We start from the raw sequence: 144,179 nt of genomic DNA, 5'->3' as shown, positions 1-144,179 counted from the left end.
ACACGTGCTCATTAGGTTAATTGTTACCTGTCCAGGGTGGGCCGCCTCTTGCCCGACAGCTGGGATAGGCTCAAGCCCCCCAGCAACCCTTCACAGGTCAATGAAATTACGATATATGGTTCCTCACCCTTAAATGGTAAAAATAATGTAAACATGTATTTTAAACCATAAGAACACAAGTGCTGATCAACATACACATTATCATTATTAGACAACATTAGGACACTTCTTCGTGGTACCTAATAAAGCAGTTGCAGTGGGGGGCATTGCAGACCTTGATCTTCGCTGATTGGCCGGGTGAAAACCGCCAGCTTCTCAACCTCACTTGAGATGGTTCCTCGCCCGATAAAGGGTTAACGCTCTTTGACTTCAAGTCCACTGTGATGGACGTCACACGCTAATTCGTTTCAGCAAATTCATATGTCTTTAAATCATTACTTTTACCACATGAGCATCAAATGTTGACAGTTCTGTGCCACCTTTCAATGACAGATCCGCCATTTGGCATCCAGCAAACTTTGTTTATAATTATTACAAATCAAAATTTGTCATGAGACGAGAGAAGATTAAGAAGATTTTGAAAAAACAGTGAAAGTAAAAGCGTTCAGGGGTTAAGGGGTTAAGCTTTATTGCATGTGGAGGCCAGTGTCCTCCAACCAAACAAAGACTCAGTTACAGCGGTGCTGATGCCCTAGATCCTGAACTTTTATGAGTGTGCTGAAAGGCCTGCTGATGGGAGGGTACACAGATGGATGGTGGTCAGCGGAGGCTACTGGGCAGATGACAGCAAGCCCTCCTGTGGGAAGCAAGCAGTAATAATGAGGGAGAAGGCTTTTGAAGGGAAAGGGCATGACCTGGCTATGTAAGCTGTTGGCAATGGGTAGTAGATGCCTTTAGAAGCGCTATGGCCACTGGTAGCGTATAAAGAAGCATATGTACCTGATCCCAAAGTGAGTATATGTATATGGAATCTCTCAGCTTATCTTATTTTCATCTCATTTCTCAGTATGTTTGTGTTGAAGGTTGGCTTCTGTTCATCAGAGCTTTTCCTTTCCTGCTACGACTTGCTGTGTCATGCTGTGTGTGAAGCACCCATAATTTCTCATGTGTGCACTCGCCATAACCCTGACAGACACACATATCACTCCAAAGTTACCTCGAGCCTTGGCTTCATTACAGTCTAGTTCACCTGGACCTCCCTTTGAAGTAGAAGAAAAAAGGCTTTCACTTTATCTGCTGCTTTATGTGACACCCCAGGGACAGAAAATTAGGTCGCCGCCCCGACAAATCTCAGAAAGGTGCAGGCGGACGCTGAGTGAGTGTGCTTACTCTTACGGAGTCCAAATTCCTATCGACATTCATCTTACCTCCCTGAATGTTAAACATTATATATATATATATATATGTGTGAAAAACACCTGATGGCAAAGAAATTCTAAATTTGTGTAGCCAGGAAATTTGGCAACGCCTCTTTATATTCCTCCCCAGCTGCTTGTAATTGTTCCACTATCCAGAGTCGTTTCTCCAAACCAAGCGCCCATCCCCGCGATCACAGCCAGCGTCTTAACAGTAGCCATGTGTCCTGAAGTGCACTCCGTGGCTCTTGAGTTCACGTTCACTCAAACCGTATCTGCACGCGCTATATAAACTTGGACTCATTAGGACAGAATCACCGCAGGTCTTTAAGAAGTTGGCTCGAAGAGAAAAGCTTTTGTTAACGGCGTGTCTCGTGCCTTTTCATTTATCACCGTGAAAAACTGTGCCCCTGCAACTCCTGCTGATTCTATATACATTGGTAATGTTTAAAATGTGTGAAGCATTGATTTAAATAGGTATTAGAGAGATATTTGATATTCACAACTCGCTCTCGGTTCTTAGTTTCAGGGGGATTTTGGTGCATTACCCCAGGTTCATTTCACATAGTTTTTTAATTTTTTCTCATGACTCTGCACTTAAAATTACTTTTTTTGCTTTAAAATGTAGTTTTTCTTGCAGCCGCCTCTTAAATGCATGAATAAAATATGGTTTAAACATGAATTCTCCACTAATAAAACATGGGAACTTAAAATATGGCATTATCCAAGTGTTATCTTTGTGAAACTGCTCTTGTCTGCTCATAAGTACATGGATCTTAACAAACACAAGAGAAGTGTGTTTAATCATATCCCTGATTTTTCACCACAATTAATAGCTGAGGCAAATTATTTATTAGACTTAACAGTGTTTAGTGTGTGTGTGTGTCTTCTCTCCCCTGTCCTTGGCTGTCACTGTGTCCATATGTTACAGATTAAACTCCTGGCGGAGGCAATGGGGAAGACTGTAAGAGGTTGACACCAGAGGAACACTTACCTGACTTTAACAGCCTCTTTTACTTGCCTGCCTTAAGAAATAGTTTGTTTAATCAATTGTAATTGCCTTTAACTTTTCCTGCCAACTGTGAGAAAAAGCTCAGTAAGTTGTAAACCTATAGCTCAGCCTGTCTGACTGTGGGGCGGCTGCTGCTTTAGAGCTTTCTGCATGGGTTGCCATGGCTGAATTAAGGCCCAGTTTCCTTTAGAGGGGAAACAATGAAACGATAAAAAAAAAAACACAACACCCTCTAGCAAAACCTAAAGGAGCAAACGAATGTGATTACAAATATCCCGACACTTCCTCTCCACTTTTATACAGTAGCTCTCACATACAGTCGCTTCAGGGCTGCTATTAACTTTACACACTCTTCACTGCTGTGCTCTGTCATGTTAAGTATTTCTTTTTTTATATATATATATTGTTTTAGTAGCACTCATATCTCTTTGATTACTATATCTAAGAAAGTAAACAGTATATATGCATTTACTTTCCTCCACGGCTGTAGTTTCCACAATGTTCTTTCACTGTTTAGAGAAATGTAATGACTACAAGCAATGCAGTTTTCTTACAACATGAACATCATTTTAAAGTTATTTTTTGGTGGTTTTCTATGTCTTTTTTTTAAAAAAAAAACACTTACAGGACAGAGACATCGAACAACATAGAGTGTTATGTGGCTGAATGTTAAGTCTGGAAGGAGGTATATGCTTGTAAATGAGAGATACAATGACAGAAACGAAACTAAAAAATAATATATAATAATAATAATATTAAATAAAAAAGAAAAAAAATGCCCGAAGGAGAGATTAAAAAAACAAAAAAATATATATAGTATAGTAATATTATAATGCAGTAGTAATGGTAGGAATGGATGATTTGTGTATATGTGGTGTGCACACACATATACACAAAAAGAAACAAACAGACAAATGCCTGTGTCCTTAAAGATTAAATTGTAAGAACAGGGAATAAGGTCCATTATTGGAGGCCTCGCCCCAGAGTGGTGCAGTGGAGTTATTTTATTTTATTTTATTTTATTTTGATAGGTGCTAGTGGAGAGAGACACAGTAAGTGATGGGGTGAGCTTTGACGCCAGCCAGCCGCCAGTAAAACATAATAAAAAGTCTCCTTCTTCTTAAACTTCTTCTTCATCTGCTTTTTCTTCTCCGTTTCTTTTGGCCGCTCTGACGCTATCCAGTTGCCATTTTGACGCTACAGGGGCGTAGTTTTGGTTCATGGCACACCTAAAAACAAATAACTACAAAAGATCATCTTAAAAAACGCCTGGATCGAGACAACCATAGCACACAGCGGAGATCGCAGGCTGGAATCTAAACTGTGCCACTGCAAGCGAGGACTATAGCATCATCAGGGTGTCCCAACATGAACATCATTATGAAATAAACTATTTACAGATCATCACAACAATATATATATATATATTTTTTTTTTTTACCTTTATGAATGAAAAAAACATCTGTTCTCTAACCAATTCCTTATGAAGAAGGAAATGCCTGTTAATGCTATACAGTCTATATGTCCACCAACACACACACACACGTTCAAACACAGGTCTACATACACACACTTCCTACTGTGTAAATATTCATGTTCATTCCAGTAAATTCTACTGTTATTTATCCTTTCTCTTTTCATTAATTTCACTTCATTTTCTGGCAATTAGCACCTTCTAATGTCAATGCGATTTTATCACCTAGGAGAAAATATCCAGGGCTCAAAACTCAGGACGGTGTGGGAGCGTAGCCGCTCGGAAAATGACACAGTGTGCCACAAAAAACACCGAATATCAAATGGAAATACAGACAGTCTTGTTTTCCTTTTTCGTGGGTCTCCTTTCTTTTATTTCTCTTTTACTCCATTGCTTTTATGCTATTTAGTTTTTGAACATGTTTCTGGCAGCGGCACGCTCTCTGACTGGAACAGATGTTGTGCTTGGATTTCAGTGGCATTGTTCTGGTGTAACTGCAACAGTATGTATGAATACGATCAGCGGTTTTGGCGAAAATGAGTCTCCATCCCTTCGGTTTCTCCTCCGTGTGATTAGGACGGAAAGGGCAACGGAGGTCTCCAGCCCACCCTGTCTGTGGAAGGACCCAGCTCCAGCTCCACATCAGGCTATGTGTGGGTGGGGATGTGCCTGCCTGTGTAAATACCACCTGTCCAAATCACAGTAGGGTCAGGAGGGGATGGTCAGGTGACTGTTTGATCACAAACTTATCTGGGCTGCAGATGTTTCCCTTTACAAGAAATTCACTTCATCTGTTCCCTTTTAAAATGATAGTCATATACTAAAAATAAAATGCGGCTGAGAAGATTCAAATTAAAGCAGAGATTTTCCATTAACTGGATCTGTCCGACAGCGTTTGTTTCTTGCTGCACAGATGCGTTTTCGCGAAACGCTGCACCACGCTTTGATATTCAGTTTCGTGACGTGGTCGGATTTAGAGGAACAGTTTGACAGTCTAAGAAAAACATTGTGGTAACAAAATACCAATTAATTAATCTGTGAACTAAACCAGTGTACAGTTCCACAATGACAATTTTTTAGTTTTAAAAGGTGGATTACATGTTGGACAGTTCCTAGGCTGGAAGCAGATGCCAGGCTACCAGCCAAGAATCCGAGTCGCTGCACTCAGCCAAGAAATAATTTGTCACAGTCTGGCACATAACCCCTTGTAAAACCTAAATATGTCTTTTGTCATGCATTGGTTTATTAATGCGTTATGCAAATAAAGCTGAACTGGGGTCACCTTGGATAGTTTTGCGCGGCAGTTTACATTCTGTATGTTGCGTTCTTGTTTTTGTTAGTCGTCATTACACTCCCTACCGGCGAGAGTTGAATCAGCCAGTCAGCTCACTTAAGAAGAGGCTAATTACATCGGACATGTAGTTTTATGCAAAGAGGGGCCGCCTGTTTTTATGGACTTTATGCTAAGCTAACCGGCTGCTGGATGTCGCTTCATATTTACTGTACATGTATGTGAGCTTCATCAATCTGTCATTTAATGCCAAGTCAGCTACTAGAGAAACATTATATAAAAAGATGAGGAGCCGGCTGACAATGGCTGCGTGTTAAACAGTCTCTGCAACCTTAATGGTAAAATGATTGGATATAATCCATCATTCTCTATTTCTGTCTTTGTAATCATTGTATTCAGACTATCGGGCTATCCGTAGTAACAGCAGTTTGTATATCAAGCCCCATCCCCTACACATTGACTGCGCTCATACAGACCACAGACTATACAGTGTACTGTATGCGGTTTATAGAGCTCTGATTGTAGCCCCTTTACTGTAAACTCTAAATCCAAACTTCTGTGGGCCGTCCTGACCAGATATGAGCACAGCGAGCAAGCCAATCAGCTTTGATCATATTGAAAAATGTCAGGCTTTAGAGCAGACGAAGCCAAAATGGGTTGCTGTTTGTCAGCAGTGGGAAGGCTGGTGTGCTGAAGGGTGGAGAGAAGTTTGGTCGGAGAGTTCAGTCATATCTTTTGACTTCCTTTGCGAGATTTATTAGCCGCAGATAAGGCTGATAGCCATCTGCAGCCACGCTCGCATCACTCAGCCAGCCAGGGCTGATCCGCTGCCAAAGCACACAGAATGATACATTCCTTAATGTGTCTGGTAAGAGAGAGGAAAAAGAAAAAGGGAATCAGTGAGAGATTTGTAGGGGTCATATCATGGATCTTTTTTAGAAACCTGTTTCTGTTTCATGTTCTAAAAACAGCAGACGTCTGCAACTGAGGGTGTGCGTGTTCGCTAACGCACATGTATTGGACCTAATTATCCAACAAGCGCGCAGTGTGTGTGTGAAAGAGAGACGTGATAGCGTTTTAATGACAGGTAATAGTGCGGCTGCTAATGAGACTGAGTCCGTGAAAATGGACCCCCGAGATCACTGGCGATGACACACACACGTACACAAACACACACGCGCGCGCGCACACACACTGTGTTAAAGTAATTGGCCGATGGTCTGAATGAAATGTGGCTCGCTGTGAGCCTGCTCTCTGCTGGACAGATCAGCTACAGTGTGATGGGAAGTGCATGTAGCAGGTAGTGTCCTTCCTCTCTCAGCTCCTCTATATTTTTTTCTAAATGGAGAGGATGGAACAAGTCAAATAAAGACACAGTCAAGGGCTTTCTTTCTTTCTTTCTGTCTTTCTTCCTTTAACTTGAGTATCTTTGCGTCCAAAGCGCCCTTCGGGCTAAAGGGAACAAGGGATTTGGAATCTCGTTGACGTAAGGCCGCAGAATGAACTTTACGCCTCAGTAAACGTGATCCAAAACACACACTATGCATTTACATTTTTTCCGACATCTGCAATGCATGTTGTGATTTCAGTTCCAAAAAATTGCCGTGCAGTTAATTTCATGTGATGGTTAGTGTTACAGAATCCATCATGTTCTTAATCCCCTCTAGCCAGGATATCGCCTTTGCAGACTTGTAGGAGTGGTGTCTATAACGTAACCGTTTTTTAACAAATCGATCTTTGTTGTTGCAGCTTCGGGGTAACAATAGGTTTCTCTTGTCTCTAAGTAGAAACAGTCACGCAACTATCGCAATTTGCACTTGCACTGGCAAACCTGTGAATGCATAAGTAACTAGTTGGAAGTGAGAGCTCACTTTCTGTTGCTTCTTTTTGTGTTGTTGGACTTAAAATGCTTCCCCCGGCTCTGACCGTAACCCCTCACTGGCACTTGACCACACGATATCCCTGTCTATCTATAGCTCTGTGTGTGATGTAGAGTGAAACAATAAGGGGAACAGTGGGAAAGTGGATTATCATTGATAGAAATAAACCACCCCTTTCATCTGCCACTCTTTTAGTCTGGGCCATAACAGAGTTTCCAGCCGCACAAGTTTTTGATGCTATGTTTGTGGTGAAGTTGGAAACTGGGGCCATATAACGTGAACATTGGGTATTAGATTCACATAAAACAATACAAGTTGGAACCCCTGAGGTTTCTTTTTTTTTTTTTTCTAATGGTTATGGTTGGCGGTGGGACAGAGCACAGCTGGGAGGGTTTTAAAAGTGGGCATTTAACAATGCAGCCATAGACACTTTCTCCTCTTTCACCAGAAAGGTTTTCATTAGTCTGCTTTGGAAAAATGTGGCAAAGCGTTTTCAACAAATTTGCAAGGTTAGAATGTCGGTGCTTATTTAAAGAAAAACTGGAAACAATTCAATTTAGTTCAATTCAGTTCTAGTCTTCAGTTCTATAACAATACAAATTGTCTCAAGAGGCTTAACAAAACCCAGCCTCAAACACCCCCCAGAGCAAGCACAAAGGCGACGGTGGCGAGGAAACAGTTCCTTTTAACAGGAAGAAACCTTGAGCAGAACCCAGCTCACATAGAGTGTCCCATTTGCTTGGAGAAGGATGCATTCAGGTACGAGTGGATCACTGCAGGCTAGTGCAGGCATTCACAATTTTCTAACAAATACATATAATAGGTTAATATCTATTATTATTATTTTTATTATGTATTTTCTTGAATATAGCTTAGTCTCTTGGAGGCTTGAAATGAAAATCAAGAAACACTGCATGGCTTCATTGCAAACATTTTTGGCTTGTTTATTCTTCTAATGTGTTGTACTTTTAAAAAAATTACCACTGTGAACTGAGTGTTTTAAAAGATGCATCTGTGAGTGTTTTCGGTGAATTTAACAGAATGGCTCCTCCGCGATGAGTGACCATTAAACGTACAGCGCATTTACATTGCAGCCGTTTCTCAAGGAGTGTAAAGATAATGGCAAACTCTCTCAAACGCACACTCCAGGGGAGCAGATTTACAAGGGTTAATTGGCGTTGCAAATTGCCACGCTACATGTTGAGCGCATAATGTTGAGGATGTGGGATTCTCCGGCAGAGATAAGACCACCTCCGAGGATGACACTGCCTTGGCTTTCTGTGAGAGAATTTTCATTTCAGACGCACTTTAGATAATCTGTGTATGGAAGCAGAGATGTAATGTTTTTTTTGTTTTTTTTTGTAATTCTAGTGAAATGTAGTGACGATTCTACACTTATCTTTCCCACATATTAGACTTTATTGTCATCCAGGTTTATCACAAGTGTTCACTGAACAAAACTAAAGTGCGCTGGGTCAGCAAAGTATTAAAATTTACAGTAGTAGGCTAGCTATGTATAAAAGTGAGCATTGCATAAAATTAGTGGTGCAAGAGTGTAATATTGACAGTAATGCAAATTAATACTCTTTAAAGCAATAGTGCAAATAGTCTGTAAATTGTGTAGTGGCAGAACAGTAGCATCACATACAGCACACTATATAGTGCATTAGTAAAATATTTAAGTCTTTCTCGTCCTTCCTGTCCTTAGTATCCCTCAGCGTGGACACACCAGAGTCTTCTAGATAGTCGGGTTCAGAATCAAACTTCATTACTTTACTCATGTAGGTCAGTCTCTAGTTGTGGAAAGCGCCACCAGTGTTAACTCCTGCGTCTAGCTTCTCTTCCGCTGAATGTTGTTTCTTGTCAGGAGCAGACAGTGGCGACGATGGTGGTCACTTGCCAAGAGCTTCAACCAATAAAAGGGGAGCTACTGTTTTTTACAACCTGGTCCTTATTTCTGGCATAAAATACAATCGTTTACTCACACTATTGTTTGTCCACAACCTCAGTATCGGAAAAGTATTCAGCCATGTTACAAAAAACTAGCAGCAGCAAATTACAGGTAAACAAGCCGACTGTCGCGGGTGCGCGCGGCGCTCAGAGATGACATCATCCAGGTCAGAAGACATCATCCGGGGTCTGTAGGTCAATCTACAGACCCCGGATGATGATAACGGCTAACTCCGGACTCAACGGAGAATAGCACTAGCGTATAATAACAAAATATTGGTGAAATGAACGATTCGCGGCAGATAATGCGTTATTTAGAGGCTGCGTTTCGTTGCCCCAATCACTTACACTATATGGATATACGCTGATCTAAATATCTCCCGATTGACTACAAATTACACAAAAGCTATATGGGTGAGTAAACTATTGTTTTTTATGCCAGAAATAAGGTCCAGGTTGTAAAAAACAGTAGTTCCCCCGTAAAGGCAGAGTGAATGCTGTATTGAGTCACTATTGCCACTTGAGGAACAAAGTTGTACGATGAGACTGGCTGAACCCGGATTAGCTGATTAGCATGGTAACTTCGCCAGGTATCCCTGCAGTACAATGCATAGGCGTCCTTGACATAACATTAAAACTGTTATTTCTTTGCCTTCTCTTGATAGTTTTAGTACATTTTTGAATGACTTGACTGAAAAATCTTGTGTTGCACCTTTGATTGAGAAGAAACAATGTCCCTTTCCATTACTTGACAAGATCCAGACTGCCAAAAACCAGTGGGGTTTTATGCCCATTTAAATAACATTTATCAAACCAACAGTTTAAATACCGTATAAGCAAACAAACAAGCAATCAGTGAGGACAATAAATGAGCTTCAAATTAAATTGAGTAAGGCAGTAGCAGCAGACATAAACACGCGCACGGATATCAAACACTCCCGTGGCCGACTGTGCGCCGCAAAAATGCCACCAGCTTCAGGGAGACTCCTCTGTATCAGACACAGTGATCCCTCAAACCATTAATGTCACATTCACATCATTCATCACTGGTGTCTGTGATGCTGTGTACATTCTTCATGTAACGCAGGCTGCGATCCAGACATGTGGGGGAGAAGGGCCTCAAGGATGGGTTAGAAACAGACAGAAGATAAGGGGGTTTGCATGGCAGTAGCAATCGAGGACGTTGTTGGTTTTGGCTGATAGACGGCTTGGTCACAGATCCCTCATGTAATTCCAAACTGTCTGTTAACTCTTCTCAGAGTAGTATCATTTTAGAGCTTCATTTATTATTATTATGATATCTCATAGGAGAAATTATTTTTGAACACTGTGATAACCAGGGAAGGAGTAAACGCTCACAATTAAAGTTTTCTTTTCACACGTTCAGTAAATACGACACAGCCTTAATAGATTTCCCATATTACCCAGAGTTGTTCTGCAAAATACAAACAGAAAACAGAAAGGAAACTGCATGGGTTGACCTGAAGCCAAACAGATGTCCCATACATGAAACGGTGGTTCTGGACACAGCAGGGGGCGGGGAGTGCTTCTGTTTAGCATGAAAAACAGACCCCGCAGCTTTGTGGAGAGGAGAAGAAAGAACAGAGTGAACAGAGAACATAATGAGATGGTTAATCAAATATTCAACAGATCCTGTAGAAACGACATGACTAATAACTAAAGTCAGCAAGGAAATTTTCACAGGCCTCAAACAGGTGCTTTAAAGAACAGGAGCGTGTCCCGGCTGCTTGAGTTTTGGGTGTTGGGGAAAAGTTCACCTTCATTGTACCTGAGTGATTGAAGCAGGCGTATCTGAAGTACGTATTTGCTTGTCCTGCATGGTTCGATATAATCTCGCCTCACTAATTTTAGTCCTTTCTCCACCAATGTGTGCGCATGTGTAAGAATGTGGACTTAATATCCAGGAGACCCTGAGGAGGACAGAAGGTTGGGAGGGGCAGAGAGGAATTCAGGGCTGCAGGATAGAGCAGAGGGGCTCCACTCTGCAGACAGGTGGACAGGTAGAAACAGAGGCCTCATTGTCCACGGCTTAATCAGGCACACAGGTGTGCCGCCCTGCACTCGCTTCACCGCAGGAGCACAGCGCACCCCTTGACTTCTTGCCTCTTCTTGGCCATCACCCCCCCCCATCCAGTCTTATTTCTGTAGTTCAGAGTGCCTGCAGTCATGATTAGTGATATTAAGCTTGCTTTAATATTGATGGATTAAAAAATAATAGTAGATGTTATTGGAAAACTTGCTACAGCATGAGGTATCAATTGAGTATGAGTTGTACATTAACTCATACAGCCAAGGAAATTAATGGACTGGTGTTGAGTGCGTAATAATTTTTAATTATCCACAAATTACTTTGGAGAGAAGAATTTGGTGCTGAAATAAAACAGCCATGGAGTAAAGATCTGAGTAAACTTTAAAAGCATGCAGCGTCAGGCGAAATAAAGGAACAAAACCAAAGCAGTTGATATAAAGAGACGGGAGGGTGCAGTATATGAGCTAGATGCAGTTGCAGATATGTTTCAGCTCAAGCATCCAATTCTGCCGAGCCAGCTCCAGGTTGATAAATCTGTCAGCGGTGTGGCCAGGCTGCACAGGTCCAGGTTACTGTAAGACTTGACTCTGCCGCTCCCCAGCTGTCTTGGACCGCATCCAGAAACTCATACTATATTCTGGACTGGTTCCAAGCCTCTGGCCCGTTCTTATACAGCCGCAGCTCACACCCCTGCCACGACCAGCCGGACGTCCTCTTGGCACTGTGCCTCTCAGCTATAGTCTCACTCCGCGGACTGCTCAGCTACAGCACTGTCCACTAGCCTTCCTGCTTGCAGCGTTTGTTGATGTTAAAGGAAAGTTTGCAAGGATTTTTTTAGTAGTTACTAATCATCCACTCCCGATGCTCCACGTTTTAAAGAATTTGTGAGAGTTGCATTTCCGTTTCCGCTTGCTTCTGCAAGTCTTTACTAAGAATGACCCTATGTTGTTTGTTTTTTTAGGAAGGATGACCATAGGAAGACCTGTGTCACCCAAATAGAAACTGTAATTCTCTAATATAATTCAACTTTTGTGGTTTTCTGAGGTGTGCCAGTATCTCAAAACAGTTCACCACTGTCTGTTGCATGTCCTTGAGACCTTTTTTAAAGCCAAAACAGGATCGTGTCTTGGGGACTCTGGCTCTAACTTTTGGGATCTGCTGGTTATACTTTGGTCACACTCTTATTTAACCTGTGGTGAGGTTCTGGACCTATTACTATCCAAGTGGCCACGAGGCCTCTCTGTGGTCCAGCTCATTGTGTTCTGGTGGTTTGCCGATCTCGGTCCTCACATAAGAGATTTGAGTGCAGTGCTGTTGTTTGTCTGGCCGCAGCTACATGCATGCTTTCACTCTTGCACTCTGTGTCTTGGAACAGTTAATGCTCTGTGGCAATTTGCATTTTATTTTTTTGTCCGTGCCCAAATGTATCCAACAGTGATGCAATGGAGATGCAATGCTATCAAAGCCCATCGCTGCAGAGCTGTGTGGAAGTCGATGTTGCAGGCCAATGGCTCATTTACTGTGAAAAAAGGCCTAACGTATAGGGAATCATTGGCGAGAAGAGACAGCTCTGTAATGGGGCGTGAAGCATAAAAGGAGGCAGGCAATTCTCAACATGTTCACCTTACACTTTAACACTCTATAACGCCTCTGTCTCGGCTTCACCTCACTCATTAAAGCTTTCACTGAACATTAAACAATTTTCTCTGAAGTCTGTAGTCTTGTGGTTCAGTGTTCTCTGTCTGGTTAATGATTTTTTCTTATTTATTTCCTCTTCCATGACTTTCATCTTGAGTGCTTAAGGAGCCGGTGTTATTTGGGTTTTCACACTATAGTTTTTAAATATTGACTAGCACAGTTGTTAGTTAAAGATGTTTTTCATGCAGAGTGTACAAGATGCAAATTCACTGGTTGACTGATCGAGGTTCTTATTGTATTGTCCTCTAAGACCAGTGCGTGTGTGCAAACTTATGCAGACAATACAAAACAGTGCAAACTGTACGAACAGTGCAGACGGTGCAGACAGTGTGGACGAACAGTGCCAACAGGACAAGAACGAGAGACAGCACAATAAAAGACAATAAAACCAATACAATACAGACAGTACAAAACACTTGGGAGACAATGCACTTATAAAAAGAAATTACAGAAAAATGGAGAGCAGTGCCGACTAATAAGCAGACTCGCAGAGTATGTGCTTAGACATGTACCACCCACCAAGACCAGACCAGGCACCCCCACCTCATAGCAATGACGCTCCTTGGTGGCAGCACCCATCCCCTGCAGGATGCAGCCTGACACAGATTTCAAAAACAGTTTAGACCCCTCCGCTCAACCCATAGGATTCAAAGGCCCCCACTAACAACATTCTGTTGCCAGATACAGCAGGACACCCTCAGAAGGCCCATGTCAATTCTCTGATGAGTCACAACTGTTTTGGAGGCACAAGGGAGAAGAGTATGGTGAGTGCAAACGTGGCACATCAGCACAACAGCTCTTAGTTGTTAGAAATGTTACTATTTACATCAAACTAGAACGTGAACAGATAAATACAAATAAAGTAAAACCAAATCACAACACTGAAATACTCACATTTGGTTAATGGGATATACGCTATTAGCATCGGGTATTGGAATCGCAAGTATCGCAATCGCCCCCTAGTGGCTATATATTAGTTAGGATGCAATATTTATTTTATTTTATTTAATGAGAGCATCTGTCCTTCACAGTGTCTGCTGAGAAAAATTCTGGCCAGCTATGTACGACCGTTTGCAGCTCTTTTTAGCTTCCTAGCCTTCCAGCTAATAGTAGCTCTTCCAGTTTCCTCTTTTTAACGCATGAAGAGTAATTTTCTTTCACGCATGCACAGTATGCTCCAGCTTGCCTTCAAGTGTTTTCTTTGTGGTGTGTTCAAGTGCAACTTTTAGATCCAGACACAGGCGGCGTGAGGCGACGTCACAGTCAGGCTTCATCGCTGGTTGTGTCCGGCCCTTAAATACGATTATATTCATTGTTATATTGTTCAGTCAGTAGTTTACTTGTTAATAATATATCATACCCAAAGATAGAGCCTCCAATGACAAGCTGTGGCTCAGCTGTTGTTCTTTCTTCCAATCACTTTCTACTCTGTTGGCGTCACAAGTTTTATTTCAGCTCATGATTTTCTTTCTTTTTTTTAAGCTTTGTTTTGATATACTACTATGAGTGGCATTCTCAAGTTTCCTGTGGAACAGTGATGAGTAGCACCCCATCATTAAGAATGGCATTCTCAGCATGTTTTTTTGCTCTCTAGCTCTCCCTCGCAGAGAATTTGACAGAAAAACCGACTATAAAATCGGAAAACTTAAGAGAGGAAGCTTCCTTTTCGTCATACAGACCTAATGTTTGTGACAGTATTGACAGTGTGACAGTTTGGAGAAATCGCCCGATCCTCAGGCGCTCCACTGGGCCAGAACAGTTGTTGTCGGAAACACCTAATCCCCCAGACGACACCTGTCAAACGTAAGAAGCTATCCCAGGCTTTGTCTTAGAGATGATGAGTGTCTGCTGCAATTCACATTTAGTCATTAACTGGTCAGTAATTTCCTCATCTCCTTGTGTTGACGGGCGCGTGAGCAATATATGAGCACTCCAGGAAATAAAATACACACATCCATTGGCTTTTAAGAATCAGTTGTTGTAATGAGGACCAATTGCTTGTTGTTTTAGGGATTTTCACATTAGTCTGCGTTGCAAGTTGAATAATACAAATACACCCTTCCAGCCTGAACCACAAATGAAGCATTAATGTTCTCCAAGCTCTCTCACACGTCACACCTACAACGTATTTAGAAGCGGCCTATTCAGTCACACTTTGCTTTGACCATATAGGGTCCTGTATAGTAAATAGCAAGTTCTTTCCATTGATGTTTATCAAGGCGTCAGCCTCTATTTTACAACTAATTCGCATGCCATTAACAATCCCCACAGCAAAGTATGTGCCTGAGGAGAAGACTGATGGGGCTGGTGAGAGGCAGTAATTGAATGGTTGCCTGAAAATGGGTAGGATAGAGCCGGCGAGTGAGGGAAACAAAGAAACGGGTCAGAAAAATTCACAGATTGTCAGCACATCCAAATCAGATGCCGGGCCCTCACCCATGACCTTGGCACAGTTGGATTTGCAGTTCTGAAAACAGTAGGTTCGTTGGTGGAGGAAAGAGAGATGGTCTGTCCTAAAACCACCGTTGGCGTGTCACAGTGATTTACCTTGTGGATCCAGAAGTTGTTTGAACTCTGTCCTCCAGTTTAATTAGAACGCACGCTCCAGGAATATACACATTACACTCAAGTTTACTTTGGATATATTTAAATGAGCTACGGTACATTTAGCTCCTTTTAACAACTGTTTTTTTTCTGTAGTGTTACAGTACTTATTTTGGCACTCTGTGTTACGCGTATGAATGTGCGCGAGCTTTGTTGTTGTTCTCCATTTGTCTTCCCTGTGGTTTGGGTTTGAAGTATTTATTGATGTGGGGTTTTGTTTGTAGTGTTTTTTTTTTAGAGGCAGACCTGTCAGAGAGTAATATGTTACTGTTGATATTTCTAAAAGGCCTTTAATATTGTTTGTAGTAACCATCAGGTTTTGGAAGGGTTTTTGCGCCGACGATGGATTGGTATGATTTTTGTGAGAGCTTCTGTTAAAACGGCCGCTTTGTGGCTGTCAACTTGTTATCATACTACACTGTACCCCATTTGTGAGAGCATCAATGTCACAGTGAAGACTGAAACCTAATTTTCAATATCATAATGTTTAATAATGCAAGGTCCCATCTTTTTTTGGATTATAAAGCAGGTCTATGTTAAATAAAGTATCAAAAAGCACAATGCACTTGTTTTGTTGCTGGTTTCACTAATAAACAAGGACCGGTTGGCCCGTGCAGTGTTTTTTATATCGCCTTTTGTGCTTCAGTGCCATCAAAACTTTTTGTCAGACCTTTAAATCTCTTACAATCTGTTCTCATTTACAGATTATTTTGCTTTAGTTGTCAGACCAATGAAATAGTGATGAAATGGTGACGAAATGTATGACTATGTGTTAGCCAGCAGTCATTTCTTAGCTGCTGTTTCCCTCTACAAAGTCCTGGTTTATAACGGCTAACGTCATCTTACCATATGTTTGTTTTTTGTTTTTTTCTGCCTGTCATTACTAATACACATGGTGCTGCTATGCATCGTCCAAACCAACCGTTTGTAGATGAGATCATTTAGTACAGTTTGAGCCATGGCAGTCATCCAAGCATCAATCCATGACTGCATTACATCTCTATTTGATGTCATTTAACACATCTGATTGCATTCATTTTATATATATATATATATATAGAGAGAGAGAGTCAGGCATAACATTATGACCATCTTCCTAATATTGTGTAGGTCTCCCATATGCCTCCAAACATGGGCCTTCTGAGGGTGTCCTGTGGTGTCTGGCAACAGAATGATGGTCCTATGAGTTGAAGGGAGGGGCCCTTGTGGATCGGGCTAATGCTTGATCAGTTTGGGATCTAGTGAATTTGGAGGCCAGGTCAACACCTTGTGCTGTTTCTCATGTGTTTTTGGGTTGTTCCTAAACCATAATTATACGTGTGTCTGTGTCAGGCTGCATCCTGCTGGGGATGGCTGCTGCCATCAAGGAGTGTCATTGCTATGGGGTGGGGGTGCCTGGTCTGGTCTAGGTGGGTGGTACATGTCTAAGTAACGTTCACATGAACGCCAGGTCCAAATATTTCCCAGCAAAACACTGAATTGTCACAAGGTGGTCAATGTTATTTACTTCTCCTGTCAGTGGTCATAATGTTGTGGCTAATCGGTATACTACACAATGCCTACTATTTATGCTTACCCAAGCGAATATTGTCTAATAATGCCGGTAATTCTTTTCCAGATTGTTTTTTTTTAATACTGAGCCCAATTTTACATATTTTCAAACATGATGAGTTACTTTTGATGAGTTACTAGGAAAATGTTTAAAGAAATACAGAAATAATTTGAGGTTGAGAATCTGTAATCAGAATGTGGTACCATTTATACCGATAAAATAACGCAACCGCAAACAAGGCGTCATTTGAGAAACTTTGAAAAGGCCAATTTCTGTTTTATTTTATTTTTTTTTTTTTAACTTAAAATCAAATAAACTGTTAAATCAAGGCAATCAGGCAAACAATGGGTCATAAGATTTTTGTCAATATTGGCTGCGGGGTCCTTAAAGTTTCTTAAAAGTGCCTTCAGATGTGTTGAGCCTGCATATTCATCCAAGATTTATGTCCGTGCTCGGCGCATTAAATTCCTCAATGCCTTGGAAGCTGATAGCTCTCGTATCGCTTCTACTCTCCCACGCTTACAGAGCAGAACATATAGAACCTTATATTTCACATACTTATTGAAGCCCTTGAGGGGTATATTCACGGCTGTGTGCAGAGGTCAGTTTCAGCCTTTATTGCCAAGGTAAAGAAAACACACAGAAGAATGTTTCGGGCCTAAATGATTGTCAGCTCTTACAGCAGGGTGAAGACAAAACAGGAAGGCCCCTGATGGTTTTTTATTAGCAGGAATCACTAACAGCGCCAGAGTTTCTCTCTAATAAAACATACTGTATACCCCTGCTGAATCTTCTTCAGTAGACTGGCTGCCGCGTTGTCATCACCAATCTAATGCTCCGCGCTTTAACTCCTCACATGAATAAGGCCCCGCGCTGCCGTTCATATCACATAGCAGCAAGAGAGATTGTGATATCAGTTTTGTAGCGGCCTGAGGTATACATACGTGTTCCTCCCGTGTGCTGACGGCTATTTTGTCATTCTATTCATTTCACACTGTGGTATCACTTAATGCCGTGCGCTGGTGTTTGTGTTGGCAGACGTTTGGTGGCTGATTCCTCTGTGCAGGATGCCTGCTTGTGATTTTTTTGGCATTAGAACAGTAGCTAAATGAGGCCAGCTAGGGCAGCCACAGCACAGCCTTGCACTCATGACAATGTAATAAGAGCATTGCAAAGATGTTTAAACACGGGACATTACTGTAAGTCATAAGATGAGATCAAGTTCCCGCAATGTATCTCCTAAAACTCCCTTTTCGAGTGGTCAAGACAATTTATCTTAAATCTAGGGTATTGAAATGATAATATATGTCTGTACAGCCAAGCTTTAAGAGAGCCTTAAGAACTCTAAGCTTCGCATGGAAGCATAAAATGGCTGTTGAGTGCGACCATCAAAAACAATTCCTCTTATAAAGGCAATTCCTCTGTGCTTTATCTGTTCATGAAGTGGTACTTGCAGCCAGTTGTTTCAAAATCCAAAGAGATGAGCATAATCCCATATTTCCTGTGATGCATGCTGCGACATCTGTTGAGCACTGGCAAACCGTTTCAAGATGTACGACGTTCATTAAACAACATCAATCACAAGATATCTTTATGTTTTAATTGTTGTCAGCGATTTCAAGTGGTTCTGTTTAGCCGTAATCGGTGAACCATGCGGCTCTGACCGCTCCGCGACGGGTTAGCTGGATAAAGACCATTATCTGTGAAGAGAGATTGATTTAAATGACATTAGCCCTATTTAATCTAATTTGCAGTCATTTGTTGAAGTTAAACGGAGTATGTGGAAAGAAAATATTTGAAGTGATAACAGGTAGCCTGCTGTCTATGCTCATTTTTCATCTCAATTTCACTGGGGGTTGAGCCAAGACACACACATCAGCCTCTCTGCCTGATTGAATAAGAAGTACACCCAGATCTGAATGCGCTCTCAGGGTTCCCACACTCCTGGAAGATCAGGGAAAGTCATGTCTTTCTGCAGTAGTATTTTCCAGGCCTTGAAGGGTTGTCAAAAATTTGCAATTAGAGAAATGTTTTAGAAATACCATCCAATTTAAGTTGTATTCTCTATCTCAATGCAATTGTTTCTTTCTTTCTTTTTTTTTTAAACAGAGATAAAATAACATGTAACACACACACACACACACACACACACACACACACACACAGAACAGATCAAGGCCTTTTTGCTAATGCAAACCCACCAGAGCACCATGAGTAGGTGGTGACATGTCATGTTAGGATTGAGAAGGTCATGCTTGTTATTTTTGAGAATAGCACTCCCAGTGTTACTGAGGCCTTACTGACGTCTTTTATATAGTACAGACAAGTCCCTTTGGTTTTACAAGCCTAAGCAACAAGACTGCAGTCGTCAGCTCAATCCCTCTAGAGCTACGGGTCTCTGAGCCTGGGCTGTGAAGGCCTCACAGGTCGCTCAGATTTAGAACGACGGTTGCTTGTTTCTCTGCATGAGATTTTATAGTACGGGTATAATTGTGTGCAGATTCACTATTAACAAAGAGCTTTTGTCAAAAACCCAATCTACTTCCATTTTACTTGTGTCCACAGCCACAATAGTGGAAACAGCAATCGCATGACATGCACAAAGGCTCTGCCTCATTTACCTCAGATGTGGGAAGCTGGAGTTGGAAATGATGTCACAGTCAAGTTGACTGCTCTCCAGTACAAGTTGGAAAACCAAGATGTGGTTATTAGCCGTCGTTAGCATTACTTTTTAGCAAACATGGTAGCGACATGTCCAGAATGTCCCAAGTATGTGAGACACAAATAGACTGAAGTGCTAATTAAGCAGTATGTTACTACAGCTTTCACTATTGCTGGAAAATGGAGCCGCCATCTTGGATTTGGCGCAAAGTTATCCAGCGTTTTGTTTCACACTTGGGAAAGAATGTCAGGAGCAAAAGCGACTCATGCTAACTCACAACTGGGGTTTGTGAGCTTGTGGGTATGACATGGGAAGTCGTGTACACAAAATGTTTGGCATTCAAGTGGCTACATTAGCAGTAAGTTGTGAAAACACCTCTGCTAGGCAACTGTTGCCGTCCAGCAGCCACTGAGGCTAACAACAAGCTAATGACGGGGTCACCTAAAGTTGGGAATGCCAGGGCCATAGTGAAAGGATGACACTGCAACATTTTCCTCAAACCTACCCTATAGTACATTTTACAACAAAGATTTAATACGACTAAATTACAGTGATGCAAAAAAGGGAATCCTACATGTACAACCTATCCTCACAATAGATGCCATACAAGTTTTTCATTATTTTAGTCACACACGGTCAGCTTGACATTTTGACTTTCCACAGATGGAACAACACAGATGTTACTAGTAATGTTACTAATAATTACCATCATCTCTGTTAGAGTAAAGAGCTCCGGTAAGCTATTACAGTGTGTCGGTGAGTCATCGTGCACGATAGCAAGACCCTGAAACCCTGACGTAGCTGAATGGAATTCAGTCATCATTAGTTTTATTGTTTACACCGGTGCTTTTCCAACTGTGACATGTTCAAGCGCCTGCTTTAAAAAAAGACCAAGACGTAACGTAGTAAATCTTTCACACACCTACTTCTTTTGGGGCAGTGTTTTTCTCTCCACAGTTATGTCCATTAGAGTCATGTCTTCATGCTACTTGTCATCAGTGGAACATAACATACACTAAACGACGGATGATCTGAAAGGCAGATTGCAACGAATTTAAAAATGGGTACGGCAAACAGGTCGCTGGACAAGAGCAGTGCAGCTGAAATTGAGAATTAAGTGATTTTGAATTAAACCAAAGTGGATGTAATGAAGTGAACTGAGCAGCAAAAAATAGCCCACACTGACCGTAGAGGGATGGAGACAAAACGTGTGGACAGATCTTGAACTTTCGCTTAAGCTTCATTAAATTGAATGAATCACCTGCTTAATGAAACGGGACAGCTGGAAGCCAAGGAGGAGAAGAAAAAATAAAGCCGAAATGCTCCCTCCTCACAGTTCCAGTTCCAAGAATAATCTGACAGTCTGCCATTATTATTTAGCTTCTCTGCATCCCCGCAAGAGTGCTGCCAAGTGTCTGTCTCAGGGTGGGGGAGGAGATGCACGCTGATGACACTGTCCGAATCGCTGATGACAACAATTATGATGCCACGGAAAATTAATCCAGTCGGATTCACTATCAAGATGACTGGCTTGTTTTGCTGCAACCGATCACATGCTGGCTTTATACTCAGACACACTGATTGCATTTACCAGCCCTTAAATCATCTTAATTATGGCCTTGCATAATGCACAGTGGCAAAGCACTGCAAACAGCTTAAAACTCTATTCTCATTTGATTTAGAGACACAGCAGTGGGGTGATGAGCTGGTAAACGGTCCTTGAGTATTTTCTAGCTGAGTTTCCCAGCTCAATTCCTCTCGCTTAATTTCTTGCAGTGCGTGCCTCTCGCTGATTCATAACAAATTTGGCAGCCCGAAACAAGTGAGATAAGATCATGTAGCTTCTGCCACACCTAGTGAGTGTTTTAGATAGTGTAACCAGAGGCAGCGATGCTATCAGGTGCTGCGGTGGGAAGGGCTCTATGCTTTGGCAGAGGTTAAGAGGATGCGTGGTGTGCCGACAAGCCACATGTCCTGTCTCACTCTTTCACGCTGACACACCTGCTCATCAGCTATTTGGATTCCCTTAATTTCTTGAATGAGCGCACATGCCTTCATATTCACTGTCAGTCTTTTCCTTACGTGCACACACACACAGTGACTCACACACACACAATAATTGGGAGCTGGTTGATTACAGTGTGTAGCAGAGGTAGTAGTTGTCGGTCTTTGTCCTGCATTGAGGTAGTGGCTTCGCTGGAGTTGTGGGTGGGCTCGCGAGATTGTCATGCTTGGCAGATGGTAATTTGGGGTTGAGTCTGTGGTTAGTATTGGGGTAAGGATATAAGTTATGGCTGATGTCGGTTTGACTAGGCGGAAGACAGTAGCGGGGACTGATAGCTTTGTGCCTCTCTCTCTCTCTCTCTCTCTGACTGCAGATTAGAAAGTTCTGTGGTTTCTTCATCTCTGCCCTTCCTCTGTTCAGCCCTCCTGATTTAGTTTGTGCTCCGAGATTCTTCGGGGGAAAAGGGAAAATGAGAAGGAAGTAGAACCAATAATAGAAGAGACGGAGAGTGAGACAGGGGGATAGAGAGGAGGGAACAGGACAGGGCAGGAACCAGGGAGAGGCAGTGTTTGAAGTTAAACAAAACTGGTCCGTATCCTGAGGAAGTGACTGCTGCCAAAGACAGGGATAAAGAAGGGACTGTTCCTCACGGTCATGATCACACGTGTATTGTGTGTGTGCGCGCATGTGTGTGTGCGTGTACACATGCACTAGAGTGTTTCTGTTTGATAATGCCACCATCTTTCAAAACAAACCCCATATTTCAGCTTGCAGCCATGGCTCATTTTCACTTCTCCTGCTTCCTGTCGTAGGCTCTTCGTGCCCTCTGCTTAGCCCTCCCCTAAGCCCTCGGGGTAATAAATTAAGCTCTTTAAATGTCTGGATTCACTGCATGTCTGCTCAAAGCCCAGAGGGGTGTTTTTCTTTTCCCTGGGCCCATTTAGGGGGACTTGATTGGGTGCTAACAAGGAACACTATATGGATTCAGATAACAGATAACATCGCTGTGCCTTAGTTATAGTGGTTCAGGGTCTCCGGGGTCAGATTAGTTTGAGACATCTGAGATGGGATGTAAAGTGTAGGTGTTAAAACTAGGTTTTAGGTTAAGGTCAGGCTAAGGTTAAGCTCAAGATAAGAGAAAGATTTTAGGTTCAGTATGTAGTCTGAGGTTAGGATTTAAGGCCAGAGAATGGGTTATGTTCAAGAGTGTTCAAATGAAATGTGTGTGTGCGTGCACTGTCGAATGAGGTCATGAAGTTCAAATCTTTCCCGTGCTGTGCATCCTGACAAGACGGGTGTAAATGTATGCTTGTGGCTTAGGTGTATTTGCATGTGTTTATGTGTACAAATACTTCTGGTGGGACAGCAAGTTTATGCAGAGCGCTGGTATTAGCTCTGCTGTAATGACATACAATGATGGAATACCACAGCCACCCGGATAAAACTCATCCAGCGTAGCCGCTCGGGGCACAACACACTTGGAGAATACACATTAGTGTGAATGTGGTTGTGGGGTGTGTATGTACTCCCACCTCAGTCTACAGTCGTCTAGACTCTCTAACAGCCCTGTTCTGGAACAGCTAATCAACGCAGCTGATGAAGTGGTAGGAATAAAAGAGGGCAGCGAGGATAAAGATCGCACAGCAAATTTAAGATTAGGAGACAAGAACGGAACTCCTGGCAGAGACTGAGCTGTACAATGACCGGTGAGATGGATCTGTCTTGGAATGATTATCGACTTCCCTGTAGATATTTAAATAGGGGTCGGCGCGGTTTGGGTCTGATGCATGTGGTGAAACCAGCAACATGGCTGTCCAGCAGGACGTGACTTTCAAACAACCAGCTAGAACGTTTTTCTATCTGAATTTAAGGGCTTCGGGCCATCAGCACAATAAACATTGCCTGCAGGCCGAATGCCAGTCAACAGTGACTCTCCTCGCTCTAGTTCTGAAAAGTCTTTTGTTTACTGGAAGTTGTCAGACCAACTTCATGCAGGCACACAGAACCGCATGCCTGACGGGATGAATAATAGGGAAATGATTTCTCAAAACCACATGTAATAGCTGAACGCGGTCTTCATTAGCCAAAACTTTATATGCTATGTGTGAAAGCTTATGTCTTTCTGAGCTATCTTTGTTCAAACCTGTTTTTCCATCACTGTAGAGCCTCTACTGGCTGTTGTGACTCAGAGACTTGGAGTGGATGAGAGATTATGTCCGGGGCATTTCTAAATCATGCTCTCCAGCCACACTGTCGGTCATTCACACAGAAGCTGCTTGTGCGACCCACTTCTTGGTTGGCATGCTTGAACTTCTCGGGCACACATTTACGGGCACAAACATTTTCTTTGGCACTCTACAGCCATAATGTTTTTAGAGTGTGTATTTTTTTATTTTTTTGGAAAGGAAGTAAGTTTTTATCCTTATGTGCCCTTCGAGATACATTTGTTTTACTATCTGTCGGACAGACACAAGCTCTCCGTCTGATTCTCTGGCTCAGCTGCTCAGAAGTGTAAAGCAGTCAGACGCATCTGTTTGGACACACGGGATGTCTGCTCATGTCTTGGGGAATAGTTAACACAGAGATAGATGGACAGTGACATCGAGGGACTGACCAGTGACGAATAGACAGCATCAGTATTTTTGTTCTGGTCTGCGCCTGGCAAGAGCAGTAGTACAGTCTGGTTTTTACTCCGTGTTTATGATTTTGGCCGTGTGGGTTGAGTGTTTGTGTCTGGATAACAGTAGGACCCAGAGGATTGAGTGCGATAGAGAGGTTAACCAAAGTATATCCAGAAAGATCAAGTCTGGGTTTGTGGACCAGATTGTAGTGATGGTTTTCATTTATCTGGACTGAGCACCAGAAATCTCACGAGATTCAACCAGAGCTCTTAGGGGGCTGAGAGATGTGGGCCTGCTGCAAGGCCTGCTTGCCTCTTTATATGACGAGGGGAAGTGTCATGGACAGCTGAAAGAACTCTAGGAGTTACATAAACATAAAAACGCAGAAAACATTAGTTAATACCCTCCTGGAATGAATTAGACCTCTATCTGTTTCTGCTCTGCACGATAAGCAGAAACACCCAGATATGCAGTGGTGTTAATATTTGAAGGCAAAGGCATCAAACTGTCTGACTTAAAGGTGCAGCGAGGTGAGCATGTGAACTTTTCCAGAGAGACTATTGAAACAAATCGTACATTGGCACCAAATGGCCCGTGCATCTGATTCCGTTGCTTCACATGAGTTGCTAATGCAGCTTAAGGGTCATGGCTAGACCATGCTGATGGAAAACCTGTAGGGCATTAAAAGCCGGCGATTCTCCAGACAGTTGTGAGTCACTGGTGGTTGATTTGAAGGTTAACAGTAACCGTTTCCTCATGAGTCAAACATACTTGGCCTCACTTGGGTGAGCTTATCATTCATGTTGATAGAGTTTTTTTTTAGAAGTCTGCATAATCGCTGTTTTGTGTGATTCAGCATTTGTCATTACGATGAGAAGTAGACATTTGTTTTTGATCCGCCGGTCAACTGGGAAAGCCACCGACTATACAGCTTTCTGCTCCGGATAGGAGAACAGAACTGGAAGGGTAAAGCCGAAGTCGGGACATCTGGTGTGGTTGTTTACATGGAGAGGAAGTGACAAAACTCTCTTCTTTCATCTGCTGGTTTTACTGGTTTATTTGTTCAATCAATACTTGAATCACCTCCCCCTTCTTTGTACCACTGTTTTCCTTCTTTTTTTCCATTCCAGTTTGCGTTTTATTGGAAGCTGGGACATGAACATGCAATAGAACAGCTCATACTGTCGGACAGAGGTTTGGAACAATACCACACCGGGCGCGAACCTTTTTAATGAATCACTTCTCAGCAGACATGAGTCAAAGGCCTAAACAATCTTCCAAATTAATTACAAGAAACTGATAGAGATAACGGCTTCATTAAATGCAGGTCAATAGTGCATTATTGTGGTGACGGTGTGGAGTTCAAAGTGTGTGCGTGTACCTTGATCTTTATGACTTTGATTGACTTGCTAGATCATGCCAGAAAGTGAGTAAAGATTTTCCTCAGGTATTTGCCAAACTGTTTATCACTTCTTCTATGCCTACCCTTAATGGAAAAAATTCGACTTCTTAGAACATACCTGTATCAGCTTTCTTGACAAGCGTTACATTTGTAGATTGATATCACTCTCAAGAGTATGTATGGAGCTAGAATTGAAATGCAGTAAACTTAGTAGAAAGGCTACAATCTGGGACACAAAGCTAGCTAGTCCAAGTTTAAAAGTTGATATGTCCTGTATATGATATGATATACAGAAATCAGGCATAGCATTATGACCACCTTCCTAATACTGTGCAGGTCTCCCTTGTACCTCCAAAACAGTTGTGACTCATCAGAGAATGGACATGGGTCATCTGAGGGAATGTTGTTGTGGGATCTTTTGGGTCCTGTGAGTTGAGGGGAGGGACCTCTGTGGATCAGGCTTGTACCAGTGCATCCCACAGATTCTAGTGAATTTGGAGGCCAGGTCAGCACCTTGGCGTGGGCGTGCCTGGTCTGTTCTAGGTGGGTGGTAAATGTCTGAGTAACATCCACATGAATGCCAGGTCCAAAAGTTTCCCAGCAGAGCATTGAATTGTCACAAGATGGTCAATGTTATGTATTTCTCCTGTCATTGGTCATAATGTTGCGGCTGGTCGGTGTATCTCATTTGTCTAAACCATACAGAAATGTGAAAATTATGTAAATTTACAGCAAGTTGTGTGTTGTTTTTATACCTCTCTAACTAACAATGTATACCTTTATTTGTCTTCTGTACCTGTGACATGTAGCCGCTACCATAGATGCTGCCAAACGAAATTTCGTTGTATTGTTATACAATGACAATAAAGCTTCTATTCCATTGTATTCTATTCTAACAATTGAACATACCTTGTGTAGTTTTACAGACCGTCGTTTCCAATCCTGAAATACTGGAATGTCCAAAAGCACACAACAAAAATCTGTCATTGTCCATGTCACAAGTTCACTCGCTATAAAGCCCCGATGTACTCCGTAGCGGACGTGGATGTTGACACACATGCAGTTTTCTACTACACTGAATGTCTGTGAAGTACAATCGCACACTCATAAATTCTTGGCAGCTCATGTGCATCTGCAGAGACCTGAGCGAACATGAGGAGATGATAAAATGTAGTACAATTTTAGATTTGCCCTTTACCTACTGTGAACAAAGCCTGCGTTCTGACCTCTGATACGGGGTCCGCTTCTCAGATATGTAACATACAATTCAATTTGTCATATTTCACATTTGATAGGGGTCATATAAACTTTTTGTCTCTTAAGGTATTTTGAACTAGTCCATTTTCACATTAAGACATTGAATATGCAGATACTTGTCAGGTTTTACTGTAGGACCACTCTTTAGACATGTATATAACGCATATGAAATTGGAGTTTTAAACCAGCCAGCAGTTTGCAAGACTGGGGTGGAGATGCATGCCCACTTTTCTGGTACGAAGGTGAAACATACCTACTTGTAACCATTATGAAAGACCTGATCAACAGGTTTTTGGATATATGCGTGCATGAATATGTACAAGTATTGCAATGTCAACCGTATTATACTTGCATTAACCATGTAAATGTCTTGGTCACATGATCTTTTTCTTATTGAAAGCCAAAACCTGAATATTTCTTCTCTGGCCTGAGAGACTGTTGTCCAATCTGTGCTTAGTATGTGGGATACGAAGAGTACATCAGCTTTGTATGCAATGTTGCTAGCTGGCTATAGCTACCTAACTACATTCAGCCAGGATAAGACAGAGATCATACAGACCATGCATTCAGCGGAAATGTATGCTGTACGTTGGCCACGTTGAGTTGCTGTTTTGGGGAAAGCGTGGGTGTTACTAATGACATAAATGATGGCTCTAATCCCCTGTCCTGTCCTAATTATCATGACAACGAGCCATCTTGCAGAGATCGAGAAACCAGACACGTACGCTCCTAAATTAAGTGTATTCATGTTGTTTTAAACCTTTTCTTTCCCCTCAATGACATGTCAGAATGTCTCCTACGAAAATCCATTAAATCACATAATCCTGCTGCAGTGGGAAAAAAAAACTGACATTGGCATAATCTCTCTCTGCAACATGATGTATGAATTTCATACTGCTCTTTTCATAATGACATGCAGAATCGTAAATCTCGTGGAAAAAATGAAGCAAAGAAGAGTAATTAGACTCTTCTGAATAGAGTGGTTATCCAAAGCATGATATCAGCCCGAGTGAATATGTGTGCAGATGTTTTCTTTTTTTTTTTTCTTTCTTGCTTGTGCTGAACCGTGACCCCTGAGGGTCCCTCAGCTCTCACATTGGCTGTTTAGATTGAGTATAGCACTATTTGGCCTTCATAATGCAGCCGCACTCCAGCAGGGCTTTCCCCCTGCCGAATTCATTGAGAAATGTTTACCTTCACACTCTTCCATGCTGGGGTGGTCCCAGAGCAGAGGGTTAATGGGCATAAATTGCCAGTCCACAGCTGTGTGTATACTCTGCTGTAAACACAAAAACACAGAAGTCCAGAGGTGTGATATCAAATTCGGGTCAAAAACTGTATTTGCAAGACACACTCACGCATACACACACAAACACACACACACACACGCAAACAATAGAGCACAAATCCAAGGTTATATTTAACATAGCTGAGTGTGTTGTTACGTTCCACTATGAAGATGGTTATAATTCATACTGTAAGGAACCTTTGGTATGTGATACAATATGTGGCGCAGATGTTAAACAGCTCCTTTCAAAACGTGCAAAACCATTTCTTATGTCTTACTGTGTGTGAGTGTTTGGATAGTGTTTCTGAGAATGTGTTTGGTTCTACTTCGGAAAATAAATCTCGCAATTTTCTGTCATAATCGTGTGATTTACTCGTCATACATGATGAACTCTCATGCAGTGTGTGGTTACTGTATACACCGTTTGATCTCGGAACACTAATGCCTCATTACGTGTTACTGATATCTTAGTCCTCAGTTTAGGTTGTTTACCTTCAGATTTTTACGGAATATAATTGTGCACTTCTACAACAAGGCCAAACTGAAACTGTTATAATTGACTCTGAGGTCGACAAACTGCAGCTTACATGTTTGTGAAGGTTCTCTGTCATCCAGGTCATGGTGTATCCAAAAAGTGTTTAAAAAAAGGCAACTGGACTTGTAGAGTTTTTTTTTTTTGACCTACTTGGGGAAAAACTTGTTCACCCCAACAACAAAAACTGAGTAATGTAGTGTATGCTGTTCAGTGCAGTGAGGAATGTAGAGACTCGTCATTGCGGAAACCAAACAACCGATCCACAAACGCATGTCACATCACAGGAGAGCCAGCTCATCTCGAAACGATTCAGCGGCCCATTTTACACCCAAAGGACAAAGGACACTCCTTTGAAGATAACAACGTCCAAATCTTAGCCAGAGAAGACAGATGGTTCGAAAGATGATTAAAGGAAGCCATCTTTTTCAAATTGGGAAAACTTTCTCTAAACAGAGGAGGTGGCCTGAGATATATAATCTGCCATCTATTTGCAATGAAGAAGCTACTCGGATGAGTGGTGAAACGTCTTCTCAAAAAACTCAACAAGTCCAGTTGCCTTTTTTAAACACTTTTTGGGGTTGCAATACAGTCTTAACTTCTGTCCCCAAGAAGTTTCAACCCCATCCACACCTTGAAACTAGAGCCTCTGACCGATAATGGGTTGTTAGAGCACCATTCTTAGGGTTAGGGTTAAGAGGACAGGGACAAACATTACCCCCCTCAATGGCAGGTAAGTATCTAGCTGTTAACGGACACTCGTTGTGCCAGTTTCTGGTTAACAGAAACAAGTCAAGCAAGTTTCTCATCGGTTATGCCCACAGATGTTCCTATTTAAACCTCAACTTCCCACCAGTCCCTTAGAACTGAAGCAGCTACTCGGACGAGTGGCGAAACGTCTTCTCAAAAAAAAACTCCAGTTGCATTTTTGGATGTAGCTTACATGTAAACTTTTCTGATTGTGGTCTTGCTAAACTTGCATTTATTAAAACAATAAACCAACATAAAAGTCTATATTTATATTTATCAACATCATGTCTAGATTAGGTTAATTTAATGGATGGGTAGGGTTGGACTCATGCTTTTGTTTAGGAGATGAATACCTTGTGGCTGCTTTGTGAGGAATCGGTGGCACAGTGGACTCACTGCATGTTCGGCATTAAGCGTGTTTGTGTGTATACGCATTTGCATGTCTGGCTTTGAAGTCTTCTAAGTCTGTGTGAGACTGCCTCCTCTTTCAAAGTTTGGTCTTAGTAAGCGCTGCGCGTCGGTGCATGATCATCTCCTTGGTGGGATTCACAAGGAGGGGGGTGATGTCGCTTTGTGAGTCACGGGAATGAACATGGCGGTTTCCCAGGCTTAGTCAGCAGTCAGAAAGAGAGTCAGATATTCTCTGCGGGGTTGCTGAGCTCACCTACACCCACGGAGAAAATGTGAGTTATATTATCCTCGTAAACACGCGACTGGTAAAAATAAGCAGCCTTGCAAGTTATGAGAGACATAACACACGGTGCATTACTTACAGTCGTCTCTTTCCCAACTGCCTTTGTTCTTTGGGCCACTTTGTGTCATTCTCTTTAACTCTCTTCAGGTTGATGCCACATGTGCTCCAGCTGAGCTTTGAACCTGTGTAGGATTAAGCGTGTCTGTCTGGTTGGATTCATTTGAAAACAGGGCATGACACTGCTATCTCTCCGTCTCTCTCTCTCTCTCTCTCTCTCTCTCTCTCTCTCTCAAACGGATGAAAAAGGTGCATCCGGGGCTGTATGAAAAAAGAAATTGCCATGTCCTGAACCGTATTGCCTGGCAGCTCTGTTTAATTATTTCCAGCATGTGAGAGAGGGCCTGTAGCGGTAAACCCCTCATAGTTTTTGAAAGAATAAACAGAAAACATTGTGAAGAAATAAATAAAACTGTAATAAAACCGCTAAAGAGGAAGCTTTAATTATGTTGTTATTTTCTATTTTCAACTAAGAGTGGAAAGCTGCACGGATATCAAAGGCTATCGCATGGAAAAAAACAAAAAACTGACTTCACAAAATAACCCCAGAAATACCCTGATTCCTTTTCCAAGACCGCAGATTGACATTTTACAAACCCTATTTACCGTCCCCTCTCTCTTTTGTTTATAGGTGGCATTTCGTGTCTCACAGAGGCTGACGACATATGACGCCGTCCATGGTAAGCACAGCTCATACCTCACCCCTTTATATGTTTTTAATAACCAAGGGAAACTGTACACTCTGCGTATTAGAGTAGGTGCAACATTGCCGAGTATGTGTTTTCAATTTGTCTGTGTTGTGTTGCGAGATTCTCCGGCGTTTGACATAAAAAATTTCTCCCGTGAGTAAAATTTCGTCTGCATCCCTCCGTCCACCTCTCCCACACGTTAACGCCTCTCCCCGACCGCAGCCAATGGCGGATAATGCATGGTTGACGCTTTGCCCCTCCCTGCGAGATGTAAATCTTGTTTTTCTCTGCTGACCACCACGCTCCCAGGAAAAGACAACAGTCTTCCAAATGACACGGTTGTAGACTTCCGATTACAGCCCTGTCACTTACTCTACCAATGTGTAAACACATGATGGAGAGACAGACATAGTGAGAGAGACAGAGAGGGAGAGAGGGGGAGAGAGAGAGAGAGAGAGAGAGAGAGAGAGAGGGAGAGAAGCGTTGGGGTGCGTGGGCTGCTTTTTTATTTGCCTCTAGACATAAGACCTTTGGTTAGGCCAACAAAGTGCCTTTAGTTAAGCTGTCTCTCTGCACAAGGCCTTTGGTTTTCAAGGGGCTGAGTGATTATCAAACAATAGACATAACTCATTTCATTATAGCGAGATGTCATCAGGTTGTCTCCACATCTTACTTCTTCTGTTTTTTCAGCTACATCTGAATACCTACAAATGATACATTTCTGAATTGCGGCCATACCAATTATTTTTATAAAAATAACAGTAGATTTATTTATTTATTTTTTTTTTTGTCACCCACACCATCTTTGTGATTCAGTGGCCTGTGAGAAGACAGTCCTAGCTCCGGCTTTGTCTTGGCCTCCTGACCAAAAGTGTGATAATTTTAGACTCAAGTCTCTCACATGGTCTGGAGCAAGGACGGCATTTGGAAATAAACTTGGAATTTAGCTTAATTGCAGTTTACAGATTTAGGAGGGGCAGCGTTCTCTTCTTTATTTTCTTGCATAAATAGAGAGTGAGCGGAGGCCAAAGACATGAGGTTTCAAAGCCACAAAAAGAGGTTAAAGAACGTCAGAGGCAGTGAGGACACTTTGAGCCTGGCTCCTTGGTTCTCCCTAAGTCTTAGCCATGCTCTGCCCCTAAAGTGAGATCCTTTTCCTCACTCACCAAATCCATCAGATTTAATATTCCACCCAGGCTATCAGGTCACGGCAGTAAAACAAAAAGCTTTTAACTGCTTTGTGCACAGACAAGCGTACATAAAGCAGACAGATGCTAATTTTTGTTGTAGGAGATACAGAAAGGTTCTAGCTGGGAGTTTCCCCCACTCTTTTTTTTATTCAGCTGGATCTCTTAACAACAAATGAATCATCCTCTCAGGTCCTTAGAGTCTGGCAGCTTCTCTTAACGTACTGTTTGCGTCCAGATAATTCCCATTACCTCATTACTATTATGTGACATCCCTCCCTGTCATTTCATTTTCATCTGATTCTTTCCAGTTTACCAAAAAAAAAAAAGACTCCCTCACCTGATAAAGATATTTTTCCTGTTTGCTCATGTCTGCGGGATGAAATAGTGTTAAACATAAATAACACAGTGACCCTACGTTGAATAGTGTGACAGAGCTGCGTGCAATTTGTAACGTTGGAAATTATATCGTGGAATTCTTGCCAGGATTTGGGAAACAGGCGGAGGGAGCAGAAGTAATAGATGTGTTTCAGGTGGGGCAGCAGGGGACGAGACATCAACTTCGTAGCCAGTTTGGCAGAGTCTCCTCGTTTTCTCTGTTGCTGGGTGTAATCATTCAGACCTCCCTCAAGGTAAAGTTTGCTTGTGCGACAGATCAAGATAAATGTAGCTTTGGAAAAAAAAAAAAAAATTGTAACAGGGCACTTATAAGCACTTTTGATGCAATATTTTACAGATGAAAACACTCTCATATGCATGCTTAGTTGTGCGTCGACATGCACGCACACTGTGCATACAGGGAGGAGCAGTCCTGCAGATGAAGCCTTATTCTGAAGACAAATAATGGGAAGACTGGAGATTAATGATGTGCTCTGCTAGGAAGTAGGAAATCCAAATGGCAGAATGTCCAAGGTACTGAGAATACATCATTGCCCCATAGACTTGGAAAAACAGTCACTTCAAAGAAGGAGGTACATCAAACTCAAGAACGCAGGCCTCGACATGGGAGATACATCAGCGGAGGATGGTGGTAGGTAGACAGGTGGGTGGGTGGGTGCCTGGGTGGGTGATGAAGAGGCTTGCTGGGAAGAATAAGTAATATTCAAGGAAGGACACCGTGTTTCTTGTGATGGGATGAGCGTGTAAGCTTTTGAGTAGTCCCAAAGGATGAGTTGAAGGCAGTGTGCGATCTGGGGCTGAGTGATTCAGCGAGGAAATGGTGAGTGACTGGGGCCTATGGAAAAATGTGTTTAGTAGAAAAACAGGAAGACGGGGAGGACGGATGGAAAGAATGAGAAGTCAGTAGAAATTATTAATTTCAAGTGGAGGCAATGTCAGGTCATCTGAGGATGATGTCTTAGTGTAAAAGTTCATGGGAGGATTAGTGCTATATTTGAAGCGTCTGAGCATAAATCGGTGCCTTTGTAATAATATTGTAACAGCGCGTGTGTGACTGAATTGTTGTATCGTCCCACTTTTTTTTAGTAGTTGATTTATAATTCACTTTGCTTATCTGCTGCGGCTCTTCCCTGCTCAAACTCAATAAACAATTCTCGAGTGGAAACGGGTTTGCTTCCTGTCTTATGTCTAAAGCTGGTGTTTACACAACACCCTGATATACTCCTAACCTAACCGTAGTAAAATATTATAAATCACATATAATTATGGAGGACACCTCATATATAAAAGGGAACTGGGAGAAAGAGGCTAATATCGTGTTATTAAGGGATGAATGAGAAGAGACTATTGAGCTGCAGTGGAAAAGAGTTTGTTCCCCAACATGGCCAGAATATGGATGGACAAATATTTTCTAATCCTGTCACAGAAGACGAACCAAAATACAAGAAATAAAATGATAAGATTAAATGTGGAGTAGATAAAGTTGGAGGTGAAGTCCCTTTTATGATAGTGGTATTACACTCATCAGCCACAACATTAAAACCACTGACAGGAGAAGTAAATAACATTGACCAGTTTGTGACAATTCAGTGTTCTGCTGGGAAACACTTTGACCTGGCAGTCATGCGGATGTTACTTAGACATGTACTACCCACCCAGACCAGACCAGGTACCCCCACCCCATAGCAATGACACTCCTTGATGGCAGCAGCCATCCCCACCATGATGCATCCTGACACAGACACACGCACAAAAACAGTTTATGAACAACACAGAAAACATGAAAAACAGCACAAGGTGTTGACCTGACCTCCAAATTCACTAGATCCCAAAGTGATCAAGTATCTGGGATGCAAGCCTGATCCACAGAGCCCCCTCCCCTCAACCCATAGGACCCAAAAATTCTGTTGCCAGACACCACAGGACAACCTCAGAAGGCCCATTCTCTGATGAGTCGCAACTGTTTTGGAGGCACAAGGGAGACCTACACAATATTAGGAAGGTGGTCATAATGTTATGCCTGATTGGTGTATACTTTGAGAAAATGATCATTAGACTTACAAACTCTTGAGACAAAAGCAAGTTTTGGATTATATCCCTAATACTCATGTTATGCTCACATAATATCACAAGTAAAAAAGCTGTTTCCAGAAAAAGGCTGTAAATGGAGGTTCCTAAATTGGAGAACTGGGTTGAAGATCAAGACATTGGGGTTGGGATCAATTTTTTTTAACAGAGGAAGTATGAGTTTTGTTTTAAAGTTCTAGGTGGTGACGGTGGTGGAAGTAGACCAGTCAGTTGACAATGCCATTCCTACGGCCAACCCCCTGCAGATGTCATTAACTGGCAGGACAAAGTAAATTAAAAGTGTTGAAGATGTTGAAAGGGGTACGTTTGTCAGTGCCGTGATAATTTAGACAGCAAAGCATACAAGTAAAAAATAAAAAATAGGCAATCTCTTCAGCTTAGACTTTCGATCACCCACAGTGATGATGATCGGACCCCCTCTACCTGCAGCCATCATTAAGTCTTTGTACCACCATTTGCTTCCAGTTTACATTCTAATCCTTGCCTCTTCTTGTTTCTCTGACATCTCTGACTACACCCAAAGCCTCCCAAGCTGTCAGTCTGCCGTAGTAGTAAATGTTTAACATCCAGAGGAGGCCCTTTTTTATTAGAGTCTGTTTAAGTTGCTAACAGTTGGAGTACTGGTGTGAGCAGTGAGTTCTGATACTGTGTTTGTTCTTCCTGTTACCTACCCCCCCCCCCAACACTGTCGAGGGCATGCTGGGTGATTGACAGATGGGAGTGATTCGGGGGTCGCGGGGCGTGCAGACCCGAGGCGTAGGACCTAGTTTCATGATGGGACATGCAGGCCGGTGCTCCAGTTCAGTGTTTGCTGGTGACAGACAAGTGCTTTGTCAGTTTAGAAAGGGTGTGGATCTCAAACCCACATCACACTCTGGAGCAAAGAGGAATTAATGACCAATCAATCAGTTACACTTTCTCTTTTATGAGCTTTAGCACCGAGATGAATGCATTAAGCTGGTTTTGTCATCAGGTATGTCAGGGGATTTATTTAATACATGCAATCTTTTTGTTTTCAAGAACTTTTAAGAAATTGTTGTGAAGTTTTTAAATAAAAAAGATTTCATAGATTATAGTACAACAGCAATAACATTTGCACACGACGGAAGCACGTATACTTGCTGTCGCATCTGTAAGATTTGACAATCTGCCGATACTGGCAGGTTCCAACGGGCATCTTATCCATCCCAGCAGATCTTCCTCAAGTCCTCTTTAAGTGGAATCAGACTGAGAAGAGGTTTCAGTTCTGCTTTGTGGAGATCCTGCCAAAATGCAAGAAAAAAAAAAAAACTGAGCTGTGTATCCCAGAGATGACCCCTGCGCCTCTGCCTTCATCCTTATCCTACCCTTAGCCCCAACAGTGCTCCAAAGACTTCCACTAAATTGCTCTGAGCAGAAAGTCAATCCATGCATAGTTTTACACCAAGGGTTAACCGTTAGCCATAAACTTAAACAGGTAAATTATATGTCTCCAAAATTACAGTCTTTATGCAGCTTTGATTTTATGAACTGCAAGATGACCACAGTGAGTAATACAACAAGGAGATCTGCGTTCTAGTGAGCTGAATGTAGCTCTGAATTCAAAGCCTGGTACGTTTGAAGAGGCATATAATGACTACTTGGACGTATATTACTCACTTGGTGCCATTGTGTTTAGATTTTTGAATGAATGTCATGTACCCTATGCTATATAAAGTTCTGGGGCTGAGACGCTGCCTGTTGACTCAAAGTCACCATGATTCACTCAAGACAGAGCATTTAAAACCCTACTATAGCTTCTCTATAATGCTAGGCACAAATGTTTAGCCATTTAAAGTGTCATTGTAGTATCTAAACAAACAGAGTTTTCTCCTGTTAAGAGTCTCATATTAGTAATCTATATTTTTATGTTATACGTTATACACATTTGTATAGTACCAAATCATGGCACATCAGGGTACTTTAAATAGTATGATCAAGAGCTTATATTATTATAGAAAGAAAGCCATTAACCCACTTTTGAGCGACTACTCTGTGACATTGCAAGAAAAAGGTGAGCACTGTGAAACAACAGACAATAAAACACCATGTGCTGGTAACGGCAGATCATAAGCCTGCAGCTCAGGAGCCAGAGTTACCTGCTGAAAGTTACAGGGAGGGAGAACACATAAAGTTAATGACATGCAATGGTGGCATGTTCTGTGGATTTCATGTGGAGTGGAAGAGTGTAGATGAGCTCTGTGTATCCTGGGACAAGAACTAAGTGATGAATAAGTAAGGGATGGTTCACGGTCAGCTGAGCCTGCCCTAAAGAAAGTCGTCCCGACCTGAAGCTGTGTTCTGGTTCTGCAGGAGAGGAGTCTGACTTGGATAACTTTAGTTTTCACAAGTTAGACCGCAAAGTGTTCCTCTGGCATAATGTGGCACATGAGATCTTTTAGACGGGAAGGAGCTTGGTCATTAAAGGCCTTGCATGCAATGAAAAGGATTTTAAATTCTTTTCGGAGAGTTGTTAGGATATCCTAAACCCGGCGCTTTGATGTATTGGTTAGCATTGATGCCTCACAGCAAGATGGCTGTGGATTTGAACCCACTGGCTGGTTGGGGCCCTTCTGCACAGACTTTGCTTGTGTGGCCTAGCAAATTCCAAAGACATGCATGTTAGGTTAATTGGGCTGTAGGTGTGAAGGGTGTGAATTTTCTTTCTGCGTTAGTTAGACTGGTGACCTGTCCAGGGCGTACCCCGCCTCTCGCTCCTGCAACCCTCTAGGATAAGGATAAGCGGTTTCAGATAATGAATAACTGAATTGGGAATCACATTAATGCAGTTTACGCGACCCTTAACAGGAATAAGCGGGTATAGAAGATGAATGAATGAATGAATGAATGAATTAATACAGTTTAGTCTGGACAAATGCATTGATTAGTTTTTTTGCATCTCAGAGCGGATGTTTCAAAACTTTGAGGAGATGGAAATCCAAGAGACTGCACATTTCTGTTTTCTATAACCAGAATGTACAAAGTACTACACTGGCTGTATAGAAAGAATCTCAAGAAAAAAAGTGCAAGCAGTGTTGTTAACACCGATCGCCATTGTCCCTTAAAAAAAAAAAAAAAAAAAGATTCTGAAACAATTAAGCATATTTAGATTTTACAGTACATGTTTCTTTGTATTGTATATTATCACCACTTATAATATCACTTACCGTGACCTTCAAACCCTCTTCGTCATGCTTTCTTTTCTTTTTTTTTTTCTTTTTTTTCCCTCTGTCATCCATCTTGTCAGATGACAGCATATATCAACAGCACCATCGATCCCAAGTTAGGGCTTGTTGAGGTATCCCTCTTTAACACAGAGTTTCAACCCTCGTCATTCTATATTGCTTACAGGGACAAGTGAGATAAGACCCTTTTTGCGCATTCTTAAGGCTTAATGTAACCACAGATACAATACACAACCGCAGGTATTCACACCGGATCACTGTGCTGTGTCCCGAATAAAATCAGAGACTTTTAATAACAACACATATTTTCTTTTACACTAAAGGGCCACAGTTTGTCAAACAAAGTATTCACAGGTCATGTCTCTCTATGACCCTCTTCGCATTTCCCTCAGGCTCTGTTTTAATAGTACATGATCACAACTGCAAGACTGCTGAAGAACATGGTTTTGTAGAATTTGAAGATTCAAAAGGTGATAAACCTGATCCTGAGCTAAAAGATGACATGAGGAATATTCTGAACAAAGCAAGTGTGATGAGGATTTTCAGCTATGCCAAATAGTGTTAATGTTAATACTCTGCTAATATTACCTCACATACAAACCTGCCTCTTGCTGAATAAACAATTCTTCCCAACCATAACCGCACAGGCTGAAAACAGTCTGGCACATCAGATGTTATGCGCCTGAACCTTTCAATGCAATGCTAACATTTGCTAATTAGCAATAAACAAAAAAGTCTATTGCAAGCTGATGGAGTTTCAATATTCTCAAAGGTGCCAATTGTAGCTGTGCAGAGAATAAAAGTTTGTACTTGTTGATGACAGCACAAGAAAGGTCAGATGACCAGCAAAATCATTTTATATCCACATCATCTGTTAACGACATTAAATGGGCTTTAATGTCCGGATCATTCTCAGGACTAATGACCTCCAAATGGAGATCACGTCAGTAAATGAAAACAAATGATTGTTTCTTGAATCATTCGCAGAAATTTTCATTGTTGACCAATTTAATTATCAGCAGTTGGTTCCCAGCTGTTAAACAATGGTTAAGTTCCATCAAAGACCAGAAAGGAGGTGTTTTACACAAATAAACCAGCTATCTCTATTCTCCGTTGTGCTCTTTATATCCATAGTATTGTGCTTTGAACCCAGTACCATTATACAACCCCAGATGGTTCTCTGGCGCCTCTGCTCATCTGTAACATGTTCACGGGTCCAGCCAGCGCAAGTGCATGCCGGCGGCCCTTTGATCTCCCCCTCTGGGCCTCCTCAAGCTGGTCCAGCCTGGATGCATCTAGCGGGATGTCCTCCAGGTCTGATGGAGAATGGAACGCTACTCATCAAATTCACTGCATCTATACAAACAGTGTGTCACTTCAGGAATAAGCTATGGCGCTCGTATGGCCCCCTCAGGTTGAAAGTTGAAAGCCTGCATGAGCACTTGTGCGCCGCAGGTTCTGTCTCCCTCTGGGCCCCCGGTCCTAAGGAATGCCAGTGGCTGCCAACTCCAGACGGCCTTTAACGTTTTTATTTCCAGTTATTCTCTCCAAAGGCAGAAGAGCACTTATATCTATGCCACATGCTACACCTTCGATGCTCTGATACCAAGGCATGGTGTTACTGTGGTTTGACTATTTGCCTGAGGCCTGGATTAATGATAATAATTTGTGAGATACACTGCCTGGCCAAAAAAAACAAAGTCGCCACACTCTCTAATATTTCGTTGGACCGCCTTTAGCTTTGATCATTGTTTCCTATAAGCTTCTGCAATGTCACAAGATTTATTTCCATCCAGTGTTGCATTCATTTTTCACCAAGATCTTGTATTGATGATGGGAGAGTCTGACCACTGTGCAAGGCCTTCTCCAGCACATCCCAAAGATTCTCAATGGGGTTAAGGTCTGGACTCTGTGGTGGACAATCCATGTCTGAAAATGATGTCTCATGTTCCCTGAACCACTCTTTCACAATTTGAGCCCCATGAATCCTGGCATTGTCATCTTGGAATATGGCCATGCCATCAGGGAAGAAAAAATCCATTGATGGAATAACCTGGTCATTCAGTATATTCAAGTAGTCAGCTGACCTCATTCTTTGGGCACATAATGTTGCTGAACCTAGACCTGAGCAACTGCAGCAACCCCAGATCATAACACTGCCCCCACAGGCTTGTACAGTAGGCATTAGGCATGATGGGTGCATCTCTTCTTACCCTGATGTGCTGGTTTCCCACTGTCCTTCCAGTTTTTAATAATGCGTTGCGACAGATCTTAACCCAATTTTTGTAGTTTAAGTGGTTTATCTGGAGACAGTTTATAATGTGGCACCATGCACACTCTGAAAATATGCAGTGGTTTATCTTATGTGTACATAAAATTCTGTCTGTTTTACATTTTGACATGTTTGTGTATTTGCTCTTATCTGTGTGTTATAGAGGGGGTAAAGGACAGTAAAATATTGTGCTGGCTGTACTCTGTTATGCTCTTGTCGTGAGTCTCAGCGAGAGGAGGTTGGCTTGACTTTCTTGTTTTGGATAATTGTACACTGCCGAGGTCTGTGGTCCCCTTTTCTGTCTCCCTGTGGCCTCGGCTGCAAGAGCCATATTTAGGTTGCACGTCCTCCTCATCCTATACTGTCTCATCCCCATCCTGCCCGACACGCCCCCAGAACACAGCAGGGGGCAGATAGAAAGGCTCATCCAAAGGCGGGGCTGTAGGTACCCGAGGAAACTAGGCAGGGGCATTTGTGCCGACTTCTCAGTCGTTTTCAAATGTTTTGTTTTAGATGTGTTTTGTGGACGTAACGTTTCACGGTTTGGTTGCATAAATGTTTTTTTTAGGGAATTTATGTAACCGAAAAATCCTCTAGCTGTACTAGCTGTTATTTTACTTTTGCAGGTTTTTCTGTGGTATCGCAGTGAGGGTAAGGCTTTCTTTAGATGGTGCAACTTGAGCGTAACGTACAGCCTGCTGTTTTTATTTTTTATCTGTTTAGTAATGATAGTCAATCAAACAATTGGGATTGTTTGCTATTAAAAAAACAAGTGAGATGCCTAGTGAAATAAAATTCTAGTTGACCAGCTTGACTTGTAGATCCATGGGTCAGACGGTTCATCAGTGACCTATTACAAAATGTATAATACAAGTGACAGGACAGTCTTGGAAAGATGTCGATGGCAAGTTTTTTTTTATTCTCGCCAGGTGAAAAGCAGCTAAAGTATGTTATTCACATTAGAAACAATGTGGGCCTCTGTTTATAAGAGGCCCCTGGATGAAAGGAAATACAGAGATAACGAGATATCCGTCTTATCAATCAAAGCCACACTATATTTAAACAAAATGCTTCATGAAACTGTGTTTACATACCCCACATATTCCAGTTTTTTTGCCTTTAGTCTTTAAAAGTGACTCAACTAAGCTGTCTTCTGAACATGACATTAAAAATTAACATTCCGTTAATGTTTCCGTTTACATCTTTCAGGATTTTATTTTATTTTTTTAAACTTTTCCACCGATGGCGGACTTCTTTGACTGTGCCAAAAACAAAACAGCCTCCCTCTGCCATTTCTTTAATCGCCCTTTGGAAAAGGTTGCTGCTGTGATATTTCCGCAACTCTTTCATAATGTTTAAGAGTTTATATGTTTCTCCTTCAGACACCGAAATGTAGGCTTCTCCTTTTTGGGCTTCCATCGCTACTACAGTCTTGCAGACTTTTGGGTCAGAGCTGACTGTGAACAGGCAGAAGGGCCTTTACCTGGGGTAAAAGCTTATTCTCAATGCACTATGTATGTGTCAAAAGAAAGCTCCTAAAACCTGAATAATATCCCGCACGTCACTTTCAGGTGAAAAAGTAAATGCATTCATTGTCTCATTGAATGGCAGGCAAGGGACATCTATTTGTTCTGCTGCAGTCAATTTGAGTTTTGTGATTGCCTCCCTCACAGTTGGATCTGGCATCATGAACAAGATTGAATCTGATTTCAGTGGTGCTCATTGCTAATATTTTGTCTTCTTCACAGTTTGGAGGAAGATGGATCTCTTTACCTCTTTGATGAAGATTTATGAGATACTGAAGATGAAAGATAGTCCATAATTTTAACCACTGTTGACATTACATTTTTTTTAGGTCATTAATGAGTCCTAAGGATGGATGATGACAGTTGGTTGCTGACATCAGTCAAGTGAAGTCATGGTTGAACTGTTGATACCACGATTGAAATCTAAATTTGGAGATGGTATACGTTTAACCTTGCAGGGCCGTCAGTGCGGTGTGTGCTAAAAGTGTGTTCTCGTGTTGATCTCAAGCCGCTGCCTGCATCGACTCGCATGCTCGTCTCCTACGGCGACTGAGAGCAGGAGCAGGTGTTGCTGCAAGCCGAGCCACGTGGGAGAACTCTTGCTTTCACTCGCTCGCTCAGTCAGTCAGTCAGTCAGTTTATCTTTTTCTTTCCTCCACCTCGATTCTTTCTCACATATATGCTCCTCTACAAATGCACGTCTTCACCCTCTCCTTCGTCTTTCAGTTAAATCACCCGGTGAAGAATTTATCACCGCTGGGCTTGGATTCCAGTCATTATCTGCTGAAATCACCCATGTGACGCACATGCATGTTTTATAGCTAGGAGGCTTAATTTCTACTTTACCTACGCACTCTTTCTGAGACATTATGAGACCTATTGTTGTCTTTTTCTATCCAAGAGCTTTACACCGACTTTTGGTTATGCACAGTTTGAATTTATCCTAATCTGACAGTAGTATACCTATATCTATAGTCTGTTGACACATGAGAAGGTTAAAATCATTACGTAACCTGCGTACATTTACACCTGCTTCTTGTTTGGCGTATCTAGACAGAGCAGGTGTTTGGAAGACAAGCAGGCACTCTAGACAGCACGAGACCTTGAGGATCTTGATACTACGTGGGGATTTTAATGACTGGACAGGTGTCTATCAGGCAAAAAGGGAAAGGGTGCGACACAAACGGAGAGGTTGTTCCTTCTGTAAAGAATGCAATTCTTGCCATCAGAAACTTGAAGATCAAACAAGTTCTAAGGCACGCTGCTCATACATTTTCCAGTGTTTTCACTTCATTGCCTTCACAGGAATGTATTTCTGCGCCGTGCCATTATACTGCAACCTTACCGGTGATGACTAAAGGATTCTGGTTGTTCTGAATGTTTCCAAACCACAAGCCCATGTAATAAAAAACCTGCTATTTTCCTAATTTCCCAATCACTACCACCATCCTTTATATTCTTTGTCATGCCCCCTGTGAATGTTCTTAAACCATACTCTTGACTGGAATTGCAATACAGAATTTCCAGTCACTGCACTCATTCCAGCAAAGTTTTCCCTCACTTCAAGTAGCCCTTTGGGATACCAGTGAAAACAGTAAATCATGATGAACATAGAAATCATTCATTGTCTCGGTATAGAGGTCACGACAGAACTCTCACTACTGACCTAACTCCTTCCAGCCCGAAGGTCCCCGTACCAGGGTAATTGAAAAAAAAGACACCACTTTTTACTTTTTGAAGGTTGCCATGCAAGCCTGACTAAAATGGGTCTAGCATGTGTAGTGCTTAATTTTTGTTGTGTTGGATTAGACAGTCTCACTGGCTCATAAGGCTCATATTAATTTTCTAATTTACAGCTCTGATCAGACAGAAGTATAAATGTCACATTTTGCTGCAGTTTCTTCAATCTCAGTCTGGCCTGGTGTTAGGTTTATTGTATTTCATAATTCTGCCAAGCCTTTTATCCATGGATACTTAAAGATTTCCAGCTGTCAGTTTAAATTTGCGGATGTTTTTTGAAATGGAAATTTCACATCGTAGCCATCAGCTTAAGGGGTAAAGAAGATCTTTACCCATTAGGCTACTTCAGATGTATTTCTGTTGTGATTGTCGTTACGTCAGATGGGGTTTTCACGGTCTCTCAAGTTTCCGATGTGACTTGGCCAAGACGCACATCAGACTTCTGGTTGAACAGCAGCCAACCCAATATGTTTGCTTGACATTTTTGTCACTTCTATTACCGCGGCTGAATGGATGGCATTGTTGGTTTGTCACCTGGTCTACCACTTTGACTCAAGCTAAAATATCTTACAAGCTGTAAGATGGATTTCCATGACATTTTGTAGGCATTGTTGGGCCCCAGTGATTCCATGATCTTTCCTCTAGCACCACCATGACACTTTGGTTTGAAGTCAACCATTTCAGCAATGGATTTTTATGTTGTTGTTTTTTAAACTAATTGTATTCGTGATGCTCAGTGGATGTATCCTCCAGCAGGTCAAAGTTATAACTACAATCAGCCACTTTCTCTTGTGTAGTTCTCCCTTGTGCCAACAGTTGTGACTCATCAGAGAATGGACATGGGCCTTCTGAGGGTGTCCTGTGGTGTCTGACAACAGGATGTTGTTAGTGGGGGCCTTTGGGTCCTATGGGTTGAGGGGAGGGGTCTGTGGATCAGGCTTGTTCCAGTGCATCCCACATATACTTGATCAGTTTGTGATCTAGTGAATTTGGAGGCCAGGTCAACACCTTGTGCTGTTTTTGTGTGTGTGTCTGCTGCCATCAGAGAGTGTTATTTCTATGGGTTGGGAGTGCCTAATTTGGTCTAGGTGGGTGGTGCCTGTTATTTACTTCTCCTGTCAGTGGTTTTAATGTTGTGGCTGATTGGCGTGTCTTTATGTCTACTCGATCAAAGTTTGTTTGACACTTGTTGTCCTCAGATGATGTATCCCAATGAGTGATTTCGTGACTTTTCCTGAAGTTCCAGCAGATTTATAGTTCCATTATAGTACCATGTGTCAGCTATTCTAATGGTAGCCATGTGATCTGATGTAACCCTTGAGGGTCTTTTTCACTAATTAGCAAAGGATGTCAAACACGCTGATTTTCTGTGGTAAAAGTATTAGTAAATGATGAAAACACTGATCATGATCGGATCAGAATGTACAGAGGTGACAGCCAGTACCATATAATTAATGCTTCATGCCTATATTATCTCATCGTTTCTCACAACACAGCATAAGTTATCGTGAAATCATTAAACACATGTAAGGAAAGGGATTATGTACAGGATGTACCAGACAACGTTTCCAGTATGTCAGTAATCGTGGAATTACAAATGTCACCAAAAGCAAAGATTGATTGTTTTCGAACTGGCAACAAACATGCGGACATGCTTGTATTTCTGTTGGACAGACGCACAAAACCATGAAGGATTTCAGACACAGCCACAGACTGTACATGCAGACATTTTGGATGCCGGCCTAAATATGTGAACAGTTGTTAGCTCTTAACACATTAGGATCCATGACAGAACTGAGCCCCTCTTTTGAAATTCTGCTGAATGAGGGAGAGAGAAGTGGGAACGTTTTAAACTAGACAAACGGGAATTGGGGGAGTGAGGGATGACCATCCAGCGGAGAGAGTAGGCTGTGCCAGATTCTCAAAGACTACACAGTGACTCATAGGTCAAGGCCCCCATCCCTGTAAACAGGATTTTTTCTCATAATTCAAGCATTGAATCACATACATAAACTCCACTTTGATTCAAGTAGTACTCCCTAGGAGTAGGGGAGAGAATGAAGCAAGGGACAGTAAAACTTATCTAAGGGAGGTAGAAGAGGGAGTGTACGTGTGAACAGAGTTAAGCATGCTGAGGATGTGACTGATGATCAGTGTTGTTGTAAAGTTTGGCGATAAAACTAGGCCAGGCTAGTAACTGAAATCATCACGACGACTCTGGACTCTTATCTGGTCAGTGCAAGTCTCTCGTCTCCTTCGGGGTTGGGATGTGTTGTGAAACCTGTAATGAGTTAAGATCATGGTTACGGTGTCAGCACTGCTCTGGTTTATCTCTTGATCAGGTTACAAGACAACCGAAGGGTTGGACTGGATATGCTCTCGTCCTCCGTACAAGTGTCTGCAAGTTACACGCAGCAGACAAACATATTCTCGTGGCTCTAGAACGAGCGGTTGATGAGTTCTTGATTAAGTAATTTTTCTTTTCTCATTTCTCTTCCTTCCCTTCAGCGAGGCCATGCCCCCCTCCCAAAGGTTTGCCTTTTACCATATGCACTTGCCTCCCAATAAGCACAGTGCATTCCTCACATTCTGGAAAGACAGTGTCGAGGTCATTAAAACCGTAATGTGTGTCGATGTGTGTGTGTGTTCCAGCCGGGGAGGTTCATATAAGACAACGTCACACTCAGCAGCCAGGCATCCATGAGCCGACCTGCGCATTTCTCAGAATCAACTATTAAATACCTTCAGCAGACCATAGATTTATAGCCTCGCTTTAACAGTTCCTGAAACTAGACGACAGTTGAAGCAACACGGACAGCAAACTCCAAAAGGATTCCTTCTTTTTACTTTACAGTGAGCTCCCTGCCACACACACACACACACACACACCCACACGCGCACCCACACACACACACACACACACTTCAGTATTAGCAGGTGTGTCTATTTCATCACACAGCTGCACACCAGAGAAGAGTGAGCTAAAGCTACAGTATTTGGATGGAAAGCACATGCTGTAAGTATACTGTGTGTGTGTTTGAGGGAGAGACGGAGACAAATTTAGATAAACAGTGAAAGACTGTTGAAGGGGAGAAAGTTTTATATTTTTGTGAGCGTCAGAAAGGCGACTTTTAAAGGAGAGAGTGGTTTACTGAAATGCTGATTGGCAGAAACTCAAGAGGGCAAAAAAGTGGGTTTAGGAAACCTTTAAAAGCTGCTGGGGAAAATTAAACACGAGAGAAAAGAGCATGGTAAAAAAGAAATCAGTGGAAACAGCGCAGTGGTGAGAAAGTTAAAAAAAAAATTTAGTGGAGCGTTCTAATCTTTTCTCTCCTGAGGGCGTTTTTTGAAAGCCTCTCTCTCATCAGCCTGGGCAGGACTCATTTGTCCCTCTATCCCTCCCATCCCTCCTCCTCCTTTCTCCTTCTGCTTTAGTTCCTTCAGTAGAGTCTAACTAGCACCACGCGATGACTACAGGTTGAGAAGTGAGTGAGTGAAAGGGAGACAGAGATCAAGGAGAGGAGAGACTGACACACGCCTCGCACACTGGAGTTTGGAGTCACTGTTCAGCCCAGAAAGGTGAGCCGGGGGAGAATATCTCAACAGTTTCTTAGCCTTCCCGGCGCATGTCTGTGCTCTTGTGTGCGTGTATGTTTGTGCGACCGTATGTAAACACAGCCGTAGGGGAGAGCGTGGCCGTGATTATGGTTCAATTGGTGCATTGAGAAAGCAGCTGCATGCGTTTGTGTAGGATTTTCTGTGCGTCCGCCTTGGTGAAAGATGCTATTCATATTTCAGTGTGCAAATCATCCTCGTGTCTGTGATTAGACTTTGAAGTGTGTATGACAGGTTTGCCTTCTCAAGATCACAGTTTGGTGTGCGTATGAATCACCCCTGGGTTGCAGGGCAAAAGACACAATGTGTGGCGCACACAGGTGCACATGCACACATCTGCACGTGCCTTCCTTTTGACCCGATTCAGCTTTTTTTTTTCGGTTACCAAGAGATCTCTAACGACAACAAGGGATTGTTTAGCTGGATCAGCAGTGGACACCCACTGAAGGACAGAAAGACCGCAGCAGAGTCAAGACCTCATCTGGCCACAATATGGGCTGCCTGCACATTGCTGTCACATTTCTGGAAGTTGCTGTGTTCTTTTATAGAAAAAAAAATTGTATTTGCATCAGATATTATGACACTGACGAGAAATAGAACACAGCTGTAGTAGACTGATGTGCGACTATCTGTTGAAGTGTGCATGCACGGTATTGTACTTTTTAAATACCAAGAACTAGCTGCAGCGGTGGTCTTGCCCATACCTGCACCTACCTGCTGCAACACTGTTTATAGTTTGCTTCTACACGCTCTTCATTCACACTTCAGAAATAGTATTTTTTTCCTTCATCTTCAGAGTGATTAATCTGTGTATTCCTACTCTGCCTTCAGCCCCCTGTTGACAGCTCAGAGCTGAGAGCTTGCAGGGTGTGGCAAGAGAGGGTTAGGGCTCAGGTAGAACTGATAGAGAGGTCACCGTGGAATATTTGAGATTCCTTTGTAGCACATCTTCAGCAGTGAATCTGCCCTGCCCCCGACTTGCATGCCCCCAACAAACATGCGTTGCCTTGACTCCCACCAGGCACCTCAGTTCACTTCACCCCTCTCTCTCTGTCGACAAACCCACTTTATCCTCTCTGCTCTCCAAGTGGAACCTGCTCAGTCATGCCAGTCTCTTTGTGCCAGCCTGACTACCACACTCATTTAAAAGGGGGAGAATCATCCTTCCCGCTGCCAGGTGTGGCATTCCCCCTGTAAGTGTAATGCAGGCTTTTGCCAGGTGTGCCATCAGCATGTCTGAGGGAAGGAGACAGCAATGTTGTGGTATGTGAGTGGTTCCTGGCCTGGGGAGGCTTGGTTTTTAGCGATGAACGGCGCAAACCTGATCGTATCGCTTTCTTGTGATATGTGTGCATATTACAGACGTTCTGTCAAACACTTCCACGGTTCAAGATAATCATCTTAGATTGCCATGTTCCTCATCCAAGGGAAATGGGAAGAGTGTGTGTGCATGCGTGCATGTGTGTGGTGTGTGTGTGTGTGTGGTGAGTGAGCAGCAGCGGCAGCGGTTTAACTGTGTGTGTTCCGACTGCATAGCCCAGAATCTGTCTGTTCTTCACTTGCGCTATCCCACATAAAGCTGCTGCTCTAAACCATACATCCACCACTTATCCATATAGGAAGACATTCAGTCTCAAGAACCTCAATTATAACAACTTGTCAGACTTGTCCATCGGTCACGAATCAGAATCATGGTCCTGCTACCAAAGCGCTAACCAGGTATGGGATGGGATGGGGGGGATTTATGAGATCAGAGGAGGCAGTGAGATCAAGGCGTACAAGGATGTGGAATCAACTGAAAACTACCGACTTTGCGTGGGATGTACGGCGTGAAATCAGTGTGCGGTGAGAAAAAAAATAAAAAAATTGGCTGAGTGAAACAAAAATGCAAAGGTGTCACTGATAGCTGAGGGAATACAACCTCAGGCATTTAGGAAAATGAGTGGGGCAGATGGAAAGTGAAGGGTGTGTCAGAGGAGGAAGACAGCAAAGTGAGGGAGTCTGCGTCAGATGTATGACAGCATTGATACATAAAACAGAGACCTGGTAAATGCTACAGCAATAAAACCATATCAATGCTGCAGACTTTTCTTTCTTTCTTTTTTTTTTAAATCTCACTCTGCTTCTTCTCCCCTTCCTGCTCTTCCACCTCTACCCCTTCCATCCTCAGCGGGTCTGGTTTGGCCATGGTATGGTTTTCATTAGTCAGTTACAACCCCTGAAGCTGGCCACATTTCTCAAACACTCTACTTTCCTTTTTTTTTTTTTTCTACTTCTTACTAAGGTCCACTTTCAGTCTGTTTGGTACTGCCTTTCCTTTTTTCCTTCTTCTCAGATTTCACTAAAGATCAAAGCTCAGCCAGTGACCCACTGCAGTACGTTATGAACTCAATGTTCAATTATATGTTGTATCAGTCACTGTGACAGCGTTTTGTCAAGCTGCCAATTTAAGTCTGAAGTGTTTTTAATTTGACGGGCAAGTCAATTTCAGAAAATATTCTTGGCACATACCGACCTCTTGCATCTGTATGTGAATGTGTATGAACAGAGCAAGATACACAGCACAGCCACGCGTTGGAAGGGCCAGCACACGCAAGCCCTCACTTGCTCCATTGCGTTTACCAATGCAGGCAACGTCCGTGAATAAAATGATCAAAGATAAAACAAAACCTCTGCAAAAATGAAAAATATGTAAGACATCTAAAAAGACAGTTTTGTTATGGGTTCCAATAGAATAATAAGAATCAAATTCTGTTTGTTTAGTGAGTCGTTTTGTTATATCTGAAACATTCAAGGTGCCATGTTCCAGGAAGACACGGACACTGATGTAAATATATCCATACACCGATCAGGCATAACATTATGATCACCCTCCTAATATTGTGTAGGTCTCCCTTGTGACTGCAGAACAGTTCTGACTTATCAGAGAATGGACATGGGCCTTCTGAGGGTGTCCTGTGGTGTCTGGCAACACAATGTTGTTAGTAGGGGCCTTTGAGGGGAGGGGCCTCTGTGGATCATCCCACAGATTCTTGATGGGTTTGTGAGTTGTTCCTAAACCGTTTGTGTGTGTGTGTGTCTGTGTCAGGCTGCATCCTGCTGGGGATGGCCGCTGCCATCAAGGAGTTTCATTGCTATGGGGTGGGGGTGCCTGGTCTGGTCTAGGTGGACGGTAACATCCACATGAATGCCGGGTCCAAAAGTTTCCCAGCAGAATGTTGCATTGTCACAAGATGGTCAATGTTATTTACTTCTCCTGTCAATGGTTTTAATGTTGTGACACTATATATCACTGTGAAATGTTAGCATAGAAATCGTTTGAAATATTACACTTGAACTGCAGATTAGTTCATAAGAACTGACCATTTGTATAACCATATAACAGCACCCGGCTACAATGCCAGCCACAAACTGCTGAAGGCACTTTACCTCTCACTTTGTGTTTTCTGTGCCGGCTGAGATGTTAGAAGATACTGCCACTGGATGTTTGTTTCAGTTTCCTTCACTGGCAGACATCAGAAACACCATCTAGCTCTGGTTGACCAAATAAAGAGACAATCTAGTAAACTTCAGGAAATAGGAAACAAATGGGATCAGAATCCCATAGCTGGAGCACTGCTGAATTATCAGTAAATACCACCAAATCTCACATAGGCCATGGCTGAGCATTTCCTCCCAGAAGAGCAATGCTTCACCTGGGGCTGTTTACTTTGGTCCATCCAGCATGCATTTATATTAACCATTTAATACGCTCATAGTTTTATTCGCCGCCAATGCCACCATCGACTTTTATTCGTCCGCACTGAGTCTTCAGTCGGCTGCAGTTTAGAAATGTGGATGAAATATGTCAGATTTTCTTGCTTCTTTTTATCTTCTCCCCTGAGCTCTCTCTCGTGTTTTCGTAAATCTTCCCACAGAACCTTTGTTTATGTCTTCCTGCTTAAGTTTCGAGTATACGTCACTGATTATACTGTAGAAATGACGCCGGGTTTCATTCTGCCCTTTCATGTTCTGGCCATGTCAAATGGTATGATTTAAAACTGCTGAGTAACAGTTTAGAAATGAGTTAAAAAAAAAAAAAAAAAAGGAAGATTGTCTACTTTCTAATGTCAGGGTCGGTTTTATGTGTTCACCCAACGTTCATGTCAGTTCAAAGCATAAATTCACATAATGCACAATGATATAATTTCAGGGCCATTGATTTCGTTTTTAAGCAAATACAGAAACATAATTTGTAAGAAGAAATTGTATTTGCAGGTATGCAGCATTTAAGCTTTTAAGCCACCAAACTATAAACTGTAGCCTATATCCCATTTCAAATAACTGTCTTTGAGTCCTGAGGAGAGAACCTGGGGGCGTTGGGATAATAACCTGCTGAAATCACCTGCAGTGATTCTTATCTCTGTTTAAAGGCTTTAACTTATCTTAATGAGCCAAAATACTGCTCAAAGCAATCCCCTCCCTTTTAGTGTGAAGATACTAGGGGTTGTGCTGACTAGTCGACTTCACTGCTGCGCCATGACCCTTTAAGCAGGAAGTCAACTGGTTGTTGATCACGTGACAGTAACAAAACATACGCATCTGAGAAGACAGGTGAGGAGCCCAGTGGGTCAGGGGCTTCTGTTCGACTGTTCAAGCTTCTATTACCTTGCAGAAAAGCCTCCAGAGCTTCCTTTGTGTGAGACGTTACAATACTGTATGTATTCAGGTCAAGAATGTAGATTTTATTGTTGCAAAACATTACTTTCTACTGTGTTTTTACGTCCGACGTCGTCAACTAGTCGACGTCGACTCGACTTGCACCACATACTTTAAAAAATCGACTTTAAAAAATCAGAAGTCACCCAACCCCTAGAAGATACAGACTTGGACTGCAGATCGCATCCCCCACCTCAGCTGATATGCAATCCCTCCGAGTTCGAAAGGCCTCCCAACAGGGAGGGTAGGCAGGGATGCCAAGAGAGGATAAGGCCAGAGTTAACACACACCGGGAAGTAAAGGACACACACAGAGCAGACACACAGCTGTACACATCCAGGCGCAAGAGTGAAATGTTGGACCCTTATTCAGAGCCCACCGGAAGACGAGACTCACTCTCACTCTCGGCCTTGCTCAGGTCTTTATGAAACATGTTATGTGGCAGAACACCTCGTTATTGATTAGCGTTTGACCTACTTCCGTTATGCTTTAATAAGTAAGGTACTCTCCCTTTCTTGTCTTTATTTCCACCTCACCATTTGTATTCCAACTAGACAGTAAATGGGCAAGTGTTTCTATTTGTATCAGATGGGAGGAAACGTCTTCTCATTAGAGTGGTCGCAAAGGGAGTGTGCTTACTAAGCAGAGCTACAGCATGAAGGATGAGAGGAAAATAACAAATTTTATCTTGGGGCCAACACTCATGAGTCTTCTGATACTTCTTTGAGAGCTGTGAAGAAAAAAAGCTGGATAACAATGCACAGAGCTATTTTGATCTCATCTTATGTTTATTCACGTTGCGCCTTTCTTGGACTGAGATTGTGCAGAGATAAAAAAGCCTTTGAGAGTCAACAGCACCAATGCAGTGCAACAACAAGAGAAGTGCGTACCTTAATGCACTAATGAGAATGAACTAAGTAGAATAAGACTTTAATAGATCCACAATATACTGGGGAGCCTTTAAAGTTAGCACCAAGACTTAATTCCAAATCTTACTGACAGTAGGTAAAGAGATGATCTATTGAAGAGCCTTGGGGCAGCATTTAGTGCAGTCTGTTTTGTTAAGACAAGAGCGTATGACAATAATCTAAATGAAAGAATGGATTATAATCTTCAATACAGCCTTTAATACCTGCATTCTTAAATTTCTGCTTCGGAAATATTCCTCAAATGGAAAAAAAGCTAAAAAAAAAACACACAATCTGTTTCTTAAAATAAATGAGGAGGAAAGAGGCTCTAAAACAGCATGCAGTGGGAACCTATTATTGTCTTTTCGGTGACTAATATGACTTAAGTATCCTTGCGTGTGTGCTTGTGTGTGTGTGTGTGTGTGTGTGAGTGTGTGTGGATTTGCAGCCACACGTGTGTGATTGTGTTTGTCACAACAGTAAAAGTCCTCAACTCATTGTGGTCACAGCTGTGTGGTCTCACAGACGAGAGGAACACAAACGTCACACGCACGCACACACACAGATGATTCAGAACACCTCGAGGTGATTCCCCATGGCAGGGTACCGAGTGTGTCACAAAACCACACAGCTGTACATTCCCAGACTCTGAGAGTGGGTTTAGATTAGCAAAGTGGAACACTTGCATCTGTAGGCGGTGGCTGTGTGTTTGTCTGATTGCATCTGTGTGTTTATCTGCGTCTGCACGTAGCTATGGTCCATGAGGCTCGTGCCAGCTCAAGGTGTGTGGGAAGGAAAAGTCAGCGTGGTCTGCATTTTTATGACATTATGTCAATATTTTCTGGTAAGCGCTTGGAGATCAGCACTTAGCGGCCGTGTAAACGACTCTGTGTACCACATGTCTAGTTTAGCTGTGACACAGTTTGGTGACTTTACTCTGAATGGGTGGACTCTTTATTTGGCTTAGTGTTACCTTGGTTACAAAGGTGCCTATATGGTACTGCAGGACCTATGCACATAGCCAATGCCGGTGCATTGTCATTTCTACTAGTCGGCACCGTGTCTTTTTTCCAGTCGGGGTCATTTTTGTTTCTACTTCCTGCTTCACTTTCAACAATGGTGACTGAAACTTCTGCTGAAATTTCACCCTACACGAGTCATACAAACGTCTGTATCTCCAAACCTCTTCAGTTAACCTTACCGATTCTTTATCAATCCAATGCAGTCAATTCAAAAATTGCGGAGATGGAGAAGCAGCCGGAAATACTAAAGCGGAAACACGCTACTTACAAGTGGACCAATCACAGCTCTTGCGCTCCCCATCACCACAGCACATAGTTACATTTCTGTGGACGTCAGCTATGGTGCTAGTCTCTGCGTAGGTGTCTGCGTTATTGCCGTAGCCTCTGCGTCAACTTAACACAGAAGCCTAAACCGCCTATAAGACATACTCAAAGTTGGGATTATAATTGTTTTCTTTTAAAGCTGCGAAATATACAGTCTCTCTGCCCACGCAGGCTTTCCGTGTCCTCAGTCCATGTGCTGAAGGCTTCATGCTAAAACCTTCACAGATGAAGAAAGGCTCCGTTAGCTAAAAGAGGGAAATAAAATGCAGATAATAATGCCTAAAGTGCCGAGGGAGTCAAATAAAACAAATGAAGGTTGGCAGTAAACTTGGGGAAAGGGCGGCGCTGTCCCATTCCCATTGTGGGTGTTTTGCCTCATTTTGCTTACATTGTGCAATACACAGACAAATAGCACTGATGTTATGTTAGCGAACAACCCAGTTCCTTTCTGTGGCTCTTTCTTGCAAACAAAACGAAACCAAGTTATACCTGGTGAGAGACGTTCTTCTTTATCATTGTGCCCATTTGTCGCTGTGGCGTTCCACACAGAATTTACTTGTGGTGGCGGTGGCGTGGTGCGAGGCCAGCGTACATGCAGCTACTGGTGGAGTTTAGAAGGGAAGTGTGTAACCCAGGTTGCTTTCTGTAGCCACAATTTACAGACGTTCCTTAAACACCCTACATGGAGTAGAGTAGACTCCTAGACTAGCTTGGCAAGCGGCATGGGCCAAATGTGGCCGCATTTGGATGCAGTTTAGCATTAAAAAAGCGCTGACAAAGAAGAATAACCAATCCAAATAAAAAATGTCACTCAAAGCAGCGTCAACAATCGGCTCCTAAAAACAACAATGAGCTCTTGTCACTTTTGAATGGTTCTCAGAAGAGAATGGAAACACAAGCTCCAGCTCCCCTCAAAGATTCGTAATTCGTATAATTAGATGTCTTCTGTTGGCAGGGGCACAGCTCCCCGTGGAGAACATCGAATCCAATTCCACTTTCAAATAAACCCCTTGCTAACTTGTGTACAGTATGAAGCATCAAGCAAGATCGAACGGCCGAGCTTTTGTAATTAAGTAGAGCACAGGCATGTGGCCCAGGGAAAGGGGGTCATCTGCCATCTGTTTTGTGCGTATACTTTATCACCAAGCAGGTGGTGTCCAGTAGCCCGTAAACGCTTGTTAAAGCTTTAATAACGTGGATTCACAAATGAATGATTGAATGAATTAGCTCTAAAGCTCTAGACCAGTTTGAAAACCTCTGAAACTCTTCTAAAGTTCAGTTTAAACACAAATTAAGCACATTTAGGAGGAATCTCCCTCTCTGCTTGGTAAACTCAGCCTCAGCGGTAAAGTGTCACCCAAGCCAAATCAGGGTCAGCGGTCTCTCTTTTGTTCATGGAAACCATACTGCTTGATCCGTGGGATTTGACGGGAGAGCAAAACAGACGGAAAGTGTATTTTTTTGTGAATGTCAAACACGGACAGCAGTCGCTTTGTACAAAGCTATACATTTAGATATGATACCGCAGTTGTTGTGGTTGTGGCTGGCGTTTTTTTTAATAAAAGCCACTATCCCTCAAAGCATTTCGCATTGGCAAAGGTTTCTGGCAACAGAGAGACACAAAGTGCAACTTCAAAACAACATATTGATAATGACATGGAAGGAAAACATGACATGGAAACATGCTGGTCACATATATTATTAGGTTTTCTTTTGCCCCTACTTACCACAGATGCCTTTCATGCATACAGGAGATTAATGTTTGATATATCACTTCTGGGTGGAGTATCATTTAAGCACATCTTGGGAAAAGGTGTTGATGCACGTGCATGTTAGGCATCAAGTCTCAGGTTGAGGTGTCAGGAAACATGATGTGGAGGTCGAGCACAGAGCAGTTGGGTCAAATGTGCTGAATTCAAGTCTGAACCATTGAAGTGACAGTTTAAATGGGGGAAAAGAACAACAGATAGGGTAGGGCTGGGGGATTGAGTAAGCAGTGATGTGCCGAGGGAGGAAAGAGGAGCAATGCCACCATCTGTTAGCCACATGCACACCCCACAGCAGTAACATAAATCTCAACCATGCTCAGCAATGCAAGGCTACATTCCGCAAGGCTAAACGTGCACTGGCTATCTGCAGCAACAGAACTGTGCAACGTATGCGTCATATGAACCCAGGTTGCATATTCCATACACTGTGTTCTGAGATGAAAGGGAGTGCAAATATCAAGATTTGGTGGATTAATCTGGGAGAAGAATCTGGGAATCTTTTCTCCAATGGGGAATTGTGACCTAATCAACATCTTGCCAGTATGTAGAAAATTAAGGAAGATCTGGTGGAAGAGTTACACAATCTTTTTAAAACTTGCTACCGTCACAGTAGAACCCACGAATTGCAGCTCACAACCACTGGCGAGAAATCTGTAGGAAAAATAGTGCGGCCAGGCGATGGTTGATTTAAAAGTTGTTTATAAAGGACAAGTTCTTCTGTTCTTCTGGTGTGGTCCCTTGGCCTTCCACTACACTAGGAACAGTAGATGTGCAAATACACAGGACTCACGCACACAAACACACACAGTTACAGGTCACCGGGGTTAATGGCAAGCTCAAGCAGGGGAATGTGTGGATGAGTTGGATCTGACGTCGCTGTTTAGATGAGCAGGGCAAAGCTGATTCTTCCCACTAGCCTAGTTTTTGTTGTTGTTGTTGTTGTTGTTGTTTTTTTTTGACAGTTGTTTTGCTTCAATTGTGTCACCTTTATCAAGGCGAGGCTGCAATGTCAGAATGAGATTTGAAAGGTGAAAAAAAGTACGATGCCGTTGGTTTAGGAACAGGTAAAAATATATGGGGGCGAAATTTGTATTGGTAACTGGATGTATTTTGGTGGTGCATGTGTTTTCTCTTCTCTTCTCTTCTCTTCTCTTCTCTTCTCTTCTCTTCTCTTCTCTTCTCTTCTCTTCTCTCTGATGTGACTACTTGTGAGAGTGACCTTTGAACTTCGTCTGCTCTCTCTGATGGTGCAACAAAGAAATTCCCCTCCATAAAACTAACCAAATGGTGTTGTAAAACTACAAGTTTTCCACATTATTTTGCACTGTGTCAAACACTAAGAAATGTCCTTGTCGTGTCTAATGACATATCATTGCAGCCATTACACAAATTACCGTGTTGTGGAAACAATGCATCTGCAGGGCAGAAGGTTATTGACTTTTATCAAGTGGGATATTATTCCGTGAAATCTCCTCCATGTGCGACCATTGTCTCTGTTCAGCCTTGTGTAGAGCGTTAAAATGTCTATAGGATGTGGAGCAAACTTGGTCATAAAAGATCATCTTTTCCATCTTTCAGATACAGCCACATTTTTTTGGCTTTTTCAGTCTGATTTCATGGAACTTTAGATCGATTGAAATCATTGCTGGTGAAGAAATGATATACAGTAATAACATAGTGGCCAGAGATGAGTCACCACTAATTTCACGTTCCCTCTCAAACCCGCTGTTCAATTGTACCGTTCAAGCGCTGCGGGTGAACGCAGCCCAGCCAATGAGAGAGCCCAGTCCTGACATCACCGCCATGCAGTGTGGCAGATGGATGAAGCAGAGCGTTCCAGAAAAAACACCAAAAACACAGCAGCGAAGGCAGGGGCTGAACTCTTGTTTAATTCTTTGCCCAGCAATGATCAGCAGAATTGGTTAGAGGTGGGCATCCAGCCAAGAGGTCCTGCTTGCGAGGCAGGAATGCTGTGACACTCTGCTGTTGCTTAAGAATAAGGAAACCATAAAATAATCACAGCCCTGGAAAGTGCCATTGCTGCACGTCCCTCATCAGTCCTTCATCAGCGTGCTTCTTTAGGCTATGAGAACCAGGGCCAAAGTGGCAGCTTGCCTTATCCTGTGCATGTGCGGTAAATGAACGGGCGTCCTTCAGAATATAAATGAAGACCATAGAGAGCCTTGTGACTGTAGATCAGTGCTATTGTTTCAGCAGTTTTTGGAAGACCAAATCTCCATATATTCCATGTACATACACAAAATGACCAGCTGATGAAAGCATCGGCATGCAAGGCTGCTAATCATCCAGCGGGCTGTGCTCCAACAACATAGCCAGCCAGCTGCCCAGTTGTCAATTAAGACATGGTTTGAGCTTCTTGCAAAACTTAAACCCGTTTTACTGTTTTCAGAACTTACAGCGTATCAGAAATGCTACAGCTAATCTCTCCGAGGTTAATAGTAATTAAACCATACAGAAAGTTTAATAATAATATAATGTGCTGATTATGTAGCTAGTCACATGCTCAGTCAGCTGCTGCAGCACAGCGACAGCTGTGACTTCCTGAATCTCAACTACTGACTCTGTTGCCAAGCCAGACTAATCGCAGCTGGAGCAACGTCCTTCCAAATAGATATGATGCAGCTTACATTGAATTGTTTAAAAACCTAGGCACATTTTATGACCTCGAAAATAGATGAACGATTAAATTGCTCGAAGCTCTATGGAGCATCTTTAAACATGTACTGTACAGCTTCTTGAATCTGTTCCAGGTGTTTAAGTATTCATTGTGTGCCTTGAAGCTACAGAGCTCTCCTGAGGTATTCCTTTAAATTATTCAACATCACATGGTGACATAAAATGAGAAGTAGAAGTGCATGAGGTGAGAGTGTGGATCTTTTTTTCCCTCAATACATTACATGAAACTGACCATGGAAGCAGCCAATGGATGAACACAAAGCACACAAATAAGATGTTCGTTAGGCGTTTTAGGAGCTGGTCAGAAATAAGGTTCATGAAAGAAACACAATAGTGTCATACTGTCGCTGACTATCCTGTGTGTCTGCCTCACAAAGCACAAAACTTGTTCGTCTTCCCTTGCTCTATCTTTTTTTTTCCCACTCTCCTACGTCTTCCTTTCATCCTCAGCCAGACGTTTTTGGACATGTAAGATGTAAAAAAAATGCAGGAAGGAGAAGAAGAAAGAAAGGACAGTTCTAAAGGAATATGGCTCATATTAATCTGAAAATATTGCTTTACCTCATCTGAACTAAATTACTGGTCTGAACTCACTGTCCTCGGAGAGTAGGCAGAGCGCCACCGGCAGCCCAGATGGGCAAGGAGTGGTCGGCAGATCTGTCACCGTGACCACAGTGAGCACATGAACCCCTGGTCTGTTGAGCACTGTAGCTGTCCTTTTATACAGCAGATCAAAGGTGTGTCTTTGTTATTGTTGGGCCTGGATTTTATACTCAGGGGCAGTGTCTCTGGAGGAGAATCCAGAAGTTTTGAGACTCCTTCCCTCTGTTTCTCTGTCCTCTTTCCTGCTATCTTTGTGGCTTTGTGTATTGTTAAGAGACCAAATATACCATCTAAACGAGGACGTGAAAGTTATAAGAGACGAACCTGTATCTGTAAAATATTGAGTGTATTTTTTTTAGTGTATGACATCATTTGAACAATTTTATGGGCAATTTAAGGACACAGTCAAACTAATGCCTGGTTGTTGTGTGAGATCCCAGAGCCCACTGCTGGAGGCCATGAAATCTGTAGTTAGACGAGTGAAGTTGGCTTATAGTGTGGCTAAAGCTTGCCAAGGCTTGTGGTTTTCACTGGTAAGAAGCAGAGGCAGCCTCACTGCTACTCTGAGGAATTTAAAGGTATGATCCCGCATGCTACGAGGCCATCTGCTCTCTCGCGCCCGTAACCGAGAAGAGCTGACACATAAAAATTTCACTGCTCTGCGCAGTAAGATAGAAGAGGACACTCAAAGAGGGGGATGCTGAAGTGATAGATGTGTGACTGCTATGTCGCAACAATAGCCAGTGGCACGGAGTCAAGTAGTACTACTCCGTGAGGGACAAGAGCCACTTTGTTTTTAACAGAATAAAGGGTGGAAAGGTGCTCAAATGATGCACTCTCAACAGATGAAAGGCATCACTCCTGCCTTCAGCGATGCAGAGAGGCTTTCTGTTATTGTGTGGAGGAGGAGGATCAGGCTGTTTTTGTTCTGAAATCAACTCCAGTTTTCACTTAAATTATTATTATTTTTTTTTACAAGACAGAAACAGGCCGTGATTTATCTCCGGCGATGATCTTTCATGAAAGAAATCATAAATTACCTTGCACATGCCCCTGACAACAGTCTCTAACAGAAACCAGCAGGAATGTAACGGTGGGCGTGAGTGACAACAGGCAAATAGGCTCAAGTGCTTTAATGCTTTGGTTAGAAAAGCACAAAGACAACTACTTAAATGCCACATACAGTGCACAACACTTCTAATTGCGTATCAGTAAAAAGGTTTACCAAATAAACAATGGAGAATGATGTAGTGAAACAATAATTGATAAAAAGATAATTTGATAAAGTAAATCAGACATAAAAGTGGGTTATATAAATGAACATAACTCATTAGTTGTTAATATCCTTTAGAAGATGAACTTATTATCAAGAAGGAAGGACAAGGCCTGATTACCCCTGATCCCAAAGTGAGTTTCTTTATATCGAGAGTCAGCATATACTGCCGATCTATTGTTCATATTTTTACATCATAAAACCTGTTGCATAGTGCAACAGAGCCAAAAGGAAACTCGACAGCTGAATACCTGTTCATTATGACAACAGAGCCTGCACAGCTCCCCTTTGATGGTTTCCCACGTCCATAAAATATTAAATAATGTCCATGTGTTTTGTGTAGTGTATATGGAGATAGGACGGTCAGGGTACTTCTATTGAATCAGGAAGTCTAGGATAGTGGTAGCTTTGGTCGGTTGGATGCTGCTGCTGAATACCCTTTAAATGCAACACACCTGAGCGGCGCGTCGTGCCCCCACACCAGTGAAGTATATTAACCAATGCTCGTAACGTAGAGACAGAAGACAGGCCACCAGCTGGGCTGTATTGATCTTGGAGTCTGAATTTAATTTGAGTTGACCAGGACAGCTGGTGGGTGTGTGAGAGCATGTACATGTACAGTGTATAACATCAATTAAACGGACGACCTGGGCACCCCTTGGACACTGGATCACTTGTGGCTTCAGATAAAGTCATAAGCTTTGTTTTTGTGAAAGTCCTCCTACCTTTTCTGCCCGGTGGAACTCACAAGTCAGTTGACCAGAGAGCGACACATACCGGCAGCTATAATCACATGTCATTGTGGTTTGACATGTCAACTTCTTTGGATATATCACATATCACATTTCCCAATATGGCAGCAATTTTATTATACAAGCTTCCCAGAATGGAAAATTCCATCTACTGTACAGTGACTACTTCTTCTGCCTGCCTTTTCCTGTGTTACAGTGTCAGCTGACCCTCTGTGTCACGACGGCTCTTCAATAACCTATACATACCAAATATGCCACAAAGGGATGAAAGATGTTGACACACTCCTCCTTCACTGGAGACATATATTCCAATCGGTGTGTCCCAATCCATGTCTGTACATTCACCTGCTGCATGCAGCCGACCTCTGACCTCAGGAAACACATCCCCACGGGAGAGGGAAATATGCCTGTGAGAGGCCCACTCGTGGGCGGCCGAGTGGTTTTATGCACAGACTGGCATTATCTGCATCTCCTGCTCCACTCAAAGGACAGCGCCACTAAATATACCCTGTGAGGCCTTCCCAGGCTCCTCTGGGCTGGGGAGATGCAGCCGCTGCTTGGGCCGAAGGCCAATGACATGGCTGCCGACCTCCACGGAAAGTATTTTTAAGGTCAATTACAGGGTACAGTGCCTTTAGATGGCCGACTGGTGCTGAGGAGGCCTCATATTAAAGGTTTATGTGGAGAAGGACCAGAGAACTCTGCCTTAGCTCACCCTAGCTCCCATTGTTACCACACACCCACTGACACAGTGCACCCGGATGGGTTCTTGGGGTGATATGTGCACCGTGTGTGAGCGAAAGAAAAAACTGAAATTTCTTTTCCCCTTCAAAGCCCTTCTATCAGAAGTGTTCTTATAATTTTTTAATAATAATCTTGAAGATGAGATTCTAGTGCTTGGAACTGCAACTGGAATGTGTTCTGATCAAATTGGTAATTTCTTGCACTTAAGAGTATTGTTGAATTTGTTTCGGTAAGTCAGTGTAGGGAGTTTATTTTGAATGTCTTGTGAATCCTGTTGGCATGTTTATGGTCAGCATTGTTCCAAATGATACAGGGGAATTGTCAGGCAGCTGCGGTTCAGGAATTTCGAAATCACTTCCACAGAAACGTGAAGTCCGAACTTTTTGTCAGGGTACAGTGCCTTTAGATGGCCGACTGGTGCTGAGGAGGCCTCATATTAAAGGTTTATGTGGAGAAGGACCAGAGAACTCTGCCTTAGCTCACCCTAGCTCCCATTGTTACCACACACACACTGACACAGTGCACCCGGATGAGTTCCTGGGGTGATATGTGCACCGTGTGTGAGCGAAAGAAAAAACTGAAATTTCTTTTCCCCTTCAAAGCCCTTCTATCAGAAGTGTTCTTATAACTGTTTAATAATAATCTTGAAGATGAGATTCTAGTGCTCGGAACTGCAACTGGAATGTGTTCTGATCAAATTGGTAATTTCCTGCACTTAAGAGTATTTTTGAATTTGTTTCGGTAAGTCAGTGTAGGGAGTTTATTTTGAATTTCTTGTGAATCCTGTTTGCCTGTTTATGGTCAGCATTGTGCTAATTGATACAGGGGAGTTGTCGGGCAGCTACAGTTCAGCAATTTCAAAATCACTTCCACAGAAACGTGAGGTCAGAACTTTTTGTCATTAAAAGTCTCCTCTTATCTTTACACTACATAAAGTGTGCAGGGCTTATAATTAAAGGGTTTCGTTCACATTTTGCCGAGTATGGGAATGCATTTTCCACCGATAAAATACTTAATGAGTACACTAACCTGTAGCTCCTTCCATGTGCATGCATGTATTGTTTTAAGACAGCCTTGAACCAGGACTGTTATACTGGCATATTGATTGTGGTGGCACTTACTAAAGCACTTTTCGTCCGGTGGGCTACATAATAGTGCACAGAACCACAGTCTCAACAGGGAAAATGTAGCACAATCAACCACACTGACACAGACAGATAACAAACACTGAATAACAAACACACTTTGTTCCTCATTAGAGGGCTTATCTTAATCTCCCACTCCCACATATGCCCCCACTCACACAAGCCCCATTCTCTCTGCACAGGGCCACACACGCAGACCCACACAGCTGACCAACACTCAATATAAATGAACATCCAGCGAGATGATTTTGGTTCTTTTCATGATTCATTCCAGCACGTCTCCGCTCGGCCATAAATACAGGCCTGTCAAAATGTGTTCTACCCCACAGAGAGGGGAGTGGTGCAAGGTACAGTAGACACTATTCACTTCTCTGTGTGTTCGGAGGGGGCAAAGGGAAGGTTGGTGTTGGTGGCTTTGGTCTCCCTGAAGAGTAAGGTATTGATGGGACAAAAGTGAGGGGAAGGATTGAAAGGGCCATTTGTGCAGACGAGGGCCTGGCATCTTAGTGTTTGCTGTGCTGTGGCTCTGCTACAGTTCAATGGGAGCTCTATCCGCCCTTCTCTATTTCAATCTAGATGCTTTAAAATGACAAAATAAAGACACGGTGACTCAAAGACATAATGCTGAAATGCATTTCAGCATTTACTTGAACGACTCCATCAGTTTGTTGCAGATTTAAATGACATTTTGAATCAGTTACCCTTCAGTTACAGTTTAGCACCACTAGCAGTACCTCCAGCGGAGTAATTGCCGTGTTTTCATTTCCTGATTAAAACACAAGTTTTGAAAGTGAAAAAAAACAAAACAAACGCACTCTCTCACACAGAAAAAAAATAAAAATAATATGTTAAAGAATCCAAAGTTAAACAGAGTTAAACCAGGAAGCTATAATTATTGTGCAACGATGCAAAAACATTATTCATTATACACCTTAGAAATTTTCAGCAATGCGTTCATTCATTTCAACCAATGTTTGTCGCTCTTTGTGTAAACCTTAAAGCGGGCTTGTGCTTTTATCTCAGCCCAGCTTTTTAGTGGTAATCTCTTAAACACACAAGGAAGCAGTGTTGATACTGTCACAGTGTGCTATTGTTTGACTTTGTATTACCGCAGCAGGACGTGGCTTTATAAATTAAAAAAAGGATCCCCGTACAGTTCAATGAATCAGATGTACAGGTTTTTATTTTGAGGACAAAAATATACGGTTATGCATACGTCATATTTGCTAATGCACTGAATGAGCAGAATGTAAGAGTTTTAAAAATCTCAGAAAGCGCAACCACAATAAATAACTAATATATGACGTGATGCTATTCTACTTTTTGAAAGAAATGTTGAAAAGTAGTCTTCCATCAACGCTGCCTTTGCTCCTTTGAAAACAATTTCGCTTATGTCGGGCCTTCTCCCCTTTCTTCAGCTCCTCTTCTTTCCCCTACAACACCCCAATCCTACCCCACCTCCTCTCAGCCCAACCCTCAGACGATGTCTCCCTGGGAACATCATCACTCCTGGTCCACATGGCGGGGCGAGTACACATCGCCAAGCTGCTAAGTCTACACTGGCTGGGGTGCCCCGTGTTTGCCCTTGGGGGAGAGCATGTGTTCATGGCCGCTGGGCTCTCTGGGTCAGAAATGGCACACCAGGGTGTGATGGGCTCTACCCGTCGCTGGTCGTGGCAATTGTAGGTGTGAAATTCCCAGTGCTTAGGCTGACCACTCACACCAGCAACTTCAGAGCCCCACAGTTGCACAGACAGAGGGAATGGATGTGTTAGACCTTTTGGTTAGCGGCCGCCACCTGCGTCTGAGTTAAAAACCAACAGTCTCATTTTTCCGTACAGTGCCTTTAGATGGCCGACTGGTGCTGAGGAGGCCTCATATTAAAGGTTTATGTGGAGAAGGACCAGAGAACTCTGCCTTAGCTCACCCTAGCTCCCATTGTTACCACACACCCACTGACACAGTGCACCGGGATGGGTTCCTGGGGTAATATGTGCATCGTGTGTGAGCGAAAGAAAAAACTGAAATTTCTTTTCCCCTTCAAAGCCCTTCTATCAGAAGTGTTCTTATAACTGTTTAATAATAATCTTGAAGATGAGATGCTAGTGCTCGGAACTGCAACTGGAATGTGTTCTGATCATTTATGTATCTGTTACAGTAAGTCAGTGTAGGGAGTTTATTTAGAATTTCTTGTAGATCCCGTTATTGCAGGTTATATTTATGGTCAGCATCATTCCAAAAGATACAGAGGAGTTATCGGGCAGCTGCAGTTCGGTGAGTTAAAAACCAACAGTCTCATTTTTCCGGGGCCCCTTTTGGTTTTGAGCACATGAACACGCGATACGCCCGCAGAAGCAGTCCTTGTGTTTGTAATATACTGTCTCCTCCTGCTGTGAAGTCTTAATGTAATTGTTTTTATTGGACGTGTCATGTGTGTAACAGTCAGTGAGTCATGGAATATAGTCACCCCACGTAGTCGGTTCCTACCCTGAGCGCTCTGATTGACAGTTAAAGAAGCGTCGGTGTCGGTGGCGATCGGGAGGCCTTTCATTTGGGGCTCTGGGTGTGTCGCCAACATGACCTAGAATAACCCCCGGCGCTGTAAAATGCTAACTGCATCTGGGGCAACATCAGGTTGCAGATATCATTTTACAAGTTGGGAGCAAAGCGGCGATCTTACTGCGCTTTACTGAGTAGCAACACGTCCTGTCAGACTTTATGTTTGATCTCTTCTTTAGCAGCTTAGACACTTCATTGTCAATTCTCGTCTAAAAAAAAAACAAAAAACAACGATACCATCAATGATAATGGAACCTCGGGCAGGATACAAGACGTGACTCTTCCGTCATCTCGCCACAGTTGCAGCAGCATTCATCGTTTTTCACTTTCGCCAAGAAACCGGTGCTACAGTATAGATTTAGGGAAGGTGAAGAGAAGCACATTCATCCCGAGCTATATATAGTATTAGGGAAATATATTTAGTAACTGTAATGCCTGCATGAACATGCGTTTTAAAAGGTCACAGTTTAATTAGTTTTTTGACCCGGGTATTTCTGGTCCCTGAGGGGAGGTTAGAACATTCTGAGGTCATTAAAACACTTTATAAGTTTAACAGTGGTGGTTTATATGATTTTTTTAAAGCGGCATAGAGAGAGAGGACCATTTAGACACCTCAGACGGTTGCCAGTGTGAAGATATGTGTTTAGGGGTCAGGCATAAAATTAATACCTTGTATTAACTTAGACTACTTGTTTAGACTAGTAACATACAAGCAGCCGGTGTTCTGAAGCGTGCAGGCCCCAGGACCAGGTTTAAACAATCTCCATATTCATCTTGGAAACATTGACAGGTCAAGCTTAGACTCCCTCACACTGATCCATCTCATAAAGGTTTTCTGTGTTAAGAACACAGAAAGTTCCCTCTCTTGCCGTCTGCATTGACTCTGCTTTCAATTTAGGCTATTAGGAGAGAAATTTAAATTTCCGAACATCTAATACACTTCTGCCTCCCATCCAGGGGTGATTCTCGGATGCACTGCATACACTTTGGCTCCCTTTACCTTGTTTGTTTCATTTGCATGTATAGGCGATGTTACACCCAAGTATTCTTTCATAGTTAACATGTTTTGTTTTAAGTTTTGTTCTGAACTATAATTCAATACTCCGCTTGGCTTATCCCAGCATCCCGGTGTTTTGCCAGATTTTTGCGGTGCCCGGCACTTGGGTTTTTGGCTTTTGAAATCCAATCACAGGCTGCCTGTTTCTTGAGTTCTTTTCTTTAACTTTTCTGTAACCTGATGTTCCTGTGAGATTATGGTGTTGTTCTTCTTCCAACTTGTGTGAAGTTTTTTTAGGCGTTTTTATAGACGATAAAGGTGTTTTAAGACACTAGTTCGTAGTCGTTCACCCATATATCCCTTTAACCTGATATTTAGTGTTGCTCTTTTAGTAGGCGTGTCATCGTCGGTGCTTTCAAATGCATATTTCACACTGTCGTGACGCAGGCTGTGTTCACTTGCATTTTTTTGGAATTAATTTCTTACGGTAACGGTAACAGACTCCCCCGCACCTGTGTCACACCAGATTTACTAAATGTGTGGTGAGTCACAATTAACAGTAACTTCACTTATCAACAGCCAGTAACGCAGCTGTTCCCAAAAACTGAAATTTAGATGTGTGTGTGAGAACTGTTGAGTAAAGGAGTTAGGGTCAAACGTCGCCTCATTACTGTGTGCAACTGGCCTGTATTTACATTACAGCCCAGTTCAGCCCCTAGTGGCTAGACAGGATATTAAGTCCTTCCACCACAATCCTAAATCCCACATTTAGATCATGAAATAGTTTTTTGCCTCAAAGTGTGACTGACAGCCTGTCATTACGCTTCGTATTTTCCTCATTATATGACCGCTCGGAGCTATTTTTATCTATTTAGTATTGTTGTGAAAATGACTACACTTGATTACATACTAGACAGTAAACAAACAACAGCTTTCAGATGTTGGATTAGTCTTTCCTCTGTTGCTAAAGCCCCTGATTAAAGACATAAAACACCACAGAAGGGGGTATCAGTGTCTCTGATTTTTGGAGGATTAGAGTTTCTTAGCAATAAAGTGCAGAGAAAGGAGAGACAAACTCATTTCCCTGTGGTGTTGTCCCTCCACCAACCCACTCCAACTGTCTTCAAACCCCAAGCCCAGACCTGGGCTTTCACAGCCTACAATGAAGGCGGCCCATAACCTTAAGTACTGTTTTGTGGACCTGTGTAAATTTGACACCATTATGCCACAGAGAGGGTCTGTGTGGTTGTTAATGTTAGTGTGGGAGATTGCCGTACAATCCCCGCTTACCCCATACTGTGCCGACAAAAAAAATAAAAAGAAGAAGCTCCTTTTTCATTACATTTTAGTATTTCGTTGATCTGTGGATTTTTTTTTTTCCTGCAGCCTTCGAGGTTCTTCGTGATATTTTTATCGCCACCACTTGAGTTCGTACCAGCTGTTCTTTTGCTTATTTCAGTGAGCAATTAAAAAAGACTGCTGCATCCTAGACATGTGTCAGCGCTGTCTTTGTCTGTGGAAATAAAGAACTGCCAGTCCTGGTGCATGTATCGTATTTAGCAGCGATTCTAGGTTCTGGTGGGCCTAAGGCAAATGTGTGTGTTTTCTATCTCCCGAGCCTAAACTTGCAAAACGGGCGGTTTGTGGAGTCAAAGGGTCTTCTTTTTTTTATAAAGGGGGTATGTGGCTGTCATTGCAAAAATATGGCAAAAGGTAGTCATTTATTTCACAGTTCCCCGAACAATTGCTTAGTTTGCGTGCCCTGGTGTTGTCGCTTCATAATTTTCTGCAGGGTAAGTCTTCAGCTGTCATAAACTGAACTGGAGCTTGAACTGCAGCATTCACCAGCAAAAATACCTCCCTCAGATTTCTGGTTAATCACTACAATGAACTTTAATTATTCCATGTCATGCCATGGACCTACAGTAGAGTTTGACCTCTAGTGCACCCCTAGCTGTAAGGTGTAAAGAAAACCGGTACACTCCACGTACATATAAATAATTTGTCTTCATTACCAGCCTTGAAACCTGAAACATTTTGTCTTCCTTTATTTTACACTCCCCTCTCTGTGCCACAGCCCAGTTTAAACTGGCAAACTTGGTAGAGCTAGGTTTGTATGTGGTGGCACTGGGGGCAGGGTGCAGAGCTTGCCTTGGCTGACTGTACCCAGCCCCTTCATAATTACAGACAGTAAACAGCTAGTGCTTTTAGACCGATTTTCCTCCGTCTGATGGGGAGAGAGTTCATGTTGGCATGAGAAGAAAAAAAGGCGGAGAGGATGAGAAGGAGGGGACAGGCACTCTGAAGGTGGACGAAAACTGTCATCCTTATTCTGGGTGTTGATGATGGAGGCCTGGTGAGCGTAAGGTTTATAAGACACACAAACCCCCAGAGTCAGACATCATCCACACTCCCAGAACTCAGCACACACACACAGACCCACACACTCATACTCCTCCTTGGTGTGATCTTCCTTACAGTAAGTCTTAATTAGAACTTCTGACAGCCCGTGTTTAAATACGTCTCTTTCCTTTTTACTTTTCTCCTTGAGACTGTCAAACTGATCACCCATTTTATGTCTCTCTCTGAGTGTGTCTGTGTTTTTCTTTCCGTCTGCCTGCCTGTCTGTGTCCGTCCCTCTGTCTCTTCCCCCTCCTCTCGAGTGAAGTGCTACTGCCTCACACTCGGTCCAAATTGAATTCTCTTCCTCCTGTTTTCCTTCTTCATTTTACTTCGGGCTCATTTAACACTTTCTCCCACCGCCTCGCACAGCTTCAGCCTTCCCTATTGTTTTCAGGTGCTGCACTGGCAGAACTGTCAAGCCGATGAAGCGTACTTAGTATAAAAACAAACAAATAACAGTTTACCGATTCTAACCCTAACTGTATACTATTTGCCATCTCTCTGTTCCTCCATCTCCTTCCCCATCTCTCTCTGTCCCTCTCTGTCTGTGCACTGCATGGCACTGGCAGGCGGTGGGATGGGTGGTTTTCTTTGGCAGTCTGCTCCCCCTCTCTTGGCTGGGACAGGCCCTGGAGCGTGCTACTGGCTGCGAGTGTGGAAGGGAAGCGGGGAGGTAGTGAAGGAGGAAGGGAGGGGGTGAAGGCTTGGGAGGAGGGAGACTGGAGGGGTGGAGGCGTGGTTTACAGCTGGTAATGAAGTCTTCTCTTTTCATCCTCAGAAGGCAGAGTGTGAGCGGACGGGCCGGGGTCTGCGCAGCTCCACAGCCTTCTCTGCCTGTAAAGTGTGCTGAGCGCTGCTAGACTCCGCGCTGCCTGTGCCTCTCGGCTCCCGTCTCCCGCGGCCAAAGATCCCCAGACTGAGAGAGAGACCGCTACAGTCATGAGGCTTTCTCTTGTATCGGCTCCACAGCGTTACTCTTGAGGTAAGACTTGAAACTGTCTCTCTCTCATGTCCTGCTCCTGTCTGTCTTTCTCTCAGTGCTCTCCTTTACTGACTGTCTGTCTGTCTCTGTTGATTGTTGTGGTGGAGGTGGTGGTGGTGGTGGTGGGGTAGGAGGTGGGGGTGAAATGGGGGCTGTCCCGGTTAGGACACTCCCACTTTTTAACACGCATATGTGTGTGTGCGTGTGTGTGTGCACATGCAGTATGTGCAAGTTTTGGTATGTGTGTTTGGGTCTGTGCACATATAAGACTTTGTTTATGTATGAACACAGAGTGAGTCAGCAGTGCAAGGTTTATGTTGAGGTGATAAATGGCTTCAGCTGGTCAAGCAAGGAAGGGGACTTGGACTTTCTTGAAAAAGGATGACAACTTTGGTAACAATCCAGAGGAAGTGAATATTGCTTAATAATAGTGTTTCATGAATTCTGGAAAATGTGAAATTACTGTTTACTCTCGGTCTGGGCTGGTGCTAATGTAATTTACAGCCATATAGTAATTCTGCAGGAGCTGTTAAATAGGGTGCAGGGCGGTGTTACTGCACCGGAGTGTGTGGGCACACGTGGAGATTTATTTGTTTACTTGCGCTGCTGATTGCCGGTAAAGGCGGAGGGGTAGATGAAACGGGGCCACTGAGGCTCATCTCTGTAAATAAAGGAGGCAGTCTGTCCTCATCTGCAGCCCAGTGACACCAGGCTTTGAAGTGATTTCAGGGGATCTGTCCTCCTCCCCGCTGGGCAATTCAGATCCGGCCTGCGACTCACTCACTTTCATCCACATTCCCTTGGAAATCCATCCATCTGTATTCTTTCACTCACCTCCTTCCTGATCCCACTCACCCCACGAGTTCTTGCACCCTGATACCCCTCGCTGAGGCCTTCGCCTTCTATCAACACCTCCTGTATATTCTCATGGACAGTATTCGATTCTCCATCCCTACTAGGCTGACATGCTTCTAGGTCTTTCCGATACCTCTCCCAGAAAAAAAAAAAAAAAAACTAAGCGACTTTCCATTAGTTTCTGCTGGGCCATGAGAATTATGGTTTCCCAAATGAATAGTGTACAGGAGCCTGGCTTAATTGAAAAAACACAAGCATGGCCTGCCATGAAGGAGACGGTCCTTGTGTCACTGTTGAACTGTGTGAATGTACTTTCCAGAGCTGGCGAGGGAGAGAGAAAGAGAGAGAGAGAGAGGGAGGGAGGGAGAGAGAGAAATACAAAATCACAAGAAGGAGGAGAGACAGAAGGCTGAAGCAAATAAAAATATGGAATGGAAAATCTAAAGGACTGATTGAAAACATTGTCGGTGCTATGCAATGTAGAGGAGTCATCGGGGGACACAAGCAAATTGTGTAAAAATTCTTCTGAGGGAATACAGAAGGAAAAGAAAGCAGTGTGTGTGTGTGTGTGTGTGTGTGTGAACTTCCGTGTCATCTGGTCTCTCAGTCAGTGCAGTTTGTATAAAATGGGATTTTAGAGGGATTGAATGGCAGAAGGAGGCCATCATGAGTTTGTTTGCTGGTCATTAAGCCCTAAAGGGCAACAATAGAGCCCACAGTAAAAAAAAAAAAACTGCTTGATTGCAGTCTAGCTAACAGCAGCATCTCTCCCATGATTTTCCCAACAGGGAGTCCTCATAACATCTAACGCTACCGAAGCAGTCTGCAGTGTAGTCAGAACTACCAGGGAAGTTTTTTTGTTTTTTTTAATCCAATTCCTAACATATCTTATTAATATCAGCCTTGTTATGTTTTATTGCGTCTGCAAACCCACCCATCTCCTCCTCCTCTTCTGCGTCTCTGCACCCCCTGCAGTCTCTCACCCACCCTCTCTTGCTGTGTTTGTGTGGCAACCCCATATGGTGATGATTGAGACCCTGTCATTGGTTCAGATGGCACATTTGTCACACACATGTTTGCCAGCCGCGGCTGTTGCTAGGGCTCGCAGGGTTGCGGGGGAATGCATCTCTTGTTGACTTCCTCGCGGGACGGTTCATTTGTTTTGTCGGGGCGCCGCGACCCCTGACCCCGCCTCCACCTCCTGCCTCTCTCGCTGCCCGTTAACGTAACTCTAGACTCCCCCAGACATCCCCACTGCCGTCCGCTCTTCCATCACCACACTCATATTCTCGTGAAATGTGAAAGATAAAGAATCAGTACTTCTTTATTCACGGGAATCTTGTAATGAAAACACACGCAGGCGGACGTCACTGTTATCTCGCAGAGCGTGTGAAGATTTAAGTGTGAAAAGGCAGATAACCTCAGGGAGGAGAGGCGTGAACTTACCCTTTTTGTGATTAAGGTACATTTTATCTTCACTGAGGAATATTAATCATAATCCCCCAAACCAGATACTGAGACCATGAGACTATTAAATCTAGTTCGGTGTCTAAAAGGCATGATAATTTCTTTAAGGTTGGTTTATTACCAGCTCAGCAGGCACTGCCCAGACCAGTCACTAAGGTTACATAACACTGGGGAGGTTATTCATCCCTTAATTCCCACGTTGAGTGATAGGGTCACGGCTTCTGACCTCTCTGGCTCACTGCTGAAAGGGCAGAGCTGACTTTCATTAGACTTTGATAGTGAAAGCCGAACAGTGACCGCCGCCACAGTGAGGGGTTAAAAAAAAAAAAGAACTTTCTCACGAAAGTTGGTCAATTTGTTTGTAATTTTCAAGATTACCCCGCGGAAGAAATTGGTTTGAAGAATGACGAGCAAATGAAAATGAGACTGCGGTATGTTTGGGGTTCTGTGTCTGACAGACTGTACAGCTTGACTCATGGCCCCATTTGAACCGGACTGTCTTTGACGCATCTGCATTGTCCACTGTAGTTGAAATTCTAGCCACAGTCACCAAATACTCAAAACAAATGACCACACTCCTGTGCGATAATCCTTACATGTGCATCATTTCCCACTAATGTAATCAAAGTACTGTCCCTCCAGTACCAGTAATCCTTTGACATGAATATGCAGTTTTTAATTTTTAAATGATGTGTCATGGCCCCTGGGAACGGCACTCTCTCCAACTTTTGAATTAAAAAAAAAAAGAAGACTTTGGGTTGACTTTAATTTGAGCAAGAAAAAAGCACAGCTAAGGGAAAGCATCAGAAAAGAAATTATGTCCTTACTTCATATCCGAAGGGCATGCGTTTTGAAAGCTTAATGAATTATTGGACTTGGGTTTCATATAACAGGCTCCCCAGCTTTGCTCCCAGTCATTAAAACTCTGAGAACCTTGCAGTTAGATGTTTATTTATTTCCAATGGACACATTAAAAGGCCAAACCTTAATTTCCAAGGCCGTATAATTTTCTGCTAAATTTAAATGCGTAATTGAAGAGATGCCTTTCGTGATTAAAAATCAACATTTTGTATGTTTGTCAGCTGAGTGTGATTTTAAATATAGGCCTGAGTTAATACTTGATTTATGACATTAGGAATGCGAGCATGTGACGAGTCCTGTCAGTGAGTCGAGGGATTATATGTAGTTACTTGTGCTGCCGTGCAGTGTTTTTTCTGATGTTTAAGATCCTCAGTAGAGTTGTTGCTGTTGTTATGCGCATCGGGACGCTCGCAGGATTGAACTGATTGAACTCCTCGTCTGACTCTCTCTATCTCTTTCTCAGCTCAGTTTTCCTGTAACTCTCAAACATTTCAGGCAGGAACTTAGGACTTTAAAGAGTCTGAATCATCAATCCTCTGGTGCACTCTCTTTAGTAGTAGTAGTAGTAGTAGTAGTAGCATCCCTCACATCTATAGAATAAGACTTTCCTCATCTCTCCTCTCATTCCTCCCTATCTGTGTCCTCTTCTTCAAACAGGACGCATATTTTTCGTCCTAACCGACGTCTCTTTTTGTCACGTCTCACCTTCAATCTAAAGGCCGCCCCGAGCTCCCACACAAATCCACCCTGTGCATGTGTGTTATTGCGCGCACGTGCGGTTGTGCGTTGTGGCGTACACATTTTATGCAGTCGGTCCAAAATATCTGCGTCAGGCTCTAGGCGGTGTACTACGTGTCTGCTGACAAATAACCGTTGGATCAGCCGTCGTGCGTTTATTAGACACTTTATCTAACAAGCAGAAAATTGGCCTGAATTTTTGCCGTGCACCCCTGCTCCTTCTGCAGCACGAAGGCAGGCCCAGCAGCTCTGATTGCTTTTGACAATGGCAACAAGAACAGGCTTCCTGAGAAGACTTTCTGAAGAACGTCTCCTGTATCTGAGCAGAGAAGTCAGAGGAGATCAAATCAAACACGAAACAGTTATTGTTTTGGTTTTTTTTCTTCTCTGAACTCGATTGGACGTTCGCTGAAAGGCTTTAAGTCAAGTTCTGCATACTTAGCAGAATGATTGGCAGGTTTTTGCAGGGTTTGTTTGTCAGAATTGGTGTAGTTTGGTCAACCTTCCCGTGTGCTGGTTTTATGATATTCAGAAATAGATATCCCCCGTATTACACAACAGAAACAGTAGCGCTTCCGTGTGATGCTTTGGTGTGCGGTGGTGACATCAGATCTTTAAGGGAAGAGGTGGGGGCGGCACGAGGAATCGCCAGTAAATTATAGCTCAGGCACATCCCCAGATGCCTTGGCCTGGGTCCTAGAGCTAAACAACTTTAGGATTGCTTTCCCTTTTCAACCCCTTTTCCGCTACATTCCTGCTCTTCCCCTCTCGCTCCTGCGTTTTGCTCCAGATGTGGCATTGTTTGGACACATTTGTTTTGGGCTTGGGCCGGTAGACCTGCGTAGGGTCTGATGTCATGCTCTATTTAAAGGGAAAGCCATGAGAACTGGGTGGAAAAGGAGTGCGCTGCGGTTTCACTTCAAAGCCTCTGTCTAGGACTACTGATGACTGTCATCCGTGGCACAGCAATCTGTGTCATGGACAGATGACCACATTCATTTTAAGTGTTGACAGACACGTCATTTTCAAAAGGTTCAGAGAGGAGGCACAATTATTTTTTCACAAAAGCCAGGAAGATGGAGTTTTCTTTTCTTAGTTTTATCTCACATCGCCTTCAGGTTTTACTGAAGTCAACTCAGCTCCACTATTATTTGGGAAACCCTGCCATTCCTACAGAGATTTATTTAAAGCTTATACCGGGGCTTTTTATGGTTCAACCCAGAGAAACTTGAGCCTCTGGTTGGATGAAATGAAAAGATGATGCCCTCAATTGAACCAACAAACATGACAGGTTCGTAATAGGTCAGAGGAGTCACATGCTGCTTAAACTTTCATGCCTCTCTAATTAGCTCTGTCAGTCAGTGAACCTGGCACCTCGTGTCATTAAAGAATGGGATAATTATTCTGTCTGTCTCTCAGCATGCGGGGTGTGCGTCTGTGCAATATGTGTATTCTGTACCACTGAAGAAGTCATTGTGCTCAAGCTGTACGGGAGATAGGAAGATCAACTTTTCTTCATCACAGGGGGGGATCCTTTCCTCGATGACTGAGCTTATTGTGCCTTCTTATTTAAACTGTCAGCATAGTGGAGAGTCGGCAGCAGCTGACTATGAGGCTCTACTGTCAGATTCCCCATGGGAGCTCTGCCTTCAACACTGTTTGGCCTTCAAACACATATATTTGTCAGGTCCTCTCTAGTGTCCCTGGTCCAAACAGCACTAAGTTCTAACCCTGCCGAATATTTCCGGTTCAAACGGGCATGTTTGCTAGATCTCCATCCCTCACTGTTCTGTCTCCTTGCTCCGCGGTGTTTGCTTAAGGAGTTCACAGAGGCTTCTTGGCTCATCAGGAGTTGAAAGCTGGAATAAATGGCACAAAGTGCTAGCAGACGATGTGTGTATTTCCATTCAGCCTTGCACACATACACATGTGCAGACAGACAGAAGGGAAAAGGTGCATTTGGGTAATTTAGTCATCAGACAGTCTCTCCCTCTTTATATATATATTTGGACTCTCAGTGACCCACTTTGCTTTGCATCAGTGTAAGAGATACACATCCTGACAATGCTTAGCCTATCATGTGTGTTTTTTTGTTTTTTTTGTCAAATGCGTTGCTTGACACGAGCTATGAGTGTCTGAAAGGTAAAGATTCGTCAAGTTAGGAGGCGAGCCTGTCATCCAGTGAAAACACAGGCCTGAACGATCTTAAAAGCATTGCTTCCCTCACCTGTTTGGTATGTGGGCTTTCAGAATCCAGGTGAGCAGCTCATTTGTTCTGTCACATGTTTGGCCAGAAGTGTTGCCGCTTTATTCCGAAGTTATTTACAGAGCTCCTCTCCGAAGAAGTTGGCAGCGCAGAATGAGTTTTCCCACTTTTGCAGCACACACATATAATTCCGTTCTTGTATTTTGGGAGTTGTTATATATAAGTGCAGATGTTTTTCACACACACACACACACAAAAAAATAAAATAAAATAAAAAACAAATGTGTGTGTTTCTGTGGGTCTCTCTCCCTTTCAGTTTAAAGTTCACTACAGTGCATTGCCGCTGTGGTCAACATCAAAGACTTGGACACGGGCGTGTTTACACATTTTCATGCACAGACACGCAAACAGGCCTTCGGACAAATTATATTTATTTCTGTGTAAGAACATAAACAGTAAAGATGAAATCAGGAAAATTTTTAGGCATGTGCGTCCTTTCTCAGATAACACCCTCACACATGTCTCTCTGGCGGCGGTCCAGCGCGACACCCTGTGTTTCCAACGGCATGCCGGGGCCAAATATTACACATAATGAAAGGATAACAGTTCAGCTCTGGGGGTCATAAGGTCAAGCACATCTAGGTGATCAGTGCTTCCGCTCCAGATTCTGTTTATGGCCGTGTGTATACACACCGTGAGGTCTGTCAGACAATTGTATACACCCCACACCCAACCTCAAGCTCACACAGCTGGCACGGCCAAACATTCACAGAATCTGCTTTAGCGAAGGGGGAGGATGTGTGCGTGTGTGTCTTTGTGTGAATGAATGTGTGTGTGTAGTTGTATTTCCCATGTTGTGGGGATATAAATCAGTTCACACAGTCCCATTGTGGGGATTCGCCTCCCTTTTGGGGACAAAAAAACAAGTCCCCATGGCATAAATCAGCAAATTTTTAGAAGAAGGACTGGGTTAGGATAAGGTTAAGTTTAGGTTAGGGTACGGGTTAGCAAGTACTCATTATGCTGTGGGTAGGTCTCCAAAAAATGAATGAATGTCATCCAACATGATTGAACACATGTGCAAATGTGTGCACGTGTATTTGTGTGCGCGCATTTGTGTGAGTTTTAATCTCCCGCTGACACCCACACTAAGGCTGCCTAAATGCCTGTGTCTTCTCTTTAGAGAAGCCCACGACCGTCTGCATTCCCCTCACACTCGGCGCATTTCCTTTTCACGTGACGGTGCATCCTGATGTGCTTGTGATGCAGATTTTCAGGAAATCAAGTTGTGCTGCAGGTCTGAAGATCACACAGTATGTAAACGTTGCAGCGGGTTCTCTCAAACGCCCCAAAAGCTAAACGGGCTCTTTTCAATGGTAATATACTCTTTATAGGGCTAAAACAGGTGGCTGGGCTGTAGAAGTGGGAGGTACAGATGGATGGGTGACAGGGTGGAGTAATGACAAACTTCAGTATACATTAGAGTTAAACATTGTCATTTGATGGGAGTGTCGGACTGGTTGAAATCTCAATTTGCTTGCTTCCTTTATTTTTTCTTGTTTTTTAATCCAGTTGTGTTTTTTGAAACCCACATTCTCCGTTTGCTTTTATACTTAAAACAAGTTGTACACCTGAAGAGATCAAAAAGAAAACACTCTAAATCAGGCTATTCATGTAAATTTACAGATTGTTGTGAGTGGACATGCACATTTGCCAAGTTGTAAATAAATATTCAGCTAATCTGAAAAACAGGAAATCCCTCTATCCAGGAGAAAGCTGTAGTTTAAGCATGAAAACAGCACTGGAGGCGAAGTGTTTGCTTCCTGTCACAGTAGCTGCAGTTTTATATCATGCTGCTTCTTTTACCAAGTTGACCTACTTGGGTTAGTCTCCTGAATAGTTATCTGTTTTGTTTGTTTGAGCAAGTGTTTGTGTACACGCACCTACATGTGTTTTTCGTTAAATGCCCCTTCACGATTTCTTGTGGCTATCCGTCGGTTATATCGCTGTCGTAGAAAGTTTGTGCCCACCCCTCAAGATTTAGCATCAGCACAGTAGTGTATATCTCATTTCCGTGTTTGAATGTATGCCTGGACTGCCAAGGAGAAGAAAGTGATTTCTTATGTGAACCATGTGTGACTGCTGACGCAGATGGGAAAGGTTAAAGCAGCAGGGAGCTCAAAGAGTGTGGCTTCATCTGCCAATCTCTTTCGCTCCCCATCTGATGTCAGACATGAGACTGACAGTCTGTGAGATGCTATCAGCCCCCAGACAGCTACTGAGGCTGAAAATGACCACTGATACTGGAGATATGTGTGTTTTAATCTATATTAGCCCTGTAGGTTCTCCTTGAGGCCGGGATAGCAAATGTACTTTTTTTTAAAAACAAATATAAGCCTGTGGTGTACATTATCTCATGGTGCATGGTCTCATTTTTCTCTGTAGGTTGTAGGAAGCCTGACCTTTGTGAGGCATAGCGTTCAAAAGCTTCCTTCTTTATCCACATGAAGTGAGTGGGCTTGTGCAGCTGGGATAAACTAACACAGTTCTCCCTGTGAGCCACAGTGGTATTACAAGTAAATACAACAGATACAGATAGTGTACTGTGGAGGAGGATGTATTAACAGATTATGGGAGTGATCCACTCACAGTGAGCTAACAATGGCCTCATCAGTGCGAGCCGGAGTGGGCTGGTGCTGCTTTGAACTGAGTGATGTTTCTGTAACCATGGGGAGGCCGTCCCGCTATTATGTGTATCATGTTGAGTGGTATTCAACACCCGTGCATCAAGCACATCAAGACATTAACTTTTCAACTTTACAAGTCATGTGGCTGCCAGTCCCACTAAAGGAATTCAGCCTGTGATTCCCTGAGATCTGCGTAAGATTGTTTTCAGCATTAAGCACAGCAAACTACACAAATGCTCTGTGTCCCCGGAGCAGAAAGGCCTTTTCTGCTCCAGTTCTGAAAAGGGAAACTTTGGCCTTTCAGATTTCAATGGAAGGCTTAATAAGCAGATCCTCGTCTGCACCACAAATTGTTCTTTCTGTCAGCTACTTTCATTTGGGGAAGCTTAAACACATCTAAAGAGCTTAGCTGTCTTGTAGACACAGGCATATACTGGGGAGAGGGGCTCGGGAATCCCCTACACTGTCTCTCAGCAGAGAGTTGATACTGATGCTATCTTCTTCTCTGTCCCTTTCTGTCTCCGCCCTTTCTCGACTGTCCCCGGGCATAAACGCAGACCTGCCGTCTCTGATGCTATGGATGCTGGAGGAGAACGCCACCCTGGTCAACCCCTTTTTATATCCTCATAGCTTTGCGAGATGCTAGACCGCCAGTGTGGTCGAAGCGCCTCCTACACCTAGAATGACAGACTCAGAGGAGAGCAGCAGAGGAGAGGTATTACTATCAGGTTTCCCTCAAATTACAGCAAAGACTGGGTCGGAGCCAGCCCTGCCATAAGGCTCTTCATATTTCCAGAGGCACTCATGTGCCTTCTGTTTATGAAATAGCATACTTGCCCTCAGCTATTCTATTTCACAGAAGAAATTCAGTATTATTGCTGACATTTTGTTTTCCATGGCTTTCCTAATGACTGAGATGAAGGGAAGGATAAGAGAGAGTGGGGGTGGCTGTGTTTTGGTAAAGCAGTTGGATGCATATATTTCTGCTGGAGAGCTGATGCGCTCAGTTGCGCCATCTGTTTTGGATAAAGTAACATCTCCCACATATATACTTTTACGTGTGATCAACAATTAGCCCAAATGTGTTCCGTGTTTTCCGAGTTCGGCTCCCAGCGCATCAATAAAATAGACTTGAGAGGGAGCAATTTGAAGTGGTTTGATGTACTATAACTCACCAGAGGGCTCTGTGATTAAATTTCATTTTCTCCCTGAGTTTGTCTTTATCACTTTGCCTCCTCATTTTCAGTCTTCTTTTACAACAGCTCGCTAGCACTCTGTGCTCTTTATTTAGGCTCTATTGTGAGAATATCATGAAAGTGCACGGTGGGGGGGTCTATGATCTTCAACCACTGCTGTCAGTCAGAAGCTTCCAATTTTAGAGCTTAGTCTTTGACTTATTGAGAATGTTTGTTTTCAGCTGAGTTCCCAGAGTTCACTGGTCAGACTGCGATTGCGGGGCATTATAAACCCTTCAACAGAACTGCTCTCTGTCACTTAGTATTCAATATCTGACACAGAGCTTTAAGTCATGATGGAGTTTTAATGAAAGATTTCCTGCTTGGTCTCTGCCAGGCTGACTACCACGCAATATCACTCCTTCAAATTAAGGGCGAGGGAAAAGCAGCCATTCTAAAAACAGAATTATTTTCAAAGGAATGGGCCCATTTTCAAGGAAAGTAACAGGAGCTGTATCCGACTTTAGACCCCAGTATGGGTCAGTGAGAGTAGGGCTAGTAAAACCCAGAGGACCATGTCCCCCCCCCACCTTTTACTTCACCAGTTCAGGCCAGAGATGAGGTGTTCCACATGCTAGAGGAAGTGTGTGTATGTGTGTGTGTTTGCAGAGACAGGAGGAAAAAGTCAGACTCTGGTTTTGGTCCAAGACAGGAAAACGCTGAAGTAAGCTCACCCGTCACCTCCCAGACTCCTGGATAAAGCTCTGGCCTAATTATACCTAACGCAGTTATGTGACTTATTCTTTTAACACTCTTTTTAACAGTGTGTGAGAGTGCATGTGCTGTACGTGTGTGTAAAATCAGCACTAGTCTAATGTGGTAGTGTCGCTGAGAAAAAGGGTCATGCGAGGAGAACTGCACTGAGGATGAAATGATGTTTTCCTGCAGCAGATGTGTGTTTTCTGACAGCTTGTTTTTTTCTCCCGTTGCTTGATTTGTGTCAGGAGCTGAGACTCACCCATTTCATGCTTTACAGACAGAAGAGATCAGCCCCCACAGGCAGAGGAAAGAGTTCAGTCTGTCGAATGATGTCAGTGTTTGGAGAGGATGAGAGTGATGGTGGCGGGGGTTAGATGAGTCTGGGAAGCGGAGAGCTTGTGTGGGGGAGGAGGAAACACGAGATCCCCCACAGAGATGCTAAACTCCATTACGGAATAAAAGAGAGGAAAGACAACTCTTTACAAGGATGAAGAAAAACGTTCCACTTTTAATCTGTGCGCAGTCTAAAAATAACCTCCCCTCTCTGTCTACTGCCCACTGGGGCAGGCTTGTTAAAGAGTCTGTCTCCAAAGTGCTGCACAGGACCAAACAAAAAGTAGGGAGAAAGGAGACGAAAAGAGGGAGGGATTAAAACTGAAAACGGAGAACGATTGGGAGGGCCGGGTAGCGGCAAAAAATGCAAAGAAGGAAGAGTGCTTGGAAAGATGTGGAACAGATGAATCTTCAAGAGACTGAGAATGAGTTCATGAGGCCTTAGAGACTGCTGAGTGGATCAGACTCCTACGCTGTCAATTGTTCCCCCTCACCAGGCCAGTCACTGAGCCGGACTCAATGCATTGCCATTACAAACCTACCAGTATATCTGGGCCCATGGCTTTTGCGAGTGTGGCTGCGGCAATAAAAGCACCTAGTGCTTGGAAATGTGGAATAACAGAGTAACTTTTACAGGGCTCGGTGGCACGGCCTGTCTCTGAGAGGTTCGCCACACAGGCGGTGAATCACACACATACCAAATAGTCACCCATTCTTCAAATGCTTCCCTGCTTTCCAGCCTCAGCGTCTGACTCACAACTTGCTACTGTACCGCGCTAATACAGCGAGCTACACAGCCTGATGTGTCATCCTTAACTGTCACTGCTCTTCTTTTTTTTCCTCCCCCTGATTTCCAGGAAAATGAATGGAACGGGACAGTGTTTGTTTTCATTTCTGCTAAAGACGTAAGACGCATCTTAACAGGTTCCAAAAATACTAGACGCCGTCTCGGGGATGTTCTGATCTTCCCTCGGAAACTAAAACAATCTTTGACCTTAGTCTTTAACTTCCATCTGTCCAAGAGGCCTGCATATGTGCACGCGGCTGCTTTTGTCATTTTGAGGAGTTACGAGAAAATCTACCTAGCAGATTAATTGTGCTCATCAAGTAGCGCAACTCTTTTTCTCGCTTCTTTTCTGACTCTCAGTTTGTTTTATTTCATCATTCCACTGTGAAACGGGGCTATTAAATACATCCCGTTATTCACCGTCCAGCTTCAGCTTCCTTTCATTCAGTCTCACTGTAGTTAGACGTTAGACATTGGACATAACATCAACATCATATTGAACTTTAAGAGCAAGATAACACAAATATACATAAAGTTGCATACCTTATCAGCAGCACTTCTTCTTTCTTTTACCACTATGACATAATTTCTCCACTTAAATCCCCCTGCCACCATTACTTATTTTTAACAACGGAACATCAGCTGTGTGTCTGTGGAGAGATTGCATCACTGAGGCTATTCTAGCCCGTTGATGAAGTAGCAGCAGTCTGGGGGAAATAAAACAGCCGGGGCCTAGCTGAACAGCCTGACCAAACCAAGCAAACGCCATGCATAAATTTCTCCTAGATAACAGCCCGGCGCATCAGACCTGGCAACGTGTCGACTGCTTTAAAAAAAATGGCGGCTGACTTCCTTGCCATAGAAAGGAAGGTATTCTAATGTGAGATAAGAGCATGTCCTTGGACAGATTTTCCATGAACATCTCCACCGCTAGTTTTCGCTGACCTTTCAAAGCTCCCCAACAGAGATTTGCGCTTTAGCTTCGAGGCATTTAACATTTCAGATCCTCTCAAACTTTACGACCGTATATTTCATTTTAATTGCCCTCCGCTCCTCTGCCTGCATGCTTGATAGCAAGGTGGATAAGGGATGCTGAGAATCTACTCTCTAGAGAAAATAACCAATCAGATGAGAATATGTTCATTTGTTATTCTTTCCTGGAACTGCAGCAAGTGCTACTCCTACACATAGTTTTCAGTACATGAACTTTGAGTGTGTATTTTTGCAAAGAAAACAAAAAAAAAAAGAAGCGGCTGTAATTCTTTAAACTAAATTTGTAGCGAATGAAAGGACAACCTCACGTTTATGTTGCGTCTGCGATGTGCGGCGCTTGCATGCAAAGGCTTAACCGATGCACATTTAATATGCATTAGACATAGTAAGTGGAAACAGAGCAGGAAAACAGCATCAAAGTCACATTCAGTAATCACGTTTTACATTTGAGCAGCTCTTATTTATTTAGCATTTCTGGAGATTCAAATATTTATATATACTTCCTAAATGATTGCTCCTATTTCTGACTAAATCTTTGACCAAGATCAGGGTGTGTTTTAGTAACCAATGGTCCTCACATGGCCCCTGAAGACCCACTAGTCCTAGATTAAGGGCTTTACTGCTGCTCTAGAGATGCAAGCTGTGCCAACATAAATGGCGGGGCACGCAATACTGCCATGACAAATTGAAGCGAGGGCAAGAGGGCAAAAGGCAGACCACAGCCCAGACTGACAGTTTTTATAGTGGGGCTACTCGAAGACAGTATTAGGGCCACAATGCTGAGCCGAGAGGTCAACGGCGCAGGGTTACAGGCCCTAGCTTTTCGCTCTGTCTCAGCCTTTTAATGGACTGTGACAGGGCTTCCGATCCCAACAGTCTGGCCAAATGGTTTACACATCAGAGCTGCTCATGGGTGCAACACCAGCACATTTCGTGTGTACAGAGTTTGTCACATAAATTACAGTCTGCTATCCGTACCTCATCTTGAGCGAATGGAAATGTTTTCGTCTGATGTGCGTAGTTGGCAAAGTGTGCTGCAACACCCACAACAGTCATTTCATTTGAGTAATTGATAGCGAGTTTACACGATGTCAGAAATATGAAACATTTATCAGTGGGCAGAGAACCATATAAACAAGGATTAGGTCTATCATTCATATTTAGGAATCTGACTTCCTTATTTATTCTCATTTCTGGATTCAGGAAGCATTCTTGTGCCAGTCTTGAGCACACTATCAAACAGTTCGGTCGGCCTGGAGCTGCGTGTTTCTGATCTGCAGAGCTGCATGTTTCTTGTCCGTGCTAGTGGCCCCATCAACCTGTCCAAGGAAGCGTTCATTGCTGTGTAATGTAATGTATTTGCGAGGGGCATTCTGTTCACCTACACATATATTTGCAGGTAGGAATGCTTTTTTTTGTGTGTTCGACGGACAAGAGGGGATCACTGGTATATGAGTGACTGTGAAGACCTGGATCTTGAATTTGAGAAGATCTGGTTGTGCAGCAGCCGAAGAAATAGGAAGAAGAGGGAAAGCGTGATTCACATGAGATGGAGAACACAATTGCTTCAGCTTGCATTCATTGTCTGGCTGTACCATGAGGCTCCAAATGATGTGCCCAAATCTGGCCTGACTCAGTAAAAGATTGATTGCAGGAAAGACGAGAGTTTCTAAGCTGACATTTGTGACTGAAGGCATGGTGGTGAATCTACAAATATAGTGCCAGCCCTTTTTTTTTCATGAAGGACAATGTGCTTGTAGAATTTCTGCAAGCAGCAATGTGTTTTAGGTTACTAGGATGTATTTTCTGCCTTAAAGCTAGTGCACCAAGCTCCACCTGAATGAAAAGCACTTTTGCTCATTTAATGTTTTTGGCCTCTGGTGTAGCATCGTCTACGGACTTGGAATAAATCACACTCATTCATCTTACAGTATAACCTGTAAAGTTAACATATCACAGCAGGAAAAAAGTTGTTATCTTTGTCAATTTTACGTAAATAGTCTATTAAGGGTTCCTGAACCAGTATTTTTTCCATAAGACACGGGTTGTGAAAAATATTCTTAAGTACACAGCATTCTCTTTGGTTCACTCTTTGGCTTGGCCCAGCCGCCAGCCTCACACGCAGGTATGTGAAGCCAGAGAGGTAGGGCACGGTGGATGCACAGAAGCTACTTTCTGTATTCCAGTCTCCAGTACTGGTCTCCAGTGAGCCTGAGCAGGTCTGAGGGGAACAACATGAGCTCTGCCAGGGGCCTTTGGTTTGTTCCACTGCCTCTAGTCAGCACCGACCCATAATAAGGCCTCCTGTTCGACATGGCAAAAGCAATGGGGAGAGTGCAAAAGAATTTAGGAGTCAGGGTTTACTGAGTTTGTTAATCAACCAGAGATTAATCCTGTAAACACAGGTTTACTTCTGTTTTGGCCTCAGTCACAGCTCAATAAGTTATAACAGTTTTTGACAGGCTGCAGTGATTCAGTTTAATATCTGGATATTATCTGCGCAGGTGTTGAGCGAACTGAGCACAATCCTGCAGACGTCCGTCCTTCTGGCTGAATCAGTGGTGGTGTTGTCTAAGTTGGTGAGACGCAGCAGTCATCCTGCGGTCTTAGAAGTGTCGTGTTGTCCAGCATGGGCTAGATCAATACTGGTGTTGTGTTGGGACAACAGTGACTGGATCAGTACTGGTTCTGTTCTAGCCACCGTGGGTCAGTGCTACACGCTCTCTGTGGTCAAGTTGTGGCTGCATGAATGGCTTCTTGCAATGGACGTACAGAGCGTCATTCTTCTCACCCTCATCTGAGGCTGACATCCGAGGGGGAAGCCCAGGGAGCCGGCAAGCTAAATGTTTTTCTATCCCCCTGGTAGGAATGGACGTATCGGGTGCTGTTTTAATGCGTTTAAAGTAGAAAAACAAGGCAGTGTCCAACGACCGAAGGTAGAAACGACAAGGACAGTAGTGAAAACAGACTGTAGTTCAGGCCGTTTGCCCTCCTGTTGCAATATGCAGGGGGAAAAGCAAAAACATCCCAGCCCAGTGACAGACTCATCATTAATGCTCTGGGTTTGTTTGTCTTTAGAGTTACTTGCCCACTTTGCCATTTCCTCAAGAATCTTAAATACCCCTACCCCCTTGGCCCTCATATGGTCCTTGTGTAAATAGTCCACTATCCCCAAGCTCCTACCCGCCGTACTGTTGCCAGGTCTAGATGGGACAAAGTGAGCATTCCAGGAATACCAGCACGACTCCAATACCTAAACCCACCTGCTCCCGTCTACCTCAGTCTGAGATTTGTTTTCTTTACCCTGCACCTTTTACTGTGACTGTGGAGTTCCCATTCAATGACTCATTAACAGCGCTCATTTTCCCTTTCAGCTCAAAATGGGCGTTTTTTTCTATGACACTTGTTCCTCTCTTCCACTTATTATGTAACCAGACAGATGCCAGAGGTGTGGCTGAGCCGCACAGACAGGCATCGTGCAAATACTTGACACCGGCACATTTCACCTCCCCAGTCTGGGGGCAGCACTGACACAGCTTGCCTGTCGGGCACCGCTGAAAAGAGGGAATGAGCAGTTAGTTTATCTCAGTTCAACCGAGAGGGGAATATTTGTGAATTTTAAAATAAAGCTACGCTGAGGTTTGGTTGTGGAGAAGTGGGGAGGAGCTTTGGGGAGAGGATGAATAGGGTCCTGTGCTCAGCCCCTGGGTGTACTGAACCCCTCTGTTTGAGCTTTTTTCGGCCTTGGCACACAGGGTCGCCTGTGAGGAGTGGGTCGGAAGCAGGAAGTGGTCGTGTAAGGCGATCTGCAGATGCAGCACAGAGCTTCTTTTCAACAGCAGACCCCTTGGTCCTATCCTACACAGCGACACATCAGGTAGTCCTCCCTACTGCACCCGCAGCAAGACACAGGCCACACCCATACAGGACCAACTGGCAGAAAGAGGAGGTGAGATGAGAGGAAAAGATAGAAAGGGGGACATAAAGCTGTGGAACCAACAAAATGATGCAGGAAGAAGATGGGTTGCAGGGAAAAGGAGAAACTACACTTTGGGCTTTTGCTTGTCATTCATCAGAACATGGGAAAAGCTGTACAACAAAGTGATACAGAGGCCAAAATTTGACATGGCAAGTCCAGATTGTTTCATTTCCCACTGCAAAGCGAGGGATAATAGTCTAGTGAATGTGAGATATCAAGCTGCAGATGTGGGACACGCTCCTTTTAATGGCACATTATAGAGGAACCTGTTGAACTGCATCTGTCTGTTGCAGAAATTCTACTGTACTATCCCATCCTGGATCTGAGGTAGATTGGCAGTCTGCACTCGGAGCCCTGGGAGCTGGAATCTGTCTCCTCTCTGCTTGACTTCCCTTCCTCTTCCTCACATCTCCCCTCGTTCCCTCCCTCCCTCCCTCTGCCCATTGAGACTTTTGGATTTCCCAGGCAACATAATTGTTGTCGGTGAATTGCTGAACTGTGTTCTATCAGATATCAGATCCTGTAACAACCCAAGATCATCACCCCCTGCTCCCTCCCCCGCTTGGTATTTATAGATAGTTTTTGCAGCTGCAAATAAAAAGGGCCTCACTCACAAAGGTGGCCCATTGACAAAACACTTAGTTAAAATGCTTTGCAAGAATGTGAGGCACTCCAACTAGTCCATCATGTTCCCCTTCATTTTCTTTTAATTGTCATGCCTTTTCCAAACCATTACTATAAAGTGGTTTTGAGCAGGATGCATACCACCTTGTCTCCCGCAGTACCAAATAAAACAAACACAGTAAAATGACAAAGATAGAGTACTGCTGAAATTTCACAAAATGACACCTCAGCGGAGCTTCACTTGAATGTATGAATAAGGCTTTTGTTCTAACAAGATTCGTTGTTATTGTTTCCACCGAGCACTGCTTTAAGTGCCGCTAAGCTGGTGAAGTGGACCAAAGTGTTACGACACCAAAATAGAAACAATTTTTTAATGGTGTTTGTTCGGGCAAGGCAGCTTTTGTGTTTGATGGCACAGCTCAGCAGCAGTTTGACTGTGTTTTCTGTGTTGCCGAAACAGACAATGCGCTCCGCACTATTGTGACACAGATTAAGCAGTGATGAAGTGGTCTGCTCAAATCCGCGTCTCTGGCGGATCGTTTAGCTCCACTGAGCCTTTGAAGGTCTGGCCCGTCCAAGAAAAGCCCCGAGAGCCGAGACACAACAGAAAGAAACACAGACACAAACAGAAACCAGCTCGCTGTCCCACCAGCTAATAAAACCACCAAGAAAAAATAGAAAAAAATGAAAAGCATACTTCACCACCACTGCTGCGATCCTGCTGTTTTGTGACTGTGTGTATTTTTGAATACCATGTCATGCATTGACACAGGCTACTTAGGAAAGCCTGAGTCGTAATTAGGTCATTTGGACATTTCCTTGGGATATTTAAAGAGAGGCAGGCAGAGTGAATTTGGAAAATGCTGGTACTGACTCACGCACACTGTGCCTGGAATTCCCTCTTTACCATTGGCCAGGGGACTACTGATTTTGGCGTGGGTGCAAATTGGACTGAAGAATTAAAAAAAAGAAGAAAAAAGTATTACTCTGTGTTTTTTTTATTTGTTTATGTTTTTTATGTATTTTTTAAATTTTTTTTTTTGCTACCCTTTCCGCCCGTCTTGGACCATTTGTACAAAAATAGTGCTGCGGAAATAAAGCTACTCGGGCTCACCCCAAAACCCTAGACTTCGAATAACCTCTTTGAGTTAGCCATGTTGCTTCTAGCATTAAGCCATGACTGTCAATCATGCCTGCTCCACTGACGCTCATCCTAAATCTTCGACAAATGTTTTTGTTTCCTCCCAGTACCAACCCCCACCTGCCCCCCAGTTCCTGTGGCCTAATGCCAAACTGAAGAGATCTGCTTTCATGTGGGTGTGGGCTGGAGACAAAAAAGAAAGTGTAAAGAGAGACAGCAAGAAAGGCAGGGTGAAGAAATAAAGTTAAGAGGCATGATGCTGCTGCATCTGGCATTGTGGTTTGAAGCAGAGGAGCCTAGGAAGATGAAAGATTCGTGATGATGGTTTTCAAGCGCCATTCTTTCATCCGTCCCACCCTGCTGGTTATTATTTTGAGCCCTTTCTCTCAGCATACATCGCTTTTCACCTGGTTCCAGGTCTATAGGAAATGAATCACTTCCTTTCACAAGTCTGCTCCCGGCTTGATTTAAATGCCTCTGTGCCAGTCTGCGACCACACGGAGACACCATGAAATATGACTGAAACACTTCTACTCTATAAAAAGTCACTACTGAACTCTGAGCATGTCATTTGTGCCATGTATACTGAAATTATACACGAAAACACTTGCATGCTTAAATGCAGCACAGCCCCTGTCGCGGAGATGCACACATACAATTACAGCCATCTCAGTGTGCAAATGTTCTCACGCATTCATGTAAGAAGCCTCCCCTACCAATTGCTAACAACAACTCAGACCAAAGGTTCAGTCACAAATGGCGCTTTTGTGTATAAGTCGGTTCTCTAGACTCACAGGAAAAATCTGTATTTTGTGAAAATTAGCTTGTTTTATTTGGCATTGACGTGCGGCGCATTTAGGCCTACGTAGCGCCACTTTCCCAAGGTTTAAGGGAAAACCCCCTCTCACAGTCACGTGTTGGAACTCGACTGACTGTCTTCTTGTCTGTGGATGCATGCAAACAAACCTCCGCCTAAGTCTTACAAGCAAAAGTCTTACCTGAAGGTGAAAGGTGATGAGTGTGGCCTGCAGGCACACTGGGGCCTAACATACTTTCTCCTGATGTTCTTTGGTGGATTTCTGCCACTCCCGACCTGCACAAGTCACACTACATTATAATTCTTCTCTAATGTCACTCCAGAGACAAAGAGCCCATCAGCACAGGCTCATAAATGAGAAACTCATCCAGAAAGTCACATGTAATTTAACAAAAGTCAAACTTTCTATGAACTTGTTCTGTACTTGTGACTTGGTTATTTTACTCGAACACACGATACACTTTAAGTTGCAGATGATGGTAGGTTAGAACAGAATATAGAATTTCTCGACTGCTCAAAACATTAGCCGTTCCTGAAGCACCGACCTTATGCCGCCTGTAAAAACTATTATTGAATGTCGGTAATGCTGTATGAAAAGAAGTATTGCAGAATAAGTGCATATAAAGGAACTTCAGAATCTAGTGGCATGAGGACGCGGTTACCCGTGGCCGTGCCTGTCTGTGCACGCTTGGCTTAGGTGAGCTTGGTCATTGATTCATGGGAGGGAGGCTGACAGGTCAGTTAGAAAAGGCTCAGTCCCTAGAGGCCATCGACACTTAAGTTGTAACTCTGTCTCTGCAGGCCCAGTCTCATCTCTGGACTTTCACCTATGCGGTGACGGCGGCCCCAGACTCCTCTCGCTGCCTCTGGCTTCCTTGAGCTAGGAGGATATGGAAAAACATGCGGCTCCTATATAAATAAAAGGCTTCCTCTGTGTCTAAAGAAGCATTGATCAGAGGGAGCCTGCTAAGTAATCCTCTGAGAAACTGAATGGTGAGAATGTGAAACAGATTAGTGTCCTTGTTGTTGTTGTTGTTGTTGTGTTTTTGCTGGTTCGGTTCCTTTCTAGCAATTTAAAGGGCAATTAAAACTTAAAGATTTATGATTTCCTTGTGGCTGAAAGAGTACTTGTTGACGTTGCTGTGTTTCATCCCTCGCCTCATGTTTTCTTGCGTGGGGGGTCCATCCGCTACATCCAGTGACCTCCTTAAAAATTCTCCCTGTTTACCTTTTAACTGGAGTTTAATTAGCTCAGGATGTCTCTTATGATAATCTGACCTATGTCCCTTACCTTGTAAATATCCAAATATTTATAGCCAATAGTGAATATATTAGTTACTGGCAATCTTCTTAGTGTGTGTTACAATATTAGATGTTTTTCCACATCCTCTTATTAAATGTCTCCTGGTTAAATTCGCATTAAAGTGCAAGAGCACAGCCTCAGACATCACTGCAATAATTACATTTGAGGTTACAGGAGAATGTTGTCCATGAGTCCATTTCATCCCAAAGGTTCTTTTCCAATTAATAAAACTTTAATGATTTTGAGAGGCAACCAAATACGTTTGCCCAGGCAATAGAGAGGTCTAGCAAATATTGATACACTAAAAAAGGAATGCGGGAGGAATAACACCCAAAAAAAGAAGGATTTTGTCCGTTAAGGATAAGGTTATCGCGGTTATAAGCAGGAGTCAGGAAATTTTGTCTAGCTTGCCTTTTCACTAATATCCTCTCCGCCACTCAGTCATGTTTTGCAGTCTATCACACTACACCTATTACTTTCACAGCCACACGCAAGTAATATTCCACAGACGTGCAAAAATGCGGGTCAAAAAGAGGAAAAAATAACCGTTAAAAGCTCTAAAACAGAGAGAAGGAGCGATTCCATCATGTTTGTGGAATGTTGTGGTTTGCAATATGGAAACAGACCGAGTCCAGAATCCAGTGGTTAGAAAAAAATAAATAAAAGAAAAAAAAACACTTGTCTGAGAAAGAGGAAAAACTTGGGAGGGGGTAAGGGGAGCCTCTGGAATTACACACCAAAAGCCCCCTAGACACGCAAATGCATGCACACACACACACACACACACACACACACACACACACACACACACACACACACACACACTCCTTCTATCTCCTCCGCTGAGCAGTTAACCACATTGGGTGAAGGGTGGGGTTGGGGGGGGTGGTGGCGGTGCGGCAAAAGTATAACAAGTCTCCTTTAGTTATGTGCTCACTGTTTCTTTTGAAGTGCTCAGACGGTGGCATCATTCAAATACTCCGAACACTTCTGGCGGAGCGTCATCAGCGTGGAAGAAGACAGATGACTCGTTAATTATCCTCTGTGAATCATAAATTGAAAAAATTAAGCTTGTGAACTACTGACAAGCCACTGCTGTTCGCACATCCACATCCAGGGCTTCTGTTTTAATAACTGTGCGGTGCGAGGCTTGTGAAAGCACGCCGGGCCCTCTGTGCATCACTGACATATCTCCCACCCTGGCCTGCCTTTAAACAGACATAAGCACAGAGATCTTAAAGGCAAATTGCTTGCATAATGGATGTTTCCAAAAATACAGAGGAGTAGGCAGGCACGCTGACCGAGGAATTGGCGGCGCGCCCCAGCACGGGCCCTGGGCCAGCCGTTCTCACTGTGCATTCCCTTCGCTGGACCAGTCCTGCTGGGAGAGGTGTGAGGAGAGCGGCCAGACGGCTTTTATTCTGCCACCTGATCCCGTCCCCCCCGCATCCCACCGATTACACAACCTACTGCGCTACGCAGCACGTAAAGCAGCATACCCCCCACCTACCCACCCTTCACTTCTGACACTCATCCCTTTGTACAATTTTTTTCCCACTCTTTAATAGCAATCCCTGCTACGGCGCTAATGCCTCTCCTCTCCTTTCCACCACCTCTGACCTCATCGTCTCTCATCTTCATCTGTCTCCTCTCTCTCTCTCAGTGGTCCTCAGGTCTGTTGTGTGATGATATTTCAGTGTGCAAGCATCTGGAAAAGATGAACAAGTTGGGAAATTCCTGGTAATGCCAGCTATTGATTTACCTTATTATAAAGCAATCCGTTGTTTGTAGAAGTGAATTGCTCGCTCTGCTGCTGCCCTTCACTTGGCTCTAATAATCCTCTGTGTCTCTGGGGAGTCTTTGTCTTCGGGATCCTACTGTTTTGTGTGGCACGGTTGTGCAAATGTTAGATGGCTGCGCTGTTAAGATTACCTATTGATAGCTACAGCCTGCTTTTCCCATTTCTTTCAGCCAACTTGGGGTGCTCTCCTGTTACACACATCAACTGTTGAGTAGCTCCAAAGAAATAGATGCTGAGCGTGTAGTTATTTAAGTTAACTGCCTTTGAAAGATACAGAGCCTAATGTGGGCTTTTGCTTCTCGGGAAATAGGAAATTGCAGAAGCAGGTACACGAGGCGCAAATCTGATGAGTTGACAAAGTTTTTCACTCTGCTACCAGCATATGCTCAAACCAACGCTATATACATCCTTCACCAAAATGACAGGAAAAGGGCTTTCAGGAAATTGAGTTTTTATTCATGCACCTTTTAACCATTATCCCTTCCCTCTTAAAAACCAATACAAACCCATGTGAGAGTAGTGAAAAAAAAGTTTGTCCACTTTTGTTCTAGTTATGTACTTGCACACGCAAAAGCACACATGGGCTCTGCACCACAAATACACCAACACTCAGCACTCTCAAGCATCAGGGTGGTGTTGTGGTGAAACCATATGGGGCGCCACCGCTTGAAACTTGGTGATTTGACAGGACGCTTCGCAAACACACACACACGGACACACACACACAGCCTTAATTGACTTGTAAAACTCCTCTAAAACACACTTTTATGGAACAAATTTTAGACCAGTCGCACAGGATTTGATATCAACTTGTGCCCAGCTTGCAATTCCGTCCCCACCGCATTGACTTTATTCACAGTCCAACTGCAATTTATACTTTTCAAGATAAAAAACGAATAAGTCGTGCAAAAAGACGCCACCAAATTGGCAGATTAATAGACGTGAAGTCTCTGAATGAAGTAATTCTGGTTTATGTGGAGAAGGCTTGTGGAGCGGATGAAATACGGAGCTGCGCAGGGGCCGAGGTGGAAGTAGACAAGGCGTTTGTTAGGGTATAAATGATTCCACGCTCTTTGTAAACTGACAGCTCAGGCGTTGGTGCTACTTCTGTAAGGTCCCTGTGATCCTCATACTGCTCTTTCTGTTGCTGGAGGCATTCATTCTCAGTCCCAAACCGCAACAGCCAGTCTGGGCAAATACAATTGGGGCTATGATGCATGATTGTGACTGTTGACTCTGCAGAGCTGGATCAAGCGCTGCCTGGTGGAGAAGCTGGCAGGCCCATTCACTTCGGTTTCCCCCGACCGGTAGCAGAGACGGCTACAGACACTCTGGCTTTCAGATTCCGTGGAGCTGTAAAGGGGATGTGATTTTTCACAACCAGGCCTAAACTCAGCCAGGTCGCGGCTTCAAGCCTCATTCCCAACCTGTTAAATGCCTCTGGGGGGTTTACCAGAGGATGAGACAAGAAAGGGATGGCAGAGTGTGTTGACCTGTGGGTGAAAATGTAGGGTCATATCTCACTATTTCTTTCGTCAGGTGGTATCTGGACGCCTTGGCTACCGATCAGTGGATGTAAACATAACTGATGCAATGCTAGAGGCCAACCCATCTTATCTTATATCTTAAACTGAAAAAAAATTCAACCCTTTGGGACCTGTCAGGTTGTGAGACCTCACTTACACTGTAAAGCAGTCACTTTTACTGTTAACAAGACAACAAGACATAGTGCTAAAGAGATGCCACGCATTTAATACTGAAAATGTCCCATCATGATTGGAGGTGGTTTGCTTGTTTTGCCAGCATTCGCAAAGAATTCATTTGTGTGCAGCCCGTCATCACCTTCCAGGTTATCATCATGTTATGTCAAACGGTCTTGTTGGAGGCTCACTGCGTAGATGGTCAGATAAGATCTCTAACGAAAGAAATTTGGATGTGTTGCAGAAAAAAAAAAAAAATTAAAAATAAAAGTCCAGTTACTGCTTGTAGCTAAATCAAGGAGGCAGCCATGCAATTCCACAATGCGTAGCCCACCAGACTGATAACAATATATTCAGGGTGGAAACACAACGAGATGCTGATCACAAAATGACCCTGGAAGGTTTTAGAAACACAACCTCGTGAGAGATTGATGAGGATGGACATATTCATAACATCTTTGTACGTTTCACTAGTCTCCATCTGCTCTGAAAATTTATGGCCAGGGTGCGGAGGAACAAATGCATCCTGCTGCAGGGGTGTTTGCGAGTCTTCTTGGTAATCATAGTCATCGCCTGAAGGGGAGGCCCCATGCAATAGGGCTCACATGCCACACGTTTTATGCAGAAATACTGGGATTTCATTATGCAGCTTTTCCTCACAGGTTAGGAACTTGCCCTGTAAACCACAAGAGCACCCCTTAAAACTGTCAGGAGTGTGTCTTGCTCAAGGACACTTCAGCAAGTGGATGGAAGCCAAAACAGAAGCTTGCAATTCCTCCTGCTAAATGGAGGTTTCTCCTACCGTAAGCCACCCCCATCGCTGGTGATAGCCAGGAGATGCAGACGAGGAGGTGGGATAGGCGTTTGGTTACCAGACTCAGAATTTACATTTTGGTGCTAACTCCAAGTTTCATCTGGTCTGACCTCAAAAGAAGCTTTTAGCAGCGGAGGGCCAAAGTAAACTGGGACCTGAGAAGCGGTGTCTGGGATGCAAACGTCAGTGTGCCCACAGTTTTCACTGTCTAATGCCGGGCTGACTAATCCTCAATATTCCTCCATGATCTAAACCTGAAGCCCTCTGCAGCAATAGAACACTGTGGCATTGTGTCCCAGCTTTTCAAGGAGTCTGTGATTCATTTGCTGGCAACGCGTTTTGGATCCACGCACTATATTTTTCTCATCCTCCGAACTGTAGCGAGTTCCATCGTTTCAGGACTGAACCGGTTTCTTTGTGCGATTGTTTATTTTAAGGATGTTGACTGTGATACACCAGCCATTCGCTGTTGTCAAGCGGGAATCCGACACGCAGATAAAATTGCATTTACTTGTGTCTTTTTATTGTTGTCAGGAGTAAGGAATTTAAGTGTTAGTGGTGTCTCCAGGACGAGTGTGAGCCGATCTGAGTTTGGCAGTATTTTGAATTTCTCCATTGATCACACTGTGAGTGTGTGTGTGTGTGTGTGTGTGTGTGTGTGTGTGTTGACAGCACTGCTATGCGGTGCTGCAATAGTGCTCTCTGCTGGCAGATGAAGGGTACATTGTAATTGAACTTAACCTTTGACATTAAAGAGGATGTTTGAATTGTTTATTTGAATTCTCTTCCACTTTTCTATTTGCAATTCTATGCCTGGACTTAAAGAAAAGATGAATATTTCCTCAACAAATGTAGTTTAATGTTAGGCTGGCACATTTAAATGGTTTACTTTCCTAGCCACACCATATATTCCTTTTATAATTTCTGTAATTTATCAAATTAGACAGTAAAAGCACATCTGATCTTCCCTGTTCTCTTTTCCTTCCAGGTCTGCTTTGCTCTGGTGCCACATCTGCAGTTCACAATGAGGGTGAAGAGATGAGCGTACAGCGAGCAGCCCTGTCCCTGCAGTTCCTGCCACTGGACTTTTACTGATTCCTACAACCCAGATGATGATGATGTCCCTGTTTCCCAGATAGCACTTCTGCGGATCAGGCCTTCACAGCACGCATTGTGCACCATGGCAGGAGAGACTCAGCGAATGCATGCAGTCAAAGAGCTGGACGCTGAGTCCAAACTGCAGGATGAGGGGACGGCCCTGGAACAGCAGAGTGACAAAGCCACAAAGGAGTCGTTGGAGCACTTTTCAAGCACAGGCACTGAGACCAGAGCCAGCAGCAGAGGGGCCAGAGTTGAAAAACTAGAGAAGGAAAGGGACTGTCCTCAGCAGCGTGAGGCTGTCATACGGCCGCAGCAGGCAGGGAAGATTGACTTCAGATCGCTGCAGAACCGATCGAAATTTGCCACTGAAAGGACTTGGTCGAGTGGCAAAGGCAGTCCCCAGTCCCCAAGTGGAAAGGCCCGCAGCCGAGAGAAGGGGAAGCGGTCAGGAAAGACAGAGCGCAGCAACCCGCAGCAGCTGTACAGACTAAGCATTACAAATCCGCGCACCGTTGGTATTGCCTACCCACAGCAAAAGGTTTTGCCACCCAAGAAGTTGGAAACCAGTCGTGGCCCAGTCTCGGGCAGCTACAGATTCCACGTTCCTAGTATACCAGAGAGAGAGGCCGAACTCCAGCAAGAAGAGCTCAACTACAGCCGCTGTTTCCAGGAGGCTTCTTCTAACCTTACCTCCCCAAGCTATACCTCACAGGCACTGGGTTCCTCGAGTGGAACGTCATCACACCCACATCCACCTCTGTCACAGCAGCAGCCGACATCGATGGAGAACAACTGTGCACAGCCTGGTAGCCAGCTGACTCTGGCTGACTTTCAGCTGAGCGGGTCTAACACATGGCCGTCTCCTGAAAGGACTTTTAATGGTGCTAACTATGGGGTTTCATCACAAAAGTCCACTGCCCTCTCAGAAGCCAATAAGGCGAGTGCCTTTGCACCTGGTCCATTTCATTATGGATATCATTTAATGGAAGAATCAGCCTCGGACTCTTTTCCCTGTGAACAGAACCCCCAATCCCAAGACTTTACAAACTCCTCTGTAGGTTCTGCTCATGTGACTCACAGCTCTTTTTCCTTTACACCCGGAGAAGGGCAAAACATTGCTCAGAACAGCACGCAGTTCAGCAAAGAACAACAGCAAGAGGATCGAAGCTCTTATCCTCACCCCCCACCATCGCAGTTTATTCAAGGGGTGGCATCATCCATCCAGTGTCCTAGGAATCTTAGTGAGGACTCAGCCAGCAGTGACAGCTCTGGCTCCAGCTCACAGCAGTCAGAACAAGGGAAGACTGCCGTGCCTGAGAGCACAGAGACTATTGGACAGGCAGACAGCAGGGATGTATCCATCACCTCGGGGAATAAGAGAAACTGTCACCTCAGAGACACAGCTGCCAGCCAAAGAACTCTGATTCAAGGAAGTGTGCATGCAAGAAATATTTCACAAGGTCCGGGCTCCCCAATGCACTTTCCCAGCAAAACATTTAACAACCCCCAAGTCAGCAACATTCGCACTGGCCCAATGCCTTTTGATAAAAATATCAACAATAAGATTCTGAACAGGTTACCGCACTCATGGGAGGGGGCTAATAAAACATATTCGCCAGCTGATCAAAACACAATTCAGTTCACTGACATGAATGATAAGTTTACGTTTCAGAACCAGCCAGCACTTGACCAAAGGCCAAATTCATCTAAGAATAGCAGATTGTCCTGGCAACAGATACGGCCAACTACTGCCATGCCAAACCAGAACAGAATTGAGCTATCCAGGCAAATAAGCAATCAAAAACTGGCTTACATAGTCTCCCCCTCTGACTGGCAGGATGATAGTAAATCACCGAAACATAGCTCCCTGAAAACCCCCGGCTCATTTCAAAACAACAGAACTAGTGATGGGTTTTCTGCCCAAAGACAGGAGACAGTTAAGCACAACAATAATACAGTCTCAACATTTAAAGTAGAGATGAGCCACGCACAGGTGTGTGAGTCCAAAAATAAGACGGTATTCTTTGGGCTTAACCAGTCTCTTCCAACAGCACCATCGAGAAACTATAGCTATCCACCATTACAGGTCCCGCCTATGGGGCTTATGATGGTGTCACCTTATGAATCCCCTTTGCCTTCCCCAGTTCATAACCCTGCGTCTAGTAGCACCTGTTCGTCACTCTCGCCGGCATCAACCAGCCCTGTTAATATCAGTTCGGAGGATAGCCAGATGTCAAAGTCGGCCCCGCCCCACCAGTTCTATCACCAGGCCCAAGGCAAAACGCAGTTACCGTCAGATCACCTGAGCACTCACGCGCACCAGTTTCATTCAGAAACTTCTCGAAACCTTCCCTACGCACCAGACAGAGCCAAAGATGACATCATGGGCTACCTGCAAAACAGCTCACATCCAAAGACAAGTATGGACGGGAACAAAGGCTACATGGACAGCTTTGGGGTGGAGCATCACCAGCCACCACCGCCGTACTCTGCACATCAGCTGTTAGCCAGCTCATTAGCCACAGCAAACCTGGACCAGTTAGACGTACTTCTGACATGCAAACAGTGCGATCAGAATTTCATCAACCTGGCTTCGTTTTTAGGCCACAAACAATATTGTGCTCAGCACGCATTTGCACAAACTGACCTCAAAGACATATCAAAGATGGAGGACACCAGAAAGTTCCACGCAGAACCGGCCAAAGCAGTGTCATCTGTGTCAAATGTTTCCATGCCAAGATGTCCGTCTGACCTTCACCTGTCGTTGCTGGGCCTTAATAAAAATGGAGAACTGATACCTGACAGTGAAACGAAAGACAGTAAAGACGATCCAATGAAACTCAACTTGTTCTCCGGTCCTGGGAACCTCCCTGTATCTCTGCCTGAGGAAATGGAAATGGAAGATGCCAAATTAGACAGCCTAATCACAGAAGCTTTGAATGGACTTGGATATCAGTCAGACAATGCAGAGATAGACAGCAGCTTTATTGATGCGTTTGCCGACGATGACCTCACCACTGTCAAAACATCATCCAACAAACAATGTCTGAAAACCAAAGAATCCATGGTCTTTGAGAGCAAAACTAAGCAAGCGGTTGATGACAGGACTTTCACACAGGGCAAGTATTTTTATGACTCTGATGTTGAGAGCCCTGAGAAAATGTCTCTGAGTTTGGAACAAGATGAGAAAATTAAGATAAAAAAAGAAGTCTCTCATAAAAATTCAAGAATTGCCACAAGGGAAAAGACGTGGGAACAAGACAGCAAAGCGAAAGAGGCGAGGAAGCTGTGTAAGAGTGAGGACGAAAACACGAGCACACAAAGGTTTCTCTTATCCAGCAAGTTTTCTGAGCGATGCGGTGTTAAAAGCTTTCAGGACAACTCTTCACTTCGAGGGTCAACGCCCTCGCAGGCCTCCACATCTCCGATCTCGAGAACGGCAGTGAAAGAGAGCAAGAGGAAAAGTACTGGCGGGGGCACCTGGAGCAAAGAACTTATTCACAAAATAGTTCAACAGAAAAATAAGCTCCATAAGCTCCATGTTAAAGGTACCAAAAACCTTCAGTTTTCCTTGGTGATGGAGAGACTAACTCCAACCGTGCAGAACCCCGCCTTTGGAGAATATGACTACGTCTCAGACTCCGATGATGACTGTGAGCCTGTAAAGATAGCAAGCCAGGGTCGACTGAACCAGAGTAGTCGGTGTAAATACACATACACTAAAGAGTGCAAATGGCGAGCGAGGAGCGAGAGGGACCAGGCAGCATGGCGACATGAGTCAAAGGAGTGTTTTGAGATGAAAAAAAGCGAGGAGGTTTCTCTCTCGCCAGAGAAACACAGTTCTCACCAGAGACTCAGGAGGAGGGGTAGCAGGTCATCCACAAGCAGTGAACTCAGCACATCTGTGAGTGTTTCGAGTGATAGCATCAGCAGCCCCAAAAGCACTGACCGCACTGACTCAGACTGTGAGAAGAAGACAGACAAAAAGAAAGAGTCCGTGGACCAGAAAACGCATGAAAGGTCCCCGCCGCAGAAGTTGTTCAAGGAGTCCAGCACACTAGCACTGACATTCACCAAGTCTGTCAAGAAGTATAATACTGACAAAACCGTTCTTTCTGATAACAAAGAAAGCGCAGAGGATCCAAAGAAATGTCATTCAAATCCAGAGGTTGCTGATCCAGCGCCATCCTCCCAAAAAACAAAAGACACTATGAAAAACTCGGAAAAAAGCAGGAGCTCTCATGCAAAATCACGAGAGAAGCTCGCGTCTCACAGAAAGGAAACCAACACAACAGTCAGTTCAGACAGAAACACCCTACAGAGAGCAGACAATCTGTCCCACAAAGAAGAGCCAACACAGTGCAGCAGTGCAGATAACAAAACGCTACAGTTTGATTCACACTCCCCCACCATCGCCAAAGAAACTGACTTCAATATTGACAGAATCACAAAGGGCAAAAGAAGAGAGGGGCCTCAGGCCGCACAGCCAGAGCTATCAGACAGCAGCACATTTGAAAAACAGAGTGACAGCGTCTGCATGGTGAAAGAGGCTATTACTTTAGTCAGTGACCTAGACACACACAAGCCTGCATCCCTGTGCACCTCTCTGATGGATGAGGTGTGCCTATCTGCAAGTGAAAGCCAAAGCCCGCTCATACAAAAAGACACGCTCCACCTCATGCCCTACCCTCTGGATCAGGAGCAAGGGCTCATGAAATCCCCTCTTACATTTGACACCTCATCAATGTTTGGGGACCTCACAGGATTTGACAGCGGCATTTACTCTGAGATGCCGATTCAGAAAGAGGGTTTCCATTCGATGGAGAACACGGCTGATAAAAAAGAGGACTTTGTGCCATCTTTCTCTCCCTTTCTGGAACAAAGGGACTGGAACCTCATAGTTAGTCCCGTGCTACCAGATGAGATATCTCAGTACAAAGGAAACTCTGAGAAATCAGATGAAAAGAAGCCAGATTATAATCATGTTCCTTTGTCTCTGCCAGAAAAAATAATTGACTACAGTGCAAATCTCAACAGCTGTGCATCAGAGGATGAGCTAGAGATAAAGAGAATAGTCAATGAGCTTGAAAACCAGCTGCAGACAACTAAGCTGGAAAGCCCACCGTTACTAGCTCAGGATGTTACCAAGCAGCTGCAAATGAGCAAATTTTCACCTTTACGGCTGGGCGATGAGTCAGAGAGTGAAGGTGCTGGTTTGAATATGAAATGCCCCGTGCAAACAATAGATGTACCAGGTTCAAGTGTGCCTTCGGGGCCTTTCACAGAACCGGGACTCCCATGGCCCAGTGCATTTCAGTTTGAGCTAATGGACGAACCCCACGGTCCCCACTCTCCAATTCACTGTGAACCAGGGGCACTTGAAAGTTTTTGCGAGAAAGAAGGTCATGCGACCAATCTGATCCCCGCTGCTTCGCACGCCGAGCGCCCACAGCTCCTCCGCGACCAAAAATCAGACGAGCGAAGTGCTGAAAAAGGGACTCCTGCAGAGACAAAGGAAGACATTTTAGAACAAAAGAGATATACAGAAAATCTCATGAAAAGCCTGGAGGTGATTTCCGACTCTATATTCAAAAAAGAGCCCATTATATCGGCACACACGCAGCCGAATGTCAACTCTCTCACGAATCAACAACATCAAGAAACTGAATGTCAGGCAACTGACGCGGCTGAGAGGGAAGATCGCACCGAAAAGGAAGCAATTACCGGAAAGGAGAATATATTATCACCAGCAAATATCAATGAGCGGAAGGATGAAATTGAATTCATTCTGAATGAGTCACAGCCCTCGCTCTGCAACAAGGCTGACCCCACCATCAGTGAAAACCCACCAAATTTATCACAGCCAAGTGAGCCCACAGAAAACAAGGATTACATGACAGAGACTAAAGTCACATCAGAGGAGAGCGTCACTGAGAATAGTAATCCGACTCAGTCTGCTCGCTGCTCCAGCGTGGTGACAAACCGCCTGCAACTGGCTGGGGAGTCCTGCGGGAGCAGTAACGTGGAAGACATCGTGAAGCGGTTTAAAAACAATAGTGACGGCCAAGAATATTCAACTACAGACGGCTCCGAGGAAGCAGAGGCAGTGAAGGGAATCCCTGTTCAATCTGACGGTAATCTGTCATCACCAGATCCAGCTGACACCAGTTTGGACGTTGGCGAGAAAGTTGCAGATGTGGCGAATGCAGCTCTGGAACAACAGACCGCTGATAGCCGTAATAATCCTGAAGGCCTTAGTTTCTCACATGCTGGCGAATCGAAAGTGGAATCCTCAGACGTTGCAGCTGAGGAAATAACTATTGAAACATCAAAACCAGATCGTCTGATTGGACTTTCTTCCTCTAAAAATGCAAGCCCTAGAGAGGCGTACAGTGAAGCTGACATGTCAGTGGAGATAGTCACCACAGATAAACCCTGCAGTCCAATACTGGTGGAAACTAACGCGGAGAATACTAGCTGCTGTTCGCCCTTCCATGACACGCAAAGCAATCTGTTGATCCTTACACAGACTGATGGCATCATTAAGAGCGAATCCTGCAAGATTACTCCGTTTAATGAGTCATTAAAAACTGAAACCGCTCTTGTCTTTGAGCCTATTCAGAAACAGGAAGAGATTTTAAATGTTCAGGACATCAAAGAACACCTTCCTGTTGATTTCATGGCAAGTCAACAAAACTCACCGTGCAGAGAAGAAGTGGAAGAAAGTCACTGCATCTTTTTAGGCGCCGCTCCGCCAGTCAGTCCTCTTTTATCAAGCTGTCATCAAAGACCCATTCAGGAACCGGACACGGACCATGATTCATGCACGTCAAACAATCAATGCAGTAATAAATCTACAGATCAAGGCTCAATTCAAAATGCAAAATCCCCTACAGACGGAAATGATAGCCAAAATGTCAAGGAGGCTTTAAACAGCAATGAATTAAACAGCACAGCAGAGGCGGAGTATTCTTTGATAAGCCCTCCTCACCTGGACTTGGGGATAATAGAGTGTAAAATCCCCAGCTCTGAAACCGCCATCGTCTCTCCGCTTCCAGCGACCAGCACGTCAGAGCCCCCGGAAGAGTCAGGTGGCCTTGAAAAAAGACATCTGATATACGATTTCAAGCTCAGCCCGCTCAACTACAACAGCATCTCAGATGATCCTCCGCAACTTAATCAATATGACTACATACCAATATCACCTGCCAGCAAACCTGAGGAGAATCTAGACATCAAGCAGGGACCCGGAGACGACTGTGAATCATGTGACCTGAGCGTTAACCCTGCACTGATTTTTAACAGAACTGAAACAAGCACAGCAGTATCACTGAGCTCAGATACTGCAGCTAAGCTACAGTCATCAGATGAACCGCTGGTCCTCCAGCCAAGTATGAACTTCACATGTTTTTCACTGGGTCTCCCAGCTGAAATCAAAAGAACAGATTCTTCCCCTGCTAATGTAAAAACAAAGTTGGAGGCTTTCCATGATCCGGTGGAACCTGTTGAGCACTTGCACATAAACGCTGACCTCCTGAGCGACGCGGGAACAGAGAATTTAGATTCTCATGGGGCTTCAATCGAGGACAGAACACTTCTTAAAAAAGACTTTTCAGATGGTCCGCCCACTCCTAAGCCACTCATCATCTGTGAAACTGAAAAAATGCCTCTTCCAACAGTCCCATCAGAGAAGCAACCAACAACAGAGACTGGCCAGTGTTCAACAACGCACCAAGTACACAAAGAAACAACGCAAAAGAAGACACAGAACAACGCTCCACAAGGCAAAGTGCTCTGTGAAATCTGCTTCATGTGTTTCAGGACCGTGCCGGGGTTAAAGAGGCATAAGGCCATGAAACATTTGGTCAGAGCTGAAAAATCTGTCACCCAGCAGAACACAGCATCAAGCCATCAAGGGACTATGCTTATTTATGAGGCATCCCAAACTACAGAGAAAAAACATAAAGATGATTCACAGACCTGTTACCCAACAAAAATAGATGGGCTGCCTGAGATAAGAAGCACTCTACTATCTAAAGCAGCAGAGACTGAGTCAGTCCTGGAGGAAATTGCAACAGAGACAAGTGCGGCGGTGGCAGCAGATGAAATGGGCCATCAAAACACTTTGCAGCCAGCAAAACCAAAGAAGAACAACAAAGCCAGAAAGAACAAAAACAGTGAGGTAAACATAAAGCCTGACCCTTTCTCTGACGAGCTTCTGAATATATTAAAAACGGACATACTTCAAGCTATAACCCCTGAATTCAAAAGCAGTGCACCACAAGAGCGCAGCAAATCTCCCGAGGCCCAGGTGAAAGTAAAGGACAGAACCGTCCCTGGAACAGAGGAATTCCCTCAGAATGTTATTTCAGATCCCGCCTTTGACAGCGCGTCCCGACCTCCGGCAAAAGAGACAAATGTGCTTCGTGAGGCTGCGGAGCTGAATCAACTCGCTGACACGGAGGAGATTAAATGTACAAGTATGACAAAGATGGCAAATCTGGAAGTGTGTGCTGATAATAATGTGGAAGGTGCAATATCTGTAGACGAGGAGATTATCAGAGAGTGTGACGAGTCCAGGACGAGTCTGTGCGCTTTGGAAGACGTGTGCGAACAGAGAGAATCGGAAGAGAGTCTTGCCCAGGAGATCCTCAGAAAAGTGGCAGTTGATATAAAATGTGAGAAAAACAGTGGTTCTTCAGATGAAGTACATCCACTCTCCTGTTTGAATCCCTCCCCTCTCAGTCCTCACAGTATCAGCCCCGACCTGAAGGCCTTGCTCGACGATGACACCACATTCTCGCAGCTGTTTCCCAGAGACGAGGAGGCCAAGAGGAAGAAGTGCCCGAGGGTGTACAGCAAAAGAAACAAAAGGCAGAAGCTATCGCCCCATTCCAATGTGACTCTGGACTACCTTCCCCCTGAAACTTTCATGCCAAATAAAGACCAGTATGTGGGAAACCAAGCAGAACAGCCATTCGCTGACAATCAAGCCAACCACTGTGAATATGAGACAATCTCCCTCGATGATGCCATCATGCTGAACATGTGCCACAACAGCACATTGAAGGCTGACGCTAATCCATCGTCAGATGTTAAACAAAGCGTTCAGGAGGGCGGTCACGAGGATATTAAAGAGCTTGACAACAACCCCTTAAATCCACTCGAGAGCACTGTTGATAAATCATCAATTGAATGGAGTGGCTCCGGTGACTTCAGTGGCTTTAATGCCGGCTCAACGGTGACCGCTGACCCCAATACTTGTAAATCAGAAGTGCCATCCACACCTTGTCCTCTGCCTCTACCGGCTGCCCCTTATAATATCGAGCCATGTGTCCCAGAGAGCGTCCAATCCTACCACAGCATTGACATCCAAAACATCAACACCACATTTCAGCTCCCTGAGATTCAGTTCTTTGACTCTAACAAAGATATCTCAGTAGCTCCTCCCGTTGCAACTGCTGACACGGAGAACAGAGACGACGAGAAGTCAAAGAGATTAACAGAGCGGCGTGGCAGGAAACGACAAGACGGAGGAATGAAGGTCAAAGATAAGCAGTACAAGTGCAAAGTGTGTTTCACTTGGTTCCTCACCCTAGGAGAGCTGAACTTTCACAAACTCTCCCACAACCCCTCTCCGCCTCCAACCTGCTACATGTGTGTGCAGCGCAAATTCAGCTCCCGGGAGCAACTAAGAGACCATCTGAGGGAGAAACACGCCAAGAACAAGACGGGTATCTGGACCTGTGGAATGTGTTTGAAGGAGATATCAGATGTGTGGATGTACAATGAGCACTTGCGTGAGCATGCCACTCAGTTTGCGAGGAGGGGTCAAACGCAAGGCTCTATGTTAGGAATTCCTGGCTGCTTCATGCAAGAGACAGCAGTGAAGAACTTTATCTCTTCGATCATGCAGCATCGCCCCAGCAAAGCCAACAGGGAGTCCAGCAGATCCACTAAAGAGCAGGGAAAAGCTGTTGCTGTAGACAACAATGTGGGAGAGGGGAACACAGCGGAGGGGGCTGAGCCAAAACTTCTCAAAACAAAAAGCAGCAGTGGAGCAGGTGGGAAGCAGAGCACATTAACCCCACTTGAGGTCCTGCACAAAACAGAGGCGCCTAAGAGTGTGGAGATGCATCCCAACTGCAAAGATCCATCACGAGACTGTCACCACTGTGGGAAGCAATTCCCCAAACCGTTCAAACTCCAGAGACATTTAGTCGTTCACAATTTAGAAAGGATCTTCCTGTGTCACAAATGCCCCGTCTCTTACCAGGAGGCCCAGGAGCTTAAAGACCATCTGAAGAGAGCTCACGAGGAGGTGGAGGAGCTGGATTCAAAACACACCACCCTCTACACGTGCGAGCTCTGCGCTGACGTCATGCACGTGATTAAAAAATCCTTCATCTGCAGCACCTGTAACTACACGTTCTCCAAGAAAGAGCAGTTTGATCGTCACATGGAAAAGCACCTGTCAGGGGGGAACAAAATCTTCAAATTCCGGGGCGTCCTCAGACCTGTCAAAGTATCGGCGTCCAAAGACGACAACTGTGATTCGCCTGCGAGCAAGAAGAGGAGAATACTCTCTGACAGTCTGCAAGAAAACAGCTCAGATAGCGGCATCGCTAGCGTCAGCTCACTGCACTTAAATCAAAACTCCGACACGCATTCTTCAAAACCTTGCGTGTCCACGGCAGACGACGCCACGCAAACCATCACGAATGATTATCAAAGCGACGCAAACAACACAAGTGTCAAAACAGAGGACATCGTCGAGGACTACTCTGAACTACTTGTGGAGCTGGAAAAATGTATTCATATGGGCTCGGAGTCTGCTGCGCCCAAGGAAGAGGACATTGACCTGACTTCCTCACCTAATCTTGATAAAGAGGGTAATGGAAAATCAATTACGGAGCCATGTGACGTGAAAGAGGAGAATGAGTCAGTCTGCATTAGAGCAGAGGCAACTTCATGGTCAGCATCCAAAGAGAGTAGTAGTGCGGAGGAGGAGGCGGTTAAAGTTAAGGAAGGCTGCGCTCAGGGTGACACTACTGAAACGGAGGGAAAAGCAGATTTACTTCCACCTAGTGAGAACTGTTTCATCAGCTTAAGAGAAAATTTAATCATTGTAAAGACACCTGAGTCCACAAAGCATGAATTAGGTGTTGATGACCAACATAGGGACAATGAGCAGTGGCATCACACGTCCAAAGCCTGCAGTTATGACAGCCAACAGCAGATGTTACCTCACGCTGACCAGGAAAGTAGCAATCAGATGAAAGACAAAGTCGCCCCAGACAAAACGACTGACAACACGAAAAACTGCACTACAGCTAACAGCACAGCACCCGTCCTCAATTCCAAGGTTTCCCTCAACGCCTCCGTGTCAAACGAGGACAAGGAGTCTCCGAGACCACAGAAGAAGAGGAAGGATGTGAAGTCCCCTCACAGCCTGCAAAGGGTTTCCTCCTCAGTCACACAAGAGAACTTCGGCGTCGACTCCAGGGCCAAAAAGAAATTTCGCCCCAGCAAGTGTGCAAACACCTCGCTGCAAAGAAAGTCGGACGGACCCAACGATTACCCCGTGCTGTCCTCGGTGCGGGACGACGTCGTGAGCAACAAAATCGTCTCCAGGTGCAAGACTTTAAACTCGAGTTTGCAGGCGAAAAGAAGTTTGCTGGATAGCTGCACGCAAAAGAAAGCTGAGATTGTTGCGCCTCAGAACGGGGATTTTAAAGCCAAAAAGGGACCCCTGGGGAGATCGTTGCATTCTTCTATATCTAAAGTGTCCCCAGTTCCCATGAACAATACTTTAAACAAATCCAGGCCAAAGATGGGGGTTCGGTCTATGGAGAGCCATTCCTACCGGACAGCAGAGTCTCAGAACAACCTGCTAAGCCAGCTGTTTGGCCAAAAACTCACTAGCTTTAAGATTCCTTTGAGGAAGGACACGTCGGAATCTATTAACTGAGGGGGGGTGTGAGGGATCTGTGAATAAGAGACTGTAAATTTTCACAGTTATAAATGTTTAAGACAATTCATTATGGTGAATGAGATTGCACAGCTCTTTTCTGTGAAATGCTATCTTTAAATACTTACATAGTCACTTTATGTCTTCTTTGTACATGTGTTTTTATTACACAAATGTGAGGACGAATGGCAGATATGAGTTTTGGGTCAAAAATGAATATGCTAGGTGGGAAAATCATTGATTTTTTTATTTTTATTTTTTTTTCTTAGAGATTATATTTCATTTACCAAAACGGGAGGAAAAAAAAAAAGAATACTTGAAAATACAAAACATTTTCTTCTAAGAAATGCATGTTCATTTTGCATTCGTGACAGAATTCTTTTAAGTTTAAGTCTTACTACAAAAAGGACCAAATGACGTCGTAACTGACTCGGACTATCGTCTGTGCACCTTCCATACATGCTTCCCACATATTCATTTTTGTATTATTGATTTTTTTATTTTTTTTTTTAACTTTACTTTACTGTACTGCATTGACATTCATCATATTACCCTTTTTGTATAAACATTACCTGGTGCTACATTGTGTTTAATGTAATGTGAATGCCAATGTCCTCGCGAGGGAACATGAGATCTGTAGCAATTACAGTACATACATCCAACTGTTTTTACTGATCCTCTGTAGTTTATTAAAGATACTGTGTAAAACATCCAAGCAATTCATATGTAGGCTGATAGAACACAAAATTAGGAAAGCTTCCATTGTATAATACTCAGGTGCATACAAGGACATGATAGTCCCGAGACCTGTATTTGGAGTTCTTCCCATGCACTGATAATACCACACACAAATTACAAACTCAATCATCTGTGTCTGTAACTCCAAATGTTTAATTATGAATAGTATTTACTAGAACAACAAAGGTGCTTTATCTTGTTTATACTGTATGTATCTTCTATTGTATAATATTGTAGGTAGACCATTGTTTGCTGTAATGCTTCATGTCAAAGTTTTATTTTAATAATGTGCAAACATGAATCAGATTGAGCAGAAAGGAAAATGCAGTTGTAAAAGTTGAAAGTTGTAAAGTGGTTCACTAAGTGCCTCTTTTATAGTTGGTTATTAAAGATCGGTACTGGTCTCTCCTTGCTCTTTTCTTCCTTTGTTCATGACACGTTTTGCAAATGTTCCCGCTTCTATCCCCGCGGACCGCAGCTGTCACCACATGCATCAAACAGTGGAAGCAGTGGAAGCTGCTTGTGCCTGGAGGCGAAAACAGGTGCACACACAACAAAAGTCTGACTTCATTTCCTCTTTTTTTTTTCTCTCTCTCTTCTTGTTTTCATATCGGCACTTGAGTGAGCGAGCTCACTCATCATCTGAAAGATGAGCATAAAAGTGTCTTTACTACAGGGAAACGTTCAACAGCAGACAGGTACATTCATCCCAACCATATGTTCCACAAGCGCTGATGGGGCCCGGCGGTGAGGAGCTCTCACTTGTGTCATGCTTTCGTCATGTTGCTCTCTCACCACATGTAAAATGGCTTCTGTTCCTACATGAACATTGTTCAGCATCACATAGGAATAAAAAGCCATACTACACGGCGGCGTATACGTAGACACAAGGGAAATACAAAGAGGTTCTCACGTCTTCCCCAGTGAAACACGGTGTCATCTGAGGAAAGGAGCAGTAAGAAAAGAGGGAAGGTAAAAAGGAGGTTATTTTCGTTGCCAAGGACGGAAGCATTCAGCCGTTACAAATTATATAAAAGGTGGAATTTTATCTGTGTAGTAAAGTGCAGACTGACTGGAACTGAGATGTGATTGTGCTGGCGATTTAAGCAATTGAACAGCCAGATATGTGATTAGTTATTCTTTTGTAAAGGCACAAAAGGATGCATTTACAAGGTCATATTCACTTGAGCACTTTTTAATAAGGGCTTAAGGAACGCACTGGTGTTTTCCGTAAACACAGAAATCAGTTCATGTGTTGGTTCAGAAGAAGTGTGAAGGAAACGGAGCCACGGTGCTGCTGAAATAATTTCTCTAATTGATTTAGAGGGAATACTGGCTTGGCAGCAGCCGCAAACACCATATTTTTGGACTCACTGATGACAACTGAAAATAAAGCGAGTGTAGCTGTCGGGAATTGCAGACCTCAATCCCTGCCTGCTTCTCTACTCCGCTCCACGCTCTATCAAAGTTTCTCCTCCAGGATAGGTTTAGAATTCATGTTATATTCTGACCCTTGTTGCAGTACAGTAGAAGTCACGAACAGCATATTAAATATAGAAAATTCACCCTCAGTCTCCTGGACAGAGCTGCTAAGATGAATTTTAATCAATAATTCTTGGAGAAATCACATTGTGTGTTTATTAAGGCTGGATAAAGCCCTTAGAAACAAGTGTGGTATTGATTTTCAGGAACCTGTTGTACATTCAAACACAAGTAGAGGTGAGCTCACGGTCAGACTGTACAATAGTTTTAACTTAATGATTTTTTTTACAAGCTGAGTCGTGATCAGATTGTCCTCAGTGCAAATGTACCATGATTAGATGTTGGTTGAAACATTTTAAACACTCATATCTTGGCAGTTTTTGGTTGAAATGTGCAGTACACCCACCTTGAATACCCTTGAATCTTCAAAAAAATTAAAAATAGAAGTATGTTTCATCATTTACATTTAGCACAGAAGACAATAAGTCTTCAGTTTTAAGAAGACCGTGCTCTAATTAGACGCACACAGTACTGTCAGACATCCACTCATTAGAGTCTAGTCTTTTTTTATTCTGTCAAAAACTGTCTCCTTTGTTGTCTGCCTGTAAGAGCCTAACTAGGTGTAGGGAAATCTTAATTACTAATTATTCGCAGCTAATTTCTTAGAAAACCAGTAGCCCAACTCTTTCTTAGCGTACAGCTGAAACACTATATGTTGCTGACACCTGACACACTGTTTGAAATATGTTGATTTGTTTTGTTTTTTCAATAAATTCATCAGATAAACCAGATTAAAAAAAATAAATTAAAAAAAAGCCAGAGTGTGAAGTTGGGCGGCCAGCTGTTGATGAAATCTTGAAGGGAGCTCTGGCTCATATTAGATTATGTATGCACCGTATGTGGATAATGAAGACTCCAGTAATATCCAAATGATTGCTTAATGTTGCCAGAGTGTTACTAAATTAAATCTAGCTGCTGATTCAGTTACACGGAGGATGCATGCCTCGTTCCCCGAGCTGGCTTCGGATTCATCACGCTGCAGGAATCTTGGCCAGTGGCTGCATGATTGATGACATCGGTGACGTCTGAGGCGTCAAGACATGTGACTCAAAATGCCAGTGATTAACATGTCAAACTGAACGATTAGAAGGGGAGCTAACAAGTCTGACATGAAAAGTTTGCTATTTCCGTGTGCCGGTTCCGGATCTTTTCCCCTGATTTATTGGAAAACACATGGCCGATACGTGGTCCTTAAACGCACCTGTTGTTTACCTGAACCTCATGGCGCGCCTGGTCTCTCTCCGCATCAGTGAATCTCCTCCCGGGCCGTCAGTCAGGAGCTGTGGTTGATTAAGACAAAATTAAAGTAGAGACCTCAGTTTATTTTGTCACGCTTTAGCCCAGAATGTGTCACACCGAGTGAGTAGGAGCCCCACACACCCCACTGTCAGGCATCCTTTTATCATCTGATCTATGAGGAAATTCTCCAGAGGCACAGTCATGCAGGAGCATGACAGGAACGCTTTGCACTTTGAAGTAGAGTGACATTATCAGTAAGTATGGTCTTGAAATAGCATCTCTTCTCTCTCCTTCTCACTCCATTTCTAAATCCCCCCCCCCCCCCCGCCTCATCTGATCTCCGACTTTCTTCCCTCCATCTATTTTCCTCTGCCGCCACCCTCATTTTCCTGCTCTTCCTCTTTGCTTTTCTTCTCTCTTCACCATCAATTTCTAATCCGGCGTCTCACCCTCTTCCCATTTGTGCCTCTGCCTTTCCTTATTTCCTTCTTTCACCCGTTATCTCAGCCATTCACCTGCTTTTTTCCTCTCGCATTGTCCTCCTCCTTTGTGCAACTCTTCCCATTTTCTCTCTTCTTTTTCCATTCCACCCTGTTGCCGGTGCCCCTTTTCCACCCACACTTCCCTCTGGTTTTCCTTCCATTACTACCTCCTCACTTTCTATCCTCCTATCTCGCCTTTGCTCCCTCCCCACTCGCCGCGGATGTGCTGTTTGGCTGCCTCTCGGGGAGGTCATGAGATCAGGGGCAGATAGAGATGGGCTACTGGTCAGCGGTAATGACACACAGGCTGAGGGGGCACTCGGGTCACCTCTGTTGGGAATGTGAGATTTCAGCCGCCACAGAGAGATAAATAGATGGATGGATGTGGATGGGGATGGGGATGGGGATGGGGAGGAATGACTGAGCATCCCTCTCTGCACACACAGCAGCGAGATCGTGATGAATTTCCACCGGGACGATATCTGAAATCATTTGCGTTCGGCAGTGAGAGCGTGTATGAATAATTCAATATAAACATGTTCCCCTGCTGGGAACAAAGAGGGCAGAGAAATCTTTGAAATCAAGACATCCATCCAGTTTTGCCTGACAGCCATCAAAACAGTTCGTGCCGCCTTAAAACCCTCAAATATGGGTGAGAAAAATTACGCATCTGCTCCCACAAGACTACTAGAACCTGGAATAGGAGTCAAAGGAACTAGGGCAGTAGTAACATCAAAATGAATTACCACGCAAACGAGCAGATAAAAATATATCATGGCGGGAAAAAGGGCGATAATGGGCGAGGAAACGCTGAAGTGATGCCAGGCGCACTTTGGATTTCCTAATTAATGGCCGCTACCCAGGAAGTCGTGGTCCCTCGCTGCCAATGGAGCCTTTATCAGCTCAGCCATTTGTCATTCCAGTCAGCACCAGGGAGAGAGCAGTCTGTACACAATGGCTAAAAGTACCTGTTTGATGTTCCAGGTTTGCAGAAATAAATGGGGTTGCTCTGTAGGGGCTACGCAAACAAATGAAAGCCCGTCGGTGTGTGTCTGCAGTGACTGGAACGCTGCACTCAAGCGCAGGTGTCTCCAGCTGGCCTCACCAGAGACACACGGGCCAGTTTAAAGAAAAATCGCCCTCGTGCACGCATCACAACGGTCTTGCAAGCTGAATTTGATGCATATGCAAACTATTATAATGGCTACATATCTGTGCAGACTCCAATTCTCTAAGTGTTTAACACACTCAGAGGCTTGGGAACAAATCAGCAAGTAATATTTGTATATAAGAGGCGACAAGAGATCAAAATCTGCTTCTCAGTGGCAGATTTTGCTTCATGGCGTTTTGCAAATTGGCAAAACTGCAGCTGTAAACTCCCAATATTGCTCATAAAACCAACATACAGAAATTACCCCTTCATATACAAACTGAACCGTAGGGATTCCTTGCCCACCTCAGAGACTCTCGCCGGCCAGCCTCCCCCACCTTTTATTACTTCTCCACTATAACCTCCATCCCCCTCCTCCTCCTCCTCCTCCTCCTCCTCCTCCTCCTCCACCACCACAGTCTGCTCCCTCGGCTTCTCCTCCCGCTGCCTCCGTGGCTATCACGGAGAATCTGAAGGATCTATCCTGACATTTGATGTGACACAAAATTGGATTTCCACTGTGATTCTCTCCCCGAGCCCCTCGTGGAGCGCAATCCACGCTGTGACTAATTGAGTGACATGCCAACAGCCTGAGTGTGTAAATGGATGGTTGCTGGTGAAATGTGTCTGTGACCTGAGCTTCTTTTTTTCTTTTTTTTCCTGACGGCCTTTGAGTTCATTAGACAGAGGAAGGAAGTCACGCGCAGACACACAAGTCCCTAGCCGTGCAGGACCCTCCAGTACAAATTCACGTTTCATCCTTTGTCAATGTCATGTCTTGTCGTCGCCTGCTCGCATTGTTATCTGAATGTCCGTCTGTGACATTCATGACTAATCTCAGCAACAGAAAATCAATTTTTCCTTGTATAATAAGCAACATGCGCTGTGGACCGGTTGAACCTGTGTGATGGGGTGACATGAATTACCAAGGTTTGACATTGACATTACCCCGTGTGCATAAGCAAAACCTGTAATCCAAAGTGAGAAGCAGAGGTGTCAGAGACAGATGTTACAGGATGACTCACCACAGCTATGTTCCCCCTCTGACCACCAGCATCCCAGAAGGCTCTGCTTTAACCTGGCAAATCCCTTATGCAGACAGGGGAAGAGCTCAATAACAATGACGCAACACAAGAAAGAAAAAATAGTTTCCATGTCTATGGGTTGTATTGGCACAAAATCCCCACAGTCTAATCTCAAATCTCTGTCATGCCCTCTGCTCTGGAGACCCCGCATCTGATTTGGATTTGAATAATTGAAGCGGTTTTCCTCCCCGGAGGACTGGATACACCAGTTTCCTCTTCATTAAAAACTTTCCTCTAATGTGTGTGTGTGTGTGTGTGTGTTTGTGCCTCCTCATACACTGACTCTCCTCCCAAGCCCCCGCTTAAAATATACACGCCCACACAAATTCAAACACACACACACACACACATACACACCCACACACACACGAGACTGGGACTGGGATGTAGAAACGTACACTGAGCACACACTTCTCCGTGGCACGTTCTGAAAACAACGGTGATTACTTTGAGCAAGTGAGTTGCTGGCAGCGGTGTGAAGCGTAATGGCAGGTGGCACGCAAAACAAAAGGGACTGATGAATGAACTCATGGATGGATGGATGATAATATGGCATATATATATACGTACCTGCAAGGATTTCATTCACCAGACTCCCCCTGCTCGCTTCACCCCTCAGTTTGTCTCTTACCCTCTCTCTCTCATCCTCTCTGTGGATGTGGTTGTGCCAGTGCCAGTCTGCTTCTGGAGGAGAGAGTCTTCACACTATCGAGTCGGGGACCGGGGCTCAGCTGCAGAGACTGACATCATCCCTTTCAGAGAGGAGGTTTTCCCCTCCCGCTATCTGCACCCTCTCTCTCTCTCTCTCCCTCTCTTTGTGTGTGTGTCTCGCTCTCCCTATCTCTCCCTCTCTCTCCCTCTCCCTCACCCTAACTCAGCCACTCACTCTGTACAGTAGTATACTCCTCCTATCTCTCCCTCCCCTTCTCCTCTTTTTTTTTATATATATATCTTCTTATCTCTTTTTTTGCCTCAAATATCGCTGCTATTTTTCAAAGCCACCACAGGTGAGTGACGCTGGCTCTGAGACCGTGGCTGTATATACAGTAACTAGTGCTATTAACAGCAGCCTGGACTTGTACTGTACTTTCCCCCCTAATAATGAAACATGTGACTCTTCCATCACTGAGGAAACTTTCCAACTAGGAGTTTAACATAAGGGTTTTATTAATAGATGTGTTTGCCTGCAGGCTTTTCGCAATTAGCTTCCCTTCTACCCTTTTTCCCCTGCATCTCCTTTTTTCCTTTCCGGGTAAAGATCAAGGACTAAAAGGAGTACATCAAGACTGAAGCCTAATGGGCAGCCTGCTTTCCCCTATCCAATTCTTTTAGATCAGCAGGAATGAAAAAGGAAAGGAGCTAAGCACATGGAGCCTCTATTAGTCTATTGAGATGGATGCCTGCTGTGGTGCCTGCGATGGTGGAGATCGGTGTTGCTGTCCATGGTGCTGATTACAGTTGAAGGAGACATCACTAAGGACGGCAGTGACCCTGCAGACCCGGAGAAAATAGCCTTCAACAGAGCTGGGAGGAAAAAACCTGTTTCAGCCTCTGCAGAAACCTTAATGAATACACATGCGCAGGCTCGCACGGACACACACACACACACGGGCAAGCAAGCACACAAGCGTACACACAGACAAAGACAAACACACACGTATAGAGACTTAAATCTACCTCCCAGCCTCCTCCTCTGTCTCCCGCGGGCATTTCTCTGCGTCTCAACTCATTTAGGCTTACATTCATCATTGTAAGGTAACTGTGGCAGGTGGGATTAAAATGGATTAGCCCTATTAAAGAAATGTGTGGTGCATATTACACCAGAGCCACACACACACACGCGTCGTCCACAGAGCCACACGCGTTGAGCCACAGAGCTGCAGACACAGCGACAAGACTCGCATAAAAAAAAAAGGACAAATGCCGGGAAGTACATTGAAATGCACATGGGTGTGAGTACACGGACAAACAGTCGGGAAAAAGGCAAAAACCGCGGGATGAAAGTAAAACGGCTGACGTTGCGGCTTGATGATGACATTCACGGCAGCAGAACAGGGGGGAGAAGTATAGACGCTGTGTATATTGTTGCTTCTCTGCCACTCACACAGTGGACTCCTTTTTGTTGTCTTAACTCTCGTCTCAAGAGGTAGCTTTTAGAATCTCGCCTCCTTGTTTCCATAGTGACACTTTCCCTCCTTTGTGCAAGAGAGTATGTGTGTATTTCAGAGACACACAGAGAGGAGAAAGACAGGCGTAGGGAGGGAGAGAGGAGGGGGATGACAGCAAGATAACTTGGTTGACTTACATTTATTCACTGGGAAAGGAGAAAAAGGGGGAGAAATGGGGGCCACACAGCCGCTTCTGTACATCAGGGAAAGTCTCATCTGTTCACTTTTCAGTGGCCGACAGCAATAAGTTGCTTTGCAAAGAGCCGGAAATAAAACAGTTGTTACTTTAACTGTGATCCCCCACAATAGTACATGCTGATTCCTCACAATATTTTGTATGACTTCACTGTGTGAATCGCTGCCATTCCTTTTAATACACTGCTAGAAAAAAAACAAAAAACAAAAACAGCTTTTGATGGTAAAAACATTTTTTTTTTCTGCACCTTTTAACACTTTTTTTTTTTAAACTGAGATTCAAATTTTCATCAGATGCGGGGACATATTCAATCCGAGACCATCTGGCGATCCCATATCCTGAGTGAAGACACAATTAGACAAAAAACATAGTAAACAAGCGTCACAGTTCCTCCAACTGTTTTTTTCTTTCAGCATCTACCCGGGTGCTGTCACTCCGTCACATTAGAGGTACGTCACTGAATGGTTATACCGATATTAACTCAGAAAGGTTAATGAAAAACATCCGGAATAACCTTGAAGCGTACAACTGTTACCTAGATAAAATACAACCTAATCTAAATCTGTGGCGCGCTTGTGTGTAATAAATTATTAATTATGGATTTTAAATGGCTGAATTTATCACTTTCAAAACAACGTGGGTGGAGTCAGGAGATTGATGGCGGGAGAACAGATGTGTGCCGTGCACACACACACCCATGTGAGAGCGTAGATGCGAGAGTTTAAATCTCCTCTCGTGGCCCAGTAGGAATCTGCACAGAGAAAAGACTTAGCCGAGGAGCAAATCCCTTCTCCCCATGCCCTCCAACATCTCAGCCAACTGTGTTCCACATCAGTGAAGCTGATTCCGGAGCAAGGACGCTGGAGGCTCGGCTGAGACGCAGGGTTGACTGCACATAAGGGGATTGTCTAAACTGAGACGTCGGCCATCTTGAGCTGTCACAACTCTTGGGTACGAACAAGGATACATATGACAAACTTAATGAAATGATGGAAGAGGTAAATGGATCCTTTTAGAAAAGCATTCACTGTCCCGACAATGCTGTATCCTGATTTAAGACACCTATAACTATTCAGTTTTCACAAAATACCTGAACACCTTCTAACCCTATGATTCTTCTTACATTTTCAAACTGTCATGTAACATCATCAGTTTGTATCATAAGATTCCACATGTATGCTTTAGTCAGATATGTGTATCTATGACAGATGTATGTTTATCTTGCTGTTCTCTTTTCTCTTTCTTCTGTCTGTACCCGGCTGACCTTACGCAGATGGGTCCCTCCATATGAGCTGGGTTCTGCTCAAGGTTTCTTCCTGTTAAAAGGGAGTTTTTCCTTGCCACCGTTGCCTTCAGGCTTGCTCTGGGGGTTTCAGGCCGGGTTTTGTAAAGCTTCTTGAGACGATTTGTATTGTTATTGATGCTATATAAATAAAATTGAATTGAATTGAACCCTAACCCTAACCCTAACATCTTCTGTTATATTGTTGCTCCCTACCATGAAATGCTCAATACTTAATAAAATGCTACCAGCACAGCTTCAAATGAGTGCAATGGCAGGGTGATTTTTACATAAACTGCAGCTGTTCCCCATGAGTAGTCGCAGGTAAGTGGTCGCTCTTGACGTCAGTTCTGCTTTTGTTTGAGAAAGAAGGGGGAAGAGCCAAATAAGCAGCAAGGAAAATGCAGAAAGTAGTGAGATGAGACTGTTCGTGTCAACCGTCTGTTGGCTGACGCTTGAGTGGCTCTGAACTGCTCTCAGCAGCAGGTTGATGTCGTCGTAAGCCCAGTAAAGCTCAGCGGCTCCATCAAGCCGCGGTTATCTCCATAAAAAGAAGGTCTACCGCCACGGCCGCGAGGCTGAGGCGAAGGTGGAGTACTCGATCTTTCAGCTTTTCAAATTACTGTAACCTACCAGCCTTCGCCCTTACACAGAAGTGAAGCCGCGTTACCTTGTAAGGATTTGTTATCACTGTTATATCGAAGTTGCTCATCCATGTGATTTTGAATCTGTGTGTGTGTGAGTGAGACAGCGACTCCAAGTAAGTGGCGCGTGGCCACAGGATGACTGTGTAGACTTCTCTTCACTTTTCTATTTTGTCTTGAATCAATCCCCGGAGTGTAACAATACCTATTTCTCTCTGTATAATTGGACTGGATGACAGGCACATCTGAAGTCAGCGGATGAAAGCCTCTCCTGACAATGGAGTGTCTGGCCTGTGACATGACTTGAATGAGGAAGAGATAACGCTGACACACACACACACATACACACATGCACACACATACTGTAGGTGCCAAAGGAGTTGATAAGCAAAACGGCACAAAAACTAAACACACAGATTTATTTACTCATTCATTTACCACAACTGAGTAAATGTCACCACTGGAACAGTGAGTGATCACAAATAACAGTCATATAAGAGATGAAATGATGTAATTTGTGTCCTGATCTCTGATCTGCCCTCCAATAAATCTCCTCTGTATAAGCGAAAACTAAGTTGCTGATTGAATTTATCGCAGTCCACGCCAAATATTTGCCATGGGATTCTGCGTTCTGCTTGCTCTGCACAACGCTACTCTGACAGACTGTAAGTTTGAATAGCTGCCAGTGAAACAAATTATTATTCAGTTTCCCCTGTATTCTGGCATGCCTATTTATATCCGCGTGTGAGGGTGTGAATGTAATATCCTACATCCTGATGCATATAAACCCACGCGAAGGCGCACGTGGATCACACACACACACACACACACATGCTAGCAGGCTGTGAACAAAACACTGCAAATACATCTCAGTAAGGCACTCAAGGAGGTATTTGTAAAACCCGATTCCCCACTCATGCCCCCAAAAAGAACAAAATGTCTCTCTCTTAGCGTATTTGCTGTACGCTTTGTCACCACGGAAACCACCATTGCCCAAATATCCCCAAGCTGATGGACACTTACATTAAGTCTCTCCCTCTCTCTCTCTCTCTCTCTCTCTCTCCGTTAAGCCCCTACCTTTGCCTGAGCCTTTTATCTCTCTCCCCTGTCATCACTTACCATCATGTGGTCAAGCAAGTAAACAGCTCTGAGAAACTGTTACTCTCGCGTCCAGGTTTTTTTGCTCTAAGTGCCAGTTCTTGTAAAAGAAAATAAAGAGCAGGTTTAAAAAGCCAAAAATAAAATCTCAGTGTGTTCAACCTTTTTGTTCATTCATTCATCTTCTGTTACCGCTTGTCCTGTGAAGGGGCGCGGGGGGTCTGGAGCCTATCCCAGCTGTCATCAGGTACACCCTGGACAGGTCACTAGTTATTATATTAAACTAAAGCCACTATGTTGTGCATAAACCAATAGCTTTACAGAGCATGAGTGTGAAATGTTATTCCGAACAATACATTTGTAAATCTACCCCATGTTGGCTGTTTTCATACTTTCATAATGACAGCCTCTATGGCACATCATACACTATGACACAGATCTGTGTATATGGATGTATGTAATAGGCAGAGAAGTGTATAATAGAAGCCATAAATCAATATGACACAACGTCCAAAAGTGATTGGTCTTCTTTTCGTCCTTGAAATCCCCTTCACAACTTGAGCGTGGCCTCGTGGAGTATTTGGAGTGTTTCTCCACCCACAGCGCATAATACGCCGCTAACTGATCGATGATTAATTTTAGCCAGAATGTTCCGCAGCGAAAGTGCAGACTGGGAAAACATTTGTGAATAAAATGATTAATCATGAGACAATTCAAGATTATGAAAAAAGACCAGCACAAACGGAGAGCTAATATGTTTTCCAGAATATTTTTTGTTTTGTTTTTTTTGAACACGCTGCAGTCGGCTGGCATCAGATGCTAATCCACATCTGAATTTGTTCCAAACAAATACAGTGGTGTTTGTTAGAATCTACTGCCTAGGCAGCAATAATCAGCATTTTGTCATAAACATTTATGAAATTACTGTGTAAGGTGAGAGGGTTCGCTTGTACTGATGCACAAACACGGTTATGCAGATGAAGTCGTCTTCAGTGTTTTAGTGTCTTTCAGTTTTTTCAGCCTGCAACATTAATAGTGTTGCGCAGTCTCATTGCGGTCATTTTCAGATGCAGTATTCAAACTCTCACTGTGTGCACTAAATGCCTAAACGAGAGACAAAGACAGTAACGATCTGGTGGAGACCAGATCAGAGGTAAAAGGGTAATCAGTAGCAGGATTTCATTCCTAAAGTGGACTTAAGATGACCAGTATGATGTTAATGTGGTTTCCTTCATTGTTGTTGCTCATTGTTGTGAAGTTGTTTCCTTCATGTTTTCTAGTACCAGTAGCATTATGTGTTGTCAGGCCACTGAATGTTGTTAGTTGGGTCCTTTGGGTCCTGTGGGTTGAGGGGGGGGGCCTCTGTGGATCAGGCTTGTTCCAGTGCATCCCACAGATACTTGATCAGTTTGGGATTTTTAGTTGTTCCTAAACCGTTTTTGTGTGTGTCTGTGTCAGGCTGCTGGGGATGACTGTTGAAAATCAAGGAGTGTCATTGCTATGGGGTGGGGGTGCCTGATCTGATCTAGTTGGGTTGAACATGTCTAAGTAACATCCACACGAATGCCAGGTCTAAATATTCCCCAGCAGAACATTGTATTGTCACAAGATGGTCAGTGCTATTCACTTCACCTGTCAGTGGTCATAATGTTATGCCAGATTGGTGCATGTTTATCACATTCACTTCCACTCTAATAATGTGTCAGCATTGAGATTTTATCTTGTTATGCTTTCACCAAATTGCTAAATCGGATTAATGCTACTTTCAGGCTGTACGTCTTCTTCTGAAATGAATGGACGTGGGTGTGAGATGAGGTTAGGACGCAGAGAATGACACTGAGACATATGCGTTGTTGATTTTGGTCTTTTTTTTTTATCAGTTGACAACAGTAAATGCAGGATAACGTCAGCCTCTTCTTTTAACATGTGATGCAATCCTGTTCAACACCTCCCTCAGCACCTGGCTGACGGTATCAAGCTACCTTTTATTGCAGGGCTTTGATATTGATTGCATTAGATTAAAAGTGTCCGGCAAATGATGTCCTGTGTTATGTATGTATGGGAGGGTTTGTGCGTTTTTTTTTTTTAATGGTGGGGAGCAGTGGGAATGATTTAATGAATTCTCCCACAGCTTAGTGTATCCATCATTGTGTGCCTCTCTGACACACTGGTCAGCAGCAGCAGGTGGTATCATGTGGCTGCAGTGTAAGTGGCTTTCACAATGCCGGATAGCCTGTCAGCCAGAGGCCCTTAGGGGAACAGCTTCACACCATGCAGAATGGCCTTTACGCACTCCTCCCCCTCTTTTGCTTCACTCTGTGGATGTGTGTGTGTGTCTAAAGTTGACACAGAAGCTCATCTCTCTTGTTTTGTGTGTGTGTTAAAGCAAGTGAGGCAGAGGATGTTAGTGGGTGGGTGTAAATCTCTGTCCGGCAGCACGTTGGGATGGGTGTTTGGGGACTGGTTGGAGAGCTGGCTCACAGGAGCTCAGATTGATGAAGTGATGGTGATGGATGGAGGTAATAAAGGCCTGGATGTCCTGTCTGTTGCCAGTGATGAAGCTAGTATGAATCACCCGTCTGGGGCTCCAGAACATGATGCTGCTCAATCCCCAGGCCCTCCAGTCTGCCACCCGGCTCCACCTCTGTCCCTTTAGCTCTCCGCCGTGTGACTTACCATCATGATGAGGAGGAGAATGCAGCATGAATGCTACAGAGCATAAACATTCAACATCATGCCGTTACTGTATCAGTCTGTGCTGATGCATACTTTGGAAGATATTATGAAGCTTGTTTATTCATCTCGAAACACAGCATGCACCCAGTTCAAAGCATTGCACGCTGTTCATTAATTTTGTGTCCAAACATCACTTGTTGAGTGATTGCAAGGCATGCGAGAAAAAAAAAATCCAATCAACTCAGCCAGCCACTCCTTATGAACAGGGTCATTTGAATAAAGAGGGGCATCTGAAATTGCAGTGTTTGTGTCAACATAACAAGTTAATGATCTTAGATGATAATTGGTAGTTGGATGCCGGAGCGCTGTGTTGTGGCCCGTGAGGTTCAGTGCCAAGGACCTCCTGTGATAAAAGAAGCCGCATGAGGGCTTTCAAAGTGGCACGATGCTGTAGGCAACACAATTCATCATCGTGCCATGAATATTCATCCGGCTCTCCGTTTCCTCCAGGGCTGGTGAAAACATGCCTGTATTAAGTCTCTTCTATGTGTTGCGGTGTGAAGACACCTAAACCTTCTGGCCTCTCATTACCAGACTGCGCTCTTGCTGCCCTGCACTCAGCTGCCTGCCAGGGAGGGAAGCCACGCTTCATTAAAATAAAAAGGAAATTCTCTCGCTCCATGCACTAACAAGGCAGAGGTCAGACAGTCAGATGATTGTGAATTCACCCTTCTGCATATGCTCACAGGGGTCAGGACTAGTGATTGTGATTGAGCTTTCTCTATATAGTGCGCACAGGACAAGTGGGCTGATGGACTCACCCAGTCTGGGCTCTGTGGTTTGTGTGCGTGAAACCAGTTTGAGGCATGTTGTAAGCAATTTAGAAACATTTGCAGTGTCTTTTTCGCCCCCGACCTTCTCTCTGACAGGAGCCCAGAGTAGCATGGATTGGTTTCTGGGGCATCTTTTCAGCGCTTTATCAGACCTGCTGGCTTCTCAGTGCTGTCCCCAGATTACAGTTTAGGAAGAGGGTGCTTGACTGACAGGCCTTGGCCTTGGCGGTCCCCAGGGGGAAGAGGAGGGGGATTTGTGATGGCTGCACCGACTCGTACTTCTCTTACAATTTTCTCCAGGCTGGTTTCAGACTGTCAGGCTGAGAGAAAGCTCTCTCTGCATAATTCATTAGATCTCCTCTCTTTTTCACTCTTGGCTGCTATGTGGCAGGCACCGTAGCACCATTGTTTAGGAAGACAGAGTAATGGAGCTTGTCACAATATGTTAACATAGTTTATTGTTCACAGCAACAGTTTGGAAACAACTTAACTTCCTTTGAAACAGGCTATCCGGCACATCCTGCATAGAATAATTATTCAAATGAGCTATTAGCACAAAACAGCTAAAAAACACTTGCCTCTTTTAATTTATAATTGGCAAACTGCATGAAAATGATTCATTAATGATAATTATAACTGTCAGCGTCGATAAACACCTTTGGCCATAAGACCGTAATCCGAAACAGGATATAACTAAACAAGCTGCCTCCATCCCAAACATTGTTTTGCAGCCAATTACCCCAGCATTGCCTGCATGTGACACATACACAGGCCTGTCCTTTTGAAGCTTGTATATTGTCTATGGCCGTGATCGAGCTGGCATTTATTTCCCGGAAAATCTGCAAGGGAAAAATATCTCATCTTTGATGCTACATGACATCCCCCTTCACAGAATATGACTAAACAAGCACATCCTCCAACACATAATGCCGCACGTTGAAGCCAGAGGACAACTTCTGTCACTAGAGCAGTAAATAAGGACTGGTAAGGCAGGGCTTTTCTACGAATCCGTGCCACTGTAGAGCCACGTTGACCTCCATTACACCCTGCACAGATATATTATGCGAGAAACTCCACAGAGATATACGTTTCCACTGCTGGAGGTTTTTTTTTTATGTCATGTATCAAACATAGGCACAAGAATCACTAGATTCCCTTCACAGCATCCAGGGTTCAGGCAAAATTAAAGACAAAAATATTTGGTAATTTGAATAAAATTAAACTTTGTTCTGATGGACATGTGTTTCTGAGCTAATTTTTTAATATATCCACTTACTAATGACTAGCAGACGCATCTGAGATGTTAGACCCTAATGATGAAGGAAATACAAGTCACATGAAAGAGAACAATGGAAAGATGGCATCTTAGGAACAGCAACGTCCTCTTTAACACTCTTGACTCTTTTTTGTGCTTCATCCACTGTATATCTCCCACAGGTATATCTTCCTTTGTAGTGCTTTCTTTCAAAAACATTTTCTAAACCGTTACCGGTTAGCCCCAGAAAAACAGATATAAATTTCATTGACCATGAGTCTTGTTTTACTCGACAGAAAGGTCACAAAGCAACCACAGCAAGGAGCTGAACATTTTTGCTTCAGAAGGAGAGGGGAAACACGTGAATTGAACAAAACATGCCCTCGGGGGAAGTTCCAAAGACATGCAAATAGGAAAAATAAAAAGCTGAAGACAGAATTTGCACATTAATATGAAAGTGAAGGGAATTTCTTTCAAGTTTATAGCCTGGTTTTAGTATTCTGATGCTACAGGAGAAAAAAAACACCCCTGGCTTCTCATTCAAAGTCATGGATCGCATTTGCTGGCCGAATTAAGCGTCTCTGGTGTTGTTTTCTGTGCTGCTTAATGCTAAACATGAGTAAATTGGGTGAACTTTTACTAAATGGATTCAAATTAAGTCAGTCCTAGTCAGAATTAGGGGTGTCAGCATGATCCTTGAATCACCCTTTGATTAATGTGGCTAATAAACTGCAGATTTTTTAGTGCAAAGGGACAAACCTGTTAAAAGGTCTAACATGCGCTAATTTTAAACCTCGCGCATGATCGTATTTACAAGGTTCATGTTTCACACCAGACCGCTGTCGTTGATCTGTGATCATATTGGAACAGACTGTGCATGTGGTAACATCACACATCACTATTAAGAGGGTTGTAAGTGGAAAATGTAACACGACTGAGGGCAAAGTAGGAACTTTTTGCGAAGGTGATAACTCATATTGCAGAGTCATGTTTAAGTTCACCCAGAAAAACAGTGAAACACGTTTGTAATGTATTGAAGAATGTCTTTTTTTTTTCCAGATATTGTTCAATCAGCCATAACATTATGTCCTAATATTGTGTAGGTCTCCCTTGTGCCTCCAAAACAGTTGTGACTCATCAGAGAATGGACATGGGTCTTCTGAGGGTGTCCTGTGGTGTCTGGCAACAGGATGTTGTTAGTGGGGGCCTTTGGATCCTGTGAGTTGAGGGGAGGGGCCTCTGTGGATCAGGCTTGTTCCAGTCCATCCCACAGATACTTGATCAGTTTGGGATCTAGGAATTTGGAGGCCAGGTCAACACCTTGTGCTGTTTTTCATGTTTTTTGAATCGTTCCCAAACAGTTTTGTGTGTGTGTGAGATCACTGCTGCCATCAAGGAGTGTCATTGCTATGGGATGGGGTGTCTGGTCTGGTACAACATCCACACAAATGCCAGGTTCAAACGTTTAGCAGCAAAACATTGTATTGTCACAAGGTCAGTGTTATTTACTTCTCCTGTCAGTGGTCATAATGTTGTGGCTGACTGGTGCACAGAATATAGATGGCAAATAAAGCTGATTTAATTTGATAATAAAAGACAGTGAGGTAAGGTTGAATACTGCAAGTTAATCTGTTCAAAATGCAGGATTAAATGCAGGTTATATGTACCACTATTGTATGTCTGTTTATATTGAATTGTTTGTTAATTGACTTTCAGCTAAATTAGCTAATATTGACTCTTTTTGCTGTTTATGGATAATTTGTGTTCAACAGATAAATAGTCTTTGTTTTGCATTACGTGTCAGCTGCACAGTGCGTCCTTGTCTTTGCAATAACTTGAGTTCAGAGTACAAGCTCAATATGATGAACAGTAAATGTGATTATAGCTGCATGAACAGGTTCAGTGCAATACCGTATTACCTTATTAACTAGATGAGGATATTTAGCTGAAGCTAAATTAATTAAAAATTTGGGAATTTGCTCAAATTAAATGAGCCGCCTAATGAGTCACCTTTTAGGACATTTAATATGAAGATTACCCTTATTTCATAATGGCTAATATGTTCACGTCCTTTTCACTGAATCTGTGCTCTTGCAAACTTAAATGAGAATATTATAATGCCCTTGTAATTAAGTATATTTAGCGAGAGACAGTGAAAATTTGTTACAAAAACCTTTTCTGTCCGCATTCTCCTAGTGAAATTATACTTAATTAATTTTTTAAATATATTTTATGAAGACGCAGCAGACTATCAACTTGAAAGTGCATGAAGTCATTTCTTGTCAATCCATTTCATAGAGTTGGAGCATTTCTGCTCAGAAGACTGGCGGACCTTTATTCTCTCTCATATGAATATATTTAGTGCATGTTTATTTTTAAAATATACATGACTTGTAAAAGCTGAAAATGACAGTCTGGAAATGTGAGTAGCTGGAAAATGGCCAGTTTATAGATTTTATGGTCGAGATAGAAACAGACGTGGCAAAGTGGGTGAACAGTGCCACCTGCTGGTAAAGGCTGATGTGATCATCGAAGAGTGGAGCATGAAAACAAAACGCATGGCTCTTTAAAACAAAAATGTTATTTCAAGCATTTATATTGCTCTACATTAGTGCGAATAAAATTATTATGATCACATTCCCCAGTTTGATGTAATGTGGAGCGGCAAATTGCATCATTAAGGCTTAATTAATCAGAGATATGAAGAGAAAGGGAAACAGAAGACGATAAGAAAAAGGTTGGTTCCTCTTTTCTTTGTTCTTTATTACACATTAAATAGGAGTGGTGAGATTCATGGCAAAAAATAGACTCATTTGAGATCAGATCACCACTCTACACTGCCCACAACAGGTATGTTGTAAAGTGGTCATTCATTCACTTCCCTAGACCTGGACCCAACCACACACTCTAGTCACATACACAGAGCGGAGTGAAACTCCATTAAAGCAACATTCATTTAGACACACCAACGAAATGAAGCACAATTTACAAAATATGCACCTTTCAGTATCACAACTATACAAAGGTTGTTAAAATACGATCCAGGTATAAATGATACATTTCAGAAATCAGCTGTTGGCACACAATAAAGGAAGAGGAACATTTCAAACATTACAGTAAAACTACTTTTGAAACAGTATTGTTAACAGGAGGGTTCCATAATTAAAATTGCATTAACATTATTATTCTACTTCATGAATAAAAGAGGTAATAATAAAACTGGGTCAAAATCCATTAATCCTGAAAACAAAACATCATTTCTGGATTTTTCTGTGAAGAACGTTACTCCCGTTAAAACAGCCTTTCCGTGCATCTCTTGTGTGCACGCAGGACAAAGTAAATGTGGTCTCAGCTCTTTCTACCGTCTAAAAGTAGCACCTAATGCAAAGATAAGAGGCAAATTAAAAAAAAAAAAAATCCCTAGGCGAACAGATTGTAAATACAAAGGTGAAATATGGGTTGACCCGAGAAAGAAACTAGGACTTTTTTTTTTTTTTTTTTTAAATAAATTCTGTCAGTTTTCTCTAAAAACCAATTTTATGGCAATTACTGCCTCATTTAAACATCCATTCCAGTTCCATCGCCATGAAACGCAAGTTTTGTAAGAGAAAATGACAAATTATTTAGCTGGACAATCATTTCTGTTGAAAGGCAGGCCACCGAGCAATTTCAACACTTAAGCAAACAAATGAATCTAAAAACTCTTTCAAACGCAGACGAGAAAGAATCTGAAAATCCATTTGGACAACATTTTGAACAACCTCTGTGACTTACACCAAATACGCATTCTGCTTCCTGGACAGTTGCTAGCAAACAAAGTTGACAGCTTAGGAAAATGTGCAAGAATGACACCTGTATGGCCGGCTACTAGACACGCGAATCCTCAGATTTAGCCTCAACTTAAATATATTCTGTTCAAATATGAAGTCATTTAGGAGGCGTTGTTTTGTAACAAATAGCAATGAAATGACTATCGTAAGCATGAATCAAAACAATCCCACAATCGAGCCTAAAGGAAAGCAGGAAATTTGACTCAAATAAGGCATGAATCCCTGCAACATAAAACGACCAACACAAAATCTGCCTGCTAGTCCCCATTTTAATATTACAAAATGGGTATTTAAAAAAAGAAAATCATCAGGGATATTTGAATTAAATGGCAAAATTCTTTTTTCACAAAATATTGACAACTAATTATAAACCTGAAAAAGCAGACTGTATGACGTCCGCTTGAGTCAAAGAGTTCCTCGTTGCCGTCTCTGTTAAATGCATCAACCAGAGGCAGTTTGTAATGTCATCTAGGACACAATGCATGCAAAAAAAAAAAAAGAAAAAAAACATCTCATGTAGGCAGGAAATCACTACCCACACAGTACAAAGCATCGACAAATCGCAAATTAATTAATAGCTAATTAGGGTGTTAAAAAGTTCGGAGAAGAGTAGGAGTTTGCATGCATACTTATCAGTGACATAACCAAGTCATACCAAGAGGTCATTAGAGATGGGAACATTACACAGTGGCTGGGACATTATTTGGATCTCATCTGGCTGAATGTTGGTCCTTTCCTCATAACCGTTTTAACTATGCGAGTGGGATGAAAATTCATTCTTTGGCATCCCATACTTAAAAAAAGCGGCAAAAAAACACTGCAGAATGTTTGCACGCCGTGACTTTTCAAGCAAAGGGAAAAAATTTACTCAAATGTGATCCGTGATACTATTAGCTCGCAAGCTATGCAGCTATGTGAAATTATCCTATAAAATCATCCGGCTGTTGGACCAATACATGTCGGCAACTGGCACTAAACTGAAAACAAAGCTTATCGGTGTCCAAGTAGCAAAGAACAGAAAGGCAGAAAATTCAGGTCAGGTTTAGTATTCAGTATGGTGGGTATTCAGAAAGAGGCTAATAATTTAGTGTAATGTACAAAATGTATTACTTGAACTGTTCAACATTTTTTTTTTTTAGTCTGTCTTGAAAAGGGGTGATTATTCACATAAGTGTACACTTTGTCTTGGACTTCTTTTTCTTCTTTTTGCCCTCCTTGCTCATCTTCTCCTTATGCTTGCGGATTTCTCGCACTAACGTGTAAAAGGCATCATCAACGCCCTGGAAAGAAAACAATAAAGAAAGGGCATTGTTAGAGGCATTGTATTTGCTACTGCACAGTACAATTTAAAAACCACAAATTAAGCTTAAATGTCCCAAAAAAGAAAGAAAAAGAAAAAAAAAATCTTCATTTCTCAGGCTGTGTGAATAAAGTACAGGTCAAATGTGTATTTCAGAGTAAAAGTCAGCAGTGTTTGCACTGACAGCAACACAGACAGACAGTAGCTGCAATTACACGAGCCATTTTCTCTCCCTCAGAATCAACAGGTTTTTGAATGTCCTGTAAATAAAATCACAGGACAAGCTGTCCCGTGTTTGCATCTCTGTGAAAAACGTTTGTTTCTGAACAGTTGGTAAATCTAATTGCCTCAAAATGGATTCTGTTCAGGAATAGTGTACTAGGAAAAGAGCACCACTCATGAGCAAGAGATGGCATCACATCTTCCTTAGATCAACTGATTCCAGTCAAGTGAGCAAACCTGTGATATTCTCAAAATAAAAACCTGAAAGAGAGCATAAAGAACTTAAACCACCACTTTCAAGCCGATTAGGTCTTTCAATGTGCCAATTTCTTCCGACCAAGGTGCTTAAATGGGGCCTTTATGCTCTCTCTCGAGCTCTTATTCTGATTATTGGAGAATACCAGGCTCCATGGAAATGCAGCTAGTGTCGAGGTAAGTACATGAGCACCAGAACAGTTTGGATAGTGCAATAAATGTGACATTAATCTGCAAGGAGCTGTAGAGTAAAGAGCCTGAGGTGACTTCAGGTTGCGAAGAAGAAAGATGAAGGGATTTTTATCAACAAGGAGAAACGTTTTCACCCACAAACACGTACAGTCATTTTGTTGACAACGTACTGGATCTGTGTCGTAACACACACCTCCTCCAGGGAAACACTTCATCACATGATTTAGTCCCAGGTACACCAAAATTTCCTTTAATCACATGACGGCTCAACAGCCCAAACCCCTTTATTCATGATGATTTCAGCACATAAGGACACTTTCACACTGGTAGTTTTAGTCTGGATCTGGGAATGCTTTGCCAGGAACTTTGGTTTGTAGGAACGCATTTTCTGAACACAGGCTTAAACAAAGGATCCTTTACCAAGTCGGCCAGAAGGTGGCGGTCTCGTTGAGGCGCTTCTTTTCTAGCAAGAAGATGCATTCTAATGTTTTGGGCTATTTAGAAAAAAAAACTAAAAAGGGCTCTTTTGCATTTAAGCAGAAAAAAAAACTACTTATGCCATCTTCAAATGGAACTTGTGGTTATAACATGGCATAAGTCGTAGGCAACCGCTGACATCCAAAAGCCATGGAGGCTAACTGTTAGCAAGCTAACGAGCAGGTAACTCATTGGAGGAAACTTTAAGTCATAACTTTAGAACTATCTATATTACAATATATTAAATTACCATTTACTTCCACCATTTCTGAAAATGCCAGCAAGCAAGGGAACGTGGTTAACACAACTCCATTTGAAGGCAGCACTTGTTCTACATTTTTAATTCTGCAATTGAGCTGTAGAAGGTCGTTTGTTTTGTTTCCCTATAATTTTTTACTGAGTTCAGGTGGCTGCATTACCTCAGTTGAGTTCACGTGGCTCTGCCCGTTTGTACATCAGTCTCTTTTTTTATTTTTTTTTTGGACATGCATCTAAATGTGCACCGGCGCCATTTCTCTATGGAAACGAGAATCAACGTCTGTACCTTCATGAGGAAAGAATAACGCACGTGTACCCCGACGACCAAAGAAGTGTGAAAGCATACCAGCTGGGGTCAATCGAAGTTATGATCAGACTCCATAAATGCACCCAGTGTGAAAAGGGCCTTAGATAATAATCAACCACGATACAGAGAAACAAAAAAAAGGGAAGAAATCAACAGCCGTTTCAGCCTCCTGTTAGAGCCTCACCACAGCCCCAGTAGAAACCAGCAGGTTAGCTTTGAGAGCATATGAAGCACCAGCTCTCATTCTGTGTTTTCTCCCAACGCCTTTCTCCACAAATTCCCACTAACAACACACACACAGAGCTGGCGGGTGCGCGGCTGCATACACTTACCCATTTCACATCACAACACACTTTTTAAGCTTGACACAGCGCGGAGTCTTTTCTTCCTTGCTGAGCTTATTGAGCCGGTACAGCCTGATCTCCCGTACCAGAGTGTAAAAGGCATCTTCCACTCTCTGCAGTATGAAACACAACTTTCCTCAATGCTGAGGAACACAGGGGGGACATACTGTGCGTGCATGTGTTATGAACTCAAACAAAGGAGCGAAGCCTGTTCTGCGTGCAATGTCTGGCCTTTCTGCCTCGTCATCGAAATATCCTGATATTCCAAAATCTAGATTGTGATTATTAACACTCACCTCTTGCAGGCTTGGAAAGAGTCTCAATTTCTTTCCTCTCCATAAAGAGAGAAGGTGGTAGATTGAAAACCAATGGTGACACATTTTCAAGGAAGACATTAATATCAAAGCATGCAATGGGAAAACATTTTAGATTCAGTATGTCCTCCAAAGGACTGCTATTACCCAATTTGAGCCTCTTTTACCCCCTTTCCACCAATGCACATTTGCTAGTTCTCGTCTAATGCTGGTGTCAGTCCAGCGTTGGTTCAACTTGCAGAACAATTTACTTTTCCATGATCGAGTCAAGTCTTTACACCACTGAATACAAAAACACTTACAAGAGCAATGAAAATAAGCTATTGGTAGAATTAGAAATAGCGTGCCAACCTTAACTCTTGTTACCAGGGTTACGGTAGATGGTGAGCTAGCTGTTGGTCAGCTAACATTATCGAAGCAAGCTCCTGATTTCTCAAAGTGATATTGGGAACTCCCAGTGTTGTTGGACTTGTTGGTCACAATAATCCAGTCCCTTGGCATAAACTGTTCTGAAGTGTTGGTGCCAACATTTTGTTTATTTATTTTGGCTGATGAAATGGGAACAACTAAATCACAGTTGTTCAGATCTAAATCAGGCCTTAAACTGCCTTAGTGGAAACAGGGAATTTGAAAGCTCTGACAAAAGCAAAGTATTTAGCTCTACTCTGGCCGAACACCTGCGACATACATGGAATACTTTGAGGGAGGGGTGGATTGTGGTGATTTTTGTGTCTTATTTTACATTTTTACTGAACTAAAGAAACCCCCCAAAACAAGCTGAAGTCGCTTTCCAAGCCTGCAATGAACGAGTGGCACTGAAATATTAGGATGGCATATCCCTTTAATCTCTTTAGCCTGATATAAAGGAAAAGTGCATTAATTAGGAGAATATTTTTTGATTTTTGCATTTCATATCTGATTTTCCAGAGAGGGCAGATGAAATCATTTATTTGAGAAACAAAGATTATCTTCAAGTGCCCTTTGGTGGTCCAACAGAAACAGCACCCAGGGACAGTGAATTACTGCTCCACTCAGCAGGTACAATAGAAATAGGTAAACAAAGCTGTAAGAAATGAGTCATTGTGTCATTAATTTCCCAGCACCAGAAGGAACCGTGATTCGCCCAAGGTCAGATAGACGGGAGGGGGAAGAAAAAAAAAAAAAAAAGTGTTTACACATCACTCCATCGGCCAGTCAGCCGCCTAAGGCCATGTTCACAACACACACCATTGGATGTGACACCACGGCAAATCTTCCAACTCCCATTCACGGTAACAAGTGAGCAGAATCATTAACCCCCTGAGTTATTACCAACAGATTGTCCTTTCATGCAGACTCCTTGGCACAAATTTCATTGATTGGCTGGTTATTTTTACTGCACGATGCTTTGCAGGTGGGCCTAATGATGATGCAATTTCACATATCCACGACAATGTAGCATGCAATGATTACATGATCACCCATAAACAAAACTGCAATTAACCAAAGAGGATTTACTGATGCACAACCAAGCAACATTATAATTTAACAATATAATTTAAAAAATAAAAGAGAGACCATTAGAGACAGTGAACGTGACACAAATCAACCACACCACATGATTCAATCACATTTTCTGTGATCCAAGATTATGAAGCCTTTTAAGGACACATGTCAAAATTACCAAGAGCTTCCCAGAAATAATAAAAATAAAAACTGACATCAAAGGGAATTTTATGGGATGACTGCCAATATCCCCGAGACCACATGCAACTTATCACGCTTCGACATGCTCTACAGAGCTGCAGTGGAGTTTAGTGTGGATTTGACACGTGAATTGGTGTAGACTAGAGGGTGTGGCCGTCTCTGGCTGGACTCTCACCTGTCTGGTTTTGGCTGAGGTCTCAATAAAGGGAATGCCGTAGCTGCGTGCTAAGTCCTGAGCCTGCTTGGTGTCCACTGTCCGGGACGGGAGGTCACACTTGTTCCCCACCAACACCATGGGGACGTCCTCAGAGTCCTTCACCCGCTTAATCTGTTCTCTGGACAGACACAAAGGAAATTTTTTTTAACGCGACATTCTTTTGTCACAATAATAAACACGTGCAGAAGCTAGAAATTGTTATACTGATTTATAAGTCAACTTTTTTGCCTGTGAAAAGGTCACATTCATATATCCAAAGGTCAGCCATGGACAATATGATGCAATGGCAAGTGATGTAACCATCAAACCAATATGAACAAAATTCTATATTAAAATCTTCCCAGCTGGACTCGAGGGACACTGTGACTACATAGGCACTTCTTTACCTCCTTCTGTCACAAGGACACCCCCAAATGTTAGCTGTGACACACCGCATCCACACGAGGTCCACAGACTGCCGACCTTTAATCTCTTAGCTCACCTATAGTGGTGAATGTCCTCGAAGGACTTGGTGTTGTTGATGGCAAAGACACAGAGAAAGCCCTCCCCTGTCCTCATGTACTGATCTCTCATGGCGCTGTACTCCTCTTGACCTGCAGTGTCCAGGATGTCCAAGAGACACGTCTCTCCGTCAATAACTACCTGCTTTCTGTAGGAGTCCTGAAAAAGGCAAGGGATTGGTCAGAACAATGGGATTAAGTGGAATTAGTGTCCAAATACGAGTTTAAGAAAACAATCAGATCACAGAGTTTAAGGATAATTCTGTTTTAGTCCCTTTGAAGTGATGCAGAACAAAAATTACTTTCCAAATCAGTTTCTGTAATCTTTAGCTTAATTATTAACTGCATTTTGTACAGCGTTCCAATAAAATTGACATAAAATATTAACATGATTTTAATCAATGGTGTCACAGGACGCCAGTTAAATATTATCCTTTTCCAGGCATAGTAGGGCACTTCATTTTCCAACAAACCTCAAATTACACTGAGGTAATTTGAGGCGTGTCATTTCAACTGTGCCAAAGGACTCCAGCTTTGTATCACGCTGCATCATGGCTACACTTGATCTGATCCAACACAAATGATTACCATGCGATCCAGTGAGCAGCCATACTTTCAGATACCATCTTTAAATTATCTGTTGCCACTCTAACCCGCAAAAGCAGATCAATAATTGATTGACATCGTGATGAGACTTACTCTGCGATAGCCTGGCCCTCTGAGAAACAAGGCAGGCAGACATGCATGGAAAGTTCTTTAAAACCTGTTTGGTGTCTTTTTAAAACTTAAACCAGTAGAGCCTGTTACAACTTTAAGGGAGTTTCTCCTTATTCTGTCCCCCCCATATCCTGACACTTACACACAACTACAGAGATAGTAATGAACATTATTATTGCACACAAACATTTTCTTTACCTCAATTGTGGGGTCATATTCGTCCACAAAGTGATTTTGAATGAGCTGAATAGTAAGTGCGCTCTTGCCAACACCTCCAGCTCCCACCACAACCAGCTTATATTCTGTCATGATTCACCTGCAGGACAAAGAAAAGGGGATACATGTTAAAGGATAGTTCATATGGCACTTCCAACGGGTCCTCTGGGGCACCATCAAGTCCTGGAAATTAATAGCGCATTTATCAGATGATTAAACCTCTCTGCCACAGAAATCTGTTGTGGATGGTTAAAACCTCCTCTGAGTGCTGAATCATCACTTTAAATAATTTTGCCATCCAGCTCCATTTACTGCTCAGAGGAAAATCTGCATGCTCAGGATTGAGAAAACGTTGATGCACGAACATCACCTCCAGATCACTTCCAGGGAACAACTCAAAAATTACACAACTATAATTTTAATGACCCAGCTGAATCACTGGAAAATTCGATTTCACGCCATCAAGTTTATTTTCTTTTCCACTTAAAAAAAAAAAAAAAGAGTTCATTCTAGTATTTGAGTAGACACATGTGGGAGAAACATGAGATTATGTGCAAATGAGGGAAAATAAACACTGGGGGGGATAAAGTCATTTACATTCATAAACAAAGTGTCAAAATCTGTAAGACAAGTATAAGAAGCTTCATATCAGAAATAGTCTGTTAACAGAATAGGAGATAAGAACGTCTGTGTATGTAATCAAATATCTGAACCCAGCAGCACATTCAGTGGCATTTTCTGAGTAGCAGCCACACAACAGAAACTAACCCCAGGCAGAAATCCATGACGTTACATTAAGGCTCCAAAATTGACAAGCAACTGGGAGGCTCTCTGCTGTCTGACTGCTGTGTGGAGCAGCACCCATCAATAGTGGCAGCTGGCCTTTTCAGAAGTTACAGTGCGCACCGCTCACGGCTCGGCACAGCCGGTAGCCAGGGAGGGGTTGCACTGAATATTACTGCCATGTCTAGACAAACAAAAACCAGAATGTGGCTTGATGGGTATTTGCCTGACAAAGGTGCACTTGTTTGTGTTCACAACATTTTTTCAGCGCTCCCTTAAAATTATCTGCTGCATGTTGTACATTACGCCCAACGCGGTCCGTGATTTACACATGGAACAAGTGAGGCTGTCTATTAGGAAAGAGTCTTATCTTTACCCGAGTTGATAAGGTTGGACTATTCCAGAAACTCGCTGTCAGGCTCGCACTTGCATCAACTTTGTGAACGCCGTCAATTTTCAGCTTATTAGTCAGTGAAAGTGGAAACTGGATGAGTGAACGCAGTGCAATTTGCAAGTGGTGGGATGCAGCGAGTAAATTCAGATTTCTCACGCTTGTTTGTGCAGTGGCATTTGGTATAGATACTGTTTGAACTGCACTGTGTTGCCTCAAACTGTGAGAAAGTTATGATGTTGTGGAATTTAAATGGAAAAATAAATAATTTCCTGAGTAACCACTATGCCACTCCTGGTTGCTGCTTGTCTTATGTTGACACCATCTGGCTGGCACAGTGTATATGCACATTTTTATTATTATTATTATTATTATTAACTAAATCACTAGCAGCCAGGTTATACCCTATGGGAAATAAAAATGAATGAACGACAACCCCTATGAGAGGACTAATGGGAGACTCATTAGCAGCCATTTAAATAACAAGCTAATTTGTAACAGTTAGCCACTTTTGTAAATTAGCCGAGGTTAAAAACACATCTCCCCGCTCATTTAAATGAAACCCCCTGTGTTTTGTTCAAGCGGGCAGAAACACCAAGAGCTGGCTTAATAGTCGAAAGGAATTTGATTTAAATCCACGGCTGTGTGGCCGCAGGGTTGCCAGGACGGTTGTGTGGAGCCGCTTTGCTGTTAGCTAGCTTAGCATTGGAGCTCACCCACACACAGCTTTAAAAGTAAGCTAACTAGCCACTTTCAGCTAACCTAACGCGTTTTGGGTAAAAAGTGTAATCAATTTCAGCTTTGTCTGCGCCGTGTGCCGGGACACAGCAACTATCATTCATTCAAAGGGGAAGGGTGCAGATTTTGAAGCCGCCATTGACAGGCTAACCCCTCAGGTCTGCATTGCAGGGCCAGACGTTGGGTTTAACAATTGGGCGTAGTTTGCACTAAAAACGAAAATGAATATTTCCACCATAACGGTATTTTTCAGTGTTTACATAGCGGACACCGTGGCCCCCCGTACAAAAATTAGCGAGCAGTCCGAGGCAGGAAAACGCCAAAAGGGGCCACACATGTAATAATCTTATCCATTTGTTTTACCTTTTAGCGAGTGGAGTTCCGCGTCCGAAGTAGCGACCAAATAAGTCAAGCTGATAATCCTCCCGTTTCACACGATCTCTGCATTTCCTATTTCACACCAAAACGCCCGCATTTAAGTCGGTCTAACGTCGTCTCAGAAAGCAAGGGGGAACATGCACAAAGAAAAAAAAAGTGGGCAAATTAATCGATTGAACTTTCCATTTGATCCTGCGTCCGGGCCTAGCTGCTCCGTTTGGCCTCCTTTACGCGAATATGGGCGGATACCAGGGCGCACTTTACCCAGAAAGCATAGCTGGGGATTTTAACCGGTCCGAGGCATATCACTCAAGAGTGTCGCAATATTAGCAGTATATATATACTGCGCTTTATTCTTCTCATTTGTGTACACACTACTGTTGCTTCAGAGGCTTTTAATTTGTAAAGTCAAATTCCAAACTGTATATTATTCATAAATATATATATGCGCAAATATTACTGAGTTTATTTATTTTAATTAAATATACGTTTAAAACCAGGCAGAGTGATTCACATAGATACTTTCATGATCACATAACAATCTTGTAAATATATAGGTCATCCTGCAGTGTCAGTTTCAGGACGTCTCCTTCCAGCACCATGGCTGCTGCTGCTGTTGCTGCTGCCTGCTGCAGAGTCAACAAAGCCTAGGGGGCGACTCCACTATATATAGGCTCTAAATATAACTGGAATGTGCTGGAGGGACGTCATTCCCAGGCAAGGAAATGATTTGGCAATCCCTTGTCAGTTTTCCCAAGTGTTCGCCAGGGTGCCTCCTGCGCAAGGCAATGCGCATAAATACAGCGTCGGTGCCAAAATACAGACGCAGAAGCCGATGTTGTGCTGAAGAATTTAAAAGAATAAAGTAAAGGAGAAGAAAGCATATTAATGGTCATTTCCCGTTCATGTTACATATATGTCATTCATTTCACGAGGCTGTGGTGTTGTCTTGTGTTAGAAACCTTACAAAAAATGAATTAAACATTATCCAATAATTGTAAGCGCATACAGGAATAAAAAAAAAAAAGTAGGTGTGAAAGAATAAAACACAACAAATGGTCGATGCATTACTTTCACTTTACACAACAGACCCACTAGAGGTCAGTGTGGACATCTTGTGTGACATCTCTCTCTAAGCTGCACTGCGTCTATTTGACCACCAGATGGTATATTTATATTATAAAAAAGGCCAACATGGCTTGTAAAGTTTTCTTGAAGACCTTTCACTACTTTGCAGTTCTAAAAGTCTTTTTAGTAATTAGCCATAGGTTTTTATTTGCGACATCTATGCGCCGTGCCCAACATGACCTGGTTTTGTTAACAACCACATACTCATCTGCAATTATAGGATATTAACCTGGGTGGTGTCTTGATTTAAACAGGTTTCTGGCTTTAGCTTTGTTTTTTTAGATATACCTTGACCTAGAAAACTGAGAATCTTCACAGACTAGGTGGGGTAATTTTAAGGGATTAGGCCGGAGAGATCACACGTGTTTGAGAACACTGGGCACGGTCAAGAGGTTAAGAGGTTTTTATTGTCATTTCAACCTTACATGGCAGGTGCAGTACATAGGGAAATGAGACAGCATTCCTCCAAGGCCGTGGAGCTACAATTAACATGGTTCCGCATAAGGTGTGTGTGCGAGCCTGTGCAGACGGTACAGCAGGAGCAAAACAGTGCTAAGACAAGAGACAGAATAAAGACAGACAGTAAAATACATACAATACAAAACCCTTAGGAAGACAAATGTACTTACAAAAAAAAATACACTGCGACACAGAGCATTGCCAACTCATAAAGAGACTTTCAATGTATGAGTGAGGAGACTACATTTTACTAAAGAGGAGTAGTAAAATGGAGATAAAAGCAGTTTATCAGTGTAGTATGTGCAAAGATGCAATAATGGTCCAGGGTAAAATTAGAACTTAAAGAGGCAAGCTGTTCAGACATAATCACTTATTCCAAGATTTTAATAAGTAGCTACTGTATTGTGCACAAAGAAAAATAAAAGCTTTTTTATATAACAAGAATTTTACATGAGTGTGAGAAAGTACACTACACCAGGGACTGGATATCTATAAGCATTTGAAATTCAGTGCACCAGAAATGTTTTTAAACATCAGAGAGTCTGTACCTCCCTGCTCAGAAAGGAAATATTCTTCTCACTGCCTTCACTTGTATAAATGTCACTTGAACAAATACTAATGCCTGTCTACAGTGGCGCTGCATGACTCCATAGTTAATCTTCATTTAACTATACTGTACAGATGTTTATCTGTCAGTTATAGTTTGCAGAAGTGAAAGTTAATCTGGGACTGCAGGTAATTGCTGCAGCGATGGACCTGTTCCCTATACTGATTTACAAGCAATACATTACCAAAATTGCCCGTGTAGGTACAAAATATCAGCCATAGAAAACATAGTTTTATCACTGGACCCTTTTCTCATGGAGTTTATTTGAGAGAAAGAGTTTTAGTATTTCTGTCTGAGGAATAACAACAGATAAAATGTAAGCAGTGATTTAATAACGATAAAACAATGGAGTATTTTCCACATGAAACTTTCCCCAAACAAACAATTCACTGCTGCGTTTTTTTTTTTTTTTTTTTTTTTTTAATAGATCAGTTTTGGTGTTACTGTCAAAAGTTGATTTATTGACTACTCTACTAACTGAATACATACAAGACTCCCATTCTACCCCACGGCCATTACTCACAGTGTTGTCGGGAGTTGAATGGTGAGGTCTAAAATCAATACACATGCCCCATATGAACCTATACAAAATAAAATAGCTAGTATATATTTGCCACATTTCTCGCTGACAGGCTGACAAAATAAAATTAAATAAAACATTCATATTTGACATGGTGACCCACTGGGACATTTTAATGCTAGACCTGTTGGTCTGGGCTAAGATGTTTGCAATGATAAAGATCTGCTGTGCCATAGTTTTGAGACTGATTTGACAAAGATATTAAAGTGATTACTTTGCATACACTTTTGTGAAATAAAGTGACTCTGTATAGCTTTAAAAGAGACTTCTAATGGTGCAATACCTATGACGTGCGTTTTAAAGTCACGATTAAATCACTGCTGGTTCCTGGAAAGCCCAGTGGATTTCTGAGAAAATAAAATGTTATCCAGTTGATGTTTTATTACAAGAGGAAGGGCTGTTCTGTCACAAGAGGGCAGTAAGCCTCCATTTGTACATAGTCACGCTTGCCAAAGATTTCATCTGATGCTCCGGTAAGGTTTGTGTTTTAATTCATCCACACATTTTTGCAGGGAACATCACGCATTTATGAATTCTTAAACATATAATATGGAAATATAATAGCCTACGGTGTGGACTGACTATTGTAGAGTGAGTTGTTTGTTAATTTATTTCATAATATGTATTCTTTACTAGTCTGTGAAGGTTCTCAGTCCTCCAGTTCATAGTATATCCAAAAGCTTTTTTTTTAAAAAAAGGCAACAGAATTTGTAGAGATTCTTGAAGATGTTTCACCACTCATCCAAGAAGCTTCTTAATTTCAGAACTTGAATGACCGTCTTAGTCAAGTTTCCTTTCTTTAATAATTTTGGATATTCTTTACCAGATTCATCAAGGTGTTTTCATTGTTTTTCAAGCGTTTTGCTTCTATTCTACAGGGAAGGTTGACTTTGTTGTAAACCTTTAGACCGGGGTGTAATTTACTATACGTTGAGTTTTTCTACATTTTTATTTTTAGATTTAGATGTTGTTGTTACATGTCAAAACATAAGCAAGCCAATCGTTTCACACTACAGTAGTTTTAAGGCTGATACTCTAGGAACAATACAAGTGAGCTGCTCATTTCTGTGAGATTTCTCAAGGTCTGGGTGAGATAATAGGACTCAGCCTTCGTGTGTTTTAGATAGCAGCTTATCAAAGTAATAAAAGTCTGCACGGCATCATTCTTGTGTTTAGAGGTCCTGGATGTGTAAAAGTTGGTCGAAGGCATCCTCCCCCCTCGGAGTGTGTTGCAGCTTTAAACAGTCCACAATGCCTTGCGGTGTCCCAGTTCCAATGCGATGTATTTACCAGCAGGAGTAATGAAACGGGGGAGAGGGGCATTTTCCGCAGCTTATTGGTGAGACCGCAAAACGACTATTGCCCAGGGAGGACGGACGCAAACTTTCGGCGAACGAACTGAAACGTCTGTTGTCTTGTTTCTTTCTTTTTTTTTTATTATTTTTTTATTTTTTTATCGGGCTCGGGTAGCCTTCTTGTTCTGTTTTCCAAAACGTGACTTTGTCGCAGTTCGTTGGGAAGTGATTTACTGGGCAGTGGTGAAGGAAGAGGAGGAGGAGAGATTTTGCGGAATTCACGCCTTTTACCTGTGTTTTGCTCCCAAACTTCCATCTCGGATAGAGAGCACCGACTTCAATCCTGTTTGTTCCTCAGAGGTAAGACCATTATTGCGCGGGCCTAATTATAGCGGCGGTGTGCTGCGGCCGAGCCTCTTGTAGTTGTGAGGCTGAGATAACGGAAACATTTCTGTAGTAGTAATAGTTGGGCTACTCTCTGAAGCCACCACAGCCCATTATCGCCATTTCTAGAGCCTCGTCCCACTCGACACCAACTAAACGAGACAGAGGTCCAACTTAACACTAAAAGGTGCTCATGTTTTTTGTCTTTTTAGGATGTTCATAGTAAATGTATCACTGTTAAAACAGACATATTCCATTAACTTGAGAAATACTATAATTTAAAGTCATTTCATGTGTCTTCTGTTGACAGACTTTGAAGGTTCATCTCAAATGTTCCTTGGTCCCTTTTCCTCAGTTCTTTCCCTCGCCAGAAGCACCATCATTTGCAATTATTTCAAGCTTTACTTTTTCCCTTAAGTCTCTATGCATCATTCATATAAACAGAAACTTGGCATGAAATCCTCCACAGTTACCACAGTCACCACTTTAAAATGCACACCTATTGGTGCAGAAGCAACCTGTGGAGTCGTTGCACTCCCAAGTTTTAGTCTCCTGATGGTTTGTTTAAGTTTAGAAATAGAATCGTATAATTTGGTGGTCTTCGCTCCGTTCAAGTGTGTCATAGCACCATGAAGGACCAGGCTTAAAACACCCACTAACAGACTGGAAAATTAAATCTGGCCCTTTCTGTTTGTGAGCGCCCGTCCCAGCTGCTCCTGTAAAACCCATTTTAGTTTTTATAAATGCTCATACGCAGGAGTGTGATTCAGCACCAGAGGATGGTTTCACAGACCGCAGTAACATGTATAAATTGGCCCGAGGCCTGTCGTTGCCCCCGCCGTGTTGCCGCTTGAGCCTCTGCCCTGCTGCAGGAGCCTGCTGCCTGGCCTGCTGGCTCCCCAGAGCTGGCCAGTGAGCAGTGAATATGGCAAGGGAACAAAGGCGGCATTATTGCTGGCTGAACGTGCCGTCCAGATGTTTCGAGATTCTGCCAGCGCTGACCTCCCAAATGGGGGAGGCTGCTTCAGCTCCTAATAGTTTAATATCAACCAGGCAGAGTGGAGGAGAGAGAATTGGAGAGAGAGGGGAGTCTAGCTCCGGGGCAGGGGCCACTGGAGAGCTCACAGGAGCTGTTGGAGTGTGTAGCGTGACTGGATGTGGGTTTAATCCCACACACCCTCCCATCTTCAGGGTGAAGAGGTCTGAGTGAAGGGTAATACATGGTTGATTTTGTCTTTGATTTGGGGTTACTCTGATGCTTCAGGTTGTTTTTAAAAACCTTCATACAACTACAGCTGTTTTATTGCAGATGTTTGACATTGCCATTGTAGAAGCTGGTTATGGAAGGAAGAAGAAAGTCATTACAGCAAGTCTGTTTTTCAGTATCATCATCTTGATGATTGCGCTCAGATTTATTTAGAATCTTTCCAGCGGAAGTTTGTTCATTCTCTAATGATTATCCGACACGGATGCTCTTTGATGTGTCACTGCATCGCTGTTGCATGCTGAGCATAGAGACCCATAGTTTTCTTATCTCTTAGTCATGGCCTGTTGCATTCTCACAGCCCAGGAATGCATACCCTGGATGTTATCAGTTTCCACTCTACAGGATCAAGGCCTGTCTCTGGTCTTTACCATGCCCTGTAATGTTTACACTCGCACTGGGCATTGTATACACACCAGGCTGGCATATTTGTGACAAGGGTCTTCTTTATCTTCTTATCACCCCTGGACCCTTAAATTTTAACCACAATGGTTCCGTCCTGTCAGCGTGTTGTAAATTCATTGCAAAGTCCTGCCTTTTTAAAGTGATTTAAGCAACAGGGGTCATACTTGTTTCTGTAGTTGTAGAACTTGATGCTTATCTGCAGAAAAAAAATGAAAAGGAAACGGAGATATGTTGAGTTTGTTCCAATCCACTCACCGACAGTGCCTCCACAATAAACCAGCGTCTGTCTCGGGGTGCTCGCAGAGATCTATTTCACAACAGATCTGTTACCAATTACAGCTGAGTATAAATTGCTAGTAATTACATGCTGCTCTACAGGGTGTGCAATTTGAATTAAGTTTGCTAAGCAATAGCCAGGAAGATTTAAGCACCGGAGAAGACTGGTGTCGCTCCAGTCCATAAGAGCTATCCTATTGTCTTTAATTAGCAACACTGTGTGGGAGTGTTGATTGTCAGGAACCTTCTATTATAAATTAGTTTTAATCATCTGCTAGGATATAAAGTCCTTCCAAATTACAGCTCCTAAACTGTGTTCCATGAAATGGCTGCATTGTTTTCCTCCTTGGTGAACAATGGTCAGCAAATTTGGACAGGAACCAGAGTGAAACGGCGTCTGTTCGAGGAGCTAGTGCATGTGGAGCTT

General features: G+C 43.2%; 3 protein-coding genes across 6 annotated transcripts in view; 2 read left to right on the top strand and 1 right to left on the bottom strand.

The window, feature by feature from the left end:
* Positions 1-46,712: 46,712 nt before the first annotated feature.
* znf469 (zinc finger protein 469) lies at positions 46,713-108,979 on the top strand. Its single transcript, XM_084554557.1, has 3 exons — positions 46,713-46,817; positions 69,526-69,729; positions 95,758-108,979. The coding sequence occupies exon 3, from the start codon at positions 95,950-95,952 to the stop codon at positions 107,839-107,841; it is 11,892 nt and encodes a 3,963-aa protein (XP_084410683.1). The 5' UTR covers positions 46,713-46,817; positions 69,526-69,729; positions 95,758-95,949; the 3' UTR covers positions 107,842-108,979.
* A 17,780-nt stretch (positions 108,980-126,759) lies between these two features.
* kras (v-Ki-ras2 Kirsten rat sarcoma viral oncogene homolog) lies at positions 126,760-137,705 on the bottom strand. Of its 2 annotated transcripts, XM_084554572.1 has the most exons (6): positions 137,340-137,705; positions 135,047-135,164; positions 134,113-134,291; positions 133,590-133,749; positions 131,403-131,527; positions 126,760-129,339 (listed from the first exon to the last, which is right to left on the bottom strand). In XM_084554572.1, the coding sequence occupies exons 2-5, from the start codon at positions 135,155-135,157 to the stop codon at positions 131,408-131,410; spliced, it is 570 nt and encodes a 189-aa protein (XP_084410698.1). In that variant the 5' UTR covers positions 135,158-135,164; positions 137,340-137,705; the 3' UTR covers positions 126,760-129,339; positions 131,403-131,407. The 2 variants fall into 2 exon arrangements, with proteins under 2 accessions (XP_084410698.1, XP_084410699.1); XM_084554573.1 differs by lacking the exon at positions 131,403-131,527 and having other exon boundaries at positions 126,764-129,339; positions 137,340-137,610.
* A 3,146-nt stretch (positions 137,706-140,851) lies between these two features.
* The window catches only part of rassf8a (Ras association domain family member 8a), a 13,220-nt gene continuing 9,892 nt past the window's right edge, over positions 140,852-144,179 (top strand). For 2 of the 3 annotated variants that reach the window (XM_084554567.1, XM_084554565.1), the window contains exon 1: positions 140,852-141,783. The gene's annotated coding sequence lies outside the window, so the exon portion shown is untranslated. Of the gene's footprint in view, positions 141,784-142,940; positions 143,021-144,179 lie in introns of those variants that run through there. The other variant, XM_084554566.1, reaches the window with a different exon arrangement.

This window comes from Chelon labrosus, assembly GCF_963514085.1.
Source record: "Chelon labrosus genome assembly, chromosome: 11".
In the NCBI taxonomy this organism is placed as follows: Eukaryota; Metazoa; Chordata; class Actinopteri; order Mugiliformes; family Mugilidae; genus Chelon; species Chelon labrosus.
The sequence above is the reverse complement of the archived record's forward strand: the minus strand, read 5'-3'. Positions and strand labels throughout refer to the sequence as shown.

What these genes read in the sequence shown, in the direction of transcription:
- znf469 (XM_084554557.1), top strand. Translation starts at nt 95,950, where the DNA reads ATGGCAGGAGAGACTCAGCGAATGCATGCAGTCAAAGAGCTGGACGCT.
- kras (XM_084554572.1), bottom strand. Translation starts at nt 135,157, where the DNA reads ATGACAGAATATAAGCTGGTTGTGGTGGGAGCTGGAGGTGTTGGCAAG. An exon ending in AATATGACCCCACAATTGAG is followed by an intron (nt 134,292 to 135,046) that starts GTAAAGAAAATG and finishes TGCCTTTTTCAG; the next exon opens with GACTCCTACAGAAAGCAGGT. An exon ending in CCTCAGCCAAAACCAGACAG is followed by an intron (nt 131,528 to 133,589) that starts GTGAGAGTCCAG and finishes TTCATACTGCAG; the next exon opens with AGAGTGGAAGATGCCTTTTA.